Source organism: Podarcis liolepis, assembly GCF_965112155.1.
Source record: "Podarcis liolepis genome assembly, chromosome: 7".
Taxonomy (NCBI): Eukaryota; Metazoa; Chordata; class Lepidosauria; order Squamata; family Lacertidae; genus Podarcis; species Podarcis liolepis.
Genome location: NC_139561.1, coordinates 85714630 through 85857085, shown reverse-complemented (window position 1 = coordinate 85857085; position 142456 = coordinate 85714630). Strand labels below are relative to the sequence as shown.

At 46.1% G+C, this 142456-nt stretch overlaps 4 protein-coding genes and 1 long non-coding RNA gene across 10 annotated transcripts; 3 read left to right on the top strand and 2 right to left on the bottom strand.

The window, feature by feature from the left end:
• Positions 1-13813: 13813 nt before the first annotated feature.
• Positions 13814-21575, bottom strand: LOC310712689 (homeobox protein Nkx-2.4-like). The gene is made up of 2 exons (XM_083515995.1): positions 21176-21575; positions 13814-17575 (listed from the first exon to the last, which is right to left on the bottom strand). Exons 1-2 carry the CDS (start codon positions 21432-21434, stop codon positions 17031-17033), a joined length of 804 nt encoding a protein of 267 aa, XP_083372121.1. The 5' UTR covers positions 21435-21575; the 3' UTR covers positions 13814-17030.
• A 9514-nt stretch (positions 21576-31089) lies between these two features.
• On the top strand, positions 31090-40784 carry SELENOW (selenoprotein W). Of its 2 annotated transcripts, none has more exons than XM_083516053.1 (6): positions 31090-31296; positions 34136-34160; positions 34978-35031; positions 36484-36558; positions 39259-39376; positions 40143-40784. In XM_083516053.1, exons 1-5 carry the CDS (start codon positions 31268-31270, stop codon positions 39331-39333), a joined length of 258 nt encoding a protein of 85 aa, XP_083372179.1. In that variant the 5' UTR covers positions 31090-31267; the 3' UTR covers positions 39334-39376; positions 40143-40784. The 2 variants fall into 2 exon arrangements, with proteins under 2 accessions (XP_083372179.1, XP_083372178.1); XM_083516052.1 differs by having other exon boundaries at positions 31138-31296; positions 40140-40784.
• Positions 40785-46730: 5946 nt separating this feature from the next.
• LOC310712725 (histone H3.3A) lies at positions 46731-53088 on the top strand. 2 transcript variants are annotated; one of them, XM_083516066.1, is made up of 4 exons: positions 46731-46886; positions 50424-50579; positions 51119-51272; positions 52362-53088. In XM_083516066.1, exons 2-4 carry the CDS (start codon positions 50452-50454, stop codon positions 52488-52490), a joined length of 411 nt encoding a protein of 136 aa, XP_083372192.1. In that variant the 5' UTR covers positions 46731-46886; positions 50424-50451; the 3' UTR covers positions 52491-53088. The 2 variants fall into 2 exon arrangements, with proteins under 2 accessions (XP_083372192.1, XP_083372191.1); XM_083516065.1 differs by having other exon boundaries at positions 46733-46886; positions 50421-50579.
• A 15705-nt stretch (positions 53089-68793) lies between these two features.
• On the top strand, positions 68794-136235 carry LOC310712684 (homeobox protein otx5). Of its 4 annotated transcripts, none has more exons than XM_083515980.1 (6): positions 68794-68842; positions 78879-79083; positions 115399-115456; positions 124523-124770; positions 132398-132549; positions 135057-136235. In XM_083515980.1, the coding sequence occupies exons 4-6, from the start codon at positions 124674-124676 to the stop codon at positions 135678-135680; spliced, it is 873 nt and encodes a 290-aa protein (XP_083372106.1). In that variant the 5' UTR covers positions 68794-68842; positions 78879-79083; positions 115399-115456; positions 124523-124673; the 3' UTR covers positions 135681-136235. The 4 variants fall into 4 exon arrangements, with proteins under 4 accessions (XP_083372106.1, XP_083372105.1, XP_083372108.1 ...); XM_083515979.1 differs by lacking the exon at positions 68794-68842 and adding an exon at positions 75835-75933; XM_083515982.1 differs by lacking the exons at positions 68794-68842; positions 78879-79083 and adding an exon at positions 104106-104179.
• Positions 126411-135019, bottom strand: LOC310712761. Its single transcript, XR_014528993.1, has 3 exons — positions 134927-135019; positions 127916-128011; positions 126411-126520 (listed from the first exon to the last, which is right to left on the bottom strand). It is a non-coding gene; the product is annotated as an uncharacterized lncRNA (long non-coding RNA).
• Positions 136236-142456: the final 6221 nt, after the last annotated feature.

Sequence of the window (142456 nt, the reverse complement as noted above, 5' to 3'; positions counted from 1 at the left end):
TCCAACTGTACCTGAAATATACTCAGAGTCGCAAAGTGATTTCATGCTCTTTATTCAGCTCATAGTGGTGAGGAGGAATGAATGGAAGTCCCCTCACAGTATCTGCTTTATGTACATTATTTACACAATGGGCTGCACATGATTGGCTAATTCCGGAATTCTACTGTAAGCCAATCAGGTTGTGGATTCACTTCTATCTGGAGCAGGATTGGGTGGTTCCTGCCAACCAATCATACTGCTGCATTGTTCTAGGACCAATCAGACTGCTGCATTCTGGACCCTATTGTTCTAGGACCAATCAGACTGCTGCATTTTGGATCCTATTCAACTCAGTACATAACACCACCATTCTATGATTTTTTGAGGCAGCCTGCTTTAAATGTATGGTGTCTATGCAGCCTCACACCCTAATCCTGTTTTTTCTTCCCCTTTTCTGGGAGTGGGATGATGGTGTTGAGTCTCATTGAATTGAAAGTAACTTTCTTTGTGGAAATCATAAATCAAACTGCAGATCTGCAGCTTACCACTATTATTATTGTTATCGTTATTTTAAAAATTACCGTATTTTTCGCTCTATAACATGCACCGGACCATAACACGCGCGTAGTTTTTAGAGGAGGAAAACAAGAAAAAAATATTCTAAACGAAATAGTGGATATATGATTTTTGTGGTTCATGCTGTGGCCACAGACATGTGATCTGACAGTGAGTTTGGAGTAGCCCAATGCAAAAATCCTGAGGATCCATGTGCATCCATGCTTTGTAACTACGGAGGAGGGAAGGAAGGGGGACCATGGATCCTCTGCTCACGACTGCAGCAGATCCCCCCCGCCACCCGCAGGCATTCGCTCCATAACACGCACAGACATTTCCGCTTACTTTCTAGGAGGAAAAAAGTGAGTGTTATGGTGCAAAAAATACGGTATATATCGTCCTTCATCCGCAGATCTCAGCAGTTCCCAGCCCTAATAATAATAACAACAACAACAATAATTTATTTATATTCCACCCTCCCCAGCCGAAGCCGGGCTCAGAGCGGCTAACAACAATAAAAGTAACACAATTTACATAAAATCCCAATCAGTTAATTGAAATGCCTTCTAAAATCAACTCATTCTACACAGTAAACGCCACTGAGTTCAGGGTGTATCCCAAAAAGTCTGTTTTGAACCGCAATCAGCCAGTCCCATTGAAAGAAAAGACCTAACTCCGTCCGATGGTAGATGTTGTCCAAAACAGTTCGGGGAAAACCTCGCTGGAAAGTGATGGAACCTGGGAATTATAGTTCATATAAAATAAGCTTTTAGATTTGCCCAACAACAACAGAGCTTTGCAGTTGCGTCCGCACAAATACATAAGGGTGTTCTGGGTGTGTGAAGAGATAGGTTCAAAGGACCTGTGGAACGCCCTCCCATCAGATGTCAAAGCGATAAACATCTACCTGACATTCAGAAGACATCTGAAGGCAGCCCTGTTCAGGGAAGTTTTTAATATGTGACATTTTAGTGTATCTTTCATCTTTGTTGGAAGCCGCCCAGAGTGGCTGGGGAAACCCAGCCAGATGGGCGGGGTACAAATAATAAATTATTATTATTATTATTATTATTATTATTATTATTATTATTATTATTATTATTTGTGCAGAGCTATGGTTCCCCTTGGCAAACTACAGTTCCCATGATTTGAGCAGGGGCAGCAATGTGCTTCGCAGCATTTCCAGAGATGCCAGTCCTTTCTCCAAAGGCCTGGTGAAAGGGCTGGGTGGCGCAACCCCGTCTCCTTTTTTTGAGTCATCACTCAAGAACGCGGGCGCTGGGGCGCCTGATCCACAAGAGCTTTGTTTGTCTAGCGAATGGAGTGTCTTGCCACCGTCTCTGCCAGCTGGCTCTGGGGAGCAGACGGAGCCCGACACGTTTGTTGGCCGCCTGCCTATCACTTTGAGGTGTGCGAGGTTGCTTGTCCCTGAATTTTGCAACGGGTCTCTACTGCGGCCAATACCAAAAGCCTCCTTCAAAGAGGGCTGGTTTTCCAAACGCATTTTCTTTTTAAATTTTGTTTATTTGGCTTTTTATAATATTCTTAGCAAACTTAACTGAAAAAGAAAGAAAAAAACAGAAAACAGAGCAAAACAAAAGGTTCCTCAAACATTTCTTTTGCCACTTGGTTCGAAATGAATTCTTTTTTACTTGTCTATAATTCTGAGTTGATTTTTCAGCAATAGCTAGAGACCAGATTTGATTATACCTTATTTGTAATCCCTCTAAATATTTCCATCGTCTGGTGATTCTGATCAGGAAAGTGCCGCTTTCTAGATTCGCAAAGCAGATGAATACAAAGGCTAGTTTTAGTTTTTCTTTAAAAGCCAACAATCTGCATCAGAGATCTTGATCACAGGTCTCCCTGTCATGGCTCATTTGCCCTGCCGTCATCATAGATGAAGCTGAAAGCTAGTCCCATGATTGAAGTGACTTACATATATTTTAGTCCTCGCCATGCAATGACTCATAGCTTTGCCTGATTCACGTACTGACCTTTGCATCGAGTAAGGCTGCATATAGAATTGTAGAGTTGGAAGGGACCACGACAGTCATCTAATAATAATAATTATTATTATTATTAATAATAATTTTTTATTTATACCCTGCCCTTCCCGGTTCAAAAACCGGGCTCAGGGCGGCTAACAACAAATTTGAAACACTTTAAAACATTTAATTATAAAAGCAGCATGAAATACAGTATAAAAACATGAATAACAATAAAATTCAAAAATCAATTAGATAATCCCCAGGGCTAGCTGGCTGAATTGGTCCTACCTGGGCCAGCAAGGAGGCCAGGGGAGAATTAGTTGTGGGTTCTCAGAGCGGGTGATCTTCATAAAAAGGGGAGGGGGAAGGAAGAGAAGGAAAATGAAAGATTCAGAATTCAGAAGGCTGAATTCAAATTAAAGGCCAGGTGGAATAGCTCTGTCTTACAGGCCTGATGAAAGGAGGTTAAATCCTGCCAGGCCCTGGTCTCATGGAACAAAGCATTCCACCAGGTCGGAGCCATCACTGAAAAGGCCCTGGCCCTGGTGGAGGATAGTCTGACTTCCTTAGGGCCCGGGACCTCTAAACTATGTTTATTCATGGACCTTAAGGTCCTCTGTGGGGCAGACCAGGAGAGGCGGTCCTGTAGATACGAGGGCCCTAAGTCACAAAGGGCTTTAAAGGTCAAGACCAGCACCTTGAACCTGACCCTGTACTCCACCGGGAGCCAGTGCAACTGGTAAAGCACTGGGTGAATATGCTCCCATGGCAGGGACCCCGTGAGGAGCCTCCCTGCAGCATCCTGCACCCGCTAGTCCAACCCCCTGCCATGCAGGCATCGTTTGCCCAAGGTGGGACTCGAACTCAAGACCTTGAGATCAAGAACCTCACACTCCACCAACCCAGCTACCGTTAAAACCCAACTCGCCTACCCCAAGAATCCTGGGAACTGCCGTGTACCCATCTACAATTCCCACACACTATAGTTCCCAGGACTGCTTGTGGGAATTGGTGTGGGGAAGAGTGCTTTAAAGCTGCAGTGTAGACACAGACTCGGTGTGGTTCTAAGGATGGTTGGGACTACTCAGACGTAGAAAATACGGTGCGATAAATAGGAGCAGAAGCTAATGGAGAAGCCAGGTTCTGAAAGGTACTTTCCATTTCCCCCTGAGGCGGTGGCCACAGGCAAATTTGAATTTTCCCTTTGAATTTTCCCTTTGTAAGAATGCAACAATTCTTGCAATTCTGTGCAAAAGCCTTTGACTGTGTCGACCACAGCAAACTATGGCAAGTTCTTAAAGAAATGGGAGTGCCTGATCACCTCATCTGTCTCCTGAGAAACCTCTATGTGGGACAAGAAGCTACAGTTAGAACTGGATATGGAACAAATGACTGGTTCAAAATTGGGAAAGGAGTACGGCAAGGCTGTATATTGTCTCCCTGGTTATTTAACTTATATGCAGACTTCATCATGCGAAAGGCTGGGCTGGATGAATCCCTAGCCGGAATTAAGATCGCCGGAAGAAATATCGACAACCTCAGATATGCAGATGACACAACCTTGATGGCAGAAAGTCAGGAGGAATTAAAGAACCTTTTAACGAGGGTGAAAGAAGAGAGCGCAAAATATGGTCTGAAGCGCAACATCAAAAAAACGAAGATCATGGCCACTGGGCCCATCAACTCCTGGAAAATAGAAGGGGAAGAAATGGAGGCAGTGAGAGATTTTACTTTCTTGGGCTCCGTGATCACTGCAGATGGTGACAGCAGTCACAAAATTAAAAGACGCCTGCTTCTTGGGAGAAAAGCAATGACAAACCTAGACAGCATCTTAAAAAGCAGAGACATCACCTTGCCAACAAAGGTCTGTATAGTTAAAGCTATGGCCTTCCCAGTAGTGATGTATGGAAGTGAGAGCTGGACCATAAAGAAGGCTGATCGCCAAAGAATGGATGCTTTTGAATTATGGTGCTGGAGGAGACTCTTGAGAGTCCCATGGACTGCAAGAAGATCAAACCTCTCCATTCTGAAGGAAATCAGCCCTGAGTGCTCACTGGAAGGTCAGATTGTAAAGCTGAGGCTCCAAGACTTTGGCCACCTCATGAGAAGAGAAGACTCCCTGGAAAAGACCCTGTTGCTGGGAAAGATGGAGAGCACAAGGAAAAGGGGACGACAGAGGACGAGATGTTTGGACAGTGTTCTCGAAGCTACCAGCATGAGTTTGACCAAACTGCTGGAGGCAGTGGAAGACAGGAGTGCCTGGCGTGCTCTGGTCCGTGGGGTCACGAAGAGTCGGACACGACTAAACGACTAAACAACAACAACAAGAATTCAACACGTGTTTCCAAAGCAGGGACTGACTTTCATGTTTTGCAGATTACTTATGTATTCAATTGTTAATTACAGTGGTGCCTCGCAAGACGAAATTAATCAGTTCCGCGAGTCTCTTCGTCTAGCGGTTTTTTCGTCTTGCGAAGCAACCCTATTAGCGGATTAGCGCTATTAGTGGTTTAGCGGCTATTAAAGGCTTAGCGGCTTAGCGGCTTAGAAAAAGGGGGGGGGAGCGAAAAAAATCGCAAGACTCGCAAGACTTTTTCGTTTTGCGAAGCAAGCCCATAGGGAAAATCGTCTTGCGAAGTGCATCGAAAAACAGAAAACCCTTTCGTCTAGCGGGTTTTTCGTCTTGCGAGGCATTCGTCTTGCGGGACACCACTGTACATTTTACCCTACCTTTTCCGCAAGGAGCTCAAGGTTGCATAAGTGGTTCTCTCCCTCCCCCCCCGGTTTTATCCTCAGAACAACCCTGCAAGGTAGGCGAGGCTGAGAGGCGCTGTCTGTGCAGAGGTGGGATTTAGGACAATGCAACCGGTTCTGCCACACTGGGCGCTGAGCCTTGAGGGTGTCACAGGGCGCCACAGCTATGACCTAGCGAATTGAACCGTCACAGACTCTGCACAACCAGGGTTCAAGAGCGCGGGGAAGGTTGTAACAGGGCCGAATTGAGGTTTGATGAGGCCCTCAGCTACTGAAGGTAATGGGGCCCTTTCTATGTCCAGCTGTCCTTTGTCAACAGCAAATGGTCGCTGTTTTTGTGTTGAATATATACTATATGGTAATTTATGGACCTAATAGGTATCTAAAGCCATTTGCACATAACAAAACATGTATTTTATCAAAGTAATTGTTGAACTGAAATACATACAATTAAGAAGAAGTATCAATAGTGAAATAATTATTAAGCTCTAACTTAAAATGATTATTTTATTCATAACAAACTTTATAATGCAAACACATTGGCATTTGGCAATAACAAAAGTTCCTTTAGGAACAGTTTACAAAGACTCATAATCTAGTCTCTAGAAACTTGCTATAACATGAATTAATAATAGGTCTAAATATATGATGCAAACTACTAATAATTATCAATAGCAGAATGGGTACCCTATATATAGAAATGAGCAAACCAGTGATATTTTAGGGAGCAGGCGAGGCCCATTACCTATATCATAGGAGCCTACACAACGCAAAACACTGTTGCTGTATGTAGGTTTTATTTTATTTGCTTCATATCTTATATTTTGGAAATGTACATCCAGTTTTTTCCCCCTTTAAATTTTTTGAGGGGCCCAAGAGAGTGAGGCCCTAAGCTATAGCTTGTTTGGCTTGTACGTAAATCCAGCAGTGGGTTGTAACCGCGTTTAGCGGAAACTGCTTACAATCCCTTATCAGAACGTCCCTCTTAACGCAGGAAGGTGGGGTGAAGGGGAGAGCACAGGCAACCCTATGCCTCTTTCATGGACCAGCACAGAGCACAATTTGTCACATCATCACCTTCTGTGGTCTATGTGCTGAGCTGAATGTTTGCAGATATATAGAAAAGGGCTAAGGAGTAAACCATGGGTAGGCAAACTAAGGCCCGGGGGCCGGATCTGGCCCAATCGCCTTCTAAATCCGGCCTGCGGATGGTCCGGGAATCAGTGTGTTTTTACATGAGCAGAATGTGTCCTTTTATTTAGAATGCATCTCTGGGTTATTTGTGGGGCATAGGGATTCATTCCTTTTTTCCCTCCAAAATATAGTCCGGCCCCCCACAAGGTCTGAGGGACAGTGGACTGGCCCCTGCTGAAAAGGTTTGCTGGAGTAAACCCTACACAGATCCGGAGAAGAGTCCCTAAGACGGTTGGATGGCGCCTTGTACGCCTCCTTCCAGAAATTCCTGCAGCCCAGAATTAAGGTCCTCCACGGGGCATACCGGGAGAGGCGGTCCCGTAGGACACAGGGGCAAATGTGATCCCATACATTTGCTGCCTTATGGGAAATCTTTGGGAGAAGAAAAGGCTTAGGAGGAATCCCTGCACAAATCCGGAGGGGGGTCCCTAAGGCAGTTGGATGGTGCCTTGCATTCCTCCTTCAGGCAACTCCTGCAGCCAGGCTGGGGCCAAACGTCTTGTTCTGCTTTCCTTTGGCCACATCAGTGGGGCCAAGAGGGGGGTTCTGTTGTCTGAGCAGCCCAGGACCTCCATAATAATAATAATATTATAATTTATTATTTATACCCCGCCCATCTGGCTGGGCTTCCCCAGCCACTCTGGGCGGCTTCCAAAAGAATATTAAAATACTATAATACATCAAACATTAAAAGCTTCCCGAAACAGGGCTGCCTTCAGATGTCTGGTAGTTGTTGTTCTCTTTGACATCTGGTGGGAGGGCGTTCCACAGGGCGGGCGCCACTACCGAGAAGGCCCTCTGCCTGGTTCCCTGTAACTTGGCTTCTCGCAGTGAGGGAACCGCCAGAAGGCCCTTGGCGCTGGACCTCAGTGTCCGGGTAGAACGGTGGGGGTGGAGACGTTTCTTCAGTTATACTGGACCGAGGCCGTTTAGGGCTTTAAAGGTCAGCACCAACACTTTGAATTGTGCTCGGAAACGTACTGGGAGCCAATGTAGGTCTTTCAAGACCGGTGTTATGTGGTCTCTGCGGCCGCTCCCAGTCACCAGTCTAGCTGCCACGTTCTGGATTAGTTGTAGTTTCCGGGTCACCTTCAAAGGTAGCCCCACGTAGAGCGCATTGCAGTAATCCAAGCGGGAGATAACCAGAGCATGCACCACTCTGGCGAGACAGTCCGCAGGCAGGGAGGGTCTCAGCCTGCGTACCAGATGGAGCTGGTAAACAGCTGCCCTGGATACAGATTTGACCTGTGCCTCCATGGACAGCTGTGAGTCCAAAATGACTCCCAGGCTGCGCACCTGGTCCTTCAGGGGCACAGTTACCCCATTCAGGACCAGGGAATCCTCCACACCTGCCCGCCTCCTGTCCCCCAAAAACAGTACTTCTGTCTTGTCAGGATTCAACCTCAATCTGTTAGTTGCCATCCAACCTCCAACCGCCTCCAGCCACTCCATGCATCCCAGCGAAGTCGCTTCAGAACCCAGCAGAAACAATGGAGGCTGCAGATGTTATGCGTTACCAGTCTCTGCAGACAAAGCAGGTGTAGCGATTCTCCCAGCGGTTTTTCTTCACCCACAGAGGCGCATTCCGCTGTCTCTCGAGACAGACGGATGCCGGCAATCATCTATCTGGCGATGCAAGCTGACCGTAAGCAGTTTTGCATTATGCTTTCTGCTGTGCTGTTCCCAAAACTTTCTGCTTTAAACATCAATAAAGCTTCTTTTTTTTAAGTTAAGAGCAGAATACAGCTCTAAGCCTGACTCCCCTCCTGCACTGATCATCTTGAGAAATGATTGAATTGTAAAACATTATGGGTCTAGAAATCATGAAAAGAACTAAAGATAGCAATTTGAAGGCGTTAATTTTGATAGAAAGAAGATACAGTGGTGCCCCGCAAGACGAATGCCTCGCAAGACGAAAAACTCGCTAGACGAAAGGGTTTTGCGGTTTTTGAGCTGCTTCGCAAGACGAATTTCCCTATGGGCTTGCTTCGCAAGACGAAAACGTCTTGCAAGTTTGTTTCCTTTTTCTTAACACCATTAATACAGTTGTGACTTGCCTTTGAGGAGCAACTCATAGAACGCGGTGTGGTAGCCTTTTTTGAGGTTTTTGAAGACTTTGGTGATTTTTGAAGCTTTTCCAAAACTTTTCCGACACAGTGCTTCGCAAGACGAAAAATTTGCTAGATGAAAAAACTCGCGGAACGAATTAATTTTATCTTGCGAGGCACCACTGTATTGGAAAACTGTTACAAAGAGATGCAATGGAATTCAGTTAGGGGGGATTTGAGGAAGTCAAACAATGAAAACTAAATCGGATTTTAGAAGGATGATGTGTTTATTTGTATGTTTTTTTCTTCTTTTCTTTATAGTTTTTCTTTTTCTTTTTTCTTTTCCCTTTTTAGTATGTTATATTTGTTATAATTTTGGAAAATGAATAAAAAAAATTGGGGGGGCGGAAGAGAGAAATGGGGGTCTAGCTGGATTTCGGCGGGTGGCACATGGAAATTTGCTGTCTGCCTGCAGTCTTCCTGCTAATGATCTCTGTTTGTTTCCTGTCCAAAATGGACCTGCCTTCAAACAATTGCTTGCCCTTAATCTCAGCCTGAGAAGGTGAAAAGTCAACAAGGCTTGTTTTCACCCCTGGCGCCACGCAGGGAACCGGCTTCTCCTCAAGTACTTATCCAAGAAGAAAGCAAGAAGCAGAGGTGGGGTGTGTGTGCAAAGGACAGTCAATATTGACGGAGGCACTTGAAGATCTAAGCTCAGTGAGCTCATTACATTCTTGAGGGAGTGCAAAGGTGCCCTGAGGTTAGGCCAGGATGAAAAGCCAGCACGTTTTTTTTGTGGCTTCCTGGACACGTAATAGGGGCGACAGCAGAAGCAAAGGCAGGCTATTTCAGGGCTGCGGGGTCGTGCGACACACACGCATTGGTATTTCAGGCGGCACGCAATTCTCATTTATTCTTCTCATTGCATATCATAGAGCTGTCGAGTTGGAAGGGATCACAAGAGCCCTCTAGTCCAGTCATAGGCAAACTCAGCCCTCCAGGTGTTTTTGGGACTACAGTTCCCATCATCCCTGACCACTGGTCCTGCTAGCTAGGGATCATGGGAGTTGTAGGCCAAAAACACCTGGAGGGCCGAGTTTGCCTATGACTGGACTAGATGGCTCAAGTGGTCCCTTCCAACTCGACAGCTCTATGATATGCAATGAGAAGAATAAATGAGAATTGCGTGCCACCTGGAGGGCCGAGTTTGCCTATGCCTGATCTAGTCCAACCCCCTGCAATGCAGGAATCTCTTGCACAATGTGGGGCTCAAACCCACGACCCTGATATTGAGTCTTGCGCTCTACTGACTGAGCTTACCCCCACACCTTTCCCTCCAGGGAGCTCAAGGTGGCAACCATGGTTCTCTGCCCTCATTTAATCCCCACAACCACCATGTGAGGTAGGTTAGGCAGAGAGACAGCGCCTGTTTCCCCCCCTGACAGTGAGCTTCGTGGCCAAGCGGGGATTCAAACCCTGGTCTCTTGGGTCCTAGTCCGACACTCTAACCACTACACAACACTGCCATGGGAAGAGAAAAATCACCTACTTAGCTCACTGTGAGTCGTCTTGTTCTTCTTCTTCTTCTTCTTCTTCTTCTTCTTCTTCTTCTTCTTTGGTGATCACTTGTAGCTGAGTAAGATTGTCTTCCATAAACATGGTTTTAACAATGAGTCCGTAAGTGACTGTGGAGGCCAATTCTGGATCCAAACGTCCTTCCACAGTGGGGACATTGGTTCCCGGGCGGGAGTTGATGATGGTGTGGATTTACCAAGTGTGCCTTCCTCTTAGCACGTTTCTCCCTTGCGTCCTGAGTTTGAGTGTCTTCAAAACCCATGACACCTTTGGTAAAGGCTGTTCTCCAACTGGAGCGTTCGCAAACCAGGGTTTCCCAGTTGTCAGTGTTTATACTACTTTTTAAAAGATTTGCCTTGAGACAGTCTCTAAACCTCTTTTGTTGACCACCAGCATTATGCTTTCCATTTTTAAGTTTGGAATAGAGTAGTTGCTTTGACATCACCTTGCCAAGAAAGGTCCGAATAGTTAAAGCTATGGTTTTCCCAGTAGTGATGTATGGAAGTGAGAGCTGGACCATAAAGAAGGCTGATCGCCAAAGAATGCTTTTGAATTATGGTGCTGGAGGAGACTCTTGTGAGTCCCATGGACTGCAAGAAGATCAAACCTATCCATTCTTAAGGAAATCAGCCCTGAGTGCTCACTGGAAGGACAGATCCTGAAGCTGAGGCTCCAAGACTTTGGCCACCTCATGAGAAGAGAAGACTCCCTGGAAAAGACCCTGATGTTGGGAAAGATGGAGGGCACAAGGAGAAGGGGACGACAGAGGATGAGATGGTTGGACAGTGTTCTCGAAGCTACCAGCATGAGTTTGACCAAACTGAGGGAGGCAGTGGAAGACAGGAGTGCCTGTCGTGCTCTGGTCCAGGGGGTCACAAAGAGTCGGACACAACTAAACGACTAAACAACAACAACAACAGTTGCTTTGGAAGTAAGGGCTGTATCTGCAGGTAAGGCTGGAACTGGCCCCTGCCCAAAACTCTGAGGAACTGCTGCCGGTCAAGCAATTGTCTGATTTGGTACAAGGTATCTCCCTATGTTCTTCTGTTTGTTTTGTGTACAGAAAATAATATAGTTGGTGACAATGAAATGGGCACATCTGCTTAAATGTGGCAGTGAAAAGCACAAATCCCTATACTTCAAGATAGCGGGTGACTGAAATATATCAGCCACGAACCTATGCCCTTAAAATGCGCTTTCCCCCCTCTTCTCTCCACCTTCTGTGATTTACTCTTGGATATATCTAAGAACAGGGCTTTTCAGCTTGCTGAAACAATGGCCTCAAATTGACTCAAATCGATTCCTTGCCTTGATTTCACTGGCTTTGAGAGACGCTTGATGCTTGCACCTGCAGTTGTAAGAGGTGAAGTGTGAAAAAAATCTCCAGGTGGGGATAAAAAGTTATATTTGCTTAAATAAAAAAGAACAACCCTCAGTATATTTCGTTATATTTGTTTCTTCCCAAGGGAAGAAAAGAGGAATATATGCTATTCAATTTTACCATTTAAAAGCAGCAAAGGAAACTAATAGAAATATGAAAGCAGACTTGTACCCAGCATTGCTTGGGAAGCCTAGGAAACAACCAAGTTTTGAAATCAGTGGTTAAGATAAATGATTTGTGGTTTTAAAACCAGCGTAGCTTTGAGAGGTTCAGTCCGCCATCTTGATTCAAAATGGCACCCAGTTCTACCCTAATGTCAATGAAAATCTGCTCCTTTATCTTGGGCAGTGGCGTAGCGTGGGGGGTGCCAGGGGTGCCGACCGCACCGGGCGCAACATCTGGGGGGGGGCGCGAGTCCAGAGGGAAGGGACAAGTTCCTTCCTCCGCCGGGCTCCCCGCCGCCACCGCCAGCCTTGCGCCCTAGCGCGCGCGCCCCCCGCCGTCGCTGTGGCTGCGCTTCGCTCACTGCTCGCAGGAGGAGCAGCCGCTGCAGCAGCGCCAACGCCGCCACCGACGCCTGGCCGGGCACGGGCAGCCTCTGCACCCTGCCGCCGCCGCCATCCCCTCGGCCCAGCCACAGGCGGCGGCTGCTTCTGCCTCCATCCTCCTCCGGGCAAGCAGCGTTGTTTGCGCGGCAGCGCCAGCGGCAACTCGCAGGTTAGGGGTTGGGGGGCGCAAATTACTTGCCTTGCCCCGGGTTAGGGGGCGCAAATTACTTGCGTTGCCCCGGGTGCTGACAACTCACGCTACGCCGCTGATCTTGGGAACTGTGATGCAAAATTTGGGTATGGAATCTTAAAGAGGTGTCCGTATGTCTGGTGAGCAGGGAAACAGCTTGCCAAAACATATAATAAATTAGTCTAAATATGGAACACTTGATACAGCAAACAGAAACCGAGTTGTTGGTGCTATATTACCCACTGAGAAAATGTCCTTCCTGGGGGGAAAAAATTATTTGATAAAAAATTATACACCACTTGATTGTAAACAAAAACAAAAACCTCAAAGCGGTTTACAAAAGATTAAACAGTAAAAGCAAGGGGGGGAAATACAACTCTTTAAAACATACAAAAGTTAAAATACTAAAATGTATTAAACCTTTTAAATATCCGAGAAGCACTCAGCTTTGATTTTGTTATAATCCACACACAAAAAGCTTTATTTGTTGGCTCTGGTTTGGCTCCTAGTTTACATACTTGTGCTAGTTACTGTATTCCTTAATGATTCTGATGTACTTATTATCAGCAGGGATTAAAGAGATACCAAAATGTGGATTATTCCCAATTAGGGCTAATGATGCTGAACAAATAGCGACTATAAACGAAAGAGGGAGAGAGGTTCTGGGTCTAAACATTGGTCCTTCTGATCTGGAAGCACTTCTTCCTCCTAGATGGGATAGGCCTGGTTGCGACGACTCAGGAAAATGCACTCTGCACGTGTTCAGAAACACTTGCATTGCTTTACGTGTGCCACAAAGTTGAGTCTGCTCACTGTGAAACAGGCTTCTGAGATGAGCTCTGACTTTAGGTAAGCCCTGCTGGCTTTTGCCTTTACAAATGCAATGAAAAACTTCTGAAATTGTGGCACATTTAAGGGCAGAGGGTAGCCTTTGGCTGCTGCCCTGAGGCGTCAATCAGAGCTTCTGGATGTGAAATCCTGTCCCCATTTCCTGCTTGGGTACATATTTGCCCGGAGGTTCAGAGCAGCCCAGGTTCAACAAAATTACTGCCACAGTGGAGTTCGGAACGGGTATTTGCTAAAAGCCGTCCGTGCCAAATCATTCTAGATGCCGTCAAAGAATGCCGAGGTTTGGAGAACAGAAGTCGGCTAAATATTTACTAGGCAGCAAAATTCTGGTAGATGCATCCGTCTCTGCTGAGGCGGCTGGTTTCTGATCTCCCGGGGCTCAGATTTTGATTGCAGGGACCCTGCAGACCGTCTTTTGATCATTTGTCCATGATGATTTATGCAATTGATGGTAGTGGGGCCATTATACATGATCTTTCCTTCCTTCCTTCCTTCCTTCCTTCCTTCCTTCCTTCCTTCCTTCTCTCTTTTGATAATATTTTTTATTAGTTTTCAATTACAATCCAATAATAGCCTCATTATAAAAATGCCAAATTATAATACAGTTACTAATACCAATCATTCAGATACCAAATTATATAATTTAGGTGACGACCCCCCCCCCGCGTGCTAGAATTGGTGGTTCTAACTTACAGAATATGCAGAAACGGCGAAACTTACTGGAAGAATAAGAGATCAGGATAACAAACTTTTTATAAAAGAATGGGAACAGTTTATTGAATATTTACAGCTGAATTGTAAATGGGTAAGAACATTGGCAGGATTATTGTAATTACCTGCAGTTTGATAAGAGTATATATTTAAAGCAGATGAATAAATGAGCAAATCAAGTGAATTTGGATATGCAGAAGATATTAAAAACCTTTCTCTAAATAATAGCAGCAAAGGTGGATACTGTTTCAGGGTGGAAAAATGACTCACCACCGATATTTAAAGAGTATTTGTTCCAGAAAATTTGAACAACTGCACTAGTTGTGCTTCTTGAGAAATTGTTCTCCACTGCAAACAAATTTGTTGAGAAATGGACAGTGCTCACAGTGTTCCTGGCATAGCGTATTCCAGGATGACGTTCGTGCTGCGTATACATTGCCCAGTCTTACAATATCATATAAAAACAACATTTGGAGTAATACTTTTCTTTTATCTCAGCGCAACACTCAGGTTTATGCTGGCACTGTTTCATCTTTAGCCTTGTTTTTTTTTTTTTTTAAGCAAAACTGGTATTTTTTTAAAAATCGCTTTTATGATATAGAGCACATGCCGCATACACCAAATGTCGTGCGTACAGGTAATGTACCTTACAGCAGGGGTTGGGAATTTCCAGACCCCAGGCTAATCATGGTTTGGCAGAGTGTACAATTCGTAAAACTTGCAGGATGTAGAACACATCTATAGTAAACGAATGTAACAGAATTGGACAATCTAAAGAAGGGGACACTATACCTTTAAAGCACATTTAAAGCTTATTATCTCCCTCAAAGAATTCTGGGCACTGTAGTTTAACCCCCACCCCACCCCCTGAGCTAGTATTCCCAGCATCTCTTAGCAAACTACAGTACCCAGAATTCTTTGAGGAAAAGAATGTGCTTCGAATGTGCTTTAAATGTGTCTAGTCTGCATGTGGTTTCCTCAGGTGAGTTCCCTATCCAGAGGCAACCTGAGGTGTGTTCTGATTGTGTTTGATATGAAATAGAGTTCTGCCATAAGGCACCATTGTACCCAGTCTCTCCCGAGCTCTCTTAAATGTTGTGTACAATTTCTTTCTTCCTGCATAGCAATCGGCAATACTTTTCTGTACCAGAGGACGCAACAGCAACTAGTTTCACGTCTGGGCAACTGTTAGACAGGCAGCATCCCAAAGGGTGTGCCCAGTCGGTCCCTGTTTCCAGGAGGTTTTCAAACTCAAGCAGATTTTTTGCACAATTAAAGCGGATTCGGGCACTCTGTCACCACAGCGCAGCAAGCAAGCCCTGAGCTGTCGCCTGCTATTTGCACCATCTAACAACAAATTATCTCCCACCCGCCCCCCCAAAAACCCTGGTAGTTCAGTCAGAGGCAAATTTATCTCCCATCAGCCCCAGCCAGCATGACCAATGGTTAGAGATGGTGGGAACGGCAGTCCCGGACACTAGGAGGACACCAGGCCGGCAAAGGCTGGTCTAAAGAGAATTGATATTCCACTTCCCCCCCCCCCCGCTCACTCTTGCCGTAATCTGTGCTGATTTGCTTTCGACAAAGCAATAAGAAGGGAGCCTGCAGAGAAATCAGCAAAAGCCATTTGACGGATCTTTCCCTTTTCCCAAGAAAGCTACAGCGATCGATCCTGGAGCACCAATCGATCAGAAGCGCTGGCTGATCTGAAAAGTTGCAGGTGAGGTACGTGTCTGGTCCAAGCAGCGAACCTTTTTTGTTTTGTTTTTGCGGCGTTTAAAATGTTTAGGGACTTGGTGGTTTAAGTCTGTGGGTAGCTTGGCTCCTCCTCGTCTTCCCACCATGATCTCATGATGTTTAGTCTGGTGTCTTCTGTCTAAAAAGCCAAAAAGCGCCAGAGTGAAGGTTAGAGCAGGGGTGGGGAACCCTCAGCCTGCGGGCCAAATCTGGCCCACCATGTTGTCTTCCCCAGAGCACTCCCATTTGCCCATATTATTATAGGCAATGTCAGGTGTGGGGCAGGTGGAGACTTTGCTGCGCTGGCTGCTCACCTGTCAATCGACTGCCACCATTAGGGTATCGGATAATTGACAGAGGAGTGATCCTGCCCACCTATCAGAGTTAGCCCTATCAAAGATCTGTCCTGCCAGGTGGAAAAGGCTCCTCACCCCTGCGTTCAGGTGATTGGGGTACCGCCTACCAACCTCAGCCTGCCTTCATCCATCCTGCCTGCCTTTTTACTTACAGGGCTTAGTGAGCAGGGAGAATCTGTGGCAGAAAGCAGTCCAGAATCAGAGGCAGAAGCAAAGGCCGTAGAGGAGGGGTGGGCAAGAGGCAGAGATGAGTCAGGCTGGTGAAGAAACCAGGGAGTTCTCCCCCTTCTGCTGTGACAAGCTCCCCTTTCCCCTGAACCTTCTTGAAGAACCAGGAGAGGCATGAAGAGGGCGGAGGAGCTGTTCGCTTCATACAGGCGTAGTCTCTGATTGCTTGGGGAAAGCCCTAGAGAGGAGGGGACTCAGGCAGCTGTGGGGAGGCGGGGATTTTCAGTCTCGGCAACTGCAAGACCTGCCAGAGATAAGTTGCTTTGCCCACTAGGCCTGAGCAGATCCCGTTTTTGTCAAGAAAGAGTCCACACCAACTTGCACGGTGTGATTTACTGCTGGCTCGCTCCTGACACCAAGCAGGTTTTGCCCTGGCTCCAGTCTTGCCATGTCTAGCCCTGACCTGGTAAAGTAAAGGTAAAGGTACCCCTGACCATTAGGTCCAGTCACGGACGACTCTGGGGTTGCGGTGCTCATCTCGCTTTATTGGCCGAGGGAGCTGGCATACAGCTTCTGGCTCATGGGGCCAGCATGACTAAGCCGCTTCTGGCGAACCAGAGCAGCGCACGGAAACGCCGTTTACCTTCCCGCCAGAGCGGTACCTATTTATCTGCTTGCACTTTGACGTGCTTTCGAACTGCTAGGTTGGCAGGAGCAGGGACTGAGCAACGGGAGCTCACCCCGTTGTGGGGATTCAAACCGCCGACCTTCTGATCAGCAAGTCCTAGGCTCTGTGGTTTAACCCACAGCACAAAAGCAAATCTGAGCTGGTTTCAGAGCGGCCAGCCTGACGGCACACAAGTCACATCTGATGCCTCCGTCCACTGGGTGCTACGGGTGCAACAAGACAAGGCAGACCCTTGCTTGGGCTGTCAGGCACACAGCACGGCCTCTCATGCCATCAAATGGTCCAATCTCGCTCCCCTTCCATCAGCTACCATGGCTTGCTGAACGCAAGCCCTCTTTCCGCAGCCTTTGTGCCGGGCTGAGAGTCGGCGCTGGAACTGGGGCTGGCGGATAAGCTCTGGGTGCTGGGTGCGAGTCCGGGGAAGGGATAAGGAGACCCTAACAAAGACTTCTCCTCCATCAGAGACCCGGCAAAACCGTAGCCCCCTGGGTGTGGCGGAACCACACCGTTGTCGCAGGTTCGGTGTGCTTCCTGCCCCGGGTCGGCCTTGGGGTCCTGTTGCTTGCCTTGCTTCTTCATCTTGTACCGATGGTTCTGGAACCAGATCTTCACCTGGTTGGGGGTGAGGCGGGTGACGGTGGCCAAGTGCTCACGTTCCGGGGCTGTCAGGTACCTCTGCAGCTCGAACCTCTTCTCCAGCTCGTGAACCTGGGCCCGGGTGAACAGCACCCGGCGCTTCCTTTTGGACGGGTTCCCGGTGAAGAACGAGGGCGGCTTGATCACCTCGCCAATGTAGCCCAGGCAGTCGGCTCCGACTCCACTGAACCCCGATGTCCCCACATACCTGGGGACTGGGGGGGGGGAGGAGGAGAAAGAATGAGAGCGAGTCAGGCTGTCATTGAGAATCAAAAATTATCAGTCGTACCTTGGAAGTCAAACGGAATCCGTTCCGGAAGTCCGTTAGACTTCTCAAACGTTCCAAAACCAAATCACGGCTTCTAATTGGCTGCAGGAAACTCCTGCAGCCAATCAGAAGAAGCCCCGTCAGATGTTCGGGTTCCAAAAGAATGTTCACAAACCAGAACAATCACTTCCGGGTTTGCAGCATTCGGGAGCCAAAACATCCGAGTTCCAAGGCGTTTGGGATCCAAGGTATGACTGTCCTTTTATCTTGTGAACTAACCTGAGATCTTCAGATGAAGGCGGTGTAGAAATCAAATAAATAATCAAATAATAATAATCAAATGCAGAGTCCCATTTTTGGGTGGTGGGGGAGCTCTCCGTAGCATGTGGATCCTTGCAAATCCACACTATACATTTAAAGCAGCGGTTCCTCGTTTTTTTCAAACAGTCACTCTCTCTCAGCCCCATAAATTCATCCGCAGTGACAAATGCCCCATGTTCGGAATAGCGGTTTGCATGACCCACCAAGGAAGCACAATAAAATTCAAAACAACAACTAATTGTGCAACTTTTCAAAATCTACGTATTTTTTGCTCTATAAGACTCACTTTTCCCCTCCTAAAAAGTAAGGGGAAATGTGTGTGCGTCTTATGGAGCGAATGCAGGCTGCGCAGCTATCCCAGAAGCCAGAACAGCAAGAGGGATTGCTGCTTTCACTGCGCAGCGATCCCTCTTGCTGTTCTGGCTTCTGGGATTCAGAATATTTTTTTTCTTGTTTTCCTCCTCCAACAACTAGGTGCGTCTTATGGTCTGGTGCATCTTATAGAGCGAAAGATTTTTAGTTTGGTTAATTCAACAAACGTGATGCCCTTGATCCGGCGATCAAAAGCCCGGTCCTCATTTTAGCTCGGCTGGTTAGCATGCGGTGCTGATAACGCCATATATTCATATTCAGCGCACCTTAAAAACGCACAACTTCCGCCAAATAATCCTGTAATCAGTAGGTCAAGGAAATCTTAGCTCCATGAGAGGGGAGCTACAGTTGTCAGAATTCTTTGGGGGAATTCGGTGCTTTAAGTGTGCACTGAATATACTGTGGATCTGTAAGGATAGAATGCTGGGCCAAACGGGTTTTCTGCCGGCAAAACTCCAACGCCATTTTCCAATGCGAGGGATACTGGACTTTCACTTAAAAGGTAAGAACACAAGAAGAGCCTGGCTGCAGGATCAGGCCAAGTCCAGCATTCTGTTCTCACAGCGGCCAGCCAGATGACTCTGGGGAACCAGGACAAAAGCTGATATTATTTTCCCCACCCAAATATCGCTGGGAATTGTAGCTCTACCGGCCCCGTTCTTTGTAGGAAAGAATATGTTTTATTTCATAGATTGTAGAGTTCGAAGGGACCCCCATGGTCATCTGGTCCAACCCCCTGCCACGCAGGAATCTTTTGCCGAACGTGGGGCTCAAACCCACGACCCTGGGGTTAAGAGTCTTGTGCTCTACCGACTGAGCTATCCAAAGTGAAATACTCCATTCCATTCAGTTTCTTCCCATGTGCAAAAACCCACAGTCAGCATCCCAAGCCACTGAGCATGCTCAGTTGTCATAGGGCTGGGTATTTGGGGGTGGGGGTGGAGAGTCCCCTTAATGTGTTTCCCCACAAATCTGGGGTTCCCCCAAGCCCACTGATACTTCCCTCTTGGGTGGTGAAAGGGGCTGTTCTGACTACATACAAATAGACATGAGGACAATGAGTTTGATTTTATTATACAGTGGTACCTCAGGTTACGTACTTAATTCGTTCCGGAGGTCTGTTCTTAACCTGAAACTGTTCTTAACCTGAAGCACCACTTTAGCTAATGGGGCCTCCTGCTGCTGCCGCACCACTGGAGCACGATTTCTGTTCTCATCCTGAAGCAAAGTTCTTAACCTGAGGTAATATTTCTGGGTTAGTGGAGTCTGCAACCTGAAGCGTATGTAACCTGAAGCATATGTAACCCGAGGTACCACTGTATAAGATTTGGTTGCATACCATAATGTATATTTGTAATCTATCGGGTTGTCCTAACTTTTCTTCCAAGGAGCGCAGAGTGCTTTCTGTCCTCACAATGACCCTACGAGGAAGGCTAGGTGCAGGCAGAGGACGGGCCATAGATCAGTGCTAGAGTGCAGGCTTTGTAAGCAGAAACTGTGGAGAGTTGCTGCTGCTGCCAACCTGTGTGGACATTACTGAGCTACACCATTGGTCTATCTCTGTACAAGGCAGCTTCCTATGTTGTTTCAAGGCATAGCTGTCAACGTTTCCCTTTTTTTAAGGGAAATTCCCTTATTCCGAATAGGATTCCTCACAAGAAAAGGGCAAAGTTGACAGCTGTGTTTCTAGGTCACCCAGTGAGCAACCAGGACTCTTTGGTCTAAAAGTCTAACCACTACACCACACTCCCTCCGTACATAATAACAACATTCTGACCTGTTCCAGTGCAGGGCTCCCCCCTAACTTCTGATAGCAGGGGGATTCAAATTGTAGTTTCAAAAATAGGGGGTTGACTTTTTGAGTGTGTAAGAGGCATTCCTAGTCACATCAAGCGTAGGCCCCATTCATTCCTGGTTGGAAGGTGGCAAGCCCAGGGCGAAGCTGGAAGATTTAAGACAGATAAAAGAAAGCCCTTCTTCACGCAGAGCGTAGTTCAACTGTGGAACTCCCCGACACAAGAGGCAGGGACGGCCACAAACTTGGATGGCTTTCAAAAGAGGATTGGACAGATTCATGAAGAAATCTATCGGTGGCTACTAGACCGGATGGCTCTGCTCTGCTCCACACTCAGAGGCAGCAACGAATACCTGGAGGGAAGAGTCCCGCTCAGGTTTCGCTCTCGGGTTTCCCGCAGGCTGGCCACTGCGAGAACAGGACGCCGGACTAGGTGGGCCACTGGGCTGATGCAGCTACAGGCTCTTTTCATGTTTGTAACTCCTGCAGGGGTGCGACGGGCAGCCTCCTCTGAGAGCGTTACTCCGCCACATTTCTGCACTTGGCAGTTCAGAAGCCCGCCAACAGCCCCACACAAGTTGCCCTACAGACATTTTGCTTTCAAAAGTAACAACAGCAACCTATCTGACAGCTAATAATAATAATTAACTATTTGTACCCCGCCCATCTGGCTGGGTTTCCCCAGCCACTCTGGGCTCCTTCCAACAAAGATTAAAAATACATTAAAATGTCACACATTAAAAACTTCCCTAAACAGGGCTGCCTTCAGATGTCCTCTGAATGTCGGGTAGTTGTTTATCTCTTTGACATCTGAAGGGAGGGGTTCCACAGGGCGGGTGCCACTACCGAGAAGGCCCTCTGCCTGGTTGCCTGTAGTTTTGCTTCTTGCAGTGAGGGAACCGCCAGAAGGCCCTCGGCGCTGGACCTCAGTGTCCAGGTGGAACGATGGGGGTGGAGACGCTCCTTCAGCTATACTGGACCGAGGCCTTTAAAGGTCAACACCACCACTTGGGTGTACATCACTTACATGAAGGGTATCTAAGAGGGTACATCACTTACATGAAGGGTAGGGTCCGTCCGCAGTGCCAGAGGAGTACCACTCTGCGTGGGCCACCCCATTCCTGAAGTTCTCCTGGGGGTAGGCGGGCAGCTCTGCTGGGCCTGGGAATGCCCCTGGGTAGCATCCTAGCATCGAGTTCGGAGGCAGGCAGTTGCCGATGGAGAACCTGGAGCCCCCCAAAGCAGGCTGGTGGGTGCCGGGCATAAACTGGGCAAAATCTTCCAGTGCCTCTGCAGCAAACGTTTTGAGGTCCTCCATGTGGACGGATTATTCCTCCCCCCAAAAAGATGGAGGATTTAGAGCTGGGTGCTGATACCCCTCCACACACTCTTTGACCTGCTATTCTTTCCCACCCCTCTCCAGACGGACTCTGCAATGGTGGTGAGTCAAGGGGCCTTCTCCTCCTTTTATCTCAAAGTCTGCACCTTATCAGGGGTTTAAGTGCTCCACCTACGGCAATGGAGGTGGAGTGGGTGGGTGGGTGGGTGGGGGCGAAGGAGCCGGCCCCTCCTCTCCAGGAGTCTAACCAAACAGCGGGAGCTAAGAAGCAGACAGTCCAAGTTAATGGAAGCGGTGAATTGGTTTGAGAGGGGAAGCTCAGTTCCCGAACCTTTAACCTGGGACATCTCGCTGGCATCACTGCAGACAAAGGTAGGGCCTACCTGTCCCTGACGAGGCATGCTGTCTCCAGGCATGCCCCCCGGATGGCCGTACATTGGGTGCGGGATTTCGTTTTTGTATTTGAATCAGGTTTCTAGTCCACATGGTTGCAAAATTGGCATAATTGCGAGCGGGCCATGGCTGCTGAGGTCTCGGAAGCACCAGAGGAAGGGGAGGATCAGTGGCGTAGCGTGGGTTGTCAGCACCCGGGGCAAGGCAAGTCATTTGCGCCCCCTAACCCGTGGATTTGCGCCCCCTAACCCTAACCCCCAGATGTTGCGCCCGGTGCGGCCGGGCCCCCCTGCACCCCCCCACGCTATGCCACTGGGGAGGATTCTCCGTGGTCAGAAAACAAGGCGGTGATCCCCCATGAACCAAATGACTTGAGCAAAGCTAACAATTGTATCAATTGTGGGGCTTTGGAGTTCTCCGAGGAGCAGCGATAGATCGGACAATTTCAAATGACGTTCACAGTTCTTTAAGCCGTGGCTGTGACAGAATTAGTAGAATCCGGCTCTAATTTTTTTAAAAATAGGTGATCATTAAAAAGTAATCAAACTAAATTAAAACAGTACACAAAGGTCTATTTAAGAATGCAGATGCTGTCAGTGGCGTAGCGTGGGTTGTCAACACCCGGGGCAAGGCAAGTAATTTGCGCCCCCTAACCCGTGGATTTGCGCCCCCTAACCCATGGATTTGCGCCCCCTAACCCTAACCCCCAAATGTTGTGCCCGGTGCGGCCGGCCCCCCCTGCACCCCCCACGCTACGCCACTGGATGCTGTAACTACGACGACAACAAGGAGGTGGAAACGCACATATTTGGGGAAATAACCTGTGCAAAGGCATTGTTTTAGGGGAACGGCGTTGCAAAAAGGTGTACATTTGGCAAAAGGACCAGGCTGCCAGCTGACATTTTGGGCCAGCTGGGCCCTTTCCCCTCACCTCCTCCTGTGAGAGGGTATTTATTTGCCAGGCTCCATGTGGACTTTCAAGAAGTCCCTGGGGAAATTGATCAATATCTTAGCGCATTTCAAATCCCCATCCAGTCACCACCCACCACCAGAATTTCACACTATCCCTTTCCTCCTCTCCCTCCTTAACATCCCCATAATAATTCCAATACAATTACCTTAATAACCCTATTCCATTCAATATTTTATACACACTGCTCCCTATAACCATACTGTTAAAAGCACGTGAGCTTCCCATTCCTGGTTGCTTTCCACCTGGCCCACGCTCACCCAGCCCTACTGAAGAGGCTCCTCATGAGGCCGGAGGAACATCGCCCGGCTATTGTTTTATTGATTTTTTGATTTAATATGCTGTAAACCGCTTTGAGATTTTTATTAAAAATATAAAGCAGTATAGAAATCTAATAAATAAATAAAATCCCTGCGTTCCATTGATTAATAATAAAATCAGATGTAATGTTTTTACATATGAACTTCTTGAACAGCAAATACAATCAACTGATTTGCTACTTAATTACAACTTATTTGATTCATGAACTAGTGAGTTAATACTGAAACAAAACAAAGGCAGTTTAAGTAGAAGACAGCAGAGAATAAGTTTGGTGCTTTGGATTTTGCTATTTATTTTGGGTTTTTGTTTTTGAGGCTTTTCCGGTTAATTTGTTTTTGTGATGGTGTGCAACCCAGATCAGCTACTGACTGACTGATTGATTGATTGATTGATTGATTGATTGATTATGTGACTGAGGAAATGGATAAAATCAGGATATCATCAGTGCAGGTAAGGAAAAAATAAAAAATTTAATTTTTATCATATACAATACTGTCTTATTTATTTTATAGTACAGCACATTAATTATTGCTTTCATTTTATGGATCAGTGGTCTCGTTAGATAGTAAAATTCATGTTAAATGGCTGTTTTAGGGGTTGTTTTTAAAAGTCTGGAATGGATTAATCCATTTTGCATTACTTTCTATGGGAAAGTGCGCTTTGGTTTTGGAACACTTTGGTTTTGGAATGGACTGCTGGAATGGATTAAGTTTGAGAACCAAGGTTCCACTGTAGTACAAATTAATTTACTCTCTCAGCAGCTTCATTAGGGCTATTCCTTAGGCTTTTGCAGTCCTCATCCTCCTCCCCCAGTGATGAAAAGGGCCATGTCCTTTTACCTTCCAAAAATTTTCGCACAGCAGATTGTTTAGCGATTGCCTGGGCAGGTTTATCTTCCAGATGTTTATTCTGGGTTTTGAAAGGGCTGCTTCACTTTCAGCCTCCTCCTTCGGACATAGAATCTATTATATTACGCAAGGCAACTTCATAAAGAGGTGGCTTAATTCAGGGATTTGTTAGATTCAACCCTAAAATAACCTACGTAGAAGGGAATACTAGTCCAGATTTCTACACACATATTAGCTATAATGGCAAATTCGAGCTAGGCCTTATTTTTAATGGCTGGATTTCCTGCTGACATTTAGATTATCCAGAATAATTGTTCTGTCTTCTTGTTTTGTGACCATAATAATTTTTGTGGCGGTATCTAAATTATAGCTTTTGTGGCAGTATCTAAATTATAGCTTCCTTTTCAATGGCATAAATTCCAAAGAGTTATTTCTATGATCTTCTCAATGTTTCTTCTGTAGGAGATGTAATCTGACAAGCATATTGTTGATTCCACGTGGCAACACGTTCTTTTCTAAAGATCAAGTGTTTATACTGTTCTATCCAAGCTTTTTCCCCCTGTTCTTTGAATGAGTTTTTACCCTGTTGTATCTTCTGTAGCGCAGCCATTAAGGCTGATACCTCAAGATTTAATCTGCATAATGCCAAAACTGTAATTTTGCCACTGTTTTGGTTGTGGTTTGTCTTTCCTGACCTCCCTGGGGCGCAAGGCATGGAAGTCCTGGGCTGCCCAGATGACATGACCCCCACTATCGGCTTGGCTGCAGGAGTTGCTGGAAGGAGGCGTACAAGACGCCAGCCAACCATCACAGAGGCTCCACTCCAGATTTGTGTAGCGTTTACTCTTTAGCCTTTTCTTCTCACAAATACAGTGGTACCTCGGGTTACAGACGCTTCAGGTTACATACGCTTCAGGTTACAGACTCCGCTAACCCAGAAATAGTACCTCGGGTTAAGAATTTTGCTTCAGGATGAGAACAGAAATCGTGCAGCGGGAGGCCCCATTAGCTAAAGTGGTGCATCAGGTTAAAAACAGTTTCAGGTTAAGAACGGACCTCCGGAACGAATTAAGTTCTTAACCCGAGGTACCACTGTATATCCCACAAGGCAGTGGAGGTTTGGGACAGGGGTTGGCAAACTAAGGCCTGGGGGCTGGATGCGCCCCCCCCCCGGCTCATAAATCCGGCCTGCACCGCGAAGCCGAGACTCCCAGCGATGGCGACGGGAGGAAGAGGCCAAGGGCGGCAGCTCTGTCGATCAAACATTGTGCCTGGTTTACCTCAGCACGGCACGGGGACGTCTCTGCCAATCAAACACTGTGCCCAGTTTGATTGGCAGAGCCGTCGCCGCAACCCTGGTGCTCCTGTGGGCCAGAGAGCGGAGCAGATGAGCTCTCTCTGCTTACCCGCTTCATGAGAAGCAGTGGTGGTGGCGGCGGTGGCAGCCTCTGGGAAGGTAAGCGCAACGCCTTCTTTCTCTAGGCGGGGAGGAAGCCCGTTTCATGCCACCACCGCTAGCCCTTTGGCAAAGGGGGCTGGGGTGGGGAGAAGGACTACTTGCACCCCTCGTAGTGTGCATAGGAATTCAGTGTTTACCTGTATTTATATATATGTACAGTCATACCTCGTTACGTTTGCTTCATGATGCGTTTTTTCTGGTTGCGTCCCGCGGCGACCCGGAAGTACCGGAAAGGGTTACTTCTGGGTTTTGCAACTCGCGCATGTGCAGATGCGCAAAAATGACATCACGCACATGCGCAGAAGCGGCAAATCACGACCTGTGTGTGGGCAGATGCAGGTTGCGTTCCTTTCAGGTTGCGAATGGGGCTCCAGAATGGATCCCCTTCACAACCAGAGGTACCACTGTAGATACAGAGAGAGAGAGAGAGAGACTGGCCAGGGTGGTGTAGTGGTTAAGAGCGGTGGACTCGTAATCTGGGGAACCGGGTTCGCGTCTCCGCTCCTCCACATGCAGCTGCTGGGTGACCTTGGGCCAGTCACACTTCTTTGAAGTCTCTCAGCCCCACTCACCTCACAGGGTGTTTGTTGTGGGGGAGGAAGGGAAAGGAGAATGTTAGCCGCTTTGAGACTCCTTCGGGTAGTGATAAAGCGGGATATCAAATCCAAACTCCTCCTCTTCTCCACAAGGTCTGAGGGACCGGCCCCCTGTGGAAAATGTTTGCTGGTAGATGGGGCTGATGAGCCCCACCTGCCCCTCACTTCCCTCTACAACCTGTGCAGAAACCGCCTTCTTGACCTTTGGACCCACTCTTAGTCTGGTCCGCTCCATCTGGCTGCAGGGTGGGGCCCAAAGGTGGACAAACGACCCCAGAAGGAGCATGATGTGTCACCCACCAGATGCACGACCCCTCCCCTAACAGCACCTCATCTCTGGAGGGCATCAGCTTGGGGGAAAAGGTGTCAAAAGGGAGCCATGTTATTTTCTGTGGGTCCACTAGGAGGGGGTAGAAACCAATTTTCTGGTTTCTGATCCCTGCTGGCATTGAGTTTACAGACTCTCTCGACATAATGGCTTGCTTATATTGTATACACTTGAAGAGTTTTACCAGGGGAGTCAGGCCTAGCCCTTCTGATCAGAAATGGCCTGGCATCCAGGATTGTGCTTTGATCTCGTGATGCTGCCTTGCAAATGAAAGATGGCATAGCCCCTGTGTATGTGGTCTGCCTCTGCTTTTGATTCACAGAACTGTCACGCAAGACACGCACGCCTTGCAGGGCAACAGCCGCCTGCTTTTGCTGTTCGACTTTGACGTGCCACAGTAAATCAGCCACACCCCAGCACAACCAATCGGGTAACATCTGTGCATGAGGGAAATGCCAAGCTGATTTTATGCGACAAACTCGGCTTTCAATCACAGCTCTACAGTAAATCACAGCCCTGCCCTGACCCCAGTTATGGATAAAGGCACATTAAGCCCTTTTGCACGAACATGAATGCAACGCTCCATTCTCCACCCTCTTCCCACAGAACCAGAATGGGAGAAACATCTGACACAGCTATGGTAATGTTCTCTGCTCATTTGAGTCTTCCCTTGGAGGTTTTTAAGCAAGGTTGAATATAGTGGGGTAGGAGAACTGAAAAGGATGCCAATATATTTCACATCTGGCAACCAGTGGGTCCCTTTGGTTTCAGATGGTACATGGCTGAAATTTGGTATACTGACCAAACTAAGCTTCCCCGTGTATAATTTGATCTAGGAAGCTTAGTTTGGTGAGAATCCAGTATACATTTCCAGAGTTAACGATAAATACATTAATTCAGGCCAATGAGCTGCCATAGCTGTCAGAGGGCTGTGTAAATTTGAGTCCTGGGGTTTTTAGACTTGTCTACCCATGTACCTTCTGATACCGAAATGGCACATTGCTTGCTAGATGTGAAATATTTTTCAGTTCTTCCAACCCACTCACGGCCTAGGACCCTCATACCCACGGGACCGCCTCTCCCGGTATGCCCCACGGAGAGCCTCAAGGTCCATAAATAGCAACGCCCTAGTGGTCCCGGGCCCTAAGGAAGTTAGATTGGCTTCAACCAGAGCCAGGGCCTTTTCAACACTGGCCCCGGGCCTGGTGGAACGCTCTGTCTCATGAGACCAGGGTCCTGCAGGATCTGATTTCTATCCGCAAGGCCTGTAAGACAGAGTTGTTCCGCCTGGCCTTTGGCTTGGAGCCAATTTGATTCCCTCCCCCTCTTTCTTTTTTCTTTTCCTTTCTCCTCCTGCGATGAGGCTACATTTTAATATTTTAATGTTTCAATATTTTAATGTTGTATTTTAGTTTTGTTTTTAAGTTGTATTTATTCAACTTGTTTTTATTATTGCTTGTTAGCCGCCCTGAGTCCGGCCTTGGCTGGGGAGGGTGGGGTATAAATAAAAATTATTATTATTATTATTATTAATATCTCCTGCAAACCAGGTGCGTATTCTGTGTGGTGCGAACAAAGTGCTTGTTTCCACTAACAGGCTGGGTGAAAGCATGGCGCTATCTGTCCCAGTGATTCAGGGTGCAAACTCTGCGCTTTCACTCAAGGACAACACAGACATGAAGAAATCAAGAAAAAGATGTGTGAATTAAGGATGTCAGCTGAATCTGGCCAAAGATGGGAACTGCGAGGTTCAGTGCTAACAGCCAAGACAGCACAGAACAGCACAAGTTTGTTCCCTCGGGCCTGAACAACAAGTGGTGATTGCTTGATGTTGTTTTCTGCCATTTCTCATGCTGTTAAGACTTCGCGTCTGTGATTTGGCAAGAATTGGGATTGATGGGATGTCATTTGTCCAACAAATTTCCCTAGTAACTGCCAGATACTCAGGTTTTCTGAATCCAGGGAGCGTTTCTTGAGAAGATCTCATGTGCAGAAAACACCCTCTCGACCGTTGGATCCACTCTTGGTCTCATCTGCTCAATCTGTCAGAGCCTTTCTGGCTACCTGGTTTGGGTAGCCAGTTGAAGCCATTCCTGGAGTGCGGGTGACAGCTTCTAGAAGCCACAGGTGAGAGCTGAGTCCAGCGTGGGGACCAAAGGTGGACAAACTACCCCAGAAGGAGCACATGTTCTCCACCAGAGGTGCTACCCCTCCCTTACCACAGCCCCATAAACCCCAAACCTATTTGCCGAAACCTGGGTGGTGTACATGAAAATATGTTATTGTTGTTGTTTAGTCGTGTCCAACTCTTTGTGACCCCCTGGACCAGAGCACGCCAGGCACTCCTGTCTTCCACTGCCTCCCGCAGTTTGGTCAAACTCATGCTGGTAGCTTCGAGAACACTGTCCAACCATCTCGTCCTCTGTCGTCCCCTTCTCCTTGTGCCCTCCATCCTTCCCAACATCAGGGTCTTTCCCAGGGAGTCTTCTCTTCTCATGAGGTGGCCAAAGTATTGGAGCCTCAGCTTCAGGATCTGTCCTTCCAGTGAGCACTCAGGGCTGATTTCCTTCAGAATGGATAGGTTTGATCTTCTTGCAGTCCATGGGACTCTCAAGAGTCTCCTCCAGCACCATAATTCAAAAGCATCCATTCTTCGGCGATCAGCCTTCTTTATGGTCCAGCTTTCACTTCCATACATCACTACTGGGAAAACCACGGCTTTAACTATACAAACCTTTGTTGGCAAGGTGATGTCTCTGCTTTTTTAACACAGCAATAATAACAGCAGTAAAAGCTTCAATGGAATTTACTTCTAATAAATTTCTTCTAAGGGCTGTGTGGAGAGAGTCTCTCCCTTTAAATTCCTAGGAGTTTATCTCAGTGAAGACCTTACTTGGAAAATCAATACAACCCAGGTGGTTAAGAAAGCCCAACAGGGACTCCATCTCCTCAGAGTCTTGAGGAAGAACAATGTCAATCAACATTTGATGATCTCCCTCTACTGGTCCACAATAGAAAGTGTCCTTTCATACTGCATCACGGTGTGGTACACTGGTTTGACATCAGCTGATACAGAGGGTGGTGCCTACAGAGGGTGGTGAATACAGCACAATATATTATGGGCTGTCCCGTGAATCCACTGGATGACATTGCGGAAGAACGTTGCCTCAGGAGAGTGAGGAAAATTCAGACCCTGGCTGGCACTTTCTTGATCTCCTACCCTTGGGCAGAAGATATAGAAGCATGATTAGTCACACCAACAGGGTAAAGAACAGCTTCTCTCCGTGGGCTGTTAGGCTGCTGAATGAAAAGATAACAACAGGGCAACTGACTTTCGGGTTTGGTGGGTGTGCGTCAGTAAACGAGGGGAATTAAGACTAAGAGAGCTGAGTGGGGGGGGAGGTGCTCGTGTAATCTCACTGTATACAAGTTGTACAAGTGACAATACAGTATTTCAATTCTAAGTATGCTACAGGATCACAGCCTTGCTTGGAAGTATGTTACCCTGGGAAACCAGAGGCCTTTCTCCTGGGCATTGTCGGCCAATTGGTGCCAAAGAAGGATAGAACTTTTTTTATGTATGCTACAACAGCAGCAAGAATACTCATTGCAAAGTATTGGAAGACACAAGATTTACCCACTCTGGAAGAATGGCAGATGAAGTTGATGGACTATATGGAATTGGCGGAAATGACTGGCAGAATCTGAGACCAGGGAGAAGAGTTGGTGAAGAAGACTGGAAGAAATTTAAAGACTATTTACAGAAATATTGTAAAATTAATGAATGTTAGAAGGATGTTGGATAGAAACTAAGGGGTTTCCAGCTGTAATGCTTTAGGAGATATGAAAAAAAAAGGTTTATAAATGGGTAAAGGCTTAATGGTAAGGATTTGCTGAACTAACAAATTGAACTGGAATACAAAGAAGGGAGGTATGAGGAGGTCTGGGGAAATAAGCGTAAGGAAGATATGTTATGGAAAATTATTTGTTTTTTAAACTGTTTTTATGTTGTATTTTGTATTTTGTTTCTTTTTATTTTTTATTGTTATATTTTAAAAAAACTTTAATAAATAGCTTTTGGAAAGAAAAAAAGGAAGTATGTTCCCCCTGGAACTAATACGCCACGCCCATAAAATTTGATTATGTCTGCCGAGGGCTGTGAAAAATCAGATGTTGCAGGCTGCCCTTCCTGCCATTCCTGAGCTTTGCCCATGCAATGTCAGATCCACATCCAGAGAACCACAGACTGTGCCATCCTCGCTCTCTGTGTATCCCTCGGGCCACGTTCAGGCATGGTTGGCTTTTAACACGCGATCGGGTCATTTAGGAGCCTCCGGCTCTCACCGCTCAACTGCTTAATGTTGCAGAACCAAAGTCCTTCCTTCCTTCCAGAATGTTCCCGCTAAGTGCTAATCAGGTGCTTTTAATAAAATAACAGCCCGTAACCCTGTCGATTATCCAAGCTCTTTTTTTCCTTTTGCAGGCCCGGAGACACGTGAAACCCTCGCTTTGCACCTGCGAGCCGTGGCCTCACCGTGTCTGGTTGCGGAGGGGGTTGGGACGATACCATAGCAGGAAAAGGGGGGGAGGAAAGAGATGTAGTTTTCTTTTGCTGCTTTTTCTAATTAATGGTCTCGAGCGGCCGGCACAATCGTGTCTCTTATATGGAGAAGGTAGGGGCGGGGGAGCGAGATGCGGAAGAGGGAAGATGGGGAAGAGGGTGGTTTTTTCCCATTTCCCGCCTCCCCTACTTTCGTGGTCACAGTGGTGTCGTCCGAACGTCGAGATAAAAGCCTCCTTGCTGCAAGGTTCCGAAGTAGAACGTTGGAGGCCTGAACTGCGCGTGAGAACTGCTACTTCCTGCTGCTGGTTAGAGGCGCAGGGTCCAGCCGTCGCCATGCATGTCAAAATCAAGGTGGTGTATTGGTAAGAAGCCATTGCAAGAAAAAAATATATACTATTGTTGCTGCTGCGGTTATTGTGCTCCTTTCTGCAGCCTTTTTATTCGATTGCTGGGAACGCTGTTCGTCTGAACGGGCCAACGGGCCATTCCTTAAAAGGCGAACAGATTTTTTTTTACTATTGCATAAGCTTTATGCTCCTGCATCATCCATTTGCATCGTGCCTGTGGCGAAGGAGACTCGAGGCCGCCGATGCTCAATATAACCCCGCAGGGTTCCGCGTTGGGGTTTGCTGCCAAGCAAGCTGATGGCGCCACGCCTCTCGAAGTCGTTTCCTTCGTTACTGCGGTGGTGATCTTGCTGTTATTTCTAGAGCAAGGTCTCTCCGTCGACGACAGTGAAAATGGCAAAGGAAGCCGGTTTCTCTGCCCGGGGGCGTTTGGGTAACCTGGGGAGAGAGGTTCCTATGGGACCTCTTGAAGGTTGGTGGTTTCGTCACTTGATATGCGTGACACATCGGTTTATTGCAACATGAATTCTGGATTCTGGACTTTGGCAGCAAAATGTTTCATGCATTTAGATTGCAAATTGGCCTTGTAACTTGTTATATAATCCAGACCGAAGTGTACTAAATGCCTCTATTAATGTGCAGCTTTGCTGAAATATTTATAGTGCTTTCAACGTTATTCAGGATTTTTATTTTTTAAAAAGGGAACACACGCTATCTGATTGCAGAAGAGCAGTAATTGCTGGAAAGCAGGTCTCACAAAGATTTGTGCTACCAATGGGTAGTAGCAGTATAACTCAGGATATTCAGTGGTAACTGAGTAAAGTAGGTAACATGAAGCCATGGTTTGGGTAGCCTGACTTCCAGAAACGTAGTATAGAGGATCCCTATCCCATGACAGTTCAATGTGGTGTCCTTTTTGCAGAGAGAGAGCATTGAGTGGCGTTGCTCAAACTTCTGTTCCTTCAGCAGAAAAGTAGCGGACAAATTTTGACTAAGCAAACTTCGGAGCCCAGTTGGCTAATCCTGGCAGCAGATCTGGCAACAGTTCATTAGTTTTGAGTGACGGCTACAGGTTGCCTCTGATGCGCAGGCAGCTCAAAACAACTCCCTTTTATGAGCACCAGATCACTGGATCTTTTCCGATAGAGAGCAAGTCCCAAGTGTTTAAATGTAAGCCTCAAGCATCTCAGATGTCCGGCTGCAAGTGTCAACACAGCCAGGAACGCAAAGTTGGAAGAGGTTAAGGATTAAAATCAAGAATTATTTTGGGTTGAATTTTAAAGCCCAATGACCCGCTTGCACAGGCTTTAGACCCCACTTGTGAGTTGTGACCCACAAGTTGGGGAAATGTTGGACTAGTAGAGTCCACTTCTTCAGATTGATGTGAGCAATTTTGTACGGTGCTTGACATGAATCCACTGTTGATGTCCACATTCCCACAGATAGACAAATGAAGGTCCCCATGTTAAGCAGTGCATGATGTGTCACTCGCCGGTTGTCTTCATAAATGTACCTGTCAGTGATCATATGGTAATTCAAGAAATTCTTTGCTTACTATAAAAAAGAAAACCTAAGCAAGGGGAATGTTATTAGAAACTTTGAGAATTATAAAACTGAAAATGGATCCCCAAACCTTCCTTGTTTTTAGTGGATTCCTCTTCTTTACTAAATGGGACGTGGGTGGCGCTGTGGGTTAAACCACAGAGCCTAGGGCTTGCCGATCAGAAGGTCGGTGGTTCGAATCCCCGCGACGGGGTGAGCTCCCGTTGCTCAGTCCCTGCTCCTGCCAACCTAGCAGTTCAAAAGCATGAAGTGCAAGTAGATAAATAGGTACCGTTCCAGCGGGAAGGTAAACGGCGTTTCCATGCGCTGCTCTGGTTCGCCAGAAGCGGCTTAGTCATGCTGGCCACATGACCCGGAAGCTGTACGCCGGCTCCCTCGGCCAATAAAGCGAGATGAGCGCCGCAACCCCAGAGTCGTCCGCGACTGGACCTAATGGTCAGGGGTCCCTTTACCTTCTTTACTCAACTTCAAATGTTGCTCTGAGGTCTGCAGATGTACTTGGTCATCACTTTTGAAAATTTGGGGCTCTAGCCAGCTAGGCACCCGTTTAATTGTCCTATTCAGTGGCGTGAAAGAGAGCTTTTTGGATCCGACACCTGATCTTGCTGACATATAAACTGTCTTCTACCTCCTGCTTCTGAGAGTCTTCCTGAATATGCCTGTTTGAGGGGCTGTAGGCATTGTCTGGGTTTAACCAAGGCTGTCTGTGATGTTTCACCTCTTGGAAGTGAGTAAAGCATCACACAGGGCTCTTAGCTTTGCCCTTGGATTCAGTATCAAGAAAAGCTATACTTGTTACAATCTGTTAGTCAACCTTGTAAATGAGTCCACAAAATTTACTAACCTGCCACTTTTTAGCTTGCCTGCTCTTTCACGCTAGCCATGGAGGGCACCTGGAAATCAGAGCATCTTTAGAGAACTTGTGAAAGCTTGTGGAATGCCGTCTCCCAACATTTAGCACCCTAAATCAGAAGAAATATTGGGGGGGGGGGGATACACACAGATCTAGAAACTATGATGGAACAGCAGAATGGGAACCAGTGGATTGAAATTTTAATGGGATCAAAAGTTGTAGGACCCATCAAAGTTATATTCCTGGCTCCATTTGACTGCTAGACAGAAGGAGAGCTGGTTAAGGGATCTGGCTAGTTGCAGGTGGCCTGGTGACTACAGAAGCCAGTTCATAGCCGGTGGGTGGAGATTATGGGAGTTGTAGTCCAGCCACAATTTCCATCTTTGCTTTGTGCTAAATGTGATGTTGCAGTAACGCTTGCTTTTCGTTTTCTTGTAGTGGGGCCTGAGGATACAGTCCCAAGGTGAGTAGATCCTTCTGCCTGATATGTAGCAAAACCACTTAACATCCTGGTCTGCCGCCTGGCTAAAAGAACCAAAAGTAACTGCTGGTTGGATATGGCGCAGTTAGTGCAGGACCCAAGCAGTATTTGCTAGCGCAGTAGAGTCATGCCAGTATTAGTGCACCACATATTTTGCTTTCAGGGTTTCTGGTGTTGGCCTCTTCCACTGGTAGAGAACAGAAAATGCCAACATCTGGAGGAAAGGAGGGTGGCAGGGAAGGTCCCCTCAAACTGATCTGGATCTCTCTGCATCCTACAGAACATGGGAAGCTGCCTCAGTATTGTTGACATTGACTGGCCGTGATTCTCCAGGGTTTGGGATAACTTCTCTCTTCCAGCCATACCTGGAGATTTCCGGGATTGATCCTTGGACCTTTAGCACTCAAAGATGTGCTCTGCTGCAGAACCACAGCCTTTCTCATGGCTTGCATGTGCTAACTGAGCACAGGGGTTGAGTCTGAGCTGTTGGCAATGCAAAGCATAGGCCTCCCTCCTCTCCTGATTCTGTGCTGCTTTCTGCCACAAGATTCTCCCTGCTCACTAAGCCCTGTTACCTCTTCAGCTTCTGACACCTCCTTTTCCCGGGCTTCTCCCTTTGACCACTCACCATCATCCCACCACCACACCCCGGGCTCTGAGCTTTCCCCAGCTGGTCTCTGTGTCCAACCAGTCCATGAGTGCTTAGGGAGGGCTTTAACTTTCTCTGATAACCGCAGCTGTGAGTCGATGTTTCGGAACTCTTAAACAACTTCTCCCTCCTCCTCCTCTTAACTTGTAGTATCAGCAGCTCAAGAAGGAACTCGAAAAGGAGTTTCCGGGCAAGCTGGAAATGGTGAGTGGATCCAGGTGCTGCTGGCACAAGTCGTCTCGCTGACCTGCGACCCGTGCAATTAATGGCGATCCGTGGCAATTTAAGTAGCAGGAAGGGAAGGAATTTGGCATTTCGGTTGCCTCTTAGCGGGGGATGCAAGATACACTTTAACTCAAGGCCCTCCGGGGCCCTGACACACACACACACACACACACACACACACACACACACCAGTGGCGTAGCGTGGGTTGTCAGCACCCGGGGCAAGGCAAGTAATTTGCGCCCCCTAACCCGTGGATTTGCACCCCCTAACCCCCAGATGTTGCGCCCGGTGCGGCCGGCCCCCCCTGCACCCCCCACGCTACGCCACTGACACACACACACCCTCAAGAAAGGCACCTGGTATGGACTGAAAACCTGCAATGCATGTCCTGACTTGTTTTGCAGAAACCACGGTAAACCAGTGACCGAGATCTCCCCACTGCAGATCCCCTTCAACTTGCAGACCCAGGATGGTGTTGACTAGTGTTTTAGGCTGATGATTCAGCTGGCTAGGTCATTAGTTCTGTTTACAGAACTAGGGCAACACCCTATTCCTCCATCTACACCCAATACTGTCTGCTGAGCACATTTTCCGTACAACTCTGGTTCTCCCCACCCCAAACTCCTATCCCTCCCTAAAAAGCATCCAGAGTTTTCTTCCTTGGTAGAGTTCAGCGGTGAAAGAGCAGTGCTTAGCAACCTTATATCAGACGTTCCGCTTGGCTGCCGTTCTTGGCAGCTTGGGAAATGATGTGATCTAAATAATGGCCAACTAATTGTTGGGTCTGTACTCTCCCTAAAGAAGGAGAACCCATCTTCTTCCCTCCAGCATGCCCCAGTCATCTTCTGCAGCGCACAGGAGACGTTGCACTATATGGTCTGGTGAAATCCTGCACATGGGAGGGCTGGGTGAGTGGGGAGGCAATGCCGCTAGGTGTATGCTGTCTCTATCTGAAGGAGCGTCTCCACCCCCATTGTTCTACCTGGACACTGAGGTCCAGCTCTGAGGGCCTTTTGGCGGCTCCCTCACTGTGAGAAGCCAAGTTACAGGGAACCAGGCAGAGGGCCTTCTCAGTAGTGGCACCCGCCCTGTGGAACGCCCTCCCATCAGATGTCAAAGAGAACAACAGCTACCAGACTTTTAGAAGACACCTGAAGGCAGCCCTGTTTAGGGAAGCTTTTAATGTTTGATGTATTACAGTATTTTAATATATATTTTTGGAAGCCACCCAGAGTGGCTGGGGAAGCCCAGCCAGATGGGCAGGGTATAAAGTAATAATAATAATAATTAATTAATTACTGTCGTTCTCCAGAAATGCTTGAAGAAGAAATTGCAGCATGCTTGCATCTAATGATAATACAAGATGCGCAATGGCTCCTTAAGGTGGTTTCGTTTCATCCCCTCTCTCCCCACCCCCACTTTCTACCTAGACTGGCGAAGGGACTCGTGAATCCACAGGATGGTTTGAAGTGACGGTGGCTGGGAAGCTTGTGCATTCCAAAAAGGTGAGCCGTTCCGGGGAGCCCTGCTTGGCAAGACAGTGGAAGGCCAATACTTTTTTTTATAAAAGAATTATCAATTTTTCTTTTTCATTCGTTACATCCATCTCAAAATTCTTAACATTACTATGTTGTTCCTCCCTCCCTCCCCTCCTAGGCTTCCCCCATCTCCCGCTTCTCGTTTGTTTCTCCTTTCACCCACTTTGCTACCTCCTTTTTTATAATATTTTTTATTACTTTTAACATATAAGTTGTAAAATCTACCACAAAACTTATCACTTATACAATCTTTTTAGACTTCCATCAGCACCTCTGATAATCCGCCGTTTTAACCACTTCTTATGCATTTCTTAACTTTATATTGCCTTTACATCTATTAACAAATCATCCTCCCCCTTATCCATTTTTACAATACTTCTAATAATACTCCTCACAAAACTTCTTGCAACCCTACAAATGTCTGTTCTTCACAAATACTTTTCAAATACTTTGCTACCTCCTAACAGTAAAAGTTACTAATGACATAACATCAAACATAAAAGTAAAAGTAAATACACTGTAATATTTCTCTTATCTCCTACACGTTTTCTAATACAAATAATGTGAATGTTTGTTTAAATCCTGCCATCAAGTCTATCGACTGTCTTTGTTTCTGCAAGCATGATATAAATGTTTCCCATTCTTTTTCAAAGTCGCTGTTGTCTTTTTCTCTTATTCTGTCTTTCATTTTTGCCAATTCTGCATAATTCATCAACTTCTCTTGCCATTGTTCTTTAGTTGGTATTTCTCCAGCCTTCCAATTTTGTGCAATCAACATTCTTGCTGCTGTAGTGGCATACAGATGGAAGGCCAATTTTTGAGCACACGGCTATGCAAGGTGGTGGGTGGTTGCAGATTATTCTCCCAACGCTGGAAAACACAATTTGGCAACCTTACAAGATTTTGTGTGTCTTTCCCTTTCTGAACTGTAGAAGTTTTATGTTATTTGCGGGGTGGCGTTTTTCTCTCTTCAAGACGGGGGAATTTTCAGAGATGTGTACATGTTTTAAATTTGCATCTCTTCAAGATGGGGGAATTTTCAGAGATGTGTGCCTGTTTTAAATTTGCTCTCTTAAATACCATCTTAGGGACACAGGTGGTGCTGTGGGTTAAACCACGGAGCCTAGCGCTTGCTGATCAGATGATCGGCGGTTCGAATCCCCACAACGGGGTGAGCTCCCGTTGCTCGGTCCCTGCTCCTGCCAACCTAGCAGTTCGAAAGCACGTCAAAGTGCAAGTAGATAAATAGGTACCACTCTGGTGGGAAGGTAAACGGCGTGTCCGTGCACTGCTCTGGTTCGCCAGAAGCAGCTTAGTCATGCTGGTCAAATGACCCGGAAGCTATACGCCGGCTCCCTCGGCCAATAAAGCGAGATGAGCGCCGCAACCCCAGAGTTGGCCACGACTGGACCTAATGGTCAGGGGTCCCTTTACCTTTAAATACCACCTTAAGCCAATTCATTAGCCTGTAGCCTTCCAGGTATTGTTAGCCTGCAGCTTCAGGCATTGGCTGGAGCCATGGGAGTCCAAGCATTTCCGGAGGGCCACGGATCCCCCGTCTCTGCACTCACACATGGATGTGGTTGGAAGAAATGGACTATCCCTTTTCTCCCTGACACAGTAGGAGTTAAAATGTGGGAGGACTCTTGTGGGAGAAGATCTGAAAGGTACAGTTCACACACCTATTGCACGTGTCTGGGCGTGGCGTGGTGCAGTCCAGCCAGAGTGGTATTTAAATGCCCACATAGTCCTTTGTTATCCCCCCCAATAACAGAAGCAGGCCAAGTGGAGATGTTTATCTATTTTTTAAATAATTTTTATTGAATGATTTTATGCTACAAAAAGCATTACAACCATACAACCACAAAATATAATTGAGAAATAAAAATTACATACATTAATATTTTGTTTGTTATTTGTTATTTACCATCTATTTCCTCCCAAACATACCATACAAAACATACGCACGCACGCGTGCACACACACATGGGGGAAATTAATAATGAAAATATTTTCCCCCTTTTATCTTACAAAATCTTTTCTTCAGTTTTGACTTCCTGTCAAGTCCCATTGCATAAGTTGTATCTTACAATTCAATGTACACAAAACAATAAACCTTTCTATATAAATTTTCCAATAAAGTGGAGATGTTTATCTAAGTTTTTTATTGTTAAATTGCTTTGGGATGCTTCCTGGGAAGGGATTTCTAGATGAAGTGAATGAAGAGTAAAAGAACAAATTATCAAGTAGGCAAGAATGCAGCTTGTCCTATAATAATAAAAATAAAGTAAAATAATAATTTTATTATTTGTACCCTGCTCATCTTTTCAGTCTATACAAAAACTTAATAAAGCACTAAACATTAAAAACTTCCATATACGGAGCTTTGGGCATGTGCCAATCTAACTAAGGAAAGTTCAAAAAGGAAAAAGAACTTCTGTGCTGAGAAGCCAAATTCTGCGAGTGGCATAAATAAATTCTACAGTCACATCATAATGTAGCACCCAAATACCAGAGTGTACCAACTCTGTGTCCTCGTGGCATCGATCTGTCCCTACACTGTAAAGGAGCCCTAGGCGGACAATGATCAATCTGGTAGCTTCTGAAACTTTTTAGAGAGGTGGGATGGGGACTTCCTTTTCTGACCTTGCTTTTTCTTTCTGCTAGAACGGAGATGGCTTTGTAGATGATAGTGCCAAGCTGAAGAAGATAATCATGGCCATCAAAGCCGCCTTGGCGTAAGGACGGCTGGAAGAATGCACCAACAGCTTAATGCTTAGCAGAGGTAAAAAAACAACCCGTAAACAAGAGTCTTGGCTCCACGGTGGGGTCTGTACTGGGATCAAATTGCTTTCTCACCCTAGTGCTTGCAATATTGTTCAGTTAAGCTAGGCTTTCTCAAAAACGGTAGCAGTAGACACACTCCCATTGTGATCAGGTCCCTCTACCCCTGGGCCTGCTTCATACCCTAGCTATGGGGGGGTGTATCTACATGATGATGCCAGATTACTTTGTCTGATACAGATTTGAAGCCTACAATTGGCTAGGATGTATCCTTCTAAATGGTTCTGTCCTGTCTTGCGAATACCGTGAACCAAAAACAGCCACCCGAGTCAGTGGCAGCTCAAGATCAAGGGTGATCTTTTGTTTTTGCTGATCAGGATCCTTGGGGCAGAGTTTGGAGATAAGCTCTGGCACGTGTGAAATGTCTCTGAGCGTGTGCAGAGTTCTAATCCACACCTACATATGGGCAAAGCGGTCTTTTGTCAGGCTGTATACAGTAGCATCTTCTGCCCTCTACGCAGTGGCGTAGCGCAGGTTGTCAGCACCCGGGGCAAGGCAAGTAATTTGCGCCCCCTAACCCCCAGATGTTGCGCCCGGTGCGGCCGGCCCCCCCTGCACTCCCCACGCTACGCCACTGCCTCTACGTGCCACGCTTGAAGCATTTAGCATAGCTGGTGGGGCAGTGGGTGGCAGCTTGGACAAGCAGTTGCTCATGTACAGCGGCAAAATCACGTAACCGCATTGTCTTTCTGTTCCTTGCTCAGCAGCTCAAAGAAAAATCTGTTTTGTTCACCTTGGCCGAGCGCTTGATGACGGGAGCTGCTGAAACGTCAGCCGACACCTGGCAGTTTCCTGAAAACCCTTGCGTAGGATGCCAGCTTGAGCAAAGCCTGATGGGAGAATTTGAGCTCTGAATAAGATACACTTTGACACCTGTGTGCTGACCTGGGCAGCGCCCAGCAACTACAGTGCCTAACACCTTGGTGTTGTGTATTCAGTGTGTGCTGCCCGCAATCTTGGCTTTCTCTGTAGTTCTTGTTTTAATCTGATATACTAATGGTGGAAACTGATTCTAGATTGCAGTGGAGGGTAGGCATCGTAGAGCCCTCTCACCAAACAAACAAACAAAACAAACTTGTTCTGGCTTCTTAGACCACGGGATGCTCTCGGGTGCTTTTGCCTTCTGCGAGTTGGCAACTTAAAATACGCTTACCCAGTGCTTACACAACGTGGTGGAATCCAATTCCTTTTCCACCAAAAAAAAAAAACATTTCATTTAATATAGGCCCAAAACATGCAACTTGAGTATTCTTTCTTGTTCCTTTTCCACCCCACTCCCGATTTTCAAGTTGCAAGATGGGGAAAATTGAATCCATTTGGTATCCAATAAAAGACATTTCAAGTTGTAACCTGTGTGGAAACACTTTATTCTCTTGCATATTTGTGCGTAACTACACAAAGGTGAGGCATAGGCTACCTACGTTTTTACACCAATATTTTACCTTTTAATATTTTACCTCCACCCGTTGCTGAGCCCAGGCACGGAGATCCAGCACTGAGGGCCTTCTTGGTAGTGGCACCCCCCCTGTGAAACACCCTCCCATCAGATGTCAAGAAGATAAGAAACTATACGTATTCTGCTCTGGTCAGACCTCACCTGGAGTACTGTGTCCAGTTCTGGGCACCACAGTTCAAGAAGGACACTGACAAACTGGAACGTGTCCAGAGGAGGGCAAACAAAATGGTCAAAGGCCTGGAAACGATGCCTTATGAGGAACGGCTAAGGGAGCTGGGCATGTTTAGCCTGGAGAAGAGGAGGTTAAGGGGTGATATGATAGCCATGTTCAAATATAGAAAAGGATGTCACATAGAGGAGGGAGAAAGGTTGTTTTCTGCTGCTCCAGAGAAGCGGACACAGAGCAATGGATCCAAACTACAAGAAAGAAGATTCCACCTAAACATTAGGAAGAACTTCCCAACAGTAAGAGCTGTTTGACAGTGGAATTTGCTGCCAAGGAGTGTGGTGGAGTCTCCTACTTTGGAGGTCTTTAAGCAGAGGCTTGACAACCACATGTCAGGAGTGCTCTGATGGTGTTTCCTGCTTGGCAGGGGGTTGGACTTGATGGCCCTTGTGGTCTCTTCCAACTCTATGATTCTATACAACTTCTGGAAGACATCTGAAGGCAGCCCTGTATAGGGAAGCTTTTTAAGGTTTAATGTTTTACTACGTTATATATGTTGGAAGCTGCCCAGAGTGGCTGGGGCAACCCAGTCAGATGGGCAGGGTACAAATATCATTATTTCCAGATTAAGGTCTTAAGCTACCGTAGATCAAAGCTGAGCTTATATGAGTGCCATGGATGAATGGCTGCCTTGTATTCCATGCCCATTTCATCCTGTGATTGAAGTTTTGTAGTCTTCTCCCATCCCCTCACAGTGAAAGCGTAACTTCTTGTAGCCTGTATACCCTCTTCTGAAAAGAGATCCAAGTGCAAAAGTCTCCTCCAGAAGTTGATTTAGTGACTGCCCAAGACCACCATAGCGTTGTTGGGATGAATAAAACTCTGCAAATAAATAAATTTCTCTCCCCCCTCCCCCCTTTAAGGCATGTGTGAAATTTGATTTCCAATCTTCATAAATGTGTGACGTTTGCTGTAATCCTCAGAAAAACATTGAATTGTATTTACAAATAGTAACATGCCCTCTTTTTCCATAGTTGGAAGAAACATTGAGAAGCATTGTAAGTAAAACCAGGAGTATGGAGTGCTGCTGGAGCAAGAGGGGCTCCAGCTTAAATTATCTAATCTTGTTTGGTATATTGAAGCTTCCCCCTGATTTTGCCAGTGCATGTTTCATCCAAAATATTTTCATTTTAAAGGGCACTAATCAGCTTGGTGCACGTTTTGGCTCACAATTTGTACCTATTACAGAATGCTTAAGGGCTAAATCTCAAGTTTAAATACTGAGCAAGAGCTCTTAGGTCCCCGACTGTGATGCTTATGGTCTGCCGTTGCTATGCCAACAGGATGCCATCACTTGGGTACTAAGCTGCTTACAAAGCAGGAATTAAGTGGTTCCTTCAGAGCTTCGCAAAATGAAATTGCTCTTGGTTTTTGTTTTCATAACAAGAGAGCTGGGAATGGAGTTGAGGAGATGGTGGCTTTCCTCAGTTATGTAGTACCATTATGGTATGGTACTGTACGCATATGACTGTGTGCACCTTGCTTCTTAAAAGCAGGAAAAATCCCATTCCTAAATTGCTTAACCAAACTAAAATTCCAGGGAAGCAGGGTACTTTGTTTGAGCACTTTGACTTCCTCACAAAGAAACAGTTTCAAGTGCAGCCCTTTGTAGTGTGCTGGGGCAAGGATAAAACTATTGCCAAGAAGCGTAGGGGAATTGTGGATACCTTTTGTGGACTTTTTTTTTAAAAAAATTATAGTCTAATGAAATTGCAAACAGGTTTTGCTATAAAAGCTGCAGAAGAAAAATAACATTTTGCAGTAAAGATATAACGCAGTAGAAAAGGTTTGAGTAAAAACACAAGGTGGGGTGGGAAGTCAATTTATGAAACAATTTAATTTTTATGAAGATTATTGCGAAAATGTTTGAAACATTTAATAACAAATACACTGGGGGGAAAAAATTGTGGAATCTGGCCCTCCAGGTGCCGTTGAATTCCAGTTCCCATCTGTCCCAGCCAGCATGGCCAATGATTGGAAAAGATGGAAACTGTTGTCCAACAAAATCTGGAAGGCTGTAGGTTTGTCACCTCTGGTTTAGTGTTCTCTGTACAGGCACGGCTGCTGTGCAGAAGGCACTGAACTTCAACAGGAAGTCATGGGATGAGAGAATGGCGTGAGGGGGCAGACTTGATAAGGCATGTGGAAAAAATTCTAGGACCCAACAAGACACAGCATGGAAATGGGAAACAAAGCATGGCATTTAGATTTAAAAGAAGTAGCTGTTATGAGAGCGCAACGGACTATATAGTTCAGGGGCATTTCAATGGATGTGCACGGTCTTTTCACAGTGATCTGTAGAGAGCTGTGTGTCCTAAACTTGAGATGGTGGTCACGGGGGTGAAGGAGGAAGCTGTTACTAGTTATTAAATTTGTATAGCGCCCTTCATCTGTCATTCTCAGGGCAAATCATAATTTAAAATATTGACGCAAACAATCCGTAGCAAACATTCTCAGTCCAACGTCAGGAACTCCAAACAAGCAAAAGCAGGAAACTAGATAGCTTTGTTGCTTATGTAAAGTTCTGTGCTGAAAACAGAGTTGCTGGACTCATTTAGAATAGTTTGCACTGATCAATAGGGGCTTGAGTGGATATCTTATGAAAATAATGGCACTATATAATTCCATCCCTTACTACTGCTGCTGTTGGCCCACAGTGGCTTTTGATAGTTTTGGTTTTGCTCACTGTTTACAGCTAACATCCACCAGAGATCATCCAAGTATCTGTTACACATTGAGACATTTGGCAGGGGTCCAACATTGCTCCTCTCAACCCGCAAATTAGATGAAAAATATTTGAACCAGACATTGCAAATGTTGAGGCGGAGAACTGCCTTGGGAAGTTGCCCAGTCTTTCCCCTCTCGTCTAAAAAAGAATCCTCTACACAGTAGCTAGTCCTTTTTTATAAGTTAATTTCCTTGCTCTGTGTGAAGCGTGCAACAAGTAGCAATAAATTTAAAAAGGATGTTGGCAAGGCGGAACATGTGCAGAGGAGGGGACCAAGATGATCAAGGGTCTGGAAACCAAGCCTTATGAAGAATGGTTGAATGAGCTGGGTATGGTTTAGTCCGGGAAAGAGTAGACATGATAGCCATCTATCTCAAAGGCTGTCACATGATAGCCATCTATCTCAAAGGCTGTCACATGGAAGAGGGAACAAGCATCTTTTCTGCTGCTCCAGAGGGTAGGGCCCGAATTGATGGATCCAAGTGATAAGGAGATTCCAACTAAACATCAGAGGGAAAACTTTAAGACATTAAGAGCTATTTGACAGTGGAACAGTCTCCCTTAGGTCTTTAAGCAGAGGTTAGATAGCCATTTGTCATGGATGCTTTAGCTGAGTTTCCTGCATTGCAGACAGTTGTACTAATGACCCTCAGGGTCCCTTCCAACTTTACAATTCTTTGATTCGATGTGAAAAAGATGCAATCTGCTAAATGCCTGTGGATTGCTTGCAAACAGAATAACAAGAATGGAGGGGTCAGTGGGGGAAGCAGAAAGAAATGCAGATGCATTATATTTAGTATTAGCAGCAAGGGTGTAGGGTGGGGGAGCATAATGTAAATTATGTGGCTTGTTCCCACACTCCAGCAACAATGATCCCACTAGCCTGTAAGTAAAGCTTTACAGAATGCTGTGGTTCAGGGCTAAGGAATTAGCTTCCCCCCTTTCTAAGCTCCAAAGGGCTAGTAGCCAGTTCAAAACCTAAGCATTAGGTTGCAAGATAGGGGGCTGGGGAATGTCTTTAGAATAGGAAAGGGGGAGAATAGAGTATTTTTCCTCTCCCTCAGAAAAGCTCCACATAGGATAGGGTGAGTTTTCTAACCTCCTGGTGCATATCCCCTTGATGCCAAACACCCACCTACCTACTATACTATATAGTACTATATAAGCTGCTAGGGGCTTCAGCCCCTTGCTTCCATTCCCTGCCTCCAACTGACAAAAGACCAAGCCAAGAGTGTTCTGCAACATGAGAAGGTCTGGATGTAAACTGAGACAGCCCCATGGTTGTCACAGAAGCTATGAATTCCTAAGCCACTTCAACTGCATGGACCTCTCTGTGGATGTTAATGTCCTGGGCGGCTTTGGGAGGAAGGGAAGAATACAGGTTTAATAAAAAATGTGAATTTCCCCCCGCAATAAACCAAGTCGAGACCAAAAGTGTCTAAGACCCCACCGCTCTTCCCCCTCTGCTGTTAGGGAAACTGCTGTCAAGCAGTACACTTGAGTCCCATAGTTTTTTGGGTTTTTTTCAATGAAGTGTGTGTGCATTTAATGTAAAGAATCAAGGTGCATTTTCTGTTAAGAGCCTCTTATTTCTGTAGGAATTTCCTCTTTTTATAGTTGCCTGCCAACCCATAAATAAGTGTTTGCTGCGTAATTCAGTCCTATGTGTTTTTAAGCAGGTCTAAGTCCCGATGGGATTTACTCCCTAGTATACGCTCTTAGAATTGCAGCCACCCTGCCTGTTTTTATCCATGTTCACCTAAAAGCAAATCCAGTAGTTAACAAAGACTAGAACGGACAAAAGATTCAAATGGCCTGCCACTCACCTAAAACCACAAAGTTTGTTCCTGAGGAAACATGATGTCCAACTGCATATGGTAAGTTCACTAGTGTGCAATTTTAGTCTCTCCACGTGGCACACAGAATCCATTTAGTATTCCATGGAATCTGTGGTGAGGATCCTATGGAAATCAAATTATGATTTGAGATCACGGCGATGATTGTGAACAAAAAGTGATCACTTACTCATGCTGCAACAAAAAATATTGTAAGTTGCTGTTGACGTGATTCACGTTGGCCCAATTCTGAGCAACTGAAGTTCGCATTCCTTTGATATTACGGGTGTGCTGATTTTTTGTTACAAAACACGGTGAAGCAATTATTTCTTTTTTTTCCCCCATAAATTTTTATTCATATTTGCACATATATACAGGAAAAACATAAACAAGAAATACACCACATACCTTATACAAATTATATCCACTTCACAAATCATAAATAAAATATATAACTAAGTTAGTCTCAGTTGAGCCTTGGACTTCCCTCCACTCCTTTGGTAAGTATCGAATAAATTATATAGTCGCATACTTTTTAACTCTTTTACATAGGCCTTTATTTCAACCCCGCCAGTGTCACCTGAGATTTAGATTCCATATACATTAAATATTTCTTCCAATTATCATGAAATTTCTGAAATTTGAGGCAATTATTTCAGAACCACATGCGAGACTCAGTTCGACTCGCATGTAAACTAGCCATTCTCCTGGAAGAATGGAGCATGGCGTGGCTGGGCACAGCTCCATTAAAACACATTGCTTATGGCACAATTTATAGTGTCTATAGTCTGCACCAGAGCAGCTTCTTTTAAACGACGGCTAGATATTTGTGGCGAGGGCAACCGTTGCCATATGTGAAATGTGGAAAGAAACCCTGGCGTTTCATGGCTTTCTCTTTCTGGGGCTCTCCGTGCGGGAGCAGAGGCGGAGAGGGCCTCGCTGAGGCGTCGGCAAGGCGCGCAAGATGGCTCCCGAGGAGCCTCGTTCACCTCAGCCGACCCGCCGCTTCTTCCAGCCGTTCCCTCCCCCTCCCCCACCCCGCTCCAGCCCCGTTGCATGATGGTTAAATAGCCTGGCCCTGGAACCCGCCATTTTCTGTTGGGGCTGGCGGGAAAAGCGGGAAGGGAGCGGAGAGCAGCGCGAGCGCCGCCGCGGGACGACCAAACGGCACCAACGGCCGCTGAAGCGCGAGGCGTAAGAGCTCAGGTAACGAAAACGCCGCGAGGGGCCGCCGGCCGAACCCCGCTCCCCGCGCGCTCTTGTCCTGTTGGGTGAGGGGAGGGAAGTAAAGGGGGGCAACTGGAAACCGAGGTCGTCTGAGGCGATGCCTTCGCTCCTTCATTTCTCTCCCCCCCCCCACACGCCAACGCTTAGACGCCAAGTCCCGCCTTCCGTCTGCATCCCGCCGCCTATTGGCTGAAAGAGCGAGGGTGACGGCCGCTTCGCTGATAGGCCCGAAACCCCTGAGGGAGCTCGGGATGGGATTGGTCGGCAGCCGGTGTCAATCGCCGAGGAGCATTTTTTTTCCGGAGGTTCTGTGCCCTCCCCCTCCCCCTTTTGCTCTCCCGGGTTACAAACCAATTGGCCGGCCGCGCGCTGGCCAGTCGGGAAGAAAGGCTTCTGCGGCCTGCGGGTGGGGGTGGGGGGAGTGCTTTTATGCCACCTGACTCCGGGCAGCCAATAGGAGGAAGCGGTCTCCGCAAAGGCTCCTGGGGCGTGTAGTCCATTTGCGGTGTGGCTCCTAGGTGTTCCCCAGGTGTCCTGGCCTTGTAGTCGCCCCAATGCTTCCTGTTCCCAGAGGTCACCGCAGCCCCTCCCCGTGAACAAACAACCCCTCCCCGCTTTCCTAATGTTGTTACTGCACGTGCTCCCCACCCCCCAGTACGGGATGGGGGGGGGCTGTGGTTACCATGGCAACTGCCTCTTCTGTTTGCCAGGACCACCTAATGACGACAGGCGGTTCCTTTTCTTTGGCCTTGCTGCTAACTCTGGTTTTTCTAAAGTTAGGTTTTACAGAATCAGCTGTGGAGACTTTGTCCATTAGGAGCGAATGGGGAACTGCCCCACCAACCTCATCCAGGCCAGGGGGTGACTGTTCCACCGTAGATCTGTATTATCAGAAAGTTCTTCCTGATGTTTAGCTGAAATCTCCTTTCTTATTTAACTTGAAGCCATTGGTTGGAGTCCTGCCAATCCGGAGCAGGAGATAGTAAGCTTGCTTCATCTTCCATATGGCAGCCCTTAATATATTTGAAGATGGCTTATAGAATCTCTTCTCAGTCTCCTCTTTTCCAGGATTCCTCATAAGGCTCGGTCTCTAGACACTGTATGTGTCTAGGATTTTAAAGCTGTTTGTAAGTTGTAATGGAAGGTGTTTTTATTTTATTTATTTTTTTGCTGGGGGTGGTGGTGCAGATATAGTGCAATCCTGAGCAAGTTTAATTAGAAGCAAGCCTTGATGAATTCCACTTTGAGCCAGGTGCAGGCTATCTTCATTGTGAGCCAGGTGTGGTCCTCTCTCACTACTGTTCACACAATTCTGGTCTCTCTCTCTCTCTCTCTCTCTCTCACACACACACACACACACACACACACACACGAAGGCGAAACTGTTGGTTTGGCTCCACCACTCAGGTATTTTAGAAATTAAAAAACTATAAATTTGCTTGTGCGTTTTGATAGCAGATTTTTTTCACCCCAGAGAATGTAGAAGTATAAAAATAATATTGTAGCATTGGTGGTTGTTAAGGTTTTTATGTTTTGTGGTCTTAATTTATATTTGTGAGATTGCTTTACAAATACTGGAGATAGTTTAGGAAGCTCTTTGAATTCAGCGTGTCTAATGTTACTTTTTATTTCGAGCAGTGAAGGTAGAGTTTTGAATCCAGAATAGAACTGAGATATGAGCAAGGAAGCATGGCTTCTACAAAACATCCACATTCTCACACCCAATAATTGTTCATTGAGGAATAATGAACGCCAGCAATGTTACAGAACCAGATTCTGATTCAGAGCCATTACTGCCATTTGATTAGTTTCTTCATACAGTGTTTCCCTCTCCAATACTGCATCCTTGCTAGTTTTTACTCTCTCCCAGAATTAGGAAGCTAGGAAGTGTTGTCTTAAGTTGTTTTCCTGCTGACTTTTCTCTGACCTTTTCCTACTGGGAAAAGTTACTGCGTCTAATAAAGTGAATTCTAACACCATGAAAGTTTCTGCCATAATAATTTTTAAGAGTTGTATCCAAGTAAGTTCCACCCGGAGCAGACCGATTAAAATTCATTATTATTATTATTATTATTATTATAGTTTATTACCCGCCCTTCACTCTCAGGTACTAGGGCAGGTTACACCAATTAAAACACAATATTAAAAACAATTTGAAACAGCTTGCAATCACATAAATAAGGTACCTAATTAAAAATAAACCCATGTTAGTCGTATCCATTAATTTCATTGAGTCTCCTCTTGAGTATGACTAGCAGTGGCTGCAACCATAAGCCTTTAGGGTGCCACAAGATTATTGTTTTGCTGCAACAGACCTCTGGAAATTAATGCTCTGTATTAAAGTAATTCTCTGTATTAAAATATGGCACATGCGTTTCTTGGGCCTTCTGGTTTTTACCGTGTAAGCCTATCTGTGCATTTTCAGAAGTAAGATTGAGTTCCATGAAACTTGCTTCCAAGTATAGGATTGCAGTCTTATGTTAGCTGATGCCTGCTTGATTTTTTAAAGGGGGAGGAGCAGAGGGAAAGGTCTGTGGAGCAGCATGTATGACAAAGGGTGAAACAGAGGGAATATATTGTGGAGCTGAGACACACGAATGAGATATGTTCTTTTATTAGACCCTCTTTTTGCATGTCCCCGTGTATAATGCCAGACACTGCCGACTTAACTGATTTCTGATCAGAAGAAAAGCTACTTGCGCTCCCGGAAGGGCTTTTTCTTTCCCTGACTGACTGAAGTAATTAATCTCTGTAGGTGCAGATACAAGTAAACAGGAGTAGTTCACTTCCTACTGTGGTGTCGGTGTAGACAGCAAAAACTACTTTACTGCTAGTGTAAAACTTTATATTTGTCCCGCACTTCATCTTTCTATGCAAGTGAACTTTAAGGCTCCTTCTCTTTCGACTGTTAAATGCAGATGTGCCTCAGATGAAATGACAAAAAAGTAGATATAGGTAATGCATCATGTAAATATTTTAAATTTAGGACTTTATCAGGTGTTGAAATAAGTTTCCAGAGAAAGTGGGGCTCGGCATGTTATGTGTCCATCTGCAAAAGCTTCATTTCTCTTGATGCTGTCTACTGTACTGCCTAGATAACCAAAGTGAATTGGTTCAGGCAGCTGAATAAGGCAACTGAATTGCTTATAGAAGCTATGCATGAAAATGATGCATCAGGCTTTTGGACAAAATTGAGGAGTCATATATACAGCAGGTGGTTGTTCTGGGGTGCTGCTATGGATAACCCATTAGGTTCCTTCCAAAACCTAGCTTCTGTTATTGACAGGGTTGTGCTTTCTGGTTTTGGGGAATGTTCATTGAAAATCTAGAGGTTCCCCCCTTTTTTATGAATATATTCTATTTGTAGAAGTTCTTACCATGAAATGGGGTTTGTAAACTGAGCCCAAGGCCCCAGAGTTGCTAGTGTGTAGTACCTTACAGTGCAAATTAGACACAGAGCTATCAAAAGTGTCCCTGTTTCCCCATAAACTCATCTGCACTCCATTCCCTTAGCAGGTTTCTTGCAGCTTAAGGACCACCCAGGATGGCCCGTACCAAGCAGACTGCCCGTAAATCCACTGGCGGGAAAGCTCCTCGAAAGCAGCTGGCCACCAAAGCCGCCCGGAAAAGTGCGCCGTCCACTGGTGGAGTGAAGAAACCTCACCGTTACAGGTATTTGGAACAGGCACTCGATAGCAGCTCAGTTTTTTGGCCAGTACAGGGTGGGGTGGGGTGGGGAGCACAGAGAAGCCAGGCAACTGCTCTCAAGCCTACAATCTGGTCAGCCCCTAGCGTCAAGTAAAAGTGCTCTCCAAAGTTGTCGTGGGGCTGGGGATTTGGGAAGGAGGGGTTGCTGCTCAGTTTCTGTACCCTGTTTCCCCCCATCCTCATGACTTCTGGCTGTGTTAGCAAGGTTGGAGGGAGATGACTGCTATTTCCCTATACAGTGGTACCTCTGGTTGCGAACAGGATCCGTTCTGGAGGCCCGTTCGCAACATGAAAAGAACGCAACCCGCAGCGGCGCGTTTGCACACACGCAGTTTGCAATTCACCGCTTTTGTGTATGCGCATGATGTCATTTTGCGGGTATGCGCGAGCAGCGAAACTCGGAAGTAACCCTTTCCGGTACTTTCGGGTCGCTGTGGGACGCAACCTGATAAAACGTAACATGAAGCAAACGTAACATGAGGTATGACTGTAATTTCTCCCAGGCCTGGCACTGTGGCGCTGCGAGAGATCCGGCGGTACCAGAAATCCACAGAATTGCTGATCCGCAAGTTGCCATTCCAGCGTCTGGTTCGTGAAATCGCTCAGGACTTCAAGACAGACCTGCGGTTCCAGAGTGCTGCCATCGGAGCTCTGCAGGTTTGTGCCTCGTCTCCTTGTTACCTCTCCCTTCTTCGTCCTGAAGATTATGTCTGGTTCCAGAGGGCTGCTCCTTTCTGGGAGTTTAAAGGCCAAAAAGAACCCCTGCTTGCTTTCCGCAGCACAAGCTGTGTCACGTGCCCTCAGACTGTTCTCTTGAGCTGCTTGATATTTCTAGAAACTCTCCCTCTGACACTTCCGCCGTTGTCACCTTCTAAATTCATAAGCTGCATCTGGCATCCGTTAGACATGCTAGATGTGAGCTGGAGACTTGTGCCTGAGCAGAGTCGTTGTGGGGGATGTGTTGTGCTGCTTTCTCCTGTGCTGGGGTTTGGAGAGGTGCTTTCTGCCTTTATTGCAGCTCAGTTGATAAAGAAGGGATGGGGAACCTGTGCTGATTCAGATGCTCTTAGACTCCCAGCTCCCATCAGCCAACGTGGCCAAGGATGATGGGAGTTGTAGTTCAGCAACATCTGGGGAGCCACAGGTTCTGTGCCACTGTTGAAACTTAGATGGGCTGAGGCAGGCTTGGAGAAGAGAAATGAGAAGGAGCTGTCACACCCTCCCTCCCAGTCTTCCACCACCACCTCCTCCTTTGGAGGTCATGCTTGTTCTGGCAGCGACCATCTGTGCTCGAAAGTAAGGGAGGAACAGCTGCTGCCATAGCAAGCGAGGTCCTTCCACTTCTTTAAAAAGAAGGTAAGTGTCGCTGTCAAAAGATGAAACTGAGATAAGAGTGTGGCAGCATCTCCTCCTCTTGGGAGCTTGGGGTGTGAAAAAGACGTTGTCGATATTTCTCTCCTGTTCCATCTGGTGATGCTCCCTTCTCCAGAGTTCCAAAAATTCCAAGGGAATTGAATTGCGTGTATCCCTTCAGCAGGCAGGTAATGTATGTGATCGGCCTTCTGTTGCGTGCAAGACGAAGAGCTAGCATTTTGAAATCCATGAGTATGTCAACACACAGATAATCTGTTGCAAAACCTTGCTGCTTGTGTTTTGCATCCGCCCCCCTCCCGCGCTTGTGCATTTCAAAACTGCTCCCTGCAAAGCAGCTCCATTATTTTAACTTGAATCTCCTTGTCTCAATAGGAAGCCAGCGAGGCGTATCTTGTGGGTCTCTTTGAGGACACCAACCTGTGTGCCATCCATGCCAAGCGGGTCACCATCATGCCAAAAGACATACAGCTGGCTCGCCGCATCCGTGGCGAAAGGGCTTAAGTTCTCCTCCCCTCCCCCTTCTAACATTTATGCCCCTCCCCAGGCAGCCCCGCCCCTGCTTGTGCAGTGTACTTAGAATACACTCCAGGTTTTATTTTCCACCCCCCTCCTACTCCTGTTTGTAGTGGCTAGGACATGTGAGAAAATGTTAGATAATCTATTGTAGTACCTCTCCAAGATCGGGAGACTTGATTCCTATTCATCATGTACAAGCAAAAAAAAAAAAATCCTTTGAAAGCTGTAAGACTTCTGGATGTTGTTTTTTGTATTATTTTTTTTCAGAATTGCAAAAAAATAATAAAAACCCAACAGGGGACACTTTTGAAATACCTGGTTTTGTACACACAACTTTAAGTAGATAATAGGCATTTCAATGATAAAGAGCTTTTGGTCTTCGGTCTGTAAAATATCTGCAAAGAACACTACACTCTTTTTCTTTGGTTAGTCTTTTTTATTTTTGTCTAGGCAAGGAGTGCTTTCTAAATCCCACCCCCCTTATTTTCCATGTGTCTTGTGTCTGTGACTCTGACCTTTGTACCAATAGGGACTACTCATCTTGAGGCAGTAAAGAAAAAATAATAAATGTTGAATGACAACATATTTGCTTCCTTAATTTTTGCTTAATGGTGGTTTGTGGAAGACCTTGCCAGATCCCACTTTCACACAAAGCGAGACAACCCTGTGGTTTGCAGTGCTGTTGGAAATTTTAAAAAGCAAAAAAGGATGGGTTGCCAGTAATTTTCATACAGCATCTCTTTGAGTGTACAGAGCACTTCGTGTCCCTTGTCTTGGTAATCTCTTTGTAGGATAGGCCATTATTACTGTATACAGGTAAGTGACGTGGGTGGCACTGTGGGTTAAACCACAGAGCCTAGGACTTGCTGATCAGAAGGTCGGCGGTTTGAATCCCCGCGACGGGGTGAGCCCCCGTCACTCAGTCCCTGCTCCTGCCAACCTAGCAGTTCGAAAGCACTTCAAAGTGCAAGTAGATCAATAGGTACCACTCCGGCGGGAAGGTAAACGGGGTTTCCGTGCGCCTCATCTCGCTTTATTGGCCAAGGGAGCTGGCTTAGTCATGCTGGCCACATGACCAGCTGTACGCCGGCTCCCTCGGCCAATAAAGTGAGATGAGCGCTGCAAACCCAGAGTCGGTCATGACTGGACCTAATGGTCAGGGGTACCTTTACCTTTACTGTATACAGTAGTACCTTGGTTTAGGAACAGCCCTGTTTATGAACTATTCGGTTTACGAACTCCGCAAAACCGGAAGTAGTGTTCAGGTTAGCAAACTTTACCTCGGTCTAAGAACGGAAGTCGAATGGTGGAAGGGTACCAGCGGCAGGAGGCCTCATTAGGGAAATCGCGCCTCAGTTTAAGAATGGTTTCGGTTTAAGAACGGACTTCCGGAACGGATTAAGTTCGTAAACCGAGGTACCACTGTACTCGTATTGCAGGCCTGAGGCTAAGGGAAGAGTGGCTTGCCTAAGTCTATCCAGTGCATTCGTAGCAGTGGTGACATTTGAACCATGAACGCTTGGCTCATAGCTTACAGCACCATCCTAACCATGCCTAGTGAGAAGCAAGTCCTACTGCGTGCCGTGGGGCTTACTCCCAGGCAAACGGGGTTAGGATTGCAGCCTCAGTCCCTTACTCCAGTGCTCTCTGCAAATGTGACATCTTGTTTTTATACAACTGGATGTTTGGAGATAACAGCGTTGAATTAGCTTGGCACGTGGAAGTTTGGGAACCCTTGACACCTATCAAAAAGAGTAATTTAGGAAGCGAACCTTTTTCTGGCGTGAAGATCATGATTAGGAAGGAAAAGAAAATCTGTTCAGCTGCTGTTACAGGCCCAGTTCTAATGACATTAGAAAAAAGTTGATAATGCTATCCTGAATGCAAACCTACCTCGTGTTTGGAGTTAAATTGCAGTCTAAAGTCAATTCATTAAAATCCTTTTGATTGAGTTAACCTTACTTAACAGAAACTAATCAACTGGCACAGGATGGGGGGGGCACTTTGCTACCCTGATACAGCTGTGTATCTCGGGGTAGAAGGATGTCTTAAACCAAGGTGTGTGTGTTGAATCGGAAGAGAAGGGCATTTTAACCTGCTTCCTTGATCTATAGAATCTTAGAACTGTAGAGCAGGAAGGGACCCCTGTGGTCATCTAGTCCAACCCCCTGCGAGGCAGGAAAGTCAGCTCAAGCATCTATGACAGATGGCCATCCAACTTTTGCTTAAAATCCACAAGGAAGGTTGGTTTGCTTGAAAAAATTGCATGAGACTCTTTTAATCACACCCAATGGAGTAAAAAAACCAGAACTCCCTAATGGCAAAAATGAATAGGTTTTTTTGGAATATTTTTTTGTCTCGGGTGCTTCTTCTTTAACAAATAAAAGCTCTAGTGTAAATAGTGGCAGAAATGCCGGGACATTGTTTACGACTGTGAAGTTGACAATGTATTTGAAGAACTATGTAGTATGTCTACTTCTGCATAAACTCTGCAATGAAAAGTAGACCTGGGTGGTTTCACCTGCCTGCTGGAAGATGCTTTTAACAAGGTGAGTGTCCCTGGTTAATCGAGCCGCAGGTTTTTGTAGAAACCGTCCATTGGTTTAGTTGAAGGTATTCATTTTAAAATAATTATATGCCACTCTCCATCTGAATGACACAAGAGCAGGTCACAAAACGCAGTCAGATAAAATCCTGCCCATGAGAAGAAGTGTATATTCCAAGCTTGCTAACAAAGTCTACGGACACAGGCCTTAAGCAGGTGACTAACATGTATCACAGTTTCCACCTGCCTTATTTCTGAAGGGCAGAGGCACTACCCCATGTATCCTGACTCAGCTAATGGCACCACCATCAGGAGACCTTCCAGCAATCTTAATGAACAAGCAGGTCTCTTCCTTTCCCTGGAGGGGGAGGGAGGGAGGCAAAGACAACATCAGGACTTGCTTTGGTCAGAACGTTCCCAAAACCAGGGCCTGAGGACACCATTCTGCTGGGCAAGAAGGAGGGCAGAGATTTATTTCTGCACGTCTTGGTGTTGCTCTCTGCCGGAGAGTGGGTGGGAGAATGGCAAAGCTGGATGCCACCTTGGGTGCCTTGGCAATAAGACAGCGTGTAAAGCGAATAAGGGAATGCGGGTGGCGCTGTGGGCTAAACCACAGAGCCTAGGGCTTGCCACTCAGAAGGTCAGTGGTTCGAATCCCCGTAACGGGGTAAGCTCCTGTTGTTCGGTCCCTGCTCCTGCCCACCTAGCAGTTCGAAAGCATGTCAAAGTGCAAGTAGATAAATAGGTACCGCTCCGGCGGGAAGGTAAACTGTGTTTCTGTGCACTGCTCTGGTTCACCAGAAGTGGCTTAGTCATGCTGGCCACATGACCCGGAAGCTGTCTGCGGACAAACACCAGCTCCCTCGGCCTATAGAGCGAGATGAGCGCGCAACCCCAGAGTCGTCCGCAACTGGACCTAACGGTCAAGGATGCCTTTACCTTCATAGCTGTCAACTTACAGATTTGAAAATAAGGGACCAGCAGCCTCAAAAATAAGGGATCAGCAGCCAAAATAAGGGATTTAGTCAACCAGCAGCCAAACGAAGCCTCAAGGGGTGGTTCCCACAGCGCAGCAACCCGGCAAAGGGGATGCAGCAAAGAAAACCACCCTCACCTCTCCGCTGGGAAGCACTGAGCAAAGGCGAGTCCCCAGGCAACGCGGCCGATTTGATCGGCACAAGGCATGCAAGCTCCACCCCCCCCCCAGTCGTTCTTAGACTCCTTATTGGGTGAGCAACGCAGCCAAGCAACACAGTTGGAGCCTCCCTGGCCGGCAGGGAGGGAGGGAGAGGAGCTGCTTCCTTTGAAACCCGGGAAATTTAAGGGACAGCAGTGGGACACGGCGCTGGGATAAGGGACTTTCCCGCCAAATAAGGGACTGTTGACAGCTATGTTTACCTTTAAAGCGAATAAATAAATATAAGGGATAATGCCTTCCTGCGCAAAAACGAGCTGCAGGATAGGTTGGAGAGCCTTGGGTCCAGAAGCCAAATACAGCCTTTCAGGCTTCTGCTAACCTTTCTCCACTCCCTTGAGTGTTTATGGCTGGGTGGATTGTGTCCTTCAACTGTGTTAACGCCTCTTGCCTGTTTTCAATGAGAGAGGTGTGTGTCCGCTTACCTTTCACTTAAGCGTGGGGTTTAAAGGTGGCCTACTGTACAAAGGAAAGACCCTCACTTTCGACACTCATGCTTGATGCTCTCCTGCCTAGATTTGGTGGCTACTCTCTCTGCTTGTGGCAGATTGCTGTGAGTTCAAGAGGCAGATGAGGATGGGGGGAAAGAAGCTGTCTGGAAAGTACATACAGCCCAAACCCTCCTAGATTTTTTATCTTCAAACCAGCACTTTGAATTGTGCCTGGAAAGTAATATACATTCTAGCGCAGCCTTTCTCAAGCTTAGGTCCCTGTATGGTGTTGGCACTACAACTCCCATCAGCCCTGCTGGCTAGGAATGATGGGAGTTGTAGTCCAACAACCTCCAGGAACCCAAGGCTGAGAAGACCGCTATAGTGGCTCACCCTGAGAAACTGGTGAGCTTTCCACTAGATTCCCGAGAAATTCTCCCTGCTTGGCATTTCTTAAACAAGTCGCCCTATATCCACAAGCTTCTAATTGTCCTTTGTCTAGATGCTATTTGTACCCACAACTTAACACTATTAATGTGCAGTTCCTCCACTCTATAGGCTACAGGTGGGTGACCACCTGCTGGCCCCCAGCCTCACTTTATGTGGCCCCTGACACCTCAAGCAGCCCCCACTTTGTCAGAGTTCCCTCTCTCCTAATTTCCTCTTTGTTTTTCTTGGCTTTAAAATATGTCCCTGCTCTCATCAGCCCATGCAGTTTCAGAGCAGTATCCTAGTTCTTCCTGGTAGTACAGTTCGGGGAGCAAAGTCTTCTCTGTCGGCTATCTGTGAACAAATTGGTAGGCTTCTGCAGAGCACACTAAAGTCAGAAAGGAATTGCTTTCACTCGCTTTCCAGCAGCTGTTATCAGGTCTGCTGCACACAGATACACAAAATCATCTTACTTGAGAGTAACCCCATAAAACTCAGAAGGGTTTATTTCCGAGTACTCCGGAAGAGGTTGGGGAATTCTAATTTTAGGTTGCCGCCAGGGCAAGGCTCGCAGCAGAGCAGTCTTTATTCCAAATGAGCTAATTTGTCTCTGATTCTACCTCCGCTAACTCAGTCCTCCTCCTGGCATGTGGCCCTCAACAGATTACCCCTGAGCGAATGCGGCCCTTGGCCAAAGGTGATCCCTCCTTGCCCTAGGCCTTGTAATTCAGTAAGCCAGAGATCTTTGTTCTTCAAGCCTTCTCTCCCTATGTTTCCCCCCTTATGACCCTGTTTCTTCCTACCCAACAAGCAATCTAGCCAGACTCTCCTTAACAGCAAAATCCTAAACAGGTCTACCAAGAAGCCAGTCCTACTGAATTTCATGGGGCTTGCTCCAAGGTAAGTGAAGCTAGGACCGCAGCCTTGGACTCTGAGCTTTTCCCTGCAGTTTCTCTTCCAATTAACCCAGCTTTTTTTTGGGGGGGGGGGATAATATGTTTTGTTTTAATTTTGAATAAAAAAAACAAACAAACCCAGCTTTAACCATTGGTGAACACTGCTTTTGTTCCAGCTCCAACGAAGATTCGAAGCTGTATTTTCGGAGTGGAAAGCCAACCTGTCCTTGGATGTGCCCACCCACCTGTCAAAATTAAACCCTTCTTGAGATACCAGACGCCTAATACTTATTAAGGCAGCTAAAATTGGTCGGCGCAGGGCTGGGCCCATGTGGCAACCATGCTAAATTTAATGCGAACCTGTCAGAGGCCATCAAGTCAAGATAATCCTCCCTTAGTTCCCAGGATTCTCTGGGAGAAGTCATGACTGGTTTTATTCCTTCAATCTATTTTAATTTCCAACAAAGCCACAGATGCTTAAGAGGCATAAGAGTGCTTAAAAATGTATTCTGTGGGTGCGACCTCAAGAGAATTGGCACGATGACGGCAGAAAGTTGGTGCCGGTGTCTGTGGAATGAGGCAGGCCTTGAGGCATCTTTTATTTAATTGAGTGTCCTAGTGATGCAGCAATAAAAATGCTACCACGTTTACAAAGCTAAGCAGGGCCCATTATGGTTTCAAATTGGATGGGGGACCATGTTTTGAAATTCCTGCATTGCAGCGGGTCAGGTGTGCAGCCTGGGAGTCATTCTGGACTCACAGCTGTCCATGGAGGCGCAGGTCAATTCTGTGTCCAGGGCAGCTGTTTACCAGCTCCACCTGGTATGCAGGATGGGACCCTACCTGCCCGCAGACTGTCTTGCCAGAGTGGTGCATGCTCTGGTTATCTCTCGCTTAGACTACTGCAATGCGCTCTACGTGGGGCTACCTTTGAAGGTGACCCGGAAACTACAACTAATCCAGAATGCAGCAGCTAGACTGGTGACAGGGAGCAGCCGCCGAGACCATATAACACTGGTCTTGAAAGACCTACACTGGCTCCCAGTACGTTTCCGAGCACAATTCAAAGTGTTGGTGCTGACCTTTAAAGCCCTAAATGGCCTCAGCCCAGTATACCTGAAGGAGCATCTCCACCCCCAGCGTTCTGCCCGGACACTGAGGTCCAGCACCGAGGCAGTTCCCTCCCTGCGAGAAGCCAAGTTACAGGGAACCAGGCAGAGGGCCTTCTCGGTAGTGGCACCCACCCTGTGGAACGCCCTCCCACCAGATGTCAAAGAGAAAAATAACTACCAAACTTTTAGAAGACATCCCTGTTTAGGGAAGTGTTTAATGTTTAATAGGTTATTGTATTTTAGTATTTTGTTGGAAGCCACCCAGCAAAATGGCGGGGTATAAATAAATTATTATTATTATTACTATTACTATTATTATTACTCTTGGAGTCCCCTTCAACACTGATTCTATGGAAGCTGTGGTACAGGCCTAGGCAAACTCGGCCCTCCAGACGTTTCGAGACTACAATTCCCACCATCCCTGGCCACTGGTCCTGTTAGCTAGGCATGATGGGAGTTGTAGTCCCAAAACATCTGGAGGGCCGAGTTTGCCTATGCCTGCTGTGGTACGATCCAGCAGCCAAAATGTTTCCAGGCTTCCCCCCCCCCCACCATTTCCTTCCTAAAGCAACTTCAAGGGTAATTAAAAGAAAAGAAATATTGACACTGGGTGGTGAGAGAGAACAATTTCTTTATCGGAGTCAAATCCCAGAGCTATCCAAAGGTAGATCGTAGTTAAAAACCAAAAAGTGAATTGAGCGGGTGCAAAATCCTTTGAAAAAATAAAATTATATTTTCCATCAACAGAGGGCAGCAGTGTTTCACTGAAACAGCACCTTAAATTGTCCAAGCCACAGCCTGTTTTGCACATTAAATGCGCTTGTGCGTAAAGGCAGGTCAAAGCGAGAGACTTTGGCTGTGGTGGGGAAAAGGGGATTGGGACTAGTGGGTTCTGAGAAGGGGCCAAAAAGCCTCTCTGCCATGGTCCCTCTTCCTGCTCCCAGATTTAGAAGGACATACGCCCCAACATTTCTCCGACAAAAATAGGGATGTCCCATTCCATAAGGATAATTTTACTCTTTATACCCCTACACATCTTACTGGGTTGCCCCAGCCACTCTGGGCAGCTTCCAACATATATAAAAAAGCAGAATAAAACATTAAAGGTTTTAAAAAAAAACTTTCCCAAACAGGATTGCCTTCAGACGGCTCAGGGGTCAGATAACGCCATACCCTCCAACATTTCTTCAATGAAAATAGGGACATCCTACGGAAAAGTGGGACATTCTGGGATCAAATCAGAAACCGGGATGGCTTCTCTAAATCAGGGACGTCCCTGGAAAATAGGGACACTTGGAGGGTCTGGAAGGAACAATCATTTTGCTGGCGTCCTAGGATTCTATGATCCATCTGTCTCGAGAGGCAATGGAGTACGCCTCTGAGGGTGGAGTGAAACCGTTGTGTTAGCCAGTCACGGCCTCTCAGCCTAACCTACCTCACAGGGTCGTTGTGGGGATTAAATGAGGAGAGGGAGAACCACGTATACCCCCTTGGAGTTCCTTGGAGGAAAAAGGTGGGATATAAGCAAATAATAACATTTCTCTTAGCGTTTTGCTCTGAGGTTTATTTGACAAGATGGCGGCTCCTCGCCCTTCCAGATACAGAAACCAGGCGGACTGGCAGCTGAAACGTAATTTGACATTAGTGATGGGAGAGACTTCATCGCCACACCTAAGGCAGCAGGCTAGATTGTAGGGGGGACAAGTTCAGGGGGTTCAGCCAGGGTGCTATTGCGGATGCTCCGCCTGAGACAATCCCTTCATATTGTCTAATGGTAGAGCTGGCCCTGGAAAACAACTGGATTTCTGTTTCCCCCTCAGTGGCAAAGAGGAAGACTCACAATATAAGAAAATAGGTTTTGTAGCAAAATATTGATCGCTGCAAGGAAGACTAAAGAGTGGGGGAGACTAGGGTTGCCATACGTCTGAAATTTCCTGGACATATCCAGAATATGGCTGTTGGAAGCAGTGTCTGGGTGGAAATCACTGAAATGTCTGGGAAAATCTGGATGTGTGCTTAAAAAGCAAGGAGATTTTGCAAAACTAAAAAAAACCAACCCTCAACAACTTTTGTGTCCAGATTTTCACCTTTTGAAATATGGCAACCCTAGGGAGACCCCTTAATTTTTAAAAATCCATCTTTTGTATTTCAGGCGCCATTCCTGTCTGTCTTCCACAAGGCACAAAATGCAAACAAGTGAGGTGATTAAGTATCAGCTGGGCTAGAAACATGCTTCACCTGTGGTGCTTTTTCACACAGATGTTAAAATGTGCCTCAGCCCTGAAAGAAAGAAAAAGCTGCAGTTCTGCTTATGGGAATTAACAGAGGTAAATATTATTCAGTGATTTGCACACAGGAAGGAATGCTATACATCTGTCAGAGTGGGATACAGATGTGGCCACAAAACCTACATGGGTTTAACTGATACTCCTGCACCCTCCAGGAACTGGAGAGCAAAAAGGGTCACTCACAGAGTCCAACTACCAGTGCTACAATTTCCCAGCATTTGTTTGTTCTTTCTAGGGAAAAAAAATACCAGAATTAATGATTTTTAAAGGATTTAAACGTTTGCAGTGCATGCCAGACCCTCCAAGTATCCCTATTTTCCAGGGACAGTCCCTGATTTAGAGAAGCCACCTCGGTTTCTGATTTGATTCCGGAATGTCCGCTTTTCCTTTGTTGTTTAGTTGTGTCCAACTCTTCATTACCCCCTGGACCAGAGCACGCCAGGCACTCCTGTCTTCCACTGCCTCCCGCAGTTTGGTCAGACTCATGTCCAACACTGTCCAACCATCTCGTCCTCTGCCGTCCCCTTCTCCTTGTGCCCTCCATCTTTCCCAACATCAGGGTCTTTTCCAGGGAGTCTTCTCTTCTCATGAGGTGGCCAAAGTATTGGAGTCTCAGCTTCAGGATCTGTCCTTCCAGTGAGCGCTCAGGGCTGATTTCCTTCAGAATGGAGAGGTTTGATCTTCTTGCAGTCCATGGGACTCTTCCAGTGCTTTGCAATGAGAATTCTTGCTGCTGTTGTTGCATACATAAAGAAAGTTCTATCCTTCTTTAACACCGATTGGCCAACTATGCCCAGGAGAAAAGCCTCCGGTTTCTTCAGAAAGGTATATTTAAATACCTTTTTCGTTTCATTATAGATCATTTCCCAGAAAGATCATTTCCCAGAACATTCTAATTTATTCAGCAATGTATACAGGACAAAGCAATCATGGCATCCTCTCACATCTTCTCTGAAAGAGAGAGAGAGAAAGTACAAAAGTACAATACAGCGGAAAAGATAAGACTGGCTTCCGTCCTCACACTTTCCAAGTCTGGAAAGTAAACACAGACATGTGATGTAACAATCACACATCCAGCAACGGGAGAATGAAATATACTGACACGTACCCCTAAACATTTTGTGAATCTTCGTACTTTTGTCCATTTACTGTATCTATTTCCCCCCTTTTTGAACTATAAAATGGAGATTTTCTGGAGTCAAAATGAGAGTACCCCTAAACATTTTTTAAGGAAAAAAGCACTGGGGCAGATAATAATAATAATAATAATAATAATAATAATAATAATAATAATAATATAGCTGAATATGACGTCCCTATCTTCATGAGAGAAATGTTGGAGGGTATGCATGATCTGTAGCTGATGAATTCATAATGTGGGTCTTTTAAGTTACTTAGAATCATAGAATCATAGAGTTGGAAGAGACCACAAGGGCCATCAAGTCCAACCCCCTGCCAAGCAGGAAACACCATCAGAGCACTCCTGACATATGGTTGTCAAGCCTCTGCTTAAAGACCTCCAAAGTAGGAGACTCCACCACACTCCTTGGCAGCAAATTCCACTGTCGAACAGCTCTTACTGTCAGGAAATTCTTCCTCATGTTTAGGTGGAATCTTCTTTCTTGTAGTTTGGATCCATTGCTCTGTGTCCGCTTCTCTGGAGCAGCAGAAAACAACCTTTCTCCCTCCTCTATGTGACATCCTTTTATATATTTGAACATGGCTATCATATCACCCCTTAACCTCCTCTTCTCCAGGCTAAACATGCCCAGCTCCCTTAGCCGTTCCTCATAAGGCATCGTTTCCAGGCCTTTGACCATTTTGGTTGCCCTCCTCTGGACACGTTCCAGTTTGTCAGTGTCCTTCTTGAATTGTGGTGCCCAGAACTGGACACAGTACTCCAGGTGAGGTCTGACCAGAGCAGAATACAGTGGCACTATTACTTCCCTTGATCTAGATGCTATACTCCTATTGATGCAGCCCAGAATTGCATTGGCTTTTTTAGCTGCCGCGTACGGGAAACAATCTGCGCAAAAGGAAATTATGATTGAGCGAAAATGGTACACGAGAAAAGAGCGAGGAGCATCAGAGGATGCTCGATGCCTTGTCACCAAGTGTTAATCCTCTTTGAACAGAATAATCTCTCACCCGCCACCCACCCCTTTGTCCGGCATGTATTCCCAACTTGGATAAGGGCAATGCCTGGAGTGTGTTTTTGTTTCGGTGTGTGTGTGTGTGCTGGGTCGAGTCAGAAGCTTCATGGCCATCACCTCTTTCTGGAGAGAAGTTGCAACGCACACATCTCATGCTCGGCTCGAGAGGCAACGCTGCCCTTGCTTTTGGAGAGCTTTCAATCCCAGCTTTCTTCCCAGCTTGCTCTCATTTATATAATGAACCGGAGGGAGGCCGTGCCAGGTTCTGCCACTAGGAAGAGGCCGCGCCGTTCAGAAAAATTATGATCAGATTCCATGTGTGCGTGTGTTTATGTGTCACATGCGCAAAACTCACTCAAGGTTGCTGCTGTTCTTTCCAGCACAGCCCCTGCAACACAATGGCCACCTTTTCTTCAAGCTGCTCCTCCTATACCATTAGCAACAGCCTGAGATACACAGAAATTTAACAGGTGAAACTTTGGGTCATGTCGATTAGGGAAATCTTTGCGCTAAATGTCTGCGTGCGAGGCTGTTGTCGAAGACCCAGGCTAATAAGGAAAAGAACCAGTGCTTTTCTCCCTTTAAAAAATGTTTACTCTCATTTTGACTCAAGAAAATCACCATTTTATAGATCAAATCGGGAAAAACAAATGCAGTAAATGGACAAAAGCACAAAGATTCACAAAATGTTTAGGGGTATGCGTACCCCTGTGTACCCCCAGGAAAAAAGCACCGGAAATAACTATCCTGTGCCTAGAGTGGCCAAAAAGAAATCAGTAAAAGGAACTTGGTCTGCGCTGAAAGCTACAGACACGCAATGCATTGGAAGCATGTGGCTTCCTCCAAGGAATTCTGGAGAACTTCGGTTTGTTGATGGGAATTATAGTTCTGCAAGGGGTGAACTACAATTCCCATGGGCTTTTTTAAAAGGGAAGCCACATGTTTTAAGTGTATTGTGTGTGTATGCAGCTTGAAAAGCAGGGCACAATGGCTTTCTCCAGTATTGGGTTGTTTCCCATCAGCTGTGGCTTCACTTATAATAATAATAATAATAATAATAATAATAATTTATTTATACCCCGCCCATCTGGCTGGGATTCCCCAGCCACTCTGGGCGGCTTCCAAAAGAATATTAAAATACTGTGATACATCAAACATTAAAAGCTTCCCTGAACAGGGCTGCCTTCATATGTCTTCTAAAAGTCTGGTAGTTGTTGTTCTCTTTGACATCTGGTAGGAGGGTGTTCCACAGGGCGGGCGCCACTACTAAGAAGGCCCTCTGCCTGGTTCCCTTTAACTTGGCTTCTCGCAGTGAGGGAACTGCCAGAAGGCCCTCGGTGCTGGACCTCACATGTTGTAGGCAGTTGAGCTACAGAACAAAACACTTCTGGAGGCAAAATATTCCTGCAGCACGGGGTTGGACTAGATGACCCTTGGGGTCCCTTTCAACTCTGCAATTCTATGATCTTCATGTACAGTCTTCCATTGTATGTGTGTGCCCCCTACAGGAGAAGAGGGTGCATCAACATTTGGTGCTCTGTCTCTGAGCTATGGCGCTTTTGCTGCGTGATCATGGATGGCTCTGTCCAACCTGCCTCTTTTTGGGGAAACGGGCTCCAGCGCATTCCGTAAATTCAGGTTTGCACAATTAAATTGGTTTCAGGGGCTCCATTTGCTTTAGCGCAACCCGTGTCCACTTTAAGGGACACAGACTTTTAGCACCGTTAGGAGAGATGGGGGAACGCATTGAAAAGTGTGGGGCGGACAAAAGGTGGGCGGGGAGTTGTATAAATGCCATGCGATCAAATCGGGAGGAACGTTCATTGTCTTAGAACAGGGGTTAGCAAACTTTTTTCGGCAGGGGGCCGGTCCACTGTCCCTCAGACCTTGTGGGGGGCCAGACTATATTTTGAAAAATAAATAAAAAATGAACGAATTCCTATGCCCCACAAATAACCCAGAGATGCATTTTAAATAAAAGGACACATTCTACTCATGTAAAAACACACTGATTCCCGGACCGTCTGCAGGCCACATTTAGAAGGCGATTGGGCTGGATCCGGCCCCTGGGCCTTAATTTGCCTACCCACGTCGTAGATGAACAACCTTGCAAGCAAAGCAGAGCAGAAGCTCAGTAAAGACCCAGATGCGATCTAAACTCTCTGCGTGAGCTTTGTGGAAGCAAAATCAGGACGTATGCTCTATAAACAGTTCATCTGGAAGAGCCTTGACAGGTATGCGCTGGGATGGCATTTATCTATATATTTCTGAAGGGTGGGCGTTTTCACCGGAAAGCCACCGTTCTTAGTCTGCTGGAGGAAAACCAGCGGTGCTTCTAGAAAAACTGGTGCCGGTACTCACCGTGAAGTTCTTACAGTGCGTGCCACACTTTTTAACAACAACAAAAAGAGGTGCCAATACTGCAGTGTGGCACCTTAAAGCAGCCTTAAGCTTTCAAGGCAAACTTTGCCAACCTGTTGCTTTCCAGATGCGTTGGGACTTCCAACTCCCAGCACACCCAGACAGTGCACTGGGAGGGCACAAGGTTGGGGAAGCGTGCCCTAACAAATTTATTGCGGTGTGAGCTTCCATGGACGGCAGCCTGCTCCGTTCTCCTTATTTGTGCCCGCTTTCTCCCCTCCCCGTCCCGTGGCCCCCCCCTTTCACTGAAGCCCAGTCGCATATGGGGTTCCATCACACTGAACGGATTAAGGTTAATCAGCCACAAATCCCTGCGTCTAAAAAACAAACTAATCATCAAGATTTCCACACTCTCCGCCCAGCTGCTCCCTGGCGGCCTGGCCTCAGAAGCCTGCGGAGCCAGAGATGGGGAGGGGCAGTTTGGGGAGGCTGGGGGGGGGAGAGTTAGGGTGTCTCTGGGTTAAACCTCTAAAAATCCACACACACACACACACACACACACACACACACACCCTGTTTCTTCAAGGGCTGGTGTGGAACGCTAGCAATAGGCGCTCTGGAGAGTTTGGCTTCTGGAGATGGTACTTCAAAGAATCATAGAAGGGTAGAGTTGGAAGGGACCCCCCAGAGGCATCTAGTCTAACTCCCTGCGATGCAGGAATCTCAGCTAAAGCATCGATTGCAGTTGGCTACAGTGGCGTAGCGTGAGGGGTGCAGGGGGGCTGGCCGCACCGGGCGCAACATCTGGGGGTTAGGGTTAGGGGGCGCAAATCCACGGGTTAGGGGGCGCAAATTACTTGCCTTGCCCCGGGTGCTGACAACCCACGCTACGCCACTGGTTGGCTACCCAACCTCCGCTGAAAAATATCCAAGGAACGAGAGTTCACAACCTGCCGAAGGAGTCCATTCCACTGTTCTTAGTGTCAGGAAGTTCTTCCTGATTAGCACCAGATTTAGGGCAGTGTGGGAAGTTCCCCCACACAGAGCACTGGACCGATGGGGTGCACAATTGAGAAGATCCATAATTGAGAATGTTCATTTGGGGGTGCCAAATTTAGGCCTCGCTCAGGGTGCCACACTACCAAAATCTGCCCCTGTCCTGATGTTTAGTCGGAATCTCATTTCTTGTAACTCATATCTGCTCTCAGTCTCTTCTTTTCCAGGCTAAACATAACGCAGATCCTTCAACTGTTCCTCATAAGGCTTGGTTTCCAGACCCACTAAGGTCCAGCTCCGAGGGCCTTCTGGGGGTTCCCTCACTGCGAGAAGTGAGGTTGCAGGGAACCAGGCAGAGGGCCTTCTCAGTAGTGGCACCCTCTTTGTGGAACACCCTCCCATCAGATGTCAAGGAAATAAGCAACTATCTGACTTTTAGAAGGCATCTGAAGGCAGCCCTGTTTAGGGAAGTTTTTAATGTTTGGGGTTTTATTCTGTTTTTAGTGTTCTGTTGTGAACCGCTCAGAGTGGCTGGGGAAACCCAGTCAGATGGGTGGGGTATATATAATAAAATTGTTGTTGTTCTTGTTAATCATCATAATCATCATCAACATCATCTTGGTCGCCTTCCTCTGCACACATTCCAGCTTGTCAATGTCCTTCTCAAATTGTGGCACCCAGAACTGGACACAGGACTCCAGGTGTGGTCTGGCGAAGGCAGAATAGAGCGCGGGTGGCGCTGTGGTCTAAACCACAGAGCCTAGGGCTTGCTGATCAGAAGACTGGCAGTTCGAATCCCCACGACGGGGTGATCTCCCGTTGCTTGGTCCCTGCTCCTGCCAACCTAGCAGTTTGAAAGCACATCCGGCGGGAAGGTAAACGGCATTTCCGTGCGCTGCTCTGGTTTCGCCAGAAGCGGCTTAGTCATGTTGGCCACATGACCCGGAAAAACTGTCTGTGGACAAAACATCGGCTCCCTCGGCCAGTAAAGCGAGATGAGTGCCGCAACCCCAGAGTCGTTCACGACTGGACTTAACTGTCAGGGGTCGTTTACCTTTATGACTTCCCTTTATCTGGGAAGGGGTTTGTGTGTTATTGTTTTGTTGTTTCGCTTTAATTGTTTACATGTGTTTTATCTTGTATTTTACTTTGCGAACCACCCTGAGATATTTTGATGACGGCTGGTATATAAATTGAATCAATCAATAAATAATTTGAAAAGGAGTCGAGTTTAAAAAGTAAATATATTGTCATGTAAGGTAATCTGTAACGTTTGCAGATAAATTGGAATAATTGGGGGGGGGATACATGCAACAGTCAGGAGAACCATCGACGCATCTAGGAGGGTATGCGGGAAGTCAGATTTGGAAGGAAAGAAATATTAAATTTGTTTTAATTGGGGACCAATTTGTAAAAGATAGAAAATCAATAAAAAAAGATTTAAGGGGAGAAAATATTTGCTGCATAAAGAAGTACTTATTCTCTACTTTCTCCATTCCACAAATATATTTTTTTATAAGCTTCAATCCTGTCTCCACTTACCCGCTTTTTCTCTAAACTAAAAATTTCCATTTCGGGCACCAAGGTGAAATCCTTGCCCCTGCAGGTGAAATCTCCAACTCCCTGTTTTGCAAAGATACAACCGGGCTGCAAAAAACCCCCAAAGCCCCCCAGTGCATTTTATTAGCAGGGGCGTTTTTGAAAACCCAACTATAAGTTGCTTTGCAGAAGTTGCACCTCTTTCACAAACCGATCTTCCTTGTCCTTGTCGGCTTCTATGAACACCCCCCCCCCCCAGAAGTTTTTGCTCCAACCCAGGAAAGAGAGGGACTGGACTACAATTCCCATCATCCCTTGCCATGGGTCACGCTGGTTGGGTCCCTCTGATGGAAATGGGGACTCAACAAATTTGAAGCCCAAAGATACAGAAGGTAATGGGGCCCTTTATATGTCCAGCTGTCCTTTGTTAGCAACAAATTGTCGCTGTTTTTTGTGTTGAATATATGCTATATGGTAATTTACGGACCTAATAGGTATCTAAAGCCATTTGCACATAACAAAATATGTCTTTTATCAAAGCAATTGTCGAACTGAAATACATACAATTAAGAAGACGTATATCAATAATGAAATAATTATTAAGCTCTAACTTAAAACGATTTTTTTTTATCCATAACAAACTTAATAATGCAAAGACATTGGCATTTGGCAATAACAAAAGTTCCTTTAGAAACACAATTTACAAAGTCTCATAATCTAGTCTCTAGAAACTTGCTATAACATGAAATAATAATAGGTGTATATATATGATGCAAACTACTAATAATTATAAATAGCAGAATGTCGGCACCCTATATATAGAAATGAGCAAACCAGTGATATTTTAGGGAGCAGGCTAGCAGGCAGGACCCATTATAGGAGCCTACACAACACAAAACACTGTTGCTGTATGTTGGTTTAATTTTATTTGTTTTTTTATCTTATATTTTAGAAATGTACATCCAGTTTCTTTTTCCTTTAATTTTTTTGGGAGCCCCCAATCATAAAGTTGGAAGGTAGGAATCTGTGGTGCCCAAATCTACAACCTCAGTCTCTTGTTCTGCCTACAGGCGCTTAGGATAATATTTTATTCTCTTGTAAATTATGCTGATTTAAATGTGCATTTTGCATTTGACTTCCTTCAGTCGTGTTTTCTTTGGAAATGATTAAGTTTTGTTGTTGTTGTTAACTTTGCTGCGTTAAAGGTGCATTCTGTAGTTGGCCGCCTATGTAATGTTCAATTTCGAAATCTTTATAAGATAATATTTTAATTTCCTGCTAATATTGTTGCTTTGAGAAAAAACGTTTCTGGGTCCGCTATCTTCATCCCGTGAGTAATTTTATAGATGGACTAATGGTAAGGAAACTTTCTGTGTTTCTCTGTCCATCTCTTTTCCAGTCTCTGTGCCTTTAACGGAAGCAGATATTCCTGTCATTGGGAAAGCTCCATCTGTTGAATTACTGCCTGTCCTACAGCTGTTGCAATGCACACATCTTCTGTCAGGGGCAAAAAGAGTGGCAACCTGTGGCACTGCAAGGATGGGCTAATATAAAGCATTGATCTGATTCAGAGAGTCAATTTATAGCCTTGGGATGTTTGTATAGTGGTACCTTGGGTGGCGCTGTGGGTTAAACCACAGAGCCTAGAACTTGCCGATCAGTAGGTCAGCGGTTCGAATCCCCGTGATGGGGTGAGCTCCCATTGCTCAGTCCCTGCTCCTGCTCTGGCGGGAAGGTAAACGGCGTTTTCGTGCGCTGCTCTGGTTCGCCAGAAGCGGCTTAGTCATGCTGGCCACATGACCTGGAAGCTGTACGCCGGCTCCCTCAGCCAGTAAAGCGAGATGAGCGCCGCAACCCCAGAGTCATCTGCAACTGGACCTAATGGTCAGGGGTCTCTTTACCTTTTACCTGCATGCAAAAACAGGCACCGATGGATTGAGCCAAGAGTGGGTTCAGCAGTCAAAAAGCTGATATGTGCAAGTGCTATAGAACAGGGGTCAGCAAACTTTTTCAGCAGCAGAGAAGTCCCTAATTCACCAGGGTTTGAGACCCATCAGCTACCCTCACCTGGTTTAGCCAGCCATAGAATCATAGAATCATAGAGTTGGAAGAGACCACAAGGGCCATCGAGTCCAACCCCCTGCCAAGCAGGAAACACCATCTGAGCACTCCTGACATATGGTTGTCAAGCCTCTGCTTAAAGACCTCCAAAGGAGGAGACTCCACCACACTCCTTGGCAGCAAATTCCACTGTCAAACAGCTCTCACTGTCAGGAAGTTCTTCCTAATGTTTAGGTGGAATCTTCTTTCTTGTAGTTTGGATCCATTGCTCCGTGTCCGCTTCTCTGGAGCAGCAGAAAACAACCTTTCTCCCTCCTCTATGTGACATCCTTTTATATATTTGAACATGGCTATCATATCACCCCTTAACCTCCTCTTCTCCAGGCTAAACATGCCCAGCTCCCTTAGCCATTCCTCATAAGGCATCGTTTCCAGGCCTTTGACCATTTTGGTTGCCCTCCTCTGGACACGTTCCAGTTTGTCAGTGTCCTTCTTGAACTGTGGTGCCCAGAACTGGACACAGTACTCCAGGTGAGGTCTGACCAGAGCAGAATACAGTGGCACTATTACTTCCCTTGATCTAGATGCTATACTCCTATTGATGCAGCCCAGAATTGCATTGGCTTTTTTAGCTGCCGCGTCACACTGTTGAAGCCATTCCCTGGCCAGTCAAAGCCATTCCCGGGTGTGGCTGCTGTCGCCTGCTGACAGCTTCTAGGAGCCCCAGGTGAGAGCTGAGTGCAGGGTGGGGACCAAAGGAGGACAAACTACCCCAGGAGCACGTCTGTCCCCCACCAAAGGTGCTACCCCTCCCCTAACACCCCATAATCTTTGTACTCTGTGTCAATTACCGTAACTTGCAAGGATCTGCCACCCCTGATTCCAAACTCTCAGTCCCAGCTAAAGTGGATTAGAATCCCTGAGTGAGAAGAGTCATGTCTTGCAAGAGAACAAGGCTTGCAACTTCAGCAAGGTGATCAAAGCACCATTGAGTAGTAACTGATTTGCATTAAGTGAGCTATATAAGCCAGTTCTGTAAGTTAATTCTCTCTCTCAATTTTTTAACAAGAAAACAACAACAACAGCAACAAAACCAGAATGCAAGGAAATGTCTTCCTTCCAGGAAGCGAAGAATGCAAAATGCTGTGGAAGGGTTAGGAAGCCTTTTTTTCCGGACCCAAGGGCCACAATCCCTTCCGGGCAGCCTCCTGGGGGCCACATGGTAGTGGTGGGTGGAGCCAGAGGTGAAAGTGGGCGGAGCAACAAATGTAAACACTACCTTTGTGCTGTGGGCTTCTTGGAATGCGCCTCTCTCTATCAGGCAAGCAAGAATTGTTTCTAGCCAGGCAAAAACACTCAAGGAGGGTGCAAGGAAGGGCGCATGAGGGGTGTGGCTGGGGAAGAGATGATGTGGCCTTGAGGCGTCCCAAGGGCCACATGAAACGGCCTACAGCAGGGGTGCCCAAACTTTTTTCAAAGAGGGCCAGATTAGATGAAGTGATCATGAGCGAGGGCCGACCAAAGTTTTTGAGCTTTTTAAAAATGATTTTACCCCGGGACATATACTGCCACAGGGGCTGGATTAAATAGACCAGCGGGCCGGATTAGGCCCCCGAAATGGATTTTGGATATGCCTGGCTTACAAGTTCCTCATCCCTCAGCTAGAGGCACACTGCCCCAGGCTCCCTAACTGTCAGGAGCGAGCCTGCAGTAAATCACATGGAGTAAGTGAAGTTTTTTAAAAAATAATAATAATCATTTTATCAACAACAACCGCAAAAGACACAACAAAAACCATAATAACACTAATAACACATTTTGACAATTCAGATTTGAGTACTGATATAACTATGACTACACCTTTTTAACAATATTTTCCCACCTCTCTCTCCTCCCCCTACTTCCCATCACTGTGCTCCTTATCGCTTAAATATTCCTTCCATATTTCTTCATATTTATCCATTCTTAATTTGCGTCAACATGCAATTCATTCAGATGTAGCTAGTCTGTCCATATTATCAATCCATGTGCTCAATGGAATCTTTTTGCAGCTCTTCCAATTCATCAAAACAAGCTAAAAAAGCCAATGCAATTCTGGGCTGCATCAATAGGAGTATAGCATCTAGATCAAGGGAAGTAATAGTGCCACTGTATTCTGCTCTGGTCAGACCTCACCTGGAGTACTGTGTCCAGTTCTGGGCACCACAGTTCAAGAAGGACACTGACAAACTGGAACGTGTCCAGAGGAGGGCAACCAAAATGGTCAAAGGCCTGGAAACGATGCCTTATGAGGAACGGCTAAGGGAGCTGGGCATGTTTAGCCTGGAGAAGAGGAGGTTAAGGGGTGATATGATAGCCATGTTCAAATATATAAAAGGATGTCACATAGAGGAGGGAGAAAGGTTGTTTTCTGCTGCTCCAGAGAAGCGGACACGGAGCAATGGATCCAAACTACAAGAAAGAAGATTCCACCTAAACATGAGGAAGAACTTCCTGACAGTGAGAGCTGTTCGACAATGGAATTTGCTGCCAAGGAGTGTGGTGGAGTCTCCTCTTTTGGAGGTCTTTAAGCAGAGGCTTGACAACCATATGTCAGGAGTGCTTTGATGGTGTTTCCTGCTTGGCAGGGGGTTGGACTCGATGGCCCTTGTGGTCTCTTCCAACTCTATGATTCTAAGTTTTTTTGCTTCTAATATGGCATGATACATCCATTTCTTTTGACCCCTTGTAATCTCCCACGTTTCAGGAATATAATTTAGAATTAAATTCAATTCGCCTAAATAACAATTTCTTTTTATTACTCTTGCTATAAATGTCCTCACCTCACACCAAAATGATCTTATCATTGGGCAATTAATCATCATATGTACCAAGTTCGCACTTTTATTCCCACATCTCCAGCAGTCGTCTGCACTTGTTATTTTCCTCTGGTATAGTTTTGCTGGAGTCCAGTGGACTCTGAATATTATTTTGTGTTGAATAAGTCTTAGATCCATAGAGGCTATTTCTGTTGATTTTATACTTGACTCCCATATATCATTTAATGTAAGTGAAGTTAACTCTTTATCAGAAAAACAGGACCTGCACAGGAGTGTCAGGCCTAATGAGCACCGTGGTTCTTCTTCAGTAGGTCTTGCCCCTGGGAAGCAGTTGCAGAGATTGATTTGCATTAAGACTGATTTGCAGCCTTCCTCAGCTGCCTAAGTCCCTTCCTGTCCAGGGTTTTCCTCAAGCAATCAGAGACTGTGCCTGCATGAAGCTGACTTCTCCTCTGCCCTCTTCCTGCCTCTTCTGGTTCTGGGAGACCAGGAGGGAGGGGAGCTTGTCACAGCAGGAGGGGGAGACACCTGTGACTCTTCACCAGCCGGGTTCATCTCTGCCTCTTGGCCTCCTTCCTCCTGATTTTCCTGCTTCCTAAACTTTGGAACTCCCTGCCTGTGGACATCGGTCCCTACTGGACTCTTTTCGGCACTCGCTAAAAACATTTTTGTTTAGGGAAGCATGCCCAGATATGTAGAATGCCAACACATAGCTTTAATCTGTTTTTAGTTTTAACAATTCAAAGAGTTGTTCTTAACTGTTTCCTGCCGGTGGTTTTATTCTCTTCGCAAACTGCTTTGAGGTGTGTTGTTTTTTCCCCCAACAATCAAGGCGACGCATAAGTTTTATGAAACGAAATAAATACAATTTCAGGGAGGTGGTAGGAGCTGGAAGTCTCTCCCACCCCTGCCACTGCTGTCAGGTTGCCAGGCAGTTATTTTTATTTAGCGTATTAAATTAATGTCGACTTCTCTGTGCAGAAAGAAGCCTAATTTTCCACCAGCCGCACGCTCGCCTGAAAAACAAGGAGGCTTGCTTTGGCAGGGAGAATAGGGCCTGTTGGTATGTTGCAAGCCCAGAATTATATCGCCATGCACTGCCCCCCCAACAGCCCACCCTCCGGACACTGGTCCGGGCTGCCTCCGAGTCCACCCTCTGCACATTTCCAAAGGTATTAACAAGAGCTTGGAATTCCTGGATGGATTTGTGCACAATGATGCCTTTGTCCTGTCTCTTCTGTTTGAAGCCCCCTCCCGCAAGCCACGTGTCCCCCTCGGGTCTGCGGTTTTGCCCTTCCAATTCAACATTTGGGTCGGGCGCTCGCTGACGGGGCCAGGGACTTGCTGTCAGATCGCTTGCGGGACCCTCTCAAACACTGCTCAGGACCGTGAAAAGGGTAGAAATGTGCCAAGCGTTTAGTTATTTTAAGTCATGGGTAGGCAACCTAAGGCCCGGGGGCCGGATCCGGCCCAATTGCCTTCTGAATCCAGCCCGCTGACAGTCTGGAAATCAGCGTGTTTTTACATGGCTGTATTTTCATACTTTGTTGGAAGCCGCCCAGAATGGCTGGGGAAACCTAGCCAGATGGGCGGGGTATAAATAATAAATTATCAGTATATATTATGAGTAGAAAGTGTGGTTTTATTTAAAACACATCTCTGAGTTATTTGTGGGGCCTGCCTAGTGTTTTTACATGAGCAGAGTGTGTGCTTTGTTTAAAATGCATCTCTGGGTTATTTGTGGGGCATAGGAATTCGTTCGGTTTTTCATCTTCAAAATATAGTCCGGCCCCCCACTAGGTCTGAGGGACAGTGGACTGGCCCCCTGCTGAAAAAGTTTGCTGACCACGGAGGAGGGAAGGAAGGGGAACCATGGATCCTCTGCTCACGACTGCAGCAGATCCCCCCCGCCACCCGCCACCCGCAGGCATTCGCTCCATAACACGCACAGACATTTCCCCTTTCTTTCTAGGAAGAAAAAAGTGAGTGTTATGGTGCAAAAAATATGGTAGTTCAATCCTTTACAGGGATACCTTTGGCAACCTAACCAGCCATAGGAAGCAGCCCCTCTGGCAACCATTTTGGGCGGTTCCTTGCCCTCTAAAAAAAAAGAAGGCAAACCTAGCAGACGGTTATTCTAATAAAGAGCAGGCTAGACGTTTTCTTAAACAACTTTTAAAAAGTGAAAACGGTTTACCACAACGCCTACGGAAAGAGAACTTCTCTGGGAATTCGCCGCCTTTCTTACCAGGCTGTGCAAACAACCCCGTCTTAGTTAAACTAAGACAGATACTTAGCCGCCCGCAGCAATTAAAAGGCATATTAAACTCTCGTTTCGAAAGGTTTATGCCCATCGGTAAACCCAGCCGTCCGATTTAAAAGACTCTGAGCTGTTAAGACAGAGCAGTGCACAGCCTTGAATCGATGCACTTAATTGCTATATAAAAAGAGCAGATTGAGCAGCAAAATTTGAGTGCCGGTGGGGGGGGGGGTGATTCATCATTTGAGGGCTTTTCCCATTACGCTCATGAAGCCTCTGAAGTTTGGGTGCCATTTCACACACACACACACCCCACATGGATTGGGGAAAGTGTGACTTCCAGGTGAGTTTGAGCCCTAGTACCACCAAAGTTCCTTTTTTGAAAAATCAAGCTACTAGTCCATAGGCATTGGAATAGAATAGCCAATGATCAAGGGAGGGAAACAATAGTCCGAGGGTGGAATTGTTGTGGGAATTGAGCTCTCTCGCTCCCCCTCCCCCCGCCCCAATAAATAAATCTCCTTATCAATTTGTTTCTTCGAAATGCACAGCTTAGGTGAATTTGCAGTTCTTCTCCAGGGTGTAGTAACCCAGGGAGGGGGGCAGCCGTCCCCCTTAAATCAAGTAAATAAATAAAAAGTGCTTAACAAAAAAATGGAAATGTAGGAAGTTTTTGACAGGTTTTTCTGAGCACTTGGAGGTCCGAAAAAAGTGATTTTAAGCAATGGTGGTTCAGAACCGTTTCTTTCCGAATCTGCTAGACAGAGCCAGTCAGAGGATAATAACAGGTGGGGTTGTCCTGCCCCCCCCAAAAAGAAAACCATAAATCCTGGCTACATCCATGGACCTGGATTAACTCATATATTGGAATCTTTTTAAACCAAGGCCCTTCTAGCGGCAGTGCCCCTGCACATTTATTTTTTAGAAGTGTGTCCTTAGAGGGAGCCCAATGCAGAAAAGGAAAGGGGTGGGGGACAGAGAAGCAAAAAACAACAACAAGGAATCAAATTTATTTCCATGCTTTGCCTTGCCTTCCTTATCAGGATCAATATACGAAACAGGAAGGTAGCCCAGTTTCCTTGTGTTTTGGGTGCGGAGAGGCCTGGCTTCGCGTGTTCATGCGCAAGTTAACTAAAGCCTCTCTGCCAACTCGGCCGACCTCCCTCCATCCTGCTAGAGGTGACCTTTAAAATATATTAACACCCCCCCACAAAAAAACACACCCTATCTCTGTGGGGTGCCATGATCCTGCAAGCCGTAGCGTCAAGCAAGCCGAAGACGGGCAGCTTTGCCCTACGCCAGCCTAGGATGTCAGACACTGCCAGCTGTCCTCGTCCAGATTAATGTCACTCACTTGTTAGGCCCCCGGTGGAGTGGATAATTTCTTCCCTTTTTTTGCCATCTCCTGGATTTAGTCCCCCCACCCACCAAACTCTCTCCCTCCTTCCACAGTCCCATCGCTTTCGTGGGCAAGGTTGGGGATGAGGACATGAGGGTTTATAATATGGGCTGCGTTAATAGCTTGGTTTTCCCTTCTGCAAAATAGGGAGATTTTTTTGGGAGATTGATTTGGTTCAGTAGATAGAGGTTGCCTCCATGAGACCCGCGGATGGATCCCAGTTCTCCCCCAGAACTCATGCACTGTGATGGCCTTGCAAAGGCCTCATTTCTGCTCTGCTCAAATCATCGTATTGACACTGTCATGGATGCTTTAGCTGAGATTCCTGCATTACCGGGGTTTGGACTAGATAACACTTAGAGGACCCTGAGATCATCTTCAGGGGGCCTCCTTCATGTGCAGCCTGCGTGAGAGGTCCGGAGGGTGGCAACACGAGAGCGGGGCCTTCTCTGCAGTGGCTCCCCGTCTGTGCAATGCTCTTCCCAGGGACGTTCGCCTGACGCCTTCATTATACACCTTTAGGCACCAGGCAAAAACGTTCCTTTTTAACCAGGACTTTGATTGACCTGATCAACATCCCATACCCTTTTAAAATGTGGCTCTTTTGGGGGGGGGTATTATTGGGTTATTGCTTTTATTTTAATGTTATATACCGTGATCTTTTTATGTGAACCGCCCGGCATATAAATTCAAATTCAATTCCCTTCCAACTCTGCAATTCTATGATTATCCAAATTTTCTGTGCTGTGGGCCTATTCAATAAACACACAAGACGTAACTGGCTGTACAAAATAATATATACTATTCATTGTATTGAATTGTAGATTTCAACAGAACTCATAAAGTTCAACGAAAAAAGTAGAAGACCCAGTGGATCAGTTCATTCTCTAATCAGTTTATGCATACCATATATGTGAAAGTGTGTTCCACCTGTCTGTTCATAAAGTCCAACAATCCACACAAAAGGTTGTTGCAGTTCCACAGAATCCTTTCACAGAGTCCAAGACAAGGATTTCCAGAATATTAGCCTTGTTTCGCTGTCTTGGGCTTCATCAGTAGTACAAACTCTAGGTAATGCAAATAATTAGGTAAAGGTAAAGGGACCCCTGACCGTTAGGTCCAGTCGTGGCCGACTCTGGGGTTGTGGCGCTCATCTCGTTTTATTGGCCGAGGGAGCTGGCGTACAGCTTCCGGGTCATGTGGCCAGCATGACTAAGCCGCTTCTGGCGAACCAGAGCAGCGCACGGAAACACCGTTTACCTTCCTGCTGGAGCGGTACCTATTTATCTACTTGCACTTTGATGTGCTTTCAAACTGCTAGGTTGGCAGGAGCAGGGACTGAGCAACGGTAGCTCACCCCGTCGTGGGGATTTGAACCGCTGACCTTCTGATTGACAAGTTCTAGGCTCTGTGGTTCAGCCCACAGCGCCACCCGTGTCCCAATGCAAATAAATACAATATCGTAATCTCACACATTTTCACAGCAAAATTAATATAAAGAACGTCAGCAACCGTACATACCATATATGATATCTCAGGACAGTGGAATTTATGGCATAGTAGTAGCAACTTTTACAGAGTAGAGTTATGACAAGCACAATGTTGATTCAAGTAACAGGTGTTGGCAATCAATAGGTACAAAATTTCTACGTTTTTCGTTGAACTTTGAGTTACTTCTGCTGAAATCTACAATTCAATACAATGAATAGTATATATTATTTTGTCAGACGTGCAGCCGGTTAGGTCTTGTGTGTTTATTGAATATAGACGAAATACCCCTTCCTGCCTCCTCTTGAATCTTCGAGCCAGGACACGAACTGAGCAAGCTGCAACCCTCCCTCTCCTTTTCTCTCTCTCCACTCTCTCTCTCTCTCTCTTTCTTTCTGCAGAATCGCGCAGGTAAGTAACCCTGCTGCCCTCTGCACCTCCGGATCCCGCACGTGTACCAACAGATCCGGGAGATGCCGGCAGAAAGAGCTATCATAAAAGCACGGGGGATATTCTGGCGGAGACAAAGGGTCTGGCTGCTCGGGCGAGGCTGGGAGAGGTACCCCCCTCTGAAGCAGGCGCAACGGGGTGCAGGCTGCAAGCATGGTAGGTCGCTTCCTTTCCTAGTAGCGGGAAAGGGGGTGGGTGGGTTTCTGAACCGGGGTGTCCTCAAACATTCTCTCATAACTCTTGGAGACGCGAACTAGGCTGCTTGTTTCAAATCCGAGGGAATTTACGCAGGAAGCTGACTTTTAAGTTTGTCGAAGCTTGGTGTTGTCAACACGGGCTGGCAGCAGCTCTTTGGAATTTCAGGCCAGTTTAGGGATGCCATTGGGAATCAAACCTGGGACCTTTTGCATGCAAAGCAGGTGTTCTGCCACCAAGCTACGGCCCTTCCTCTGAAATGGAGTTTCCTAGAGGAGTCTTGTTGTTGTTTAGTTGTGTCCGACTCTTTGTGACCCCATGGACCAGAGCACGCCAGGCACTCCTGTCTTCCACCGCCTCCCGCAGTTTGGTCAAACTCATGCTGGTAGCTTCGAGAACACTGTCCAACCATCTCATCCTCTGTCGTCCCCTTCTCTTTGTGCCCTCCATCTTTCCCAACATCAGGGTCTTTTCCAGGGAGTCTTCTCTTCTCATGGGGTGGCCAAAGTATTGGAGTCTCAGCTTCACGATCTGTCCTTCCAGTGAGCACTCAGGGCTGATTTCCTTAAGAATGGATACGTTTGATCTTCTTGCAGTCCATTGGACTCTCAAGAGTCTCCTCCATCACCAACAACATACAAATCAATATGGCTAACCTGACCCAAAACACCCACCCACCCACCCTCACTCACACATGAAAACAAAGACCACCACTGCCAACCACAAATGAACAACCACACCCTAGGCCAACCCCAACCTCTCTCACCACCAAAGGAACACAAGTGAACAGCAGAGAACCTGCACAAGCAACGCTGACACCAAACCCCACATATAGTAAGTAAAATAGGAACATGGCCACCCAACCCCACCTCCACTCACCTCTCCCGCCTCCCCCTCTCTCCCCCTTTTCTTCCTAATGTCTCAAAAAATGAAACTGATTTGTAGAAATGTTACATGGATTTTGTAAATCAAGAAAATCTTTAATAATAATACAGAAGTAGGCCTAGAATGTGTATTTGACTAATCAGGTAATCAGTTTAAACCTTTCACCTTCTGAAAGGGTTTCCCAGATTAAAAAATAAAGCGTATACCATATTTTTCAATGTGTATGCAATCTTTCAGAATCCTACAGATTGCAAGCATCACCTTACTGGCATAACACACTTGTTCCTGGAATCAGGACAATGGATTTATTCATATGCAGATATATGCAAATGCCTTCCATTGCTAGGCTAAATGTCCATGTTATCAGCCAAATAAGAGATTCCTTTCATTGGGTGAGGGTCCTAACAATAAGTGAAACATTTTATTTTATTTTATTTCTCTCTCTCTCTCTGGGGCATAGGATAAGTGTGATCCTGTCAAAAAGTTTTGAGGCTGGGGAGTTCCCACTTTAGCCTTGGAAGTGAGCCATATTTAATCACTAGGTAGATGACGAGGTGATGATCTGGCAGCAGGAAGGCAAAGGCTGGGCAGGGGTTCCCTTCTAAATTGTTGATTTCATTGTGAAGCTCTCTCTCAGCAGACAAAGGAGCCCCGTTTTGCTTATCAGTAGCCTCCAGCCATGCACAATTGCCTTGCTGAGTGGTCCACTAATTAGATGGGGCAAGGAACAATGCCAGCACACCTTTGGAGAGGCTTTCGGGAGGAGAGGACAGATTGGGGAAAAGGATGACTGTGGCAACCTTGCTTTGCGTAAGAAGGCCGCCTTAGCTGCAACCTCCAGGGCTTGGCAGGCCCGCTTCGTCTAGAGGAAAAAGGGGAGGGAGGAAAGGAATAAAAAAGGGCAATAAAATTAATAATGGCTTTTGGTGTAATGTGGCAGCCCAGCCCAGCAGTAAAAAAAGGCAGATGGCATTACTTTCCCGAGTAGAGAGGAGGGAAGGGAGCACTTTAAGATTCTCGCGGTTCCCCTGAACATCCCAGGTGAGAATAAAAAAATTCCTTCCAGTAGCACCTTAAAGACCAACTAAGTTAGTTCTTGGTATGAGCTTCCGTGTGCATGCACACTTCTTCAGATAGCAGATTGGTATCTGAAGAAGTGTGCATGCACACGGAAGCTCATACCAAGAACTAACTTAGTTGGTCTTTAAGGTGCTACTGGAAGGATTTTTTTTATTTTGACTATGGCAGACCAACACGGCTACCTATCTGTAACTGATCCCAGGTGAGATCCAGGTAACAACAGGGCCTCTGCTATGCCCTCCAGGCGGCAGGGAACTGAAGGCTGTCTTGTGCCCATTGTGCCGATGGAGACAAGAGGGGCACCACAGCTTGCGGCAGCCGCACAATAGGGTTGCGAATTTGCAAACGGACCGGGGGAACCAGAGGAAAGCACCTGTCTTGACCTTGGCTGCTTTTGTGCCTCTTGAGCTTGGGATCTCATAAGTTGGAAGGGACCCCCCCCCATCTAGTCCAACCCCCAGCAATGCGGGAATAATGTGCAAATGTGAGCGAGTGAAGTTTTTCAAGGCAAGGTGGACTTGGCAGGGTGGAAGCATAAGAACAGCTTTTTAATATCTATATTTCCAGGTACTATGAATGCTCCCAGCCCCTGGGAGCTGGGTGGGGGGACTACCTGCATCCATGCAATTTATCCCCCCCCCCTTTTATTAATTTTCACCCTCTCTTAGGAATTTGTTTTCTCCGTCAGCTTTCGTGAGAAAGTTGCCCGCTCCTGCCTCTTTCACATCTTCAGCCAATGAACAAAGTCGTAACTGTGATTGGCGTTTGGGAAAGCAGATCTTTCCAATTAAACAGAAAGCGACACACCCATTGCCTAGGCTTTAGACAAGGAGTTTTCTGGTCCCCACTTCAATTTAAAGCCTTTTATTTTAATCTGATTGGGATCTTTTGCCCAACGTGGGACTTGAACCCACAACCCTGAGATTAAACAGTCTCATGCTGTACCGGCTGAGCTATCCCAGGCAATTGGGAAATTTCTAAACTGCTGGAGAAATTTGCTGTCCTATCGAAGAAGAACAAAACAGGTATCCAGGATTTTCGGAGAGCTGTGATGAGGCAGTAATATCTCACCTCAAAAGTAAGAGGTATAGGAAATTAGGTCTTATTTCATGCAGCAAAATGTGATTCCCTCGCTCCAAGTTTGTAAACATTTTCATTTAAAAAGTTTATTGTAGTGCTGATAACATTCATTGTTATTTCGCCCCTATTTGAGGGGACCCATAGCCGAGAGAGCGAGAGTTACGTCAATCTTGCAAAATAACCTAGTATTACCTTTTGTTTGAAGGTGCTGCAACAGTTTATGACAACGAAATCCTGAATATCTGATTCCCTTCCCATACAGTGGGGGGGGGGGAGTATCTGATCCCCTGCTTAATTTGCCCGTTTGCCCTGTGATGAAGAAATGACCACTCCGTAATTTTAATGGTAGGTTTATTGTAGCTGTGAGAGACAGAATAACAACAGAGGAAAACCCCAGAAACCCAGAAGAAAAGTCAGAGATTGATGTGCATTATAATGAGTGAAATAAGTATTTGATCCCCTATCAACCAGCCAGATGTCAGGCTACCTGGTATCTTCACTGTCTTTAACGAGCTGAGATTAGAAGCACCTGCTGTAAGGGAGAGATCTTACCTGTAATCCCAGCTCGTTACAGTACCTGTACAAAAGACACCTGTCGACAAAAGCAATCAATCCAGCAGATTCCAAAGTAGCCACCATGACCAAACAGCTGTCCGAGGATGTCAGGGACAAGAGTATAGACCTGCACAAGGCTGGTCTGGGCTACAAGACTATTGCCAAGCATCTTGGTGAGAAGGTGACAACAGTTGGTGCAATAATTCGCAAATGGAAGAAACGCAAAATAACTGTCAACCTCCCTCGGTCTGGGGCTCCATGCAAGATCTCATCTCGTGGAGTTTCAATGATCATGAGAACGGTGATGAAGCAGCCCAGAACTACACGGGGGGGGGGGGGGACTTGTCAATGATCTCAGGGCAGCTGGGATCGTAAAGGTAAAGGGACCCCTGACCGTTAGGTCCAGTCGCAGGCGACTCTGGGGTTGTGGCACCCATCTCGTTTTAGTGGCCGAGGGAGCCGGCGTACAGCTTCCGGGTCATGTGGCCAGCATGACCAAGCCGCTTCTGGCGAACCAGAGCAGCGCAAGGAAACGCCGTTTACCTCCCCGCCGGAGCGGTATCTATCTACTTGCACTTTTTGGCGTGCTTTCGAACTGCTAGGTTGGCAGGAGCTGGGACTGAACAACGGGAGCTCACTCTGTCGTGGGGATTCGAACCACTAACCTTCTGATTGGCAAGCCCTAGGCTCTGTGGTTTAGACCACAGGGCCACCCACTTCCCCAGCTGGGACCATAGTCACCATGAAAACAGTTGGTAACACACTATGCCATGAAGGACTGAGATCTTGCAGAGCCCGCAAGGTCCCCTTGCTCAAGACAGCACATGTACAGGCCCGTCTGCAGTTTGCCAATGCACATCTGAATGACCCAGAGGAGAACTGGGTGAAAGTGTTGTGGTCAGATGAGACCAAAATCGAGCTCTTTGGCATCAACTCAACTCGCCGTGTTTGGCGGAGGAGGAATGCTGCCTACGACCCCAAGAACACCATCCCCACCGTCAAACATGGAGGGGGACATATTATGCTTTGGGGGTGTTTATCTGCTAAGGGGACAGGACACCTTCACTGCATCCCCTTAGCAGATGGACGGGACCATGTATCATCAAATCTTGGGTGGAGCACCTCCTTCCCTCAACCAGGACATTGGAAATGGGTCAAGGATGGGTATTCCAGCATGACAGTGACCCAAAACACATGGCCAAGGCAAGAAAGGAGTGGCTCAAGAAGAAGCACATTAAGGTCCTGGAGTGGCCTAGCCAGCCTCCAGACCTTAATCCCATCGAAAATCTGTGGAGGGAGCTGAAGGTTTGAGTAGCTACACATCAGCCTCGAAATCTTGCTGACCTTGGAGAGGATCTGCAAAGAGGAGTGGGACAAAATACCTCCTGAGATGTGTGCAAACCTGGTGGCCACTTACAAGAAACGTCTGACCTCTGTAATTGCCAACAAGGGTTTTGCCACCAGGTACTAAGTCATCTTTTGCAAAGGGATCAAATACTTATGTCACTCATTATAATGCACATCAATCTCTGACTTTTGTCTTCTGGGTTTCTGGGGGTTTTCCTGTTGTTCTTCTGTCTCTCACAGCTACAATAAACTTACCATTAAAATTATGGACTGGTCATTTCTTTGTCAGAAACGGGCATATTTAGCAGGGGATCAAATACTTTCCCCCCTCACTGTATGACAATTATTGTTATGACTTCATTCAAGGGCTAAAGACATTGAAAGGTGAGAGGAGACTAGTTAAAAGAGAGAGAGAGAGAATAATGCCTACCCCAGGGGTCTGCAACCCGCGGCTCCGGAGCCGCATGCGGCTCTTTTACATCTTTGCTGCGGCTCTGGGGCGGATACTAGCGAGGGGAGGAGGCGCATTGTGCGCCCCGACACTCCTCACTGTGGCGGGCGCTGTACTGGCTGTGACGTCGCATGGGGGCGGTGCGTGCGTTAGTCACGCACCGTCCCGACGTCACCTTCCCGCCTGCTGTCAGATCGTGGCTCCGGAGATATATTTGTTTTAAATGTCGCAATGGTTTTGCGGCTCCCAGTTGTTGTTTTTTCTTCGGAAATGACTCCAAGTGGCTCTTTTTGTCTTAAAGGTTGCAGACCCCTGGCCTACCCCTTTTGTATCTTGGGTTCTCTTAAGGGCTGGATCTTTTCTTTTTAAAAAACCAAAAACTGGGAATCTGGGGATTATGGCTTATCCAGGGGGTGCAACTGCCCTCCTTCTCCCCACTCCTCCCCACGGACGCCCCTGACTGCGTGCACAGGCAAAAGGCATGTTCATATATCTCAGTTTTATTAAACTGAGATATATGATCACCTATGCCAGGCCAATGCCAATCAAGTCTAAATTAGCATTTGCTCTGGGTTCCTTTTTTTATATCTCTGAACGGCTGCAGACAAGTTTGCGTTCTCGATTTCGGTTTCATTTGCTTTCACGTGTGTTTTCATTCATTCACTTATCGAATTCATATCCCGGACCCTCAGGAGCCAGGCTGACAAATTGCACAAACAGCAGAACGATTAAAACGTCTGAATGCATACTGTCATGACGTTGGTTTTAAGGCTCTGTTTTTGATTTAGCGTTTTAACAACTTGTTTATGGGACTATGCGCCGCTTGGAGATTATTATTTTTTAAACTATCAAGCAGTTTATAAATGCTTTTAAATACAGTGGTACCTTGGGTTACATACGCTTCAGGTTACAGACTCCGCTAACCCAGAAATAGTGCTTCAGCTTAAGAACTTTGCTTCAGGATGAGAACAGAAATCGCATGGTGGCGGTGCGGCAGCAGCAGGAGGCCCCATTAGCTAAAGTGGTGCTTCAGGTTAAGAACAGTTTCAGGTTAAGTACGGACCTCCGGAACGAATTAAGTACTTAACCCGAGGTACCACTGTACATAAAATAAAATCAGCCACAGGGAGACTGGGTAACTCAAGAAGGAAGGAAAGAAGTTCTTGAAAACTGCAGATAGAAGTAGCACCATCACCTTGCTGGTCTTTCCTTGCTGGCTGCTCCCAGTCTGGAGCAAAAGCCACAGGGGTTTAGTTTGACAGGGAGGACCCCCCCCAAAAAACAAGGGAGGTGAACTTTGACAGGAACCTGCGTCCCCAGTAATCTGCGAAAAGCTCCTGCGCTCCATGGGCCGTGTGACCCGTCATGAGGGAAGTGGTAGGGGCCAGACAGAGAACAAAGGAAGGGATTTTGAGTCCTTGGCAAGATGGGGAGGGGGGGGGGAGTTCCCAAATCGCCAGGTTACATAAAGAAATTGCAGAGAAGTTAAGTCAAGGGGCTGTGCTTCTTTGATCGGCTGGTGGTTACAAATGGCGCTAGTTAGGAAAACAAAATCACAAGGGCTGGAGGAAGGGCACGAAATATCACCCAGACTTGTGGCTCTGAATGGGTGAAGCTGGCATGAGAACGGGTGCAAAGGGGGGAGGAAGAGAGAAGGCAGAAAGAGAGGCAGTGGCTGAGGCTGACTTTAAAGCACTGCAATAGCACTTTAAGCAGCCATGGCTTCCACCAAAGGATTCTGGGAGCTGCCATTTGTAAGGGTCCTGAGAGTTTTTAAAGGTAAAGGGACCCCTGACCATTAGGTCCAGACTCTGGGGTTGCGGCGCTCATCTCACTTTATTGGCCAAGGGAGCCGGCGTACAGCTTCTGGGTCATGTGGCCAGCATGACTAAGCCGCTTCTGGCAAACCAGAGCAGCGCACGGAAACGCCGTTTACCTTCCTGCCGGAGCTGTACCTATTTATCTACTTGCACTTTGACATGCTTTAGAACTGCTAGGTTGGCAGGAGCAGGAACTGAGGAACGGGAGCTCACCCCGCCATGGGGATTCGAACCACCGACCTTCTGATCAGCAAGTCCTAGGCTCTGTGGTTTAACCCACAGCGCCACCCGGGTCCCCACAGCGCCACCCGTGTCAAGAGAGTTGTTAGCAGACCCCTATTCCCCTCACAGAGCTGCAGTTCCCCAGAGTTCTCTAGGAAGATGGACTGATTGTTGAAGCACTCTGGGAATATAAGAACCTAATAGCATAATATAGCTGAAGAAGGGCAGATGGTGCCTCAGAATAATAGATTTGTAGAGTTGGAAGGGACCCCGAGGGAATCTTGGCTAAAACATCTGTGACAGGGGGCCATCCAATCTCTGCCTAAAAAACCCCAAGGTGGGAGTGTCCACAGCCTCCCAATGGAGACCATTACACTGTCAAGGAGCCTTTACTGTCAGAAAGTTCTTCCTAATGTTTAGCTGGAGTCTCCTTTCTTGTAACTTGAAGCCATGGGTTTGAGTCCTCCCCTCCAGAGCAGGAGAAAAAAAGCATGCTCCATCTTCCCTGTGACAGCCTTTGAGGTATTTGAAGATGGCTGTCATGTCTCCTCTCAGTCTCCTCTTTCCCAGGCTAAACATACCCAACTCCCTCAACCGTTCCTCATAAATCTTGGTTTCCAGGGCCTTTAGCGGCAGCAATAATATTTAAGTACCCCACCTTGAACGTATGACGAGAGGTGACCTTCAAAGGGCATAAGAACATGAGAAAAAGCCTTCTGGGTCAGATCAGAATTTCATCTGGTTCAGCATCGAGATCCAGCTCTTTCCTGTCTGACCAGGAAGTTTTTAAAGCCCTAAATGGCCTCGGCCCAGTATACCTGAAGGAGCGTCTCCACCCCCATTGTTCTGCCCGGACACTGAGGTCCAGCACCAAGGGCCTTCTGGCGGTTCCCTCACTGTGAGAAGCCAAGTTACAGGGAACCAGGCAGAGGCCCTTCTCGGTAGTGGCGTCCTCCCTGTGGAACGCCCTCCCACCAGATGTCAAAGAGAAAAACAACTACCAAACTTTTAGAAGACATCTGAAGGCAGCCCTGTTTAGGGAAGCTTTTAATGTTTAATAGGTTATTGTATTTTAGTGTTCTGCTGGAAGCCGCCCAGAGTGGCTGGGGAAACCCAGCCAGATGGGCGGGGTATAAATAATAAATTATTATTATTATTATTATTATTATTATTATTATTATTATTATTATTATTATTCCTATTGCTCTTCCTGGGATGGAGGCAGCTTTTGCAGCAGCTTTTGCCAACCAGGGTCGCCCCCCAGATGTTGTACAACAACTGCTACCAACTGACTGGGGCTGAAGGGACTTGTACAACATCTGGAAGGCCCCAGGTAGGCAAGGTCTGCTCAACAGTCTATCCTTCCCTCAGGCAACCTATACCAGTGCTGTTGCTAATTCCCAGCCTAAATTATTACGGCCGTTGTTTGAGCCGGTGATTTATTTTCTGCAGTGAACCAAGTACAAACAGGTTTCCCACTTCCTTCCCAGAAGAAAGACCTTTGTGTATTTGAAGATGCTTATCGATAGACTTCCACCTTGCGGGAAGCTGAGGTGCTTCTAACATTCGTTGCTACTGCCGGAAGCTACGTAGTGCTTTCGGGACTGATGTTGTTTGGATGTGGTAAAGGTAAAGGGACCCCTGGCCATTAGGTCCAGTCGTGACCGACTCTTTATTGGCCAAGAGAGCCGGCGTACAGCTTCCGGGTCATGTGGGCAGCATGAACCAGAGCAGTGCACGGAAACACTGTTTACCTTCCAGCTGGAGCGGTACCTATTTATCTGTGGTTTAACCCACAGTGCCACCCGCATCCCTTTTGGGACCCTTTTACAACTCTACCATTCTATGATTCTATTTACCTGCTCCTCACTTCCAAATAGGGACACGCATGGCGCTGTGGGTTAAACCACAGAGCCTAGGACTTGCCGATCAGAAGGTCGGCGGTTCGAATCCCCGCGACGGGGTGAGCTCCCGTTGCTTGGTCCCTGCTCCTGCCAACCTAGCAGTTCGAAAGCACGTCCAAGTGCAATTAGATAAATAGGTACCGCTCCAGTGGGAAGATAAATGGCATTTCCGTGCGCTGCTCTGGTTCGCCCAGAAGCGGCTTAGTCATGCTGGCCACATGACCCGGAAGCTGTACGCCGGCTCCCTCAGCCAGTAAAGCGAGATGAGCGCCGCAACCCCAGAGTCGGCCACGACTGGACCTAATGGTCAGGGGTCCCTTTACCTTTAAAAGGGTCCCAAGGCTTATCTAGTGACTCTCGTCCAACCCCTGAAATGCAGGCATCTCAACTACAGCATCTGCAACAGGTGAACTTCCATCTTTATATATTTCCAGTTCATTTGTGCTGCTTCGTGGTTGCTTGCGTTTGGGAAAAGACCACTTCCTTTCACTACAGATGTGCTGTGCTTTCTCCCAGCTGCAAAGGCTCCCTCATTCCTTCTCTGCTCCTAGCTAAACAAACCCCACTCCTACCCTGGGTCTTCCTGCAAAATAGCCAAATGTCACTTTAAATTGGTACTTGTTTAAAGGCATGTTTCCCTTGTTTTCATCTGGTTTTCTGGAAAAGGGGTGGAAGGGAGGAGGTGTTAATTGAGACCTTGCTGCAGGGGAGGTGAGGGGGGGGGGAATGCCTGTTTGTCTGTAGAATGAGCCCCCTTCAATTTCCCTGCTGATTGTGTTGATTCTAATTAATTATCAAGCAGCTGGAGGGTGCGGGGACCCACTGTGAGAATTGTTTGGGAGGAGAGTAGCCCCTGAGTGGAGTTTCTTTTGTCTTTGAGCAGCAGTTCCCAAACTCCAGAGAAGTTGCCATACTTGCCTCTTGCGGCAGAAGACTGCCAAGCTGATTGTGGCATATTCCCCCCCCCCCCTTTTTGGAAATGAGAGGTGAAGTTGCTATCACACCACTTTAAATATTTCTAAGAACTACAGCCTGTCTCCAACCTCAGAGATAATAATAATAATAATAATAATAATAATAATAATAATAATAATAATAATAAAATAATAATAATAATAATAATATATTTATACCCTGCCCATCTGGCTGGGTTACCCCAGCCACTCTGGGCGGCTCCCAACAGAATATTAGAAACACAATAAAACATCAAAAACTTCCCTAAACAGGGCTGCCTTCAGATGTCTTCTAAAAGTCAGATAGTTGTTTATTTCCTAGACATCTGATGGGAGGGCGTTCCACAGGGCGGGTGCCACTACCGAGAAGGCCCTCTGCCTGGTTCCCTGTAACCTCACTTCTCGCAGGGAGGGAACCGCCAGAAGGCCCTCGGAGCTGGACCTCAGTGTCCGGGCATAACGATGGGGGTGGAGATGCTCCCTCAGGTATACTGGGCCTTTGAGGCCGTTTAGGGCTTTAAAGGTCAGCACCAACACTTTGAATTGTGCTCGGAAATGTACAGGGAAAAGTACAGTGGTACCTCGGGTTAAGAACTTAATTCGTTCCAGAGGTCCGTTCTTAACCTGAAACCGTTCTTAACCTGAGGTATCACTTTAACTAATGGGGCCTTCTGCTGCTGCTGCCGCTGCGCCGCCGCTGCACGATTTCTGTTCTCATCCTGAAGCAAAGTTCTTAACCCGAGGTAATATTTCTGGGTTAGCGGAGTCTGTAAGCTGAAGTGTATGTACGGTAACCTGAGGCACCACTGTACTGGGAAACATACGGGGAAGTTATTTGGAATGACTTAGGAAAAGCTCTGTACAATACCTAATGCTGCCGTCCTGTATGTATTTAGGCGTAAGCCGCTGTCAAGACAGCAAGCCACAATATTTACATTATCTTCACCCCGATAGTGTGAATTCGCAAACTGATTCTCTCCCCTCCCCTCCCTCCAGTTCTGGCCAACATGAGGCGTCCTGTATGTGGGACCCTGGGTTTCTAGATGAGCCGAATATCAGCAAACAAAAGAATTTCTTCCCTCTCCTGTCACCGCAGCAATGTGAGCGTCAGAGTAGGGCAAATTCTTTTCTAATACATGTTTTGTCGATGCCCACCTGCCTCCTGTCCCCATCCTCTCTTTGTCTTCTTTCTATTTTTAATGTGTGTGTGTGTTTTTCCAATTTCCCACTAAGCCTGTTGGACAAATTAAATTGTAAGTGCATAATTATGGACAGCCTATCTGTGTGTTGCTGCGGTTGCTGTGAAGATTGGGAGTTGGATTAAGCTGTTCTGGAAATCCATTTTCATCTGAGTTTTTAATACCTTTGGACCTGCTGGCTTAGGATCCCAGTCTGACTGCCAGTTCCTCGCTGCTGCTTTAGGGCAGTAATTGAAATGTGTGTTTGGGATCAGGGCTACCGTAATTGCAGGATTACGAGTTCCCTCCTGATTTGTATGTTTGTGTGTGAGAGAGGGAGAGTCATGTAGAATTGCCTTTCCCCAAAATTGCATGTGAATGAAGAGGCATTGAGCAATATCGCCTCCCACTTAGGTTTTCAAGTCCTCAAAGGGACTTTCACATTTATAATCTCAGTGATCCTTACGCCAGGTTTTCTTATACCCATATTGCAGCGGCTGGAGGCTGAGATATAAATATTAGTTTGTGTAAGGTGCAAAGTGACCTCTTGACTGAGTTGAGATACAAACCAGGGGATTTCTAGCTCATGCTGTAGACCAGGCATGTCCAAAGTCCATTTCAGGGGCCTAATCTGGCCCGCTGGTCGATTTAATACGGCCCCCGTGGCAGTATATGTCTTGGGGTAAAATCCTAAGAAGAGCTCAACAACTTTGGTCGGCCCGCACACATGTTCACTTCATCAAATTTGACCCTCTTTGAAAAATGTTTGGACACCCCTACTCTAGACGAAACTTCCCCAATCTTCTGCCCCCCCCCCGATGTTTTGGACAAGCTCAGTCAGTACAATGTGAGGGTCAGATATCTCCATAAACTCCAACATTTCTCCAATGAAAATAGGAACATCCTAAGGAAAAGTGAGGGATGCAGGTGGCGCTGTGGGTTAAACCACAGAGCCTAGGACTTGCCGATCAGAAGGTTGGCGGTTCGAATCCCCGCGACGGGGTGAGCTCCCGTTGCTTGGTCCCTGCTCCTGCCCACCTAGCAGTTCGAAAGCACGTCAAAGTGCAAGTAGATAAATAGGTACCACTCCGGCGGGAAGGTAAACGGCGTTTCCGTGCGCTGCTCTGGTTCACCAGAAACGGCTTAGTCCTGCTGGCCACATGACCCGGAAGCTGTACGCCGGCTCCCTCGGCCAATCAAGTGAGATGAGCACTGCAACACCAGAGTGGGTCACGACTGGACCTAATGGTCAGGGGTCCCTTTACCCTTTACCTTTAAGAAAAAGTGGGATATTCTGGGATCAAATCAGAAACCGGGACGGCTTCTCTATATCAGGGACACCCCTGGAAAACAGGGACATTGGAGGTTCTGGAGTTATGGGTTCAAGGACCACGTTGGGCAAAAGATTCCTGCATTGCAGGAGATTGTACTAGATGAACCTTGAAGTCCCTTCCAACTTTTCTATGATTCTTTGGTTCTAATCACAAACTCCTATCAGCCCCGGCCATTGCTGCTATTCTGTCTGGGGCAGATGGGAGTTGAAGAATCAACATCTGGGGAGAGTTGTGGGATGTGATGCATAAGTAGCAGTCAAGTCCAACGTTCCTTGTTTTCCTAGAGTGGACATGCAAGAGGATGTTTGGACCAGCCAGTCGAAAACTTCCTGTTTCCTCCTGGGCTGGGACATACTTCCTTTTGCATGTGAGGTGGGCGTGACCTTACCTGTCCAGGTAACAAAAGGACCAGGCACGCACCACAACTCGTATCTTTTTGGCTTCCTCCATCGTTGGACCAGCAGCTTTTTAGCTATAGATGCTCTGTTGGCTATAGATGCTCTGTTCAGCCAACAGAAGACAACAAAGGGCAAAGGGACTATCTTCCAATGGGATAGTTCCACATCTGTAACTAAGTCTGCCTTCAGGGATCCAACTGTGAACTGTGAGTAAACTTCTTTTATTGACTTTAAATAATATTGCCAGGTGTTTATTCTTTTATGAGAGATATAAGGGGGTCTTACCAGGAACATACAATTCATTACTAAATTGTATGATATTGAGAGGCTTAAAGAAAGTCTGCACACCGGGCGCAACATCTGGGGGGTTAGGGTTAGGGGGCGCAAATCCATGGGTTAGGGGGCGCAAATTACTTGGCTTGCCCCGGGTGCTGACAACTCACGCTACGCCACTGCCCGCTTTGCGTTAAAAGGGGAAGGTAAAATTCTGCTAAGTAAGGGAACTTGCTAGCGCAAGTTAGGAAGGATATTAATAAACAATATATCCTCTCCTGCCTCCCTGAACATTCCCACAGAAGGGAGACTGCTTGGGCATGATGCTTCATCAATTTAGTAAGGAAGACAAATACAGCCAGGAAATGGGCGAGGTTTTCGTCCAGAAAGGAGTAGAAAAGGATTGCTTCTCATAGTGCCCCAACTGCTTTTACAGAACATTACAGATCTCCAAGCGATTTAACAGCAAAAAAAGATATAGAATGCATATTACCTGGGGGGGGGGATAATAAATATTTCATATAACATAGAATCATAAAATTGTAGAGTTGGAAGGGACCCCTGTGGTCATCTAGTCCAACCCCCTGCAATGCAGGGATCTCAGCTAAAACATCCATGACGGATGGGCACCCAACCTCTGATTAAAAACCTGCAAGGAAGGAGAGTCCACAACCTCCAGTGGGGGACTGTTCCACCGTCAAGCAGCTCTTACTGTCAGGAAGTTCTTCCTGGTGTTTAGTCGGCATCTCCTTTCTTGCAACTTGAAGTCATGGGTTCGAGTCCTACCTTCCATAGCAGGGGAAAACAAGCTCGCCCCCTCTTCCATGTTACAGCCCTTCAGATATTTGAAGGTGGCTCTCATATCTCTTCTCCAGGCTAAACATATATAGCATCCATTAAAACAAAAGCCTACTCAGTTAATAAACAGATAATAAACAAAGCAATGCTCAGACCCACCAATTAACAAATAAGCAAAACCCCAACCTCCCCCCAGTCCAAAAATCATTCACAACAAACCAGCAATTTCGCGTGCCCCCATAACCTCCACAACGCACCCCGAAGTCTGGAGTCAAGGGCAGCTGTTACAAATCGGCTTCTCTCAAACCCCTTTAAACAGTCTCAAGTAGCTCACGTGGGGAAATAGAGAGCAAGGAAAAGAAAATCAAGCGGATATTGCTTCTTTCTTGATCTGTGCTGGATTTGACCTATGGAACTCCTCACCACTGGATGTTGGGAAGGACATACAGTGCTACCTCGGTTTAAGAACAGTCCGGTTTAAGAACGATTTGGTTTACAAATTCCGCAAAACCAGAAATAGTGTCTTCTTCGTTTGCGAACTTTACCTCAGTCTAAGAACGGAAGCCGAACGGTGGAAGGGCACCGGCGGCGGGAGACCTCATTAGGGAAAGCGCGCCTCGGTTTAAGAATGGTTTTGGTTTAAGAACAGACTTCCAGAACAGATTAAGTTCGTAAACCAAGGTACCACTGTACATCTGATGATGCAAGAATACCTCAGCACAGCTACAGTTCAGGGGATTGGCTTTTTGTGCTCATCCTTTCAATGCCCTTTCTCCTCACATACCACTTAGCATCACACTGCTGGCTGTGTAAATTGCCTTCCTCAAAAAAGTTTTGGGGTGGCCTTCGGTGACAAAGGGAGGTTTGTTCAATGACCAGACCATACGCCTTCAAATATCTGGACTATTCCAATCATAAAACTAAATATATTAAATAGCCCGAATGTGAAGGCAATTAAAGGTTGGCGGTTCGAATCCCCGTGACGGGATGAGCTCCCATTGCTCAGTCCCTGCTCCTGCCAACCTAGCAGTTCAAAAGCATGTCAAACTGCAAGTAGATAACTAGGTACCGCTCCGGCGGGAAAGTAAACGGCATTTCCGTGTGCTGCTCTGGTTCGCCAGAAGTGGCTTAGTCATGCTGGCCACATGACCCGGAAGCTGTACGCCAGCTCCCTCGGCCAATAAAGCGAGATGAGCGCCGCAACCCCAGAGTTGGTCATGACTGGACCTAATGGTCAGGGGTCCCTTTACCTTTAAGAAGCGTGAAGTCAGCACTGGAAAAGCCAGTCTTCCTTATAACTTAATGTTATGTTACATAAGCTTGAAAGGTGCTCTCCTTTGATTTAGCAGCACAGCTCTTGCAGAGAGCTCAGATCCTCTTAACTCTAGTTAACTTACGGAAAAAGTAAAGAATCTCAGATCTTCTCATTGTGATATGGTGGAAGATCCGCCTTTATAGCCATGGGCTCCTCTGTGCCCTCACATTTTCCCAACTTCTATGCTTTCCCCATCTCTCTCTCCTTTCCCCATTTCTTATTCTTTCTAATGAGAACCATCCAGACCAGTCATAAATGGGTGGCTGGGACTGATGTACAAAAATGAAGACTCCCGGGCTCCTGCGCTTTAGAGAAATGTATGGGCTAGTTTCAGTTTTGCACAATCTGCTTTCTTTCTATTATTATCCCTGTGGCCCAGCAGAAGAAGGAAAACCCTGCCCCTAAACCAGGCACAGGCAAACTCCGGCCCCCTAGATGTTTGGGACTACAATTCCCATCATCCCTAGCTAACAGGACCAGTGGTCAGGGATGGTGGGAATTGTAGTCCCAAACAATCTGGAACTACAATTCCCATCATCCCTAGCTAACAGGACCAGTGGTCAGGGATGGTGGGAATTGTAGTCCCAAACAATCTGGAACTACAATTCCCATCATCCCTAGCTAACAGGACCAGTGGTCAGGGATGGTGGGAATTGTAGTCCCAAACAATCTGGAACTACAATTCCCATCATCCCTACCTAACAGGACCAGTGGTCAGGGATGATGGGAATTGTAGTCTCAAACATCTGGAACTACAAATCCCACCATCCCTAGCTAACAGGACCAGTGGTCAGGGATGATGGGAATTGCAGTCCCAAACATCTGGAGGGCCAGAGTTTGCCTGTGCCTGTCCTAAACCTCCTCTGCTTTATAGGACATCTTCAGGAGTAGAAAAGGCTAAGGTGCCAAACGTCTTGCTCTGCTTTCCTTTGGACCACATCAGCGAGGCTGAAAGTGGAGTCTTGTCGTCTGGGCAGCCCATGACCTCCACACACACTGCCCAGACTTGCGCCCCGGGAACGTCACTTCGGTGCTGCTGACACAGCCGTTTGACTTCACCCCCGGAGCATAGCTGTCAAGCGTCCCTTATTTGGCGGAACAGTCCCTTATCCCAGCGCCATGTCCCACTGCTGTCCCTTATTGATGATGTCCCTTAAATAAGCTACTAAAGGTAATGGGGCCCTTTCTATGTCCAGCTGTCCTTTGTCAACAACAAATTGTTGCTGTTTTTTGTGTGTTGAATATATGCTATATGGTAATTTATGGACCTAATAGGTATCTAAAGCCATTTGCACGCAACAAAATATGTATTTTATCAAAGTAATTGTTGATCCCTTATTTTGGCTGCTGATCCCTTATTTTTGAGGCTGCTGGTCCCTTATTTTCAAATCTATAAGTTGACAGCTATGCCCCGGAGGCGCACTCCATTGTCTCTTGAGACAGCCGGATGCCAATGACTGCAACCTGCTGGTGTGTCTAGAATTTACAAAGCCCAAGAAGTGCATTTTTGGGTTCGTGCACAATCCACCTCCACTGAGTGATCCTCTTGTGCAACAAGTCTTTCTCGCTCGATCCGACGGAAGTCTGCCTAGGCCAGCGTTCGTTACAAAAACCGTAGCAGCCAGCAAGAACTCGGCAGCCCAGTGGAAACTGCCTGCCCATGGGCTGCAGAAGTAATCGTTCTGTCCACCTCTAAGAGGGCATTTTGAGTGCAGAAGAGAAGAAATTGGAATGTGCCAGATCCCGTCTTCTGCACAAATGTACGGGAGCCCCTGAGGCACGCCCGGCTCTGCCCCCCAAGGCAAATTCTGACCCACTGGACCTTGCCACTGAAACCTCCCCACCGCGATCGCCTGCGCACATCCTCCATGCTCCTGCTTTCCCCTCAACCATACGGTCCCTCCCTAATCCGTCCCCTGTTCTATTCCAGGGCTGGGATTTTCAATTAAGGATACTTACTGTGTCCCCCTTCCACCCCCTCCTCCCACTGCCATTTCCCTAATGAGGGGTGGCTGGTGGTAAATTAATTGTCCTGACAGTGTGACCCTAATCCGCCTGTGTATTATAATTATAAGGGGGTGAGTGTGTGCAGGCCAAGCAAAAGACCTTGGTTATTTCCAGACTGCCGCTTTGTAATTAACTAGCACGTGGCATCGTTAGGCCGGGGATTACACGAGCCTTTTATTTATTTCCTTTTGACTCATTAATTCCCCCCCCCCTCCCTCCAGCCTTGGGCGATTAAATACCTCCTTGCATGGCTGTCCCTTTTAAAGGGTCTGTGGGCTACCTTTGGCCCCCTAACCGGCCTGTCATCTGCACCTCCTTCCCGGCGGACGGACCTTGGCCACTTTGTTTTGTCCTAGTGGGGAATTAATGTTAATTAAAAGTGCATTGTTTTCAACGCTTCCTGGATTACCCTCTGCGGAATATTCCTTTCCCCGGCCTCATTTTAAGTGCATTAACTTAGGAGGAGGAGGACGTGAGCAAGTGGCCAATTATGAAATTGGCTGCGGCGCAGCTGAAGGTGCAGGGCAGATTCACACATGCAGGGCATTAAGCCCTGTTTGAAGGCAGGACCAGGTGACTACCTGCAGGTGTGGAAGGGGCCCTGGACAGGTATAACCCCCCTTGGACAGGTATAACCCCCCTCTCTCTATGAACAACTGTGGTTTGGTCAAAGGCGCTTGCTTAGAGCTGTTAGGAGCCGCGTTAGAAACTCAGATACAGTGGTAAAAGGTAAAGGGGCCCCTGACCATTAGGTCGAGTCGTGGCTGCCTCTGGGGTTGCGGCGCTCATCTCGCTTTATTGGCCGAGGGAGCCGGCATACAGCTTCCAGGTCATGTGGCCAGCATGACTAAGCCGCTTCTGGCGAACCAGAGCAGCGCACGGAAACGCCGTTTACCTTTCCGCCGGAGCGGTACCTATTTATCTACTTGCACTTTGACGTGCTTTCGAACTGCTAGGTTGGCAGGAGCAGGGACCGAGCAATGGGAGCTCACCCGGTTGCGGGGTTTCGAACCATCAACCTTCTGATCGGCAAGTCCTAGGCTCTGTGGTTTAACCCACAGCGCCACCCGTGTCCTCAGATACAGTGGTACCTCGGGTTAAGAACTTAATTCGTTCCGGAGGTCGATTCTTAACCTGAAATTGTTCTTAACCTGAAGCACCAGTTTAGCTAATGGGGCCTCGTGCTGCCGTCGTGCCGCCGGAGCACAATTTCTGTTCTCATCCTGAAGCAAAGTTCTTAACCTGAAGCACTATTTCTGGGTTAGCGGAGTCTGTAACCTGAAGCGTATGTAACCTGAAGCATATGTAACCCGAGGTACCACTGTGTAGGCTCCAAATGGCACCTTAAACCACAACAGAATGCCTCTTCGCCAGGGGGTTGGACTAGATGACCCCGAGGGTGCCTTTTCCAACTCTACGATCTCAACTGCGTTCCTTGACTGCAGCTTGCTCTTACAATTCGCTTGTCCCAGTATGCAAGGAAGAAACACAGACGGTGGAAATGGAATTGACTGTGAGGTTTTTCAACTGCGGTCGCCAACCTGTGGCGCCCAGAAATCTCTACGTGGCCGCAGTTGGGCCCACACCAGTAGCAAAATTCCCCTGGGGAATTTCAGACGCTGATGAGGAGACCTCTTGCAGAGCTACAATTCCCAGCACCCTTAGCAAACTGTAGTTCCCAAATACAGAGACAGAGGGTGGAGAAATTCCGCTGTGTGCACCATGTTACTTTAAATAGTCCTGGCTCCTCCCACAGAATCCTGGGAACTGTAGCTTGCTGTTAAGGGTGCTTAAAGGTAAAGGTAAAGGGACCCCTGACCATTAGGTCCAGTCGTGACTGACTCTGGGGTTGCGGCGCTCATCTCGCTTTATTGACCGAGGGAGCCGGCGTACAGCTTCCGGGTCATGTGGCCAGCATGACTAAGCCGCTTCTGGCGAACCAGAGCAGCGCATGGAAATGCCATTTACCTTCCCGCTGGAGTGGTACCTATTTATCTACTTGCACTTTGACGTGCTTTAGAACTGCTAGGTTGGCAGGAGCAGGGACTGAGCAACGGGAGCTCACCCCGTCACAGGGATTCAAACCGCCGACCTTCTGATCGGCAAGCCCTAGGCTCTGTGGTTTAACCCACAGCGCCACAGGTGTCTCTCACCCGTGCTGAGAGATAGGAGGCCCCAATTCCCTTCAGAAAGCAACAGTTCCCAGGGATGTGTGTCTGGTGGGAATTGTAGTTCTGGGAGGGGAACAGGAGTCTCCAAGAAACTTGGTGCCCTTCACAAACTATGGTTTCTGGGATTCTTTGGGGGAAGCCATGGCTGTTTAAAGTGGTATGGTACTACTTTCAATCCATAGTGCAGATGGAGCTCTTTTCCTGAGTTTTCAGGCTCTGAAACAATTTGCTTTCTGCAATCATCCCAAGATCAGCATGTCGTTTACAGTGCTTTTTTATTTGCTTAGAAAACTTGGCGTAAATTTGACCAGATAAATTCCCTAAAAACCCTAAACCTTGATGCAGCATAGAATCATAGAATTACGGAGTTTGAAGGGACCACAAGGGTCATCTAGTCCAACCCCCTGAAAAGCAGGGATCTTTTGCCCAATCTGGGGCTCGAACCCACAACCCTGGGATTCAGAGGCTCATGCTCTACTGACCAAATGAGTGGCAGTGGCTTTGTGGGAGTTCTAGGTTTGCTGGCACGTGGTTCTTGCTCTGTTTCTGCAGCTGAGACTGCATTTTAGTATTTTGTTTGAAATCTGCAGCATGCAGGTTCCGTTCCCTCTCTTTATGTCGCGATGTTGCACATTTTGCTGACCCGCCTGCCTGACCTGAGGCTCTGTCGTTTTTCTCAGGCCCTGGGACTTACCCTTGACACTGAAAATAGGCTCAGGGGCTAAGCTCCGTGGAGCCCGATCTCTGCTTCAAGTGAAACCTTAGATATGGGGGAAGGGGAAAAAACTAGGGAGAACTTATAAGGGGAAAGAAAGAAAGGGCGCTTGTGGGTTCTCTGGGCAGAGCAAGAAGGAGATTGTGACCAGGTTCAGATAGACTTCCTAGCCTGATGGCTGTGCAGATGCTAGACTTGGTGGAAGGGACACGGGTAGCGCTGTGGTCTAAACCAATGAGCCTCTTGGCTTGCCGATCAGAAGGTCTGCGGTTCGAATCCCCACAAGGGGGTGAGCTCCTGTTGCTCGGTCCCAGCTCCTGCCAACCTAGCAGTTCGAAAGCACGCCAGTGCAAGTAGATAAATAGGTACCACTGTGGCGGGAAGGTAAACAGCGTTTCCATGTGCTCTGGTTTCCGTCACGATGTCCTGTTGCGCCAGAAGCGGTTTAGTCCTGCTGGCCACATGACCCGGAAAGCTGTCTGTGAACAAATACCAGCTCCCTCGGCTTGAAAGCGAGATGAGCGCCACAACCCCATAGTCGCCTTTGACTGGACTTAACCGTCCAGGGGTCCTTTACTAGACTTGGTGGCCCTTGCTCTGGTCTATGGAGGCATTTTTTCGAATAAGGAAAAACACATACTCAAGAAGACCACTTACCTGTGAATTATCTGACTGTAACTTTGTGTGCAAGGACATGCATGGAAAGGAGTGCTTGGGACTAGTCGGGACTTTCTCAACTACCTTCCTCGACTATTTAGAGACCAACTTAAATCTAGATTGTGAAATCCCATTTTTAAGGATGTACGGAGTTCAGGGTTAAAGCTGCCTCGCACTGAATCACTTTGGACTGCAGCTGGTGGGGGTGAGGATTGCATGGTGCTGGGGTTTTTTGTATGTTGGGATTTTTTAAAAAGCATGTCAGGGTGATGGGTAGGCTGATCTGTTCGCCCTGATATCCTAGATTTCTATGTGGAGGGTGTTCGTTTTGTTTTTTTTATTGGAGCAGGTTAAACAAACTGGGCAGACCCTATTGACCTGTGTTCCAGGGCTATTTTAAGGATGACTTTTCTTTTCTTTTTTCTTTTTATTGGAATTTTATTTACAACATAACATAAACCCCCACCCCCACCCCCCTTAAGGATGACTTTTCAGCCTGGCTAATTAGCTGACCAAACCTTTCTAGAGCACATTGTTTTTATTTTTAACTTTTATTGCGGCTTTCCAGTAAGAGCCGAAATCAATGATTTCATGGATGAGTAATACCTGGACCTAATTTTCAGCGACAAAGTCTGTGACACAACCAGTGGCCTTTCCAGTTAAAGATTTCCAGCTTCCCGTCTTCTGGTAAACACGTCTGCTAGAAATGCAAAGAACCGCCACTCAAGGTGGGCCGTGCTAGACTATTGGAGCATTTACTCTTGACTGTGTGTGATACCTTGGCATTATTCAGTTAATGGGATTGATATCCTGTTCGTCCGTAGGCTCCTAAGGCAGCTTACGAAAAGTTTGTGTTTTGAAATGGACAAGGTAGTAAGAGTATACTCAGCGTATGCTCAGACGTTCTTGTATTTTCTTGCAATCCGGTACACCAAACAAACAAACAAACCCAGAACAAATGTTGTTGTTGTTTAGTCGTTTAGTTGTGTCCGACTCTTCGTGACCCCATAGACCAGAACATGCCAGGCACTTCTGTCTTCCACTGCCTCCCGCAGTTTAATCAAACTCATGCTTCGAGAACACTATCCAACCATCTTGTCCTCTGTCGTCCCCTTCTCCTTGTGCCCTCCATCTTTCCCAACCTCAGGGTCTTCTCTTCTCACGAGGGGGCCAAAGTATTGGAGCCTCAGCTTCAGGATCTATCCTTCCAGTGAGCACTCAGGGCTGATTTCCTTCAGAATGGATAGGTTTGATCTTCTTGCAGTCCATGGGACTCTCAAGAGTCTCCTCCAGCACCATAATTCAAAAGCATCAATTCTTCGGCGATCAGCCTTCTTTATGGTCCAGCTTTCACTTCCATACATCACTGCTATAGCTAATCTGTGATGTGGGGAAAATATTGGTTATTGATTGCAAGTTGCGCATTTGGGCACTGAAAAGGATGTGTGTTTAATTTTTTATTTAAATAAATAAGCCGAAAGCTTGGCATACAAGGTAGAATCCCGATATCCCACCAAAGGCAACAGGGAGATTGTGAGTGGCCGACATGCTTTAACTTAGTTCAGAAGTTGGCTTTTCTGCTTCTTTTGTTTTGAATACGCAAAATTGGGGTTTTATGCAAAATCTGGGGCTGCAGAACTGTAATCTGACTTGTCAGAAGGCTGCATTGATTGCAAGCTCACAAATGCAGCCGTAGGCCACTAGTAACTCTTTAAATAAAAAAAACCCCTAAAAGCTGCAAGAACATAGTGCCCAATTACATAGTTGCATGGTGTCATTTTAGAGTAGGTTAGTGAAAATTTGCACCTGCCTGAGTGCAAATACACAAAGCAAGAGAGGCGGGAGGGGGAGTCAAAGAATCACCTAATTCTCTAGCTCAGTGGCAGAGCAGATATTTGCCTGTAGAAAGATCCGATCCCTTGGCACCTCAAGTTTAAATTATCTCAGCCACAAGCCCTCCCTGTGAGCTTGGGGAGGTGTTGTCCATCAGCACGGATAGGAGTGGCTGAGATGGACCAAAGTTGTGATTTCTGTATCCCGTTTTTTGTGATGTTGGCGCTGGGCTGGAGGAAATTTGCTTCTTCACCTGGGCCGCCCCCAGCTACATCCAAAGCAGCAAAGCCTGTTTTTCATTCACAGTTAAACTCATAAAGAGGGACTTGTGAGCAGCGTGAGCTGAAGCCCCTGGTGTTTTTATACATTGGAGAGCAAAATGTGCTGCAAGAGTGCATTCATTTTCCACTTGTCAAAAAGGCAGACTCTCACAAGTAGACATCTGTGCCCCCTGTGACATCGAAAGATGAAAATAGGGGGCACTCTTGCATACATCTGACACCCCATTTTCACCCCAAAGTTCAGGGCTGCCCCCCTAACCAATTACACACAAATGCAGACTCAAGGTTTTAGTGGTGTATTACATAGTCTCTCCTGCTGCAAAAGCTAGATGTGTTAGTAAGCTTTCCAAGCTGCTTCATTTTATTCTTTTTAATACAATGAACACCTGTGGCCTGATCCTTGGCATGTTTTCTCGGAAGTAAGCGTGCGCAGAATTTCAGTCGTTGCTAAGGCTGAGGTACTGACTCTCCCCTCTTTCATCGAAAGATAAGGAATAACGATAGCAAGGTTCTGCATACGCTGACTTTGGGGTGAGTCCCATTGAGCTCTGTGGATTTGACTTCTGTCCCCCCAAAGGCAAAACAGGAGCTGGGAAAGGGCTAACTGTAAGAGGGGTCCCCGTCTCAGGTGGTCGGTGGCACATCTGTGGATTTGCGGCTGACGACGTTAAATTCACTTTCGATTTTTATTTCCGTGGCTCCTTTTGGAATCCGCATTGCAATGCGATAAAACACAAGTGTTAAAAGGACGCAATAGCAATACTCTTAAACAACCATACAACATCACAATGCACTACAGTGGTACCTCAGGTTAAGTACTTAATTCGTTCCGGCGGTCCGTTCTTAACCTGAAACTGTTCTTCACCTGAAGCACCACTTTAGCTAATGGGGCTTCCTGCTGCTGCTGTGCTGCCGGAGCACAGTTTCTGTTCTCATCCTGAAGCAAAGTTCTTAACCCGAGGTAATATTTCTGGGTTAGCGGAGTCTGTAACCTGAAGCGTATGTAACCCGAGGTTCCACTGTACAATCGCTACCACAGACGGAAAAATAATTACGTGTGGCCTGCCAAGACCCTCAGCTATTTTCAGGCGGTTTCAGGGACAGGAGGGAAGGATTGGGAATTCGCTGATTTAAAAATAAGGTCTATTCCTGGGGTGGGGTGGGGAGTATGTTGGTAAAAGCAACAGGTGCCCCCCAGAGAAACCTTGTGCGCCAGTTAGCTTCGCCACGGAGGCAGCCAATTCATGGCGCCTGTTTCGTGGCACCTCCGCTCTCAGGCTGAGGCCTGCTCCAGGGAAACAGCAGCCGTGGTACCCACCATTTCCCATCTCAGGGGAAGCGCTCCCCGCACCCCCAACCACCCTCTCCTGGGCTTGTGGACCCCCCCCATTCCACGCAGCCTGTGCAGGACCCCAAGTTCCTGCGTCTTCCCCCAACCCCGTCTCCTTGAGAGGCCATCAGAATTAATCCCAGCCGACGTTGGGAGAGGTGATGGATTACTGACTTTGTGCCAGCAGGGTGGACATCTTGCCTAAAGTCACCTCGGCCATGTTGCCCCCCTCCCCTCCCCTCCCCCGCCCTGCCTGCCTGCCTGCCACACTCCCGGATTAGTCTCTGAAATATAGACCGTGACAGCTGACATCACTGCCTTCCTTCCTTAAATCTTCCACATTTGGGTGGCTCCTACCTCTTCTTTCTCTTTCCCCCCTTTCTTCCAACCCTTCACCCCCTCGGCCTCTCTCCTCGCCTTCTCTCCTCCTCCGGGCAACCCCTCCGAAGTCTGCGCCACGAGTCGCCCAGGTGAGCCACCCAGGTTTACGTCCCAGCTTTTCCTGCTACCACCTTTTCCCCCCCTCTCCCCTTAACAGGAGATATATGATTATTTGCAACTGATCCAGCTTTAGAGGGGTTTAGCTCCCTTGATAAAATTATATCTAATGATTTAAAGTCCTTACGCTTGTAATACAGCTTGGGTCGGCTTTATCGCGCTTAATTAAAAGTACTGCCAGGGGTTTGGAAGGGCCATTTTTTAAATTTCCTCCTTCCCTCGCAGATAACTTTTTGTGTGCCCCCCCTCTGTTGCGGTTTGTGTGGGGAAAGTGGGACCCCTTCCTTTTTCTCTCTTGTGAGAGCGGATGAAAGAATTGGGCTGGTGATGCGGAAGATGATGTTGTGTAATTGCTGGCTACCAATACCGAAAAGGAGACAAGGATTGTTTTGGGATTCTTTTTTGAGTTTTAAAAAACCAAACCAAGGGGCGCCAAGGGATTGTGTGGTTTGGTGGATAAGGCAATGTTCCGTCCTTGAGGCTGTTAGAAAAAGGGATTGTGCATCTTAGAACCAAGGACCTGTCGATCTGCAGTATGCTAAAATATATGTGGGCAAAGTCACGCCCTTAAACTGATATTCAAGCCGCAAAAAAGGCCCAAGATCTTGCTGTCAGTATCAGTACAAAACAATTTTGATTACTGTATTTTTTGCACCATAACACTCACTTTTTTCCTCCTAGAAAGTAAGGGGAAATGTCTGCGCGTGTTATGGAGCGAATGCCTGCGGGTGGTGGGGGGATCTGCTGCAGTCGTGAGCAGAGGATCCATGGTTCCCCTTCCTTCCCTCCTCCGTGGTTACAAAGCATGGAACCACATGGATCCTCAGGATTTTTGCATTGGGCTACTCCTAACTCACCGTCAGATCACATGTCTGTGGCCACAGCATGAACCACAAAAATCATATATCCACTATTTCGTTTAGAATATTTTTTTTCTTGTTTTCCTCCTCTAAAAACTATGTGCGTGTTATGGTCTGGTGCGTGTTATAGAGCGAAAAATACGGTTACCTCCTTTCACACCCAAAATGCCTGCCCAAGATGCTGGTAACCTACACAATATGATTCTGGCTCGAAAAGTTTCCAACTCTGCTTATATTTATCTTGGTTCTCTGTCTGGTATGTTTGGTTTTTGGGTGTCTTTATTTTAACGCAGTTGCAGAACAAATGGTGGGGGTTACCAGACGCCCCCTCCAGTTGTATCTTAGAGCAGTGACGAAAAGCTGGGATCTCAGCCCAAGACTTGCATGCACCTGACAGATTTGACAGATTTCCTCCATATCACAAAGCAGCGTTCCCTCTTTGTTTCAAATGTACCTTATTTTTTGCTCTATAAGACTCACTTTTTCTCTCCTAAAAAGTAAGGGGAAATGTGTGTGCGTCTTATGGAGCAAATGCAGGCTGCGCAGCTATCCCAGAAGCCAGAACAGCAAGAGGGATTGCTGCTTTTGCTGCACAGCGATCCCTCTTGTTGTTCTAGCTTCTGAGATTCAGAATATTTTTTTTCTTGTTTTCCTCCTCCAAAAACTAGGCGCGTCTTATGGTCTGGTGTGTCTATTAGAGCGAAAAATACGGTAGTTTGCCGCGTAGCATCTCAGGTTACTGTTTGAGGAGCGCAAGTTGCCGGGGACTAGTCACTTGATACGTTTGGGTTTGGGCTTACAGCGTTGGCCATTATTTTGCAACGTCTGCTGGGGCTGCCTAAGTCATTTCCATCAGTGTTTGTGCAGAGGAACTTGGTGGCAGATTGCTCATGTATCTTGGGGTCATTTTACCACTTCCCAGTGAATTCCTGATGTGCTAGAACAGAGCTTTCCCAACTGCGTGTCGCCACACATCAGTGCGTCGGCCGCAGTGTGTAGGTGTGCTGTGCGAACGCTCCTCCAGGGTCTGGAAAGGGGCTAGTTTCACCTCCAGTTTGCTAGCAAAACTGTGTCGCGAAGGGATGCGTGCCTAAAAAGTGTGTCACCTCCTACATGAAAAGTTTGGAAAGCTCTGTGCTTGATATGAATCAAAAATATTGAGGAATTGACAACATTCCGATAAGGTCTTCTGTGGAACTAACAACACATGTGGATATATTTTTCAGGATTGCTTTCTTTTGCAAGAGTTACGCCCCTACCTTATGGTGCTGTCATTACAGCAACAATTCAAAGTCTACTTCAGATTTATTTCATTTCCCATTTTTAAGCACCCAGTAATAATAGATTAAATAGGTAGCGGCATTTTGGAGGTCTCAGTGAATGGAGTTTGCTCATCCTTAAGTCTGATATTTGGAGCCAGCAAACAATTTGCCTTCAGGCACGTTGACTAGACACACACACACACACACTTACCCGCCAGGTTAGGGTTTTCTCTCCCACTATGGACTGCGGCTTTTTTGTAAGTGATCTCGATCTCTATTGTTCCCCTCCTTGCAGCAGATTCAGTTCCCAATCCTGGTCTGGATTGGGAAGTTAGCCCTTCCTTAATTTGTGTGTGGGGGGGGTGTCAGGTCTGCACAACTTGTTCACCGCCAAGCAGAACGCAGCCGTCAGGACCCCTGCCTTGGCTACCGTCTCCCCTATTTTTGCAGCGCCAGTCGGGCCGTCAAGCCAGGAGGTTGCCGGACATTGCTTCCTGGGCTACCTTTCAGCTTAGTTTTGGGGCCGCAAGTTCTTCAGGCCTGCTAGAGGGAGGCACAAAAGCACCCTTTGTCCTCTGCAGATTCCTGGTGATGAAGCACTTCTCCGAATCTATCCAGCCTCAATGTTGAATTTTGGAGCTTATGAGACCCCCACATGCAATCATGCCCAAACTCCACATATATCTTCCTTGCTTGGTTCTTCATTTTTAGCCGATAATGCATAATAAAGTGGAGATGTCGCCGTTTATTTAAATTGCATCGTGAAAATATATTCCCTCATTCTGGCCTTCTGTTGTTTTTTTGGAGGGGCTGGTTTCTGAGACCCTGTCTTTTTGCATCTTTCAATGACTTCTTTCAGGAATGGGGAACCTGTGACCTTCCAGGTACTGTTGGATTCCAGTTCCCATCAGCCCCACCCAACAATGGTCAAGAATGATGGGAGTTATAGTCCAGCAATATATGGCAGGCCGCAGGTTCCCCATTCCAGACTTGGAGAGAGAGAGATGCAACTTTCGTGTATGCCAGTGATTGTGGGAAATAGGGTGGTAGCTTCTCCAGATAAATGAATTTTTTGGTTTAGACTGCAATCCATTGCACACTAACTTAGGTGCGAACCCCATTGTGGGCCTTTACTTCTGAGTAAATATTCCTAAGGTGGTGGTTTCCAAGCTCCACCCCAGGACCGCTTGAAAGTTGCTGAGTGTCTTGGCAGACCGCTAATTGGATTTTCTGCCTGTTGCAGCAATTGCAAAGCCAGAAGATTTTAATTTGTGTTTTTATTGCTCTTCTTACTTCTTACGCTGTATTTTATGGTATTACAATTTGCATTCCACAGAATGCAGTTAAAAGGGAATGTTTAATGTGCGCATTCTGCACTGCAGACCTCCTGAGTGAAGCTCACGAATGACAGTTTGGGAACCCCTGGAGTAGGAGGGGGCTGTTTGTGTGCTTCCTTTGTAAACCCTCAAATAAATTAAGAGTTACTTTATTGACTTTTAGTAAGTGTTCTGCTCTGAGGATGTAACTTTTGTTGATCAGGTGTCGTAACTGTGTTACAGACTTATACTGCTTTAGCAACTGCTCCTTGGCCTCACGTAACCCTGGGAGTTATAGTTTTCGGATGACTTGCAGGTGTCCTTTTGCATTATTCTGAAACCGCCTTTGAAAATAAACATCTCTCCTTTGTGTGTGGGGTGAGGAAGTAATGGGAGATTCTCAGGAAACCTGCAAAGGTACTGCAATTGCTAAGTACCTGTGCCACAAAATGTAAATTCTGCAAGGAATTCTGGGAGTTGCAGTTGTGGTTTTCTGAGGGCGTTGAGATTTCCTGGCTGCTTTGCGAAACTATAATTCCAAGAGGGTGTGTGTGTGTGTGTGTGTGTGTGTGTGTGTGTGAGAGAGAGAGAGAGAGAGAGAGAACACAATGACTATTAAACCAGCTTAAGATTCCCATTCATCTTTGCAATATGTTAGGTTTTATTGTAATCAATATAGATGGACTTCTTCAAAACCGTCCATACGTAGAAGGATCCAGCGAGCTTTCCATCCCCTCTGCCTGGCGCAACGAAGTCAACAGCCTCCGCAACCTGGTGGAATAGCTGCAACCTGTTGCCTTTGTGGAGGAACGGATGCAAGACTTTTCTTCTTGCAATTATGTAAAGAAAACCAGGGTAAAAATTAATGGGCAGCTGGTGGGCTGTGCACGCTGTTAATAACGCTGCAATCATTGAATCAGTCTGCCCTCTTCTCCTCTCCCTGCTAACCGTCCCCCCCCCTTCGCCCGGCCTCATGCCATCTGTTAGGCCTGTGCTTATCCTTAGATTGGAGGTTCCTTGGGGCCAGGCACTCTTTTTGCTTAAGGGGCTCAGCCACCAATTTCATCAAGCTCATTGGGGGAAAAATTGGCTGCAGAATTAGCAAGGGGGAGGTTCCCGAAAGAGCAGTTAGTGGGAACGTCAAAGACTGTAGAGGTTGGGCTCCAGCAAGATAGATAGATAGATAGATAGATAGATAGATAGATAGATAGATAGATAGATAGATAGTTGTTTAGTTGTTTAGTCGTGTCTGACTCTTTGTGACCCCCTGGACCAGAGCACGCCAGGCACTCCTGTCTTCCACTGCCTCCTGCAATTTGGTCAAACTCATGCTTTGAGAACGCTGTCCAACCATCTCGTCCTCTGTCGTCCCCTTCTCCTTGTGCCGTCCATCTTTCCCAACATCAGGGTCTTTTCCAGGGAGTCTTCTCTTCTCATGAGGTGGCCAAAGTATTGGAGCCTCAGCTTCAGGATCTGTCCTTCCAGTGAGCATTCAGGGCTGATTTCCTTCAGAATTGATAGGTTTGATCTTCTTGCAGTCCATGGGACTCTCAAGAGTCTCCTCCAGCACCATAATTCAAAAACATCAATTCTTCGGCCTTCTTTATAGTCCAGCTCTCATTCCATGCATCACTACTGGGAAAACCATAGCTTTTACTATACAAACCTTTGTTGGCAAGGTGATTTCTCTACTTTTTAAGATGCTGTCTAGGTTTGTCATGGCTTTTCTCCCAAGAAGCAGGCGTCTTTTAATTCCGTGACTGCTGTCACCATCTGAGGTAATCATGGAGCCCAAGAAAGTAAAATCTCTCACTGCCTCCATTTCTTCCCCTTCTATTTGCCAGGAGGTGATGGGACCAGTGGCCATGGTCTTCGTTTTTTTGATGTTGAGCTTCAGACCATATTTTGCGCTCTCCACCCTCATTAAAAGGTTATTTAATTCCTCCTGACTTTCTGCCATCAAGGTTGTGTCACCTGCATATCTGAGGTTGTTGATATTTCTTCCGGCAATCTTAATTCCGGCTTGGGATTCATCCAGCCCAGCCTTTCGCATGATGAATTCTGCATATAAGTTAAATAAGCAGGGAGACAATATACAGCCTTGTCGTACTCCTAGATAGATAGATAGATAGATTTATTGTTTCCACTTGCATAAAGGGGGTGGGTGTCTCAATGGGCCCCGGATTATACCACTTCCGGTGCCATCACCCCAATTCTTCCTTTCACCAATTTGCTCCTGAAAACCAACTAGTCAACACTTAGAGGGCGTCCGCCATCTTTCCTTTCTTAGCCGCCGCCAATCTTGATTGCAAAATTACAAAAAAAAAAAAAAATCAAATCCTTTGGCAAAGTGAATTTGAAAGGCAAGCTGGAGGGAGGGGTGGGGGTGGGGGTGGGGGAGTAGAAACCTATTTCTGCCAGGAGCTGCTGGGAATTGCATCTTGAACTTCTTTCTTGATTCTAAGCTTCTTAAGAGAGTAATTTCTGGAGAACTATCCAAGAGCTCTTCAGTGAAATTTTGGGTCCTTTATGTACTCTTTAATGGGATGTTTCAAATGTCCTTAATCTCCTCTCATTTTGCTTGCTGCAGATGCTCCTTAGCTTTGCTTTTTCTCTCTCTCCAGATAACAGGGGCAGTAGTCCTTCTGTGTAAAGGGAAAATTCTTTAAGCACAGAGAAACAGGATGGGGGGGGGTATTTTATTGAGGACAAGCTACAACGGAATAAAAGATGCTTCTGTAATATGTTGGGGGTTTAGAGGCTGGGACAGACCTAGGGCAAATGCATGTTTGCTCCCGTTATAAGGAATAAGGATACAGAGAACTATATTTGCTCCCCAATGTCAATCATATTCATGTTTACTTAGAAGTAAGGTCCATTGGTTTCAACTGACTTTTCAAGTATGACTAATAATAATAATAATAATAATAATAATAATAATAATTTATTATTTATACCCCGCCCATCTGGCTGAGATGCTTCAGTTATGTGGAAATAAAATCACATGGTTATCAGGATTTATTTTTTTTAAAGGCTGTATTTTAAGATTTTCCCCCTTTAAAATTGAAACCGGGATCAGATTAAGTAGAAAAAGGGTAAATTGCCAGAATATCCTATCTCACTGTATGTTTTGCTTTTCTATATCCTTGTAAAGAAGCAGGGTAGATACGTCACATGTGCAAAACTGTGTGATTTTTATTTGAAATACAAAGATCATAACTATTAGCCTTTGTTGTTTTTGTAAGCGGTTCATTTTGCTTGCATCAAAACGACTTAGTTAAAATTTTAAGCCGCAGCTTTGTAAGACTGCTGTGTATTAATTATACCTTTAAAACACATTCGAAGCACATTTCCCCCTCAAAGAATTCTGGGCACTGTGGTTTATCCTTTGCCGAGTTGCCATTTCTAGCACCCAGAATTCTTTGAAGGGGGAAAATGTGCTTTGAATGTGCTTCAGAGGTATAGTTTGTATGCAGCCTAAAAAGAGCAATTACATCCTGGATGTAAAATACGCTTGCTCAGAAGAAAATAAGTTGCTTTCAGTTCTATTTGAGTGGCCCAATTTTAAAGCCACGCTCCTGCTGATTTTGCAATTATAGGGCATGATCCAGCTAAAGTTAAGTACATATCCCATTTCAGTGAGTAAGCTAAGTACAGTACATACTAAACTCTCCCTCTCCCCCTAAATCTCTTTTCCCCTTAATTTTGACTGGATTGTGCCTGTGCATTTTTAATATATTTTTATACTAACGAGCATGCATCTTTAAAAAAAACACTCCAAGAAACAAAGGTTCCTAAAACACATTAAGCAAATATTTATTTAAAACATCGCGTCACTTCTTTTTGCGAAGGGGAAAAATGGACTGCTCAGTCCCATGACCTTGAAAACTGGGCTGGGGGGGCTGCGGGTAGGTCTGCATCTACTGACAGATCTCTGCGTGATTTGCAGTAGATTACAAAGGATTTCTGACTTTTAGCTGGTTAACAAAAGCAGCAACTTTCCTCCCCAAATTAGGCTACTGAAATGGAGGAAGCTTGAGAGGATAGACTCATGGACCAAATAGTTTTGTGTGTGTGCTGTAAGCACAATTCGGGCAATGGAAACAAAATCCTGGGCTCAGATGTATCCTTTTGAGGGTTGCGTTCCTTCGTTCTAAGTCTATGCCTATTCCTCTTTCGAAACCTCTCTTTCGCACTCGGCTCCAGCTGTTGGGCTTCGGGTGCTAAGAGAAAGAAAAATAGATCCCATTCGCTTGAAGCCTGCCTGCTCCTACTCTACACAAATCTCAGTTGACTCAGTAAAAAATATCCATTTGCTTGGTTTTCTGCATCTTTCGAGGTCAACTTAGCAACCTCCTGCCCATTAAGCTTTCAGTTTGTTTAGAAGCTTAATATTTCAGGATGGGGAAAGCGGAATTATTTGTAGATGTATTTATGTGACACACCAATTTCTGAGTTTTCACTTAATGCAACACAGTTGATATATTTAATGTATTCTCTCCCCCCACCCCACCCCCGGTGTGTGTTTTAGTAGTTCTTGTTTTTATCTGTAAGCTGCCTTGAGTCCTGTCAGGGAGAAAGACTGGGTAGAAATAGGATCATGATAATGTAGGAAGTTTCCTGTTTCTGAGAAAAGCTGCCATGACAAGGGGCTTATTTGTTATTTAATTCATTGAGGAACCACTTCCTATGAAGAACTTCCCAATGCGAGAAGAACTTGCGTAAAATGTTTCATATATAAAAAGTTAAAACAGTTATATTTACACACACACACACACACAGAGAGAGAGAGAGAGAGAGCGCGAGAGAGAGAGAGAGAGAGAGAGAGCCCTATACGGTATGAGGATAGAGAGAAACGATACGATACAATACGATAATCTTTATTGTCATTGTCCCATACAGAACAACGAAATTGAAAAAATCTGCATCAGACATTCAAAACCAACAAGCCTGCTATCCCAGCTATCCCAGTCTGGTTACCCCCATAAAAACTCTGATACCCCATAATTAAATACAATATACTCCTATAGAGACTACCTTACACAGTGTTTAAAACCAAAATCGCATTTGGATAGAAACTGTTTCTCAGGCAGCTGGTCCTAGTCTTTATAACCCTGGACCTTCTTCCAGAAGGCAGAAGCTGAAAGAGATCATTTCCGGGATGCGCACTGTCCTGCGCTATCTCTGCCGCTTTCTTATGGCACCTGGAAGCATAGATTTGATCCAAGGTGGGAAGAGTGCACCCAATTATTCTCTCCGCAGTCTTTACAACCCTGGACAGCATTGGTTTTCCCCTGACCGTGCAGCTCCCAAACCACACACAGAGACCATGAATTAATACACTCTCAACAGTACAATGGTAAAATGCCATCAACAGGTCCTTTGAGAGATTGTTTTCCCGGAGGATTCTCAGAAAATATAACTTCTGCTGTATTCCATGTATAAAAAGGATTTCAAATGCAATACAGTTGCCAACTGATGGCTTGAGCATCATGTAATGTGGACTTGGAAGGTGACAGATATGCTTATATATAGACATGCAGGCTAGTAAAACAGGGCAGCCCGATAACAAAAACCAAACAATCTGGTAGCTTTGCAGGATGCAGTCCTGGTCCAGCAGACACAGAGCCCCAGGTGATCGATACTGACCAGTTTATTCTGTACCTCAGTTTTTTATGCCCAGGGGGCCAATTTGAAAGGTGGAAACTTACAATTCCTGTATGCTCCACCTTCCCTGAATCAAGACATCGTTCAACACAAATAATAATAATAATAATAATAATAATAATAATAATAATAATAATTTATTATTTGTACCCCGCCCATCTGGCTGGGTTTCTCCAGCCACTCTGGGCGGCTTCCAACAAAGATGAAAAATACACAAAAATATCACATATTAAAAACTTCCCTGAACAGGGCTGCCTTCAGATGTCTTCTGAATGTCAAGTAGTTGTTTATCGCTTTGACATCTGGTGGGAGGGCGTTCCACAGGGCGGGCGCCACTACCGAGAAGGCCCTCTGCCTGGTTCCCTGTAACTTGGCCTCTCGCAGTGAGGGAACCGCCAGAAAGCCCTCGGAGCTGGACCTCAGTGTCCGGGCAGAACGATGGGGATGGAGACGCTCCTTCAGATATACTGGACCGAGGCCGTTTAGTACCTTAGGCACTGTGTACCTTAGGCACTGTGGATTGAAAACGAGAGGCCCAGCGAAGCTATGTATTTTTTATCGCCCCAGTCCATAAGCCAGCATTCCACGCAAGCTTCCAACATAGAGCCCTCCTCCGAGTGATCAGAGAGTAAATATCAGAAATATAAGGTCACGTTACACGCCCAGGCTGACATTCACCTGATAACGCAGGCAAGGTGTGTGTGGAAAGGGGGGAAGATTAACAGTCGCAGTGCCATTTCTTGGGTTGGGGCATGTTCCATAGAAGATATTACGTGGCCAAATGGAAAAGGTGGTGGTGAGGGAGCCCATAGACCCAAGAAGCGGCCACAATTCTCTACACACCTGTTGATTATTCAGAAGCCTGCTGCCTTCTTCTGCATCTGGTCATTCTGCTGGAGGACGAAAGAGTCTGGGAATCTTGGTGTTGTTTTTGAAAATTTAACCCATAGTTTAAGAGATTTGTTGGAGCAAAAAGCACAAATGTCTGTTTTTAGGTCTCTCTCTCTATGTATGTGTGTGTGTGTTGGGAAGAAATAAAATGAATTCGAGGAGGAGGGAAAACAGCAATGGAAAAGACCTTACTGCCTTTTTCTGATGTTGACATCTTCCCACGCTTTGACCCGTGTGCCTGAACCAAAACATATCAGTCGTATATTCCTGCTTTCGGGCAAGAAGGCACAACAGACCTTTCCAAACTGTGTGTCACGACACATGAGTGTGTCGGCTGCCATGTGTCGGTGTGTCGTGTGAACACTCCTCCCGGGGCTGCAAAGGGGTTACTTTGCTAGTAAAACTGAGTGGCGGTGTCGCGAAATGAAGCACGTCTAAAAAAGTGTGTCACCAACATGAAAAGTTTGGAGGTAGAAAGTCTCTCTGTGTGAGTTTCTCCTTCTTCCTCTTAGGCTGCTCCCCGTTGATTTGCAGTATTCCCCAGAAGTGCGTTGGTTGCGTGTGTGTGTTTGTGTGTCTATCTCGGTACCTGCTTCCGAAATCTCCCGATGCAAATCATTTTTACCCTTCACGCCAGCCCATAAACCTGCACACCATCAGAGGGAACCTGGGATATTCAACTGCCCTTAAAGAAAACTCAACGAAGCCATCCCTCCCTTGTTTATTAATCTACAAGAGTGTTCCTATAATACCAGTCATGTGAGGGCCAGGGTCTAAGAATGGAGCTTGCAGCACAGCGCACCAAATTGTTTTTGAGAAAACCCTCCCTCACCAGCCACCACCACTGCTGTTGCTGCTGCTGTTGCCACCACCACTGACCCCCCCCCCTTGTTTCTCCAGGGCTTAAGAGGAGAAAATCCCAAACCTTCGGATCTAAATGCCCAGAGAAGTCCTGGGCTGCAGAATCTCTTACCCAGCTCTAAATCTCTTTTCAATTCAGGTTAAGCTTCTCTTTTTATTACAGATTATAGGGATCTCCCACTGTATCACTTCTGGGTTATCCTTTTAACACATTTTGCTCTTTCTAGCCGGGGTTATTTTTTGTGGTTTCCTGGGGTTGGGAAGAAGGAGCCGCCCTTGGTTTTTCCTCATTTGATCCATCTCCAGAACAAATCTCTGTTATGCTTCCTTGCAGAGGTACGCGGAGGCTCCTGGTCTGGACACCTGGGCACTGGAACTGCTCTCGGGAGAAGGTAAGGCAGAGTCCCCCAACCCACCCAAAAATAAAGCTGGTGTGCTTGTGTGCGAGAGAGAGAAGGCAGGACATTATGCCACTATTGTGGAAATTCAATGGATGTTAGTTGGCCATGTAGGTAAGAACCGAACTTAAGTGGGAGAGATGGTTGTTGTTGCCCTGATGTGAGGTGACCTAGGAATTTTCCAACCATACAAGAAGTGACTTCAACTATCTTGCAATCCAGCCAAGGTGTCTTTGGCCATTTATAATCTCAATGTCCACCTGAAATTTTTCATTCATCCCATTCGTCAAAAGAATCCCAGGCGATCTGGAAGCTCAGCTAACCCCATCTTAGAAAGTCACCATTTTACCTCTTTTGGGTGTCCTCTCTAGAAATCGTGGGTCTTCCACTGCAGCAAACAGTCTGGCCATCTCGCTAATGCCACAAATAGATCTGCGTTTTCCATTATGTGTATCCCGTGGAAGATTTGCCACAATGGCAAAACTTAATTTCACTATGTTCAATGAAGGGGTGGCACACAATATAATGAAACGCTTCCATGTGTTGCTTTCTTTAATTGCACCATTTAGATATAAATATAATTGCCTTTTCTTCAGTTTTGTAATCTAAGATGTTGCGCACGTTTAATTTCCCCCTTTTTCCGTGTTCTGAAAACAAGACATAATGGGATTTAACCTGGGAAATGTTGGCATATTTTATGTGATAAATGGGGGAAGGAATCGACCTCTGTCAAATTACTCTGCAGTCTGCTAACAACCATCAATGTCGTATCTAGAGATGCGTAGTGTATATTCAGCTTCTGTTACAGTATTGGCATTTCGTCTCATTTGACGGCTGGGAAGCACATTTATAGCAAAGCTGGAAAGGTGGCAATAGTTGCATTCAGTGAGATAGATGTAAAAACCTATGGAGTTTTCTAAATAATGTTTCAAAGTGTATACAGTGTATGTATAAACATAAAATCAGTGAAAGGTGGTTGATTCAGTTTCAATTATCTTTTTTCAAAGTATTGACCGTCAAAGCAACATTTTAAGCAGACCCTACAGATTAAAATGAGTATAATTTCACTTTTGAAAGTAAGAATTAGATAAAATGGCAGCACTAACAATATATCTTGAGGGGTTGTTCGCATTGTTCTTCAGAAAGAACCCTCAAGTTTTGGGTCAATGTAGATCGTGTTTTCAGCTTTTTTTGCAATTATTTTAAAGAATTTAGAACAACAACAACAAATAAATAAAATCCAGTGTTTCTCTGATAATTATAAGCATTTAATGAACGTAGAGGAGCTCTGTGGGTGTTTTTTTTTTTAAGGGAAAATGTTTAAAACTTGGTTTTACTTTTATTTTTTAGTAAATGTATGTGGTACATGCAGAGAGAGACTATTTTAAAGGATTGTCCTGATCTGATTTGTATAAAAATTACAACAACAGCAACCAAAGCTTTTTGTTTGTTTGTTTGTTTCAAAGGATTCTCACTGCATTCTTCCTGCCGCTATATAAATCTATAATCCGAGACACTGCAAAGAGATGACAACATTTTAAATGGGAAAATATCTGGGGCAAAACACCATCTGCCCACTCAAAACCTCTTCAGACTTGCATATTTCATTAAGCCAAAGAGAGGTTTATCAGTTTCCTTACATTAAGGAGCTCATATCTTTCTGGATTGCAAGCATTTGTACACAGATATTAGACCTTTCTTTTTTCATTTTTGCTGTTGCTTTCCTAATAAAAAACAAATCAGTTAAAATTTGCCTTTAACGGAAAAAACGCCCATTTCTTAACAGTTTTTTTTTAAAACTAAATTCATTTTAAGCTGTTCTTGCTGAAATAAAAAGAAATAAATAAAAGTGGAACATAGATAACGAAAAGGAATTCAGCATTTAATTTATCCAGATTGGCAAATCCTCTGGTAGTTTTCCAATGTTCTTTCTAAAGGAGTTTAACAGAGCAATCCTGAACATATAAATAGTAATCTATCCTAAAGAGTTTAACAGAGCAAACCTGTGAAACAACCATTGAGTTCAATGTGGGTGCCCTCCAGGTAAGTGTTTAGGCTTTGGGGAAAATATAATTCCTCTATCTTATATATACCCATGCTATCAGGTGAAACACAAGCCCCTTTAGGCTTTTGCTTGAACACAACAAACAAATAAATAAAGAAGAGCACAATTATTATTATTATTGAAACCTTAGTCCTTTTTATTTGATTATCAAGGCTATCAATGTAGACGTGTGAAGCTATAGAGTTTCTGGCAGGGATTCAAATATAACATTACCATCGTCTTTTTTTTTTAATGTTACAAATATACAAACATACATTTCATACCATCCTTAAAAATATTCATACATACCCACATTCAATCCCACAGATACTTCTTTTTCTCACCACCATCCCTTACCCCTCAAATGTCAAATATAAGGTTACCAGACGTCCCCGTTTCCCGGGGATAGTTCCTGGATTTACAGATCAGTCCCCTGACAAAATCCATCTATTTAGTAGGAAGTTGAAAAGTGTCCCCAGATTCACTGAAAAAAATCTGGCAACCTTATTCGAAGAGCATTCACGGCAACAGATTGGTGCTGCAACAAAATTTTGCAGCGCGGTGACACTTTTGTTGGCCGTGCCTTAGCTCATGACACTTCATTCTGTTCCATTTCCCATCTAGTTGTCCTCTTCCCTGCCTCCTTTTCCGAAAATGCAAACCCAAAACTGTCTTCCAGCATTCTGTGGTCCCCGAGAGGGCACACTGTCCTCCTGGGACTGTTTTTTTTGGGGGGTCTCTTCAGGTTTTCCTTTGTCTGAAAGGCTTCTGCAACCTTGCCAAATTCCTTTTCCCTGTGTGAGGGTGAGAATGATTAACTGCAGAGAGAACAGCACTAATATCCTTGAACACTGGAAGCAGAGGGAACAGAAATTTATTTATTGCACCTCGAGTGTCCAAAACACTACATTTATTTTAATTATTATTATTATTATTATTATTATTATTATTATTATTATTCTGCCACAGCCCTTGAAACAACATCATAGGTTAGGCCAGACTCACAACTAAAGCATCCCTGGCAGATGTTCACCCAACCTCTGCCGAAAAGCCTCCAGGAAAGGAGATTCCAGCACCTTCTACTGTCAAACAGATCCCCATATGGTTTTTAATTTCATTTTCAGTGATTCTTCTATTGCATTTTGCTGTATTGCAGTTTGGATTCCATGGCTTGTGAGGGTTCTTCACAGACAGCCTGAATGAGGCTCACAGGCCACTGGTGGTCTGCGGACCACAGTTTGGGAACCCCCTAAAGTCTGCTTCCCACAAACCAGGAGAGGCTGTAGCCAGAGGGGACGATGACTTTGAGGACCCCTCATGCGGCCGGAAAATCCTGAGCAGCCCGTCTCCCTGCTCATATCAAATATTCAGGTTTCTCTCTTGTGAATTAGCCACCCCAGCGGTTCCTGGTTGAGACCAGAGAGGCAGGATGTTAATTTGGTGGAAAACATAAATGAATTAAATGCGAGCCTGTTCCTCCTATGTCCGCTTGCTAAGAAGCAAGTCTGAGTTCAGTAAAACTTACTCCTGAGTCCCAGGTAAGTGGGCATAGTATTGCAGATTTAGAATGTGTTGTGCCACAAAACAACAACAACTTGGGTGTTTTGGAAGAGGAAAATATCCCTTTAAAATTATCAAGGAATCTAGCTCTGTCCTACTTCCAGGCCAGCTTTTTGGAATGGAGAACACATTGCTTAATTAAACATCAAAGGGGCATTTTGAAAAGCAATGCTAAAGACATCTTTTTGTCTGTACCTCTTAATGATATGAGGCCAAATTTCAGGCACCTTGTGGTCAGAGCAGGGTATTTGTTCAGACAATAGAAATGAAGGTTCTGTGGAGAGCTTGCTATTGATCCAACATAATCAAAACTCAATATCCGCCTCTGTTAACCATTTGACTTTTCCAGTTTTTTACAAACCTTTCCCATCTTTTTAAATTGTTACTATGTTTTTACTGAAATTTTATTGGTGTTAGCCGCCCTGAGCCCGGCTCTGGCCGGGGTATAAATAAAAAATTATTATTATATTATTATTATTATCTGGGTATGTGCTTTGCAACCAATAAATTTACACCTGTTTCTAGCTGTTTAAATTCCCCCGGGGAAATTATTTGGAGTAGATTTCAAAAACCGGAGAATAATAACTGGAGAAATTTAAGAAATGATAGTGAAGAATAACCGCGGAGAGGTGTTATTGTTTGTCACTATGGCATGTATTTTTGTGTTTTATACGGTAAACCGCCCTGCGATCTTCGAATGAAGAGCGGCACAGAAAATTTAAAAATAATAATTAAAACAATAATAATCGATGTAGACCAGTTTCATTCAAGTGCAAAAAAGGCAGTTGGGGTGTTGATAAGTCATGAGGTAACATGACTTATAGCATCTTCTTGACTGTCAAAATTTAGAAATATTTTTCCTCTTTAAGTGAAAGCCTCTGATCAGATCGGAAAACACGGTTTTGCCCCCAAACCATCCTTAGTCTTCCTTCTCTAGATATCTTATCTAAGGTGTTGAAAAGCATATAAGTGCCTGTCTGTCACTTTTTGTGTAGGTGTGTAGTTGTGTGTGTGTGTGTCACCATTCAGTTCCTTTCTTTGTTTACAAGGTCAACCCACACCTCTTAATTGGAAGGGAAGCTATTTGCAGGGACAAATAACTGTGTGTGAGGGAATTCTCTGCAAACTTGCCATTTGACTTTGCCTTGCTATAGATTTGAGAGCTGCTTGTTCTACCCCTTCTTCTTCTTCTTTGAATAACTTTATAGGGTTTTTTACAAATAAGGACCATAGGAATAATAAATGGTGGCAATAAATAGGCCAAGTCTCCTCACGTTTATGTTAGCAATAAATAGATTTGCAGCAACGCCTGCAACATAACGGGTTCGTGATTTGAACAATAGGTTCATGGGCCACGAATTGGTTTTAAGGAAAACAGGATAGAACAGAGATAAGGGCGGTGGGCTCCCTTTTCTATAACCTCTTCATTGTTTGCCTCTGGAGTTGGAAATCTAAAGCTGGAGGGATGCGGTTAAGGTGGGGAAAAGGAAAAAGCAGCGGGAGAGCTAGCCAAACAAAAGAGAGAAGACTGTTAGCATCTTCCAAGCCCATTATCATTAGTGATTGATTCCCTGATGGATTTAGGAACAAAGGAAGCCTGGGGAGGGAGAGTCTTCTGGTGGGACAGAAAAATGGTTCTCTTCGCTGTATCTCCCCCAGTACTGCGTGTGTCCCATAGCTATTTTTCCCAATTCCGGAAATGCATCCCAGAGAAATCTAGGTTGCACCTAAACCTCCGTGGATCCAGCTGCAGACCAGACTTCTGCTGATGCTGATGAGATTCTGAACTTTCTCGATTCCCCCTCCCGCCTTCTGCCCGTCTTTCTGAATCGCTATGTTAAAAGCAGAAGGAGAGAGGAAATTATAAAAGCTGTAGTTCTTCACGCAACACGTAGCTAAACTGCGGAACTGCCTCCCACAGGAAGCAGCCAGTGATGGCAGCCAGCCTGAACGGTTTTAAAAGAGGATTAGGTAAAGGAACGTAGAAAGGGACCCACGAGGGCCATCTAGTCCAACCCCCTGCAATGCAGGAATCTTTTGCCCAGTGTGGGACTCGAACCCACAACCCTGAGATTAGGAGTTTCACGCTCTACCAACGGAGCTAAAATCATGGGAAATAAGGCTTTCCCAGAGGCATTTCCTTAGCCGCTGCAAGATCAGGGCGCCGGACTTTTATTATGTCTGTTATTTCCCTTCTCACACTGAGAGTGGTATTCCAGGTTCCCAGCTATCCCTGTTTCGCAAATGCAGGAAGCTGTGAACGACCAAGAGCGATGCCCTCAACGCTGCTTCCGCCTGCCAATTGAAACCGTGACGTGAACCTGGGTCTCTCGGCTCTGCAACTGGGCACTCTTGCTACTCAGTTGGCACCAGCGGGTTTTTCAGCTAAGGGGGTATCTAGCCACCCAGTTTAGGATTTCACAGGCAGCCAGGGATTCTGGCTGCATACACAAGCATCCCAAATTCTAGGAATAGTAGTTTACCCTGGCAGAGATACAGCACCCTTAACAAACCACAGTTCCCGGGGTTCTTACTTGTGAGGGATGTGCTTTAAACGCCTGGTGTGTCTGCTGCCTCCTCTGTTAATTTCGGCAGTGAGACAGTGGTACCCATATAGGCCTTTGATAGCATCTTTCGTGGCGCCTCCTCCTGCCTTTGCTGAGATCCTTCTCCCTTTTCCTCCTGTTGAAGTGAGTCCTTCTCTAGGATAAGGACTGCAAAAATAGAGACCAGTGAATGGGGGGGATGCTCTGTTGGGCCATCTGCCCTGTTCTTTGGGGACAATGTGGCTTTCCCAGCCATGTCTTTTTCCTGGATAAAGGTAAAGGGACCCCTGACCATTAGGTCCAGTCATGACCGACTCTGGGGTTGCGACGCTCATCTCGCTTTACTGGCCGAGGGAGCCGGCGTACAGCTTCCGGGTCATGTGGCCAGCATTACTAAGCCGCTTCTGGCGAACCAGAGCAGCACACGGAAACGCCGTTTACCTTCCCACTGGAGCAGTACCTATTTATCTACTTGCACTTTGACATGCTTTCGAACTGCTAGGTTGGCAGGAGCAGGGACTGAGCAACGGGAGCTCACCCCGCCGCAGAGATTCGAACCACCAACCTTCTGATCGGCAAGTCCTCGGCTCTGTGGTTTAACCCACAGCGCCACCCGCGTCCTTTTCCTGGATAGAGGCATCCTTTTTTGGGAAAATGCTCTAGGCCCATTGTCTGTCTGCTTTGAGTACCGAAGGCCTCAGGTTTAGTCTGTGGCAACTCCAGGAAGGGCTGGGAGAAAAGCCATGCAGTAGTGGAAATATCAACAGTCACCGAAGAGCTCGAGGCTAGAAAGTCCATGACTGGCTTACTGCCTTCAGGCTGAGAAGCAGACCTCCTGATTCTGTGTGGCTTCAGTGTCTACTTCCCTCTCCCTTTTTACCAGCCAGAGATAGCGCTTTACTCTAAGGTAACCCAGATTTAGGGCAGTTTCTGTCACATTTTCAAATGCGCCAGGCTTTCCTCAGCACACGAAACCTGCATGCTCTCCTCTGTATCCTTTGGAAGACAGAAAAACCGAAATGAAAAACTGCAGCTTCTCTCCCACTTGGCAGAGAAGTTTGTTTTCTTTGTCTTGTTGCAACCCATTCCTGCGAGGCTCAGCGTCTATCCTTGGAACCCTCATTTAATCCATTCACAATTTACGGGCCCGCTTCTCATAAAACCTTGGCGGTTAAGCAAAACAAGCGATGTTAAAGTGCAGTTGGCAAATTCTGCCACCCCCAAACCACGCCTCAGGTTTCTTAATGGCAGAGAGAGGGAATACCACGAAACATTCTCTAGTCTAGAGAGATAAAGCCTGGTCCCCAAACTGGCTTTACCAGAGCCGAAAAATTCAGAAGGATGTTGATGGAGGGTTGGTAGAATTTCAAAGAATTAGGCCCGTTGTTTTATTGCACTTGTTCTATCTTGTTCTCAACGTTGAGAAATGTGGAATTGCTTGCAATTTCATTTTGCTCCCCGATTTCAGGGTTGTAGGTCTGTTGTGCTGGGCTACCATGCGGTGAGAGCAAAAGGCACTCTGCACATGCTCGTCCTTACTTGTGGCGCAGCTGAGTCCTCATGCTGCGCCCTCGTGAGTCCTAACCAACTCCTAAATATTATTTTCAAAAATTGGTGTGCCTGCCTTTCGTCTGAAGATCACCGGGCGGTTCACGGCATAAACATACAAAATGAGAACGCAGAATACATAATAAAGCAAAACCAAGAGCAAATAACCCCCTCCCAGCACATTTAAAAGGACATAGTGTGTTACTCAGCCAAAGGCCTGGTTATAGAGAAACTTCGCCTGCCACCTAAAGATATTTAATGAAGGTGCCAGCGAGTTTCCCTGTGGAGAACTTTCCACAAACAAGGAGAATATACATATACACACTAGATTAGGAAGGCTAAGAGTTTCATCCTAAATTTAAATTGACAGGTAAATTAGTATAACAATAGTTAGCATATACATGGCACCGTATATTTCTCTCTCTCTCTCTCTCTCTCTCTCTCTCTCTCTGTGTGTGTGTGTGTGTATGTGTGTGTGTCATATTTACAATAATCCTGAAGGGTAGGTCAGTATTATTATCACCATGCTGTAGTGGACTGGGCAGGGGAGTGGATGAAATGAGGCTAAGGTAGGATTTGAACTCGTGACTTTCAGATTCATTCAGCCGCTACACCGCACAATGTTTTGTATATGTTTACACTCAGTTCCCTTAGAATTGTACGCTTCCTTTTTTGAAACAAACAAACAAACAAACAAACAAACAAACAAAAAGCCCCCTCAGAAGTTTGAGGAGGGAAACTATTCTCAGGAGGAGGGAAGCAACAGAACTGCTGTATGTTGCAAAGCATTGGGTTTGAGAGGCCAAACTTCTACAAGAGGTGTGCAGAATTCTTCCCTGCCTCCAGAATCCTTCCCCCCCCCCACAGGCACCACTGTGAGTCCTTAATGTGTTGACTTAACCTGCTCATTTAGGTAATAATAGACCCTCAAAAGCATGGGCCTGATGGCCTATTGGTATCCATTAGACCCCCCTTTTGAGTTGCTAAAATCCCAATCTCCCCCCCCCCCAAAAAAACCCTCCAGCTTTCTCTGTATCATTACTGACTGTATGGTAATGTGCAATTCAAATTAAAAAGGGGGTGGGGGAAGTAGGCAGTATACAGAGTGGGGAAGAAAAAGGCACCCAATCCCATATCCAAAGGAGTTTATTTATTTATTCGGCTGCCAGTGAGGTTCTAGGCTTTGTAAGAGTCCTCCTTGCATGGACCACCTCTGGAGGGTTAGCCCAGAAGGACACCAGAAAGGTGTGGTGTCTTCTCTCGCTTGCCATTGGCCAACCTCTCTCTCCGCCCCACCTCTCCCTCCTTGGGGAGGCGGCCACTAAACTCCTGGTCTTGTCTGTCTTTGCCTCCTGGCTGCAGTTCCAGCTGCCCTTGGGTGCTGAGTGGAGGGCCAGGGTGACCTAGGAGGCTTCCAGCCAGCCAGCCAGAAGCAAGAGCGAAGGGGCACCACCACCACCAGCAGAAGACCTCTCTCCCCAGCGAGATCTTTGGAGACTCCAACTTTCTGAGCATGATGTCCTACATCAAGCAACCACATTATGCAGTCAACGGCCTCACCTTGGCTGGGCCAGGCATGGACTTGCTACATTCGGCCGTCGGGTACCCCAGTAAGTGGATTTGCAAGATTCCCCCCCCCCCTTTTTTGTCAGTTTTCAGTTTTGGAGGAAACTTGGGCGATGGGCATCACTGAGTTGGTTCTTGGTAGGCAAAGGATGGAGAGACGTAACCGGGTTTTTCTTTTTTCTATGAATTGAAACCAGTGGGTTATCGGGTAGCAAGGGAGAATTCAGGTAGTTGGCCAAATGTGGGGGAAAAGAGAATAGAAACTGCTTCCTGTTTGGTTTGGGGATCAAAACAAACCGAATGTGCAAATATTGAATTATATTATTGTGGATCGTGATAAATGTTCTTACTCTACTATTTATCAAATTGCATGTGTTTAAAGATGAAATGCCCCCAGTTTTTATATATAAATATAAATATATATACTATTTTTATATTTAATTGTAAAATAAGTATATTTTAAAATAAGCATGTGTGTGTGTTAGTGTGTGTGTACACACACACATACCTATTTTACAATTAAATATAAAAATAGTTTTGGAGGTTCATATTCAGGTACTGAGACCATGATAAATTAAATGAATGAAAAATGTTTTCAAAAACATCACCAGTTTTGAGATGGTATTTCCAGGTGTGGTTTTTTTTTTTTTTTGCATTCATAGATGCTTAAATTGCCTTCCCACCACCAGGGCAGATTTTGTTGAAAATGTGTTGAAAAACTTCTGCATTCCAGTTTGTTGAGGCATCAATTGGTTATATATATATATATATATATATATATATATATATATATATAGTATTTGAGATTTTGATTTTGATATGTAGCAGCCGCTACATATTATTTTTTAAACCTATTATGTGGTTTCCAAAGCTCCAAAGGTTCCCTAGAAAGAGATCCATTTAAATGAGCCAGTTCATGCAGACATATTTGTGATCACAATGGGCAGGATTCAGCCAAAGTAAAGTCAACAACAACAACAACAACAACAACAACAACAATAATAATAATAATAATAATACTGCCCTTCATTCATGGTGTTTCCTGCTTGGCAGGGGGTTGGACTCGATGGCCCTTGTGGTCTATTCCAACTCTATGATTCTATGATTCTATTCATTCATTCAAAGTTCTCAGGGTGCTCTTATAAAAGCCCGTAATGTTATCTGGATCCTAGCTTGCTGTCCACGCCCCCCAAGCAAACAAACCCCAAGCAAACCACTGGATGTTCACAGATTCCTTGTGGATTACCCAAAAGTGCATTTTTGGACGTTGAAATAATTGAAACTTATGGGGAGCCCCTAAGTCAATCACTCCCTGCTCCCCTGCCTAGTTCAGGTGTTCTGGAGCAGGTTAAGAATCTTAAGCAACTAATAGCAGGACATAATTGTTTTTAGTGTTATAGACGCTAAACTTCATAGCAACATTGCCTAGTTAATGTCACAATAATTTTTTATCCCAGACTGTTTCCAGGTGGAGGAAACCTTCCTAAATAAAGCTAGACCATCATTTCTGTCATGTGACCTGCCTCCAGTAGGGCAGGCAGCTTTTTAAAAACTTATATAATTGCGAAGAAAGAAGCAGGCAGGGTTATATCTAATGATCGTTAGATTTTAATGCATCCCTAACTAGCTTTTAATATTGTTTTAAATTAGTGGAGAGTCCATATTCTTTTTTTGAGTCCGTTGACCAAGCCTCTTCTAGGTAGAAAATTGCTCCATGGCCCTTTTTGAAAACAGAAATTTATCCTCCAATTTCCTTTTATGTCCTGCCTTTCCTCCATGGGGCTGAGGGGTAACCTGAACCAATAGAAAAAAGAGCAGGGGGGATCCCTAGGAAGAGATCCCTTTAAACAATCCAATTCATCCAGACACGCTAGTGATCACAATGGGCAGGAACCAATTTGGTACAGTCTTCTATGCGGAGGGAAAAAATCCTGCAGTAATTATATGCCTGTGCCAGGAGGGGGGGGGGGGGAAATACCCTGCTCATCTTGAGAATTAAATTGCTTGCAAGGGGATCTGAGCAGGGGGGAACTAGACAATATCTTACTATAGGGAGGGGTGGTGGAGGAGGAGAACATCCATTGGGGTCCATCTAGGTTAGTGGTCAGCAACCTTTTTCAGCCAGGGGCCAGTCCATCATCCCTCAGACCATGTGGGGGGCCGGACTATATTATGAAAAAAATATATGAACAAATTCCTATGCCCCACAAACAACCCAGAGATGCATTTTAAATAAAAGCACACATTCTACTCATGTAAAAACACGCTGATTCCCAGACCGTCTGCAGGCCGGATTTAGAAGGCGATTGGGCCGGATCCGGCCCCCAGGCCTTAGGTTGCTGACCCCTGGTCTAGGTCAGAGGTCAGTTCTGCCCTACACTGACTGGCAGCCTTTCTCTAGGGCAGGGGTCAGCAACCTTTTTCAGCCGTGGGCGAGTCCACCGTCCCTCAGACCTTGTGGGGGGCCGGACTATATTTTTGGGAGGGAAATGAACGAATTCCTATGCCCCACAAATAACCCAGAGATGCAGTGTTCTGTTGGAAGTCGCCCAGAGTGGCTGGGGAAACCCAGCCAGATGGGCAGGGTATAAATAATAAATAATAATAATTATTATTAGTATTAAAAGGACACATTCTACTCATGTAAAAACACGCTGATTCCCGGACTGTCCACGGGCCAGATTTAGAACGCGATTGGGCCGGATCTGACCCCCGGGCCTTTGTTTACCTACCCATGCTCTATGGTTTCCCAGCCCTCCCTGCTAATGTCAGGGACTGAACCTGGAGCCTTCATAGAAAAGAGAAGCTCCACCTCTGAACTGTGGTCCTTGCCAAAGAAAGGGAGTAATTTAAATGAAAGTCAGGTGTATTCACAACCCTGGGAGGCTCATTTCCATATTTGCCCCAGGCCACCTAACGGATTTACTGAGAATCTGAGATGTAAAGCCATAGGCTTTGAGTACCCAAGGCCACATCTGCCCAGCTGAAAATGGGATGGTCAGCTATTCAATTTCATTGTATTTTACATCCCTTCTTCTCAATAGACACTGGAATTGGGAGGGGTGGGCCCTGTGGCTATCCAGATGTTGTTGGACTATAAGTCCCATCATCACTGGCCATGGCTGATGGGAATTGGAGTCCAACAAGGGTTGAGATCTAGATGACCTTTGGGTCCGTTCCAGCTCTTACAAATTCTGTGAAGAACCCAGAGGGCTGCAATTTCCCCATCCAAAGACTGCAAAGGGTCTTTCATTGGGTCTTCCGCTTCCTTGGCAACCAATATCACTTTGGGTTAAAAAAGAAAGAAAAGGCGTTAAGTTTGGGAATCGATGTGAAGCAAACAGCTTTATCTCATCAGGGGGAATGAAGTGATAAGAGGGAGAACAAGTATATCTAATCAAGATAAGAGATAGCAAGAGATAACAGAATTTTGTGATTTCGGAGGCGGAAAATCTCTACCCCAAATAAGCTTAGCTGAGTGGAAGGGAACTGTCAGGTCAGGTGACTACTTGTCATGGTAAATAAACAGGATGACATCCAGCTACTCAGAGTAGACCAATCCGAAGGCAGCCCTGTATAGGGAAGTTGTTAATGTTTGGTATTTTATTGTGTTTTTAATATTCTGTTGGGAGCCGCCCAGAATGGCTGGGACAACCCAGTCAGATGTGTGGCACATAAAATAATAATAATAATAATAATAATAATAATAATAATAATAATAATAGTGGCTTTCCACCTTCTCTCCCCACCTTGGTATTTAATTTATTTATTATCAAAATGTATACATTGCTTTTTTAAAAAAAACAACCAACCCAACCACCTCCAAGCAGTTTATTCTGGGACGCCCTTCGCTGGCTGTTTCTCTCAGCAACTGCTGGTGGGGCTTTCGTGCAAGCCAGTTGCTGTGTACAGGATCGGAGAATTGTAGAAGTGGAAGGGACTCCCAGGGTCATCTAGTCCAACCCCCTGCCCACATTTGTCCCTGGGTGGGCTCAAATAGTTAACATCAAGACCTACTGTGCTACAGTAATTATTATTATTACTATTATTATATTACTTCGCCCATCTGGCTGGGTTGCCTCAGCCACTCTGGGCAGCTTCCAACACACATAAGAATTATAATAAAACATTAATAGTAACAATCTGATCCAGTATGAAATGTCACAATAGCTTTATAATAAACAACTTCTAAATAATAATAATAATAATAATAATAATAATAATAATAATAATAATAATAATAATAATAATAATTTATACCCCGCCCATCTGGCTGGGCTTCCCCAGCCACTCTGGGTGGCTTCCCAAAAAATATTAAAATACTGTAATACATCAAACATTAAAAGCTTCCCAAATAAGTGCAAAGTATCCCTGAGAAGAAGCCCAGCTCTTTCTTCCAGTTTGGCAAAGTGGTGCTTTTGAGCTGCCCAGTCGCTGGAAATCCCTGCAGCCTCCCTTCTCAGCCTGGGGTCTCCAGCTGTTGCTGGCCTCCTCTCATCCCCAGCCAGAATGGTCTACAGTCAGGGGTGGTAGGATTTGTGATGCAGCAACCTCTGGGGACTCAGTGTTGGGAAAGGCGGTGGAGGGAAAGTGGCTTAGATGCTCATCAGGAATTCCTCAGTCAGAAGATCCTGCAATGGCCAGCAGGATTTCGCTGAAGAGAGGCAGTGTGGTGTAGTGGTTATAGTGCTTGACCAGGACTGGGGAGACCCCACTTCAAAGCCCCCCCTGAGCCACCAGGCTCCCTGGCTAACTTTAGGCCACTCACTGCCTGTCACCCCAAGCACATGGTTGCTTTGAGGATAATAATAATAATAATAATAATAATAATAATAATAATAATATACTCCACCCATCTAGATAAAATGGGGGGAGAGGGAGATTCTTCAGCTCCTTGGAGTCAGGGTGCTGTGGTGGTTAGAGCAGCCTTTCCCAACATTTCCAGATTTTATTGGACTACAACTCCCACCATCCCTGACCTGCTGGCTAGAGATAATGGGAGTTGTAGTCCAACAACATCTGGCGATTCCAGGTTGAGAAAGGCTGAGTTGGTAGTGTGTGAGACTAGGGCTTCTCAGAGTCCCAGGAAGTTAGGATTTCATTGCAGTTCTGGCGGGTTAACTATTCACAAGAGAATAACATATTCTCAGCTAAATTGCAGTGGGTGTTTTATATATATACAGTAATACACACACACACACACTCTCTCTCTCTCTCTCCAGAGGGAGAGCCCAGTTAGTCTGTTGCAATTACACAAACACACACAATCCCTCTGGGAAAATACACAATTATTGTATTTTAATTTTTTGTTGGAAGCCGCCCAGAGTGGCTGGGGAAACCCAGCCAGATGGACAGGGTATAAATAAATAGGTTGTTGTTGTTGTAGTAGTTGTTGTTTTCCCAGGCCCTTTTAGTGGACTGGCTAAGTTTGGGAGCTGCCAAGTTAAAATTTCTTCTTTCACCATCTCTCAGCTTCAGCCCCCCTCCTCTGAACACTGGCTTGTTGTAACCATTCCTCAGTTGATCTATGGGGGGACACTAGGAACAGAACAATTACCGTATTTTTTGCACCATAACACTCACTTTTTTCCTCCTAGAAAATAAGGGGAAATGTCTGTGCGTGTTATGGAGCGAATGCCTGAGGGTGTTGGGGGGGAATCTGCTGCAGTCGTGAGCAGAGGATCCATGGTTCCCCTTCCTTTCCTCCTTCGTGGTTACAAAACATGGATCCACATGGATCCTCAGGATTTTTGCATTGGGCTACTCCAAACTCACTGTCAGATCACATGTCTGTGGCCACAGCATGAACCACAAAAATCATATATCCACTATTTCGTTTAGAATATTTTTTTCCTTGTTTTCCTCCTCTAAAAACTACGTGCGTGTTATGGTCCGGTGCGTGTTATAGAGCGAAAAATACGGTAGCTCTTTTCCAAAGGGAGGTTCCTCTGTGGGCTCAGAAGATATCTTCTAGACATTCTCCCAGACCCACCACTCTGCATGCTTTGTATAGAGAAAGAGCTAAGGTTCAATACTTGTCACTTGAAAAAGAAGCTGGAAGTCTCTCGCTTGGAACTCCCGCAATGGCAGCAAATTTGCTGTATCGGGTGAGATGATGTGGGGTTTTGTGTTCCAGTGAAGTAACGTTTACATTTAAAAATTAAAGTTTGCGTTTAGAAATGGATATTTTTACAGCTTCTTGGAGAGTTCAGTTGGTAGAACACAAGGCTCTTAATCTCAGGGCCGTGGGCTTGGGCAAAAGATCCCTGAATTTCAGCGGGTTGGGCTAGATGACCCGCGGGGTCCCTTCTGTAGTTCTATAACCTTAAATAACTTACCTCTATGTGAATGCTATAAACACATGGAATGAATGGGTAGGAGGAAGGGGGAACAGAGGGCTCTTTTGAGTTGGACAGTTTATGAGTACAGTGGTACCTCAGTTTAAGTACTTAATTCGTTCTGGAGGTCCATACTTAACCTGAAACTGTTCTTAACCTGAAGCACCACTTTAGCTAATGGGGCCTCCTGCTGCCGCCGTGCCACCGGAGCACAATTTCTGTTCTCATCCTGAAGCAAAGTTCTTAACCTGAAACACTATTTCTGGGTTAGCGGAGTCTGTAACCTGAAGCGTATGTAACCTGAAGCGTATGTAACCTGAGGTACCACTGTATTTGTTACTGAAAAGGCACAAATAAAAGTATTCTTAAAAAGAGCTGTCATGAAGCAGAGACATTGGTCCTATAAATCAGCCAACTCCCTAGGCACGAAGGATACCGAAAGACTGCTAGCATTGGAGACAACCGTACCTCCAGTGGGAGGAAGTTCCGCAGACAGGGTGCCATAACAGGGGAGGCCCTGCTCTGAGTTGCGCCTTAAGATCTACAAGCAGGGCCTGCCTTGCAGAGCTTAAGGTGCAGGCTGGCAAATAATGGTAGAGCCTTCCTTTAAAAACCCAGCACCTTAAATTGGGCCTGATAGCAAACAGACAGCCAAGCGTGGCTCTTTTAGGACGTGCGAGATATGCTCCTAGTTTCTGGTGCTTCTCCATAACTTAGCAGCCGCAATCTGTACCAGCTGCAGCCTCCAGAGCACTGTCAAAGGCACATAGAGGTTTTATTATTATTATTATTATTATTATTATTATTATTATTATTATTATTATTGTAAAGATTTTCTTGTTTTACAGAAGTATGTGTAATGTCTCTCGTATTTTTTCCATGTAACATTTTTACAAATCAGTTTAAAGGCACATAGAGTTGTGCAACTTATCGTCGTTGTGGTTATTGCTGTTATTTTTTAAAATACAGTGGTACCTCAGGTTACATACACTTCAGGTTACATACGCTTCAGATTACAGACTCCGCTAACCCAGAAATAGTGCTTCAGGTTAAGAACTTTGCTTCAGGATGAGAACAGAAATTGTGCTTCGGGGGTGCGGCGGCAGCAGGAGGCCCCATTAGCTAAACTGGTGCTTCAGGTGAAGAACAGTTTCAGGTTAAGTACAGACCTTCGGAACGAATTAAGTACTTAACCTGAGGTACCACTGTAACATTCTTGCTGTTGTTCTTTAAATGCAGAGAATGAACTGAACCGACCCACATGTATGAAGAGGGTCACATGATGAGATATGTAACTTTCCCTGAATCCAGATCTCTCCTCTTATTTTTTTAGCCACTCCGCGGAAACAGAGGCGCGAGCGCACGACCTTCACGCGAGCCCAGCTGGATATCTTGGAGGCTCTCTTCGCCAAGACCCGCTACCCAGACATCTTCATGCGCGAAGAAGTGGCTCTGAAGATCAATCTTCCTGAATCCAGAGTTCAGGTGGGGCTCCGCTGGGGAGGGGGCGAAGGGCAGCAGGCCGGGAGACTCGAACCGGGAGTGAGGTGTCTTGCTTTCTGAACACCCTGGCAGTGTGCACATGCTCTCAGCTGCACTTATGTGCCAGCATTACGGGTGGCCAAAGGGGACCTGCAAGAAAATAAAGGAATTTTGGGATGTAATTTATAATGAGCTCAAAATAATGATCAAGGTTAAAGGGTAAAGGGACCCCTGACCATTAGGTCCAGTCGCGAATGACTCTGGGGTTGTGGCGCTCATCATGCTTTACTGGCCGAGGGAGCCGGTGTACAGCTTCCGGGTCATGCGGCCAGCATGACTAAGCCACTTCTGGCGAACCAGAGCAGCGCACGGAAACGCCGTTTACCTTCCCGCCAGAGCGGTACCTATTTATCTACTTGCACTTTGACGTGCTTTCGAACTGCTAGGTGGGCAGGAGCTGGGACCGAGCAACGGGAGCTCACCCCGTCGCGGGGATTCGAACCACCGACCTTCTGATCGGCAAGTCCTAGGCTCTGTGGTTTAACCCACAGCGCCACCCGTGTCCCTTTAATGATGAAGGTATTCTTCATTAAAAAAAACTGGAGGCTTTCCTCCTGGGGATATTAGGCCCAGACATACCAAAAATGCGAGAGAAATATTATTGTATTCCATGGTAGCTGCAAGAATATTAATCGCTACGAATTGGAAAGATGGAGTGGTTTGTAAAAAGAAACCTGAGTGCTCATTGGAGGCAGAGGTCCTCATATACACTCAGAGTAGACCTATTGGCATGAATGGCCATGTTCCATTTCAATAGGTCTACCCCGAGTGCAGCTACAAGGATTCAACCCCATGCATTTCATAGAATCGTAGAATTGGAAGTCATATAGTCCAACCCCCTTCAATGCAGAAATATTTTGCCCGGTGTGGGCCTTGAACCCACAGCCCTGAGATTAGGAGTCTCCTGCTGTACCGACTGACTATTCATTTAAAACACTCACTCTATCAAAAGCGTCATGGGCTGTCTGTGCAAAGAATCCTGGGAACTGTAGTTTGTTGGGGGTGTTGGTCCAAGGCGCCTTGAACTACAGTTCCCATCTTTCTTCGGGAGAAGCCATGACTCTTAAAGTGAGAGTGCTTTCGATGTGTAGTGTGGATGTGTTCAAAAAAGGTCCCATGATTTTTCTTCTTCTTTTTTCTTTTTATTTTTTTATTTTTTTGGGTCCCATGATTTTTAAGAGTCGGTGTGTGGTTTTGTGTGCATGTAGAGTGCCCCCTGGTGGGAGCACACATTGTTCCTGTCACATCCTATTAGGCATCTCTCCCTCAGGAGGCCATCCCACAATAGGCCACTAAGCCTCTGAGACCTCCCTTTCCGCCGAGGCACACTGCACTCAAATCTCTGCCACAGTCTGGCCATATTTGTATCCTGGCTGCCATCTTTCCTTGTAGCAGTTCACAGGTACTTTGCAAAGAAAATGGAGGCCAAGAGCAAACTCCCATCCTAATTTGCTTTAACATGCTCCATTCACATAGGTGCCTGCGCATTATCCCAAGTCAGGGAGTGGGGATGGAAGGTTGAAGCAGCCGTCTTATAGCATAGGGTTGCCATGTTTTTCTCCTGCAAAATCTCCCCAAAATTGGGAAATTCCAGACACCCGGCAGCCCTATATTATAAAAACCCATTATTGGGTTGCAGTAAACTTCCTGTTACAGCAGAGGAGCCTAGGACCCATGTACCTACGGGACCGCCTCTCCTGGTATGCCCCGCGGAGGACCTTAAGGTTCACAAATGACAACATTTTCGAGGTGGTTAGATTGGTCTCAGCTAGGGCCAGGGCCTTTTCAGTACTGGCCCCGACTTGGTGGAACGCTCTGTCACAATAGACTTGGGCCCTGTGGGACTTGACATCTTTCCACAGGGCCTGCAAGACAGCTGTTCTGCCTGGCCTTTGGTTTGGACTCTGTGTGACTGACCCTTATGTCTTCCCTCCCCTTACAGTTTTGATTTATGGGCTACTTTTAAAATGAGGCTGCTTTTTAAATTGCATTTTAACCTGTATTTTAAATTGGGATTTTTGTTTGTTTTGTTCCCCCCCCATTATGTTTCTATTGTAATTTTACTGGTGTTAGCCACCCTGAGCCCGGGGGGTATAAATTTATTATTATTATTATTATTATTATTATTATTATTATTATTATTATTAAATTGAAACACAGACAGGATGTGCCAAAGGTGTTGACATTTGGCCCTCCGGATGTTGCCAAACGACAACTCCCATCAGCCCCAACAGCGCCAGCAAAACAAGGCCAAAAACAAACTCCCCACACCCAATTTCCTGGAACTCTTTCTTGCGTTTATAAACTTCTCCAATGTTACCAGCTTGGGCTCCTCCTATGAACTTCTGAATCCTCCGCCTCGTGTTCTGTTGAAATGGTTCCCGGGGAAACGCGACCCTTCCTTTTGGTTCCCCCCCAAACTCATCCTTTCTTGCCTTCCCTCCCCGCAGGTGTGGTTCAAGAACCGCCGAGCCAAGTGCCGCCAGCAGCAGCAGCAGAGCAGTGGGCAAGCCAAAGCCCGGCCTGCGAAGAAGAAGACCTCTCCGGCCCGGGAGACCAGTTCTGAGACCAGCACCAACGGGCAGTACAGCCCTCCGCCGGCTGGCACCTCGGTGACGCCCAGCTCCAGCGCTAGCGCCACTGTCTCCATCTGGAGCCCGGCCTCCATTTCCCCAATTCCGGACCCCCTCTCCTCATCCACCACCCCCTGCATGCAGCGCTCCACTGCCTACCCCATGACTTACACGCAGGCTCCCGGCTACACACAGACCTACGCCGGTTCTACCTCCTACTTCAGCGGCCTTGACTGCAGCTCCTACCTGTCTCCCATGCACCCGCAGCTCTCCGCGCCGGGGGCCGCGCTGAGCCCCATCACCACCCCAACCATGGGCAGCCACCTGAGCCAGTCGCCGGCCTCCCTCTCCAGCCAGGGCTACGGCACGGCCGGCCTGGGGTTCAGCTCTGTGGATTGCCTAGACTACAAGGACCAAGCCGCCTCCTGGAAGCTCAACTTCAACGCCACCGACTGCTTGGATTACAAAGATCAGAGCTCCTGGAAGTTCCAGGTCTTGTGAAAGAGTCTCCATCCTTCCTTTGCAGAGCATCCTGGGACAACCTCTTCTGTCCAAGCTCGACATGGAGGCCCCTGGCTGCTTCTCCTTTCCCCCTCTCCCCCCTTCTTCTTTCTTTAAGAGGAGGCGTTCTTCTCCTCGCCAGCATTGCACGTACTGTAGCATTGCTTTGTTTTTCTGCGCTGTTTTCGGAATCGCCCTCATCCGGCAACGAGGCAGATCCGTGCGGATGTTAGGAACTCGTGTACAGCTTTCGTTTCACACGCCCGGGCCTTGGACGTGTCATTCCTTCAGATTCTTGGCCTGGACTCAGTGACTTGACAGCTCATGAAACCCTCGTGACAACTGGGGTGGCATTTGGAACCTCTCTCCTGGAAGTAGACCGAGACTGGAAGCAACACCAGAAGATCAGAGGTTGTTGGAGTTTTCACAGGGCGTGTTAGAGGTGCCACGGCAGAGGCAAAAGCTTTCAAGAGAGCCACGTTTTTAGAAGCCAGGTTGCTTTCTCAAATGATATTTTACCAACGACAACAGACTGGGTTAGCAGAAACAGGGGCAAGCATCCTTTTCCCTAATGGAAACGAGCAATTCCAGCACCATGGACTTAAGCACATGCTCCATATCCCTGATCATCAAGAGGTTTTATTTCAGCCCATTCCCTCCTGCCTGAAGTGTAGTGCATTGCTCAAGTCGACACCAGCAAGCCGGCACTCTGGTTTGGCGGGGTTTGATTGTTTCGTTGTTTTCAGAGCCAGTTCAAGACATTTTGCCACCTGAGGACAAAGAGGAAGCTGGTGCCTCTCGTCCAATTTCCACGTACAGAAGCCAAGCAGACCGGCAGTCAAATCTTGCTTCGACACTGGCGACTGGCTCCCCTGCGCTTGAGAGCAGCAGGCTCTGCCTGCAGGACAGCCCCAAAACACCTGCGGCTTTTATCTACTCCCCACCCCTTAGCATTGGCTGCCTGAGTCAGCTGCTGCATTCTGTCTCATGGTAGGGCCGGCGCTGCTTCTTCTTTTTCCATGCTTCATGGTGAGAGCATACCAACATCAGGCATCTGAAACCTTTTCCCCCCTGTTTCTGCTTTTGGGACTCCTCATTAACCTCTGACCCTCCCATTGCAGACAGTATTGCTCACTTCACATTCCTATGCATGTCTAGTCAGAAGTAATTAATCAGGTAGCTCAATAGATATTTTTTTTAAAAAAAAACTTTTGATAAACTAAAAAAAGTGCTCTAGTATTTTTAAAAAATACTTTTAATTCAATGAATTATAAAAGCTGCAGAGAACAATGGGTATCTTAGAAGAGGCACTGGAAGAGGGAATGTCTCTTCTCAGGTGATAATAATAAATCATGATTTTTTAATTTATATCCCACCCCTCTGGCTGGGTTTCCCCAGCCACTCTGGGCGGCTTACAACATGTATAAAAACATGTATAAAAACACAACAATCAAACATTTTTTTAAAATCCTATACAATCAACAAATCAATGATTGGAATAGAAACCAATAACAACAACAATTATAATACAATAATAACAGTTTACCCAACTGTTGTACCCAACTGACACATGAACATCACCTAAAAAGCAAAGTGTGCTTTTTTGCTTCAGAACTACTGAAATTTGGTCAACGAATCAATTTGTTGACGAAAACACGTTGTCTAGAATTTCTTTAATCGGGTGACAGCTGATTAATATTTTAAAAGCTTGCATACGAGTAGCAGAGGAAGATATGTAGATGGTGCTTGGTAATGTTTTGCCTGCCATGTTCCCAGGATCTCCTCTTACACAAAGGCAAGTTTCTAGTCCCTCTGGTTGTGGAGAAAGCTTGGGAACGACTCCCTTTCCATCCACACTTGAGCCTGCTCCACTTAAGGGGATGCCGTGTCCATCACAGAGAGAAGGACATCTCCCTTTCTGGCTAGACTGAGATCTAGCCTCATGGGACTTCCCCAAACATAAAGTCAAGGAGGTGGGTAGCAGATTCACCAACAGAAAACAAACAGCTTAAAAGTACGGCACTGCCTCTGCCGTAAATCTCATAGGACCTCACCTAGTTTGTTCCCGACAACCTAGGAAAAGCCATGCGTTCTGTAATGTAATGGCCCAGTTTTATGGAACTTTTTTCCAGTTGATGTCAGACAGGTCCCCTCCCTGTTGAACTTCCCAAATACTTTTTTAAAAATAAAAATTCCAGGAGAGTTTTAACTGACTTCTGATTTTTACGTTCATCGAGGGTTTTTTGGTACACCGCTTAGAGACATTTGTGATTAAGCGGTATGTAAATTATTATTAATAATAATAATAATAATGGCTGTTGCTGCTGCTCTGCTTCCTCATCCTAGCTCATCTCTGCATTTTACAAAAACAGATTATTATTTTTGTAGTTAGGAAAGTGCACTGGAGGGGTGAAAATGATTTAATGCAAAAGCCCCGCAAGCAAATCGGGATTTCTGCTCCATGTCTCGTAACCATCCCCACAAACAGATCAGAACAATTGTTCGATAAAGACCAGGCCTAGTTAAAGCTCCGCATAAGCTTTGTGTGTGATTTGCTAATCAGGGCAAATGGCTAATAACTAGGCCTTATGGGAGAGTTTGAAATCTTTCCTATCCCTGGACACCCAGGATTTGAATCTGGGACCTTCTGGATGTGAACAAAAATAGTCTACTACTGACCTGTGGGTGTATATTTTGTGAATTTTGTTTGATCCTTTGGTATTTTGGGTAGCACCAAAATTCCTTTCAGTGCTCAATCTTTTATATCCTGTACAACATGAAATAGTTAACGCAGGATAAATTTTAACTAGACGAGAAATGTGGGCTGAGGCTTAACTTTTCCAGCATCTGATTTCATCTGGGGTGGGGTGGGAAAATAAAGTGTTTAAACAGTTCAATAAGCATTTGTAAATAATATGATTACTCCCCTTCCCTTAAAAACAAAAATTGCAATGGGTTTTTAAATTTTAGAAAGTTCTATTTTGTAAATGATATTCAACATTTTTTTAGTCTAGGTTTCTTAGCTGTAATACCTTCTTCTTTCTCTTTTTTTTAAAAAACACACGACGACATCCTCTTGCTGTAGATGAGAAGCATTCCCATGGAAGTTGTTCTGTCAGTGGTTTTCTCTATTTATTACTTAGTTTGTGATGAGCAATTTCCTGTACAGTTACCAAAACAAAACAAAAAAAGATTGTTGGTGGTTTTAAAAAAATATAAAATATTAAAATGTAAAAAAAAAACAAAATAGGTGAAAAGGAACAGTGGCTCTGTGTGATTTTTGTTGTTGATGATTTCAGCTGCTACTTAAAACAATAAATTCTGCGAAATTAGGGTGATTGCTGGGGTCTGCAGGCTAGAATTGAAGATTTAGTGTGGTAGAATCCAGGATGGAGACAGGAGCCCTTACGAGAGTTTAAAACCAAACAGTTTCTGCGAATGCTTGGAAGTGGCATGTCAGAAAATTAGGGCAATAGATTCTACCCCGTCTATATTCACATACATTTTTCTGTCCATCTAATATTTATTGGGGGGGGGACTTAAAGGAGAATTTCTTGTTAAATGCATTTCAGAATAGTTTGCAGAACAAAAATAGAACCTTTCCTTTAAAAAAAAAAAAAGCTGCAGTTTTGGAGATAATTCTGATGATTTTGAGTGGCGTGCTTCCATCTCCAGGGATTTCTTGGCGACCAAACTCCACATTGCATTGTGCTGAGAAAAAGCACCTGTTCGTTCCTTCATGGCAGCCAATAAAATGAGACTTAACAGAACCAAAGGAGATGTTCGTTGACAAAGAAGGCATCCTCCCAGGTCTCTATGTGCGTACGCAGTTTTGAACACAGAATTTTGGTGCAGAATTGGAGGCTGGAGGCAGGTTTTTGTTTTTCCCAGAGAGCTGAAAGCACTCTGGAAGTGGGATGGCTGTTGGTAGTCTACACACACCTCCGATTTGTGTGTCTGGTTTGGCAGGTTTTGTATTTTTACAAGCTGCAAAATGTGTTTTGACCAAAGTTGACAGTGGAGCAAAAGATGGTAGCTGGAGTAGATAAGCAATAGTTTTTAAAGAGAGTTTTAAAAGTCGCTTGAGAGAGAGGCTTTGCCTCGCATGGTGCAGTAATTTATGTCTGATCCAAAGGGTTTTTAAAGCATCTGAAACCTGCCAAACCTGTTTGCCGGAGCAGCCAACTCTCTTTCAAATCACCTTACAATCTCTAACAGTCCCCAGCCTGGGTTCCTCCAGATCATGGGTAGGCAAAACTAAGGCCCAGGGGCTGGATCCGGCCCAATAGCCTCCTAAATCCAAGCCACTTCCTATTCTCTTTTTTAAAAAAATTATAGGCCACCAAGGGCAACTCCCATTCTATCATAAAAACATAATGGGTTTTTTAAAAGACTATTAATCTCAAGGTTATGGATTCGAGTCCCACGTTGAGCAAAAAGATTCCTGTATTGTGCTAGATGCCTTGCAACTATGATTTTATGTGTACGGTGGTACCTCGGGTAAAGTACTTAATTCATTCTGGAGGTCCGTTCTTAACCTGAAACTGTTCTTAACCTGAAGCACCACTTTAGCTAATGGGGCCTCCCGCTGCTGCCACTATTTCTGGGTTAGTGGAATATGTAACCTGAAGCGTATGTAACCCGAGGTACCACTGTAGATTAGTCAGAGCCTCTTGGATAGGATCATGCCTGCTGGATAGCTTTAGCGTACTTGGGAATCAAAAAGTTTTGTGTCTCTTTTTTGTAGGAAATCCATACTTTTCTGTGCAATCAGCAATTCCCATTTTCTGTGTTCTGTGACGCTGGCAGCAGTGCCAGCAGCAATTATGAAGAAGGCCGGCTGAAATGAATAACGGAGACTAATGTCACCACCAGCAGAGCTATATTTTGTCAACGCAGCTCTCTTTTTCTTTAAAAAAAGGCCATTCCAGAAAAATGAGGGTGCAGCTTTCTCCATCCGGGTTCCCTTTACACGAGCTTCCAATTTCGGCTTGGGTGTGCGATGCCCCAGCTTTCCAGAAAGTCTTCCTGTCGTCCGGACTCGGTAACCGACCCCAGTGCGCACTTGCCATTTGTTATTTTTGCTTATCTAATTTAGCAAATGCCCCAATCCTCTTAAGGCCGCTGCTCTCGCCCTCCCTCCACCCCCCCACCCTCCCACTGCGCAGATTGGTAACTGAATTAGAAGGGATTATAGGACCCACTAAGGATGACAAATTGGTTCTTCGATGCTGGGTGACAGCTGCCCAGGGTGGCGCTGCCAGCCGAGTCGCCCTGGGTAACCTCCTTTAATTAAACAGGACTTGGGACCGTGCGCTGAGGGGAAGGCGGGGCTTAAAACAGGAGGACCACGGGGACAACTGAAGCGGCCCCTTGGCCTAAATGCTCCTATTGCAAAGTAGGGCGGAAGCAGCTGCGCAGACGTCGCGGTTTCTCATAACCCTCGTGCAAACCATTTCCGGTGAAAATCATGTTTTGAGTTGATATCTTTGGAGATATTTCATAGAAACATAGAATCATAGAATCATAGAGTTGGAATAGACCACAAGGGCCATCAAGTCCAACCCCCTGCCAAGCAGGAAACACCATCAGAGCACTCCTGACATATGGTTGTCAAGCCTCTGCTTAAAGACCTCCAAAGGAGGAGACTCCACCACACTCCTTGGCAGCAAATTCCACTGTCGAACAGCTCTTACTGTCAGGAAGTTCTTCCTAATGTTTAGGTGGAATCTTCTTTCTTGTAGTTTGGATCCATTGCTCCGTGTCCGCTTCTCTGGAGCAGCAGAAAACAACCTTTCTCCCTCCTCTATGTGACATCCTTTTATATATTTGAACATGGCTATCATATCACCCCTTAACCTCCTCTTCTCCAGGCTAAACTATTTTTATGATGGGCTTCTATAGCATCAGCACACGAGGTGCTTTACTGAGGAGCATCAGCCAAAATTACAGGTCTCTGCCCCGAGGAAAATACAGTGAAAAAGCTGGTGCAGATGTTGGTATTGTACTGGTGGCTTCTTGCTCCCATAAACATCTATTCATAATAATAATAATAATTTTATGCCCCGCCTAGCAGGACTCAAGGCGGCTTACAGATAAAAATAAGAACCACGGGAAACATACAAACATTAAAAACAAACAGTAATAAAATTTTAAACTCTACACGCATATAAAATCTTGAGTGGTAGTATGATATCCGCAGACTCTGGGAAGATCCTAATAATAACAGTAACAATAATAACGCTAATAATTACCATGTGACCTTTCATGATTCCCTCACTTGACATGCGAAGAGAATTGCTTTCTTTAAAAACAAAATAGTTGAAAAGATCTGTAGCAATTATGCTGTGATCTCAGTCACTGCATGTTGCCGTTTTAAAGTGTGCACCTAGATTATTTTTCCTAAAGGTCTTAATGAGCCTGCAGTTAGCCCTGTTGGCTTTGCATGTCACGGAAGAACAGAGTTTCTCTGTCCCTTATTCGCACATGCAAACCAGGACGATGCTGGAATCAAGGAACAATAAGACTCCAGGCGAGGGCAGCTTCTTTTTTACAAAGCAAGAAATTGGGGTGGGGGAACAGGGGGAGAGAAAGGCAGCAATTGTCTCAATCTTAAAATGGAGCGTTGGAAGAGGAGACCACAAACCTAAGCCCACTTAGATGGGAGCAAGCTCTGTGGAATTCAAGCAGCTATTACATTATTATTATTTGAAAATTCATCAAGGCGGCTTGCAGCATGTAAAACACAAAGAGTTCAGTCCACAAATATATATATA

Excerpts from the sequence above, each read along its gene's own strand:
- LOC310712689 (XM_083515995.1), bottom strand. The coding sequence starts at position 21,434 with ATGGAGGACCTCAAAACGTTTGCTGCAGAGGCACTGGAAGATTTTGCC. Across the intron at positions 17,576-21,175 it reads GGACGGACCCTACCCTTCAT|TCCCCAGGTATGTGGGGACA; the intron begins GTAAGTGATGTA and ends CCCCCCCCCCAG.
- LOC310712725 (XM_083516066.1), top strand. The coding sequence starts at position 50,452 with ATGGCCCGTACCAAGCAGACTGCCCGTAAATCCACTGGCGGGAAAGCT. Across the intron at positions 50,580-51,118 it reads AAGAAACCTCACCGTTACAG|GCCTGGCACTGTGGCGCTGC; the intron begins GTATTTGGAACA and ends AATTTCTCCCAG. Across the intron at positions 51,273-52,361 it reads CTGCCATCGGAGCTCTGCAG|GAAGCCAGCGAGGCGTATCT; the intron begins GTTTGTGCCTCG and ends TTGTCTCAATAG.
- LOC310712684 (XM_083515980.1), top strand. The coding sequence starts at position 124,674 with ATGATGTCCTACATCAAGCAACCACATTATGCAGTCAACGGCCTCACC. Across the intron at positions 124,771-132,397 it reads TTCGGCCGTCGGGTACCCCA|CCACTCCGCGGAAACAGAGG; the intron begins GTAAGTGGATTT and ends TTATTTTTTTAG. Across the intron at positions 132,550-135,056 it reads TTCCTGAATCCAGAGTTCAG|GTGTGGTTCAAGAACCGCCG; the intron begins GTGGGGCTCCGC and ends CCCTCCCCGCAG.